We start from the raw sequence: 127,190 nt of genomic DNA on the forward strand, positions 1-127,190 counted from the left end.
AAAGGTATTTGGGTTCTGAAAGTTGTCCTACTAAAAAGTGGGTCATGGCTTTAAAAGGTTTGGGAAGTACAGCTCTAGACTCTGATGTGGATTTAGATCTATTTTCTTGTTTTCTATTTTCTTCCTTTCCAGCCTTGAAAGGGAAGAGGAGCTCTTTGGCTTTAGGCGCATCTCTTGAATTTCTATACGTGGAGACCAGAAGCTGGTTTTCTTAGTCAGTACTGTTTATATTTTGAGTGCTTACCTAAGTTGATATTGGTGTTGCTTTCTGATTGCAAACACTTTGACAGTTTTTCTCCCCATCATCCTAATTTATTTGGGTCACTTTTAAAAACAATTCTTCTTTTTACATTGTCAGAAAAATTCTCAAGCTCCTCCCGTTTGAAGCCAGGCGGATTTTGGTACAGGCCCTAATCCTATCGCGTTTGGACTACGCGAATGCTGTCTATCTGGGGGCCCCTCAGGGAACGATCAAGATCTTGCAGACCGTACAAAATTGTGTGGCCCGCCTGCTATTGGACGTCCCTCGGCGGAGCTCAGCTAAACCAGCATTACGCCAACTACACTGGCTGCCAGTGCAACAGAGGATTCCGTTCAAGGCTATGACTATCGTGCACAAAGCCATATCTGATGCTGGACCCGCCTTAATCCAACCCATGTTCTGTCCCCATCAGACCTCTCAAACCTTAAGGTCAAGCAATAAGAATCTATTAACGATCCCTAGGATCAAGAGAACCCGTATGGGTGGCAGACACTTCTCTCTTCAGGCAGCAAAGCTCTGGAACCAGCTCCCTGATTCCATCCGACTGGAAGTTAACCATCTCAGGTTCAGGAAAATGTTAAAGACCTTTTTGTTCTCCTGAGCCGAAATGACTCGGTTACCTAATGCGCTGGGATGCCTCCGGGTAGCCATGCGCTATATAAGTGCGTAGTCATTCATTCATTCATTCAACAAAATTGCGGCATCATCTAAGTGTCTTTGCTGTTTGATCAATTAAGCACATGGTCTAAGGAATAGCGTCAGCTTAAAGGCGCACCCTCCACTCCATTCAACACACATCCGAGGAAGGAGCAGGCGCTTTTAGGCTGAGCATGAGGAACGCACCTTGATAAAGTAAGAGGGTGAATGAATAGAGGGCTATGATATCCCTGGATATGTTTGATAGTGAATGGAAGCACATGGCACGTGTAATGATTCTAAACCTCCTCTCCTTTATTATGCTTTAGAGTGTGACTACAGGGGTTCCTGAGTCCTCCCTCCGTGGGGCCCATAAGACCCAACATTGGGGTAAGATTGTGAGCTGGCCTCACAACTAAGAAAGGAAAATGTTTTTTACCTCACGTGTGAAGTGCCACAAACTAAGAAGCATGCAAATGTTACATGCTTCCAATTGTACATTATAATGTGTCCCATCATCTACAGAGTATGGAATCTGAAGAGTATCTTTGTTTATTCACAGGTATATAAGAACCATACTATGTAAGAGGTAGACATAAGTCACTCTTTCTTAGAGGCAATTCTGAATGCACGGTTGCCTCATCAGGATCCCGTATACCCATCCCGAAGAATGCAACTGACTCAGTTGAGCCACAAGGCAGAAACATGTTGACAGTAACAGTGGTGATGGAGTACTAAATCCCCTTGTCCCCACGTTTGATTTTAATATCAAGTGCCATGTCTAGTGAATAAAGGTTTTTAGGATGACACATTGTTTTTGAATACACGTTAATCACGGGTCCACTGTTAGTTAGAAATGCCTCCTTGACTCCAGGTGAAGGACCATTCTCCATCAAACCGTGTTTTTGGCGAGCTTGGTTTGTCCTATGATGAAGCATGACACCTGGTGGTGTGTGAGGACAACTTGTCACATTTTTGTGTATGTTCAATACTCATATTGAGTAGTGTTGGGTGGGATGTATTATAACATCTGAACAAAAATCTTGGGTAGCTTAGCTTATATGCATATGCCGTTTGATCAAGACTGGACATCTAGGCTGTCCTTCTTTACCAGCAGGGCTACTGTTCCTTGAAATGGTGACCCAGACCCTCCTGGTTGATCCTCGTCTGCTTCTTCCTCCTCACTTGAAGCTCCAGGGGCTATGCCTGGTTTGTGCACTGATGGGTCTCCCCACCAACTAGGAGAGGAGACTGAAGGTGCAAACAGCTGTAAAGTAGGTTCCAAGCACCTTAGGATGTTAATATTGGAGAGTGCCATAGTTCTGGTGTTTATGGATCTAGTCCATTTAATTAAGCCCCAGAGCCAGTTTCTGGTTCACATCTGGTCGGGCACCAATATGAGCATCTTCTAATATGACAATCAACCTATCTTATTTAATACATTTGGCCATTCATCGGCATCACGGACAATGGTTAAGGAGAACGAGAGTAATTCCCTCATTAAATCTTGCACTACAATGGGACATCTGCCAAAGATTGTCCTCCCATATCTTGTATCCTCTGCCTCTTTAGAAGTTGAGGGATGCTGGTTTTCCTGCTGGCTCTGTCACCGGAGAATCCCTGGTGGTTAGACATCTGCCTGCTGATGTTGTGTTGGAATGTCCATCCCATTAGGGCAGCCCTTCCAAGACTAACCCCACTGTTTGTTCCCTGTCTGGTTCTGCCATAGGCATTTTTTTACTTGCCAAATACAACGCAGCACTTTGGGAGTTTGTGGAACATAAAAAAGTGCCCACTGGACACGCTGTCTATGTTTTTTCCATTGCAGCTGTCGCTATGGTGAGCCCCCATCAAACCATCTATCAGGAAAACCCACATTCTGCAGGCAAGTTGACATGGTGCCAGAAGTGTCACTCTCTTTACGGCAGTCCTTCTGACGTCCTGCCAGGCAATTTCTGGTTTTGACATGTGCACCATCGAGGTCCTGGGAAGCACAATCAGTAAAATGTCCCCTTCACATTTAGAGAAAACTCCCAGCATATCTCGGGCATTGTCTTTTTGTTTTTCTAAGATAAAACCCAGATTTCAGTGTTTGTAAAAAAAAAAATATGCCGACTGGCCTACCATGCCGCAATAACATGGCAGACCAGATATATCAATTAGTGTAGTTTCAGCAAAAAAAAACTACTGAGCACATGAGTCATTTTTAGGTCTCGCCTGTCGATGCGCATGCGCATCGAGCAAGCGAGACTATGGTGGCTTATCCACTTTTTATCCAACTTGCAAGGAATCGTGGCGATTCCTTGCAGTGCACGAGAAATTTAAGCTCAATGCGCATGCGCATTGAGCTTAAAAGCGCGTGCACATGCCCCCAGCCGCCTGCCTTGCCTACTCTCCCAGCTGGTGCCGCTCCACCCCCTGCGGCATCAAAGGCTTTCACGGCCGGCCGGCCATGCTTTCAGTTTCACGACCGGCCGGCCGTGTGAAGTACATTTCAAAGCCCGCTCTCCCTGCTCCGCCCCCTCCTCCGGCCGAGACGCATTTCTCCTCCCTCCTCCCCCCTCCTGGGTCAGGTTACCCTGCTTTCTCTTTCGCTTTTTTTTCACGCTCATGCTTATGATTTCTTTATTGTATCTTGTGCTTCTCCGCCCATCTAATGGTTGTTAGTGCGCTTTACGTTTGAACAGCCATAGAAAATGAGATTTCTTATATAATAAATATTTAACTTGCATACAAATGGGAGTGCTTTAGTGGGAGAGCGTGACAATTGTTCGTAGGGATCATTTGAAGATAGGGAGGTGCGTCATTTCCTGTGGAAAACGCGGAAGAGACTTTTCACAGTTGAATGGAAGGGGTGAAGGTAAAGTGTGTTATAAGAGGCATTATAGCATGTACACATTTTGTTTGGCCGTCTCATTGAAGTAACACGCATGCAATGCACTCTATACTATTTTAAGCTCATGCAATAAAATAAGCTCTTGAATTAGTACTTGGAAAATATTTCAGTACATAGACTTATGACACGTGCATTGCGACTAGGCTCATTTCAGTAATATACGTGTGTTCCAATTGTGAAATGACATCCAGAATTGATATTCTATTTATCACACCAAGTCACCCTGTGCTTAATCAAATCGCTCCCTGTATTATATCAGAACACAATTGATAACGTGTTTTTAAATATAAGCCCCTTTTCCATCTTTGTTTTGTTTTTGTTTTGCCAAGTAAGCATAGGCATTCCAGCGCCTATCGAATAACGTTTCGAGGCACAAAGGGTCTCACAGTAATGCTTTTCACCACTTTTATTGTGACACTTTATTATCGCCAAGTCATTATTAATAATTAAAGGATAGGCGATTACACACGATCCTTACTTATCGTATGCATAAGCAAATGCATATTATTTTTGGTAAATGCGGGTTTCACCAAATTCAAATGCCTACGCAGCGCCAAATGAGTTTGAGCGATAAAGGCGACACTAGAAAGGGAGCCGGGAGCAGAGGAAACTGTCCTGTAGCATTTGTACTTGCATAATTTTACTCAAAAGACCATACCCTTTAATTATTTACATTTTTCTCCAGCCACATACAATAAAATATATATTTTGTGAAGAACTTCTTAATCCTCTAGTGTGGTTTCCTGATTTTTTTTACTTGTTTTTTATTAAATCCGCCTCCACTGTATCAGGGGTTTCACGATTAGTGCTGGAAAATCAGATTTAATGGCGCTGAAAAAATGTAGATTAATCGTGCTGGAGCAGCGGTTTAATCGAACGCCCTCTTTGTTTATAGCATCCAGGGTAAGCTGGCAGCCTCATTGGGAAGCATGCCTGCCCCTCTCTTTGAAGTGTTTTTTGTACAGCAGCGCATTGAGGCGGCGCAGGCGCTCTACACGTGACCTATGACATAACACGCGGTAAAGCTTCTCAAAAGCACATCAGGGGTTAAATGTTAAATTTAAAAGAGGACCCTAGACACATATTCTCTCTTCCATCCTACAGAGGAGCCCAAGCGCCTATCTTACAACTTTTCGAGGCTTCGAGGCACAAATGGGTCTCACACCAATGCTTTTCGACGCTTTTAGTGCAACATTTTAATATGGCCAGGTTGTTTTTTTAAATATTTTAAGAACAGAAACATACATGGGATCGTTACTTTGTTACTTTTTTTTATTTAGCTGGGACTGAGGGGGGGGGGGGGGTGAGAATGTGATTTCGGACAATATATGAAAACACTTCCCACTGCCCCCGCCATTAACTAAAATATGAAATGGTTATTCAGCAGTCTTTGGAAATTCCTGGAGGCAGAACAAGTGTTTGCACTTGAAGGGTGTGGTTGGCTTCTCGGATTGCAATAATGTCCAATTGTCTTGAAAGAGCTTGGCAATTCAAATCACACCTGTACTAAAATGCAAGGCACTTAGCTGCCCTCCTTCCAAAATATCAGATATACACATACATTGTATTTTTTTTCTGTTTGGTGCATTTCTTATCTGCAAAGGACACTCTGTAAACAGAAAGCATCTCCAAATGTGCCCTCCATAGCAATACATATTATTATTATTATTATTATTATTATTATTATTTCTCACACCCTCACTCACCCTCACACACACTCACGCAACGTCACACACCCGAAGCCTCACACCCCCTCACTCACACTCACCCTCACACCCCCTAACCCGCACACCGCCTAACGCTCACACCCCCTAACGCTCACACCCCCTAACGCTCACACCCCCTAACAATCACCCCCTAACCCTCACCCCCTAACCCTCACCCCCTCACTCTCACCCCACACCCTCACCCCCTCACCCCTCACCCCTTCACCCCCTCACCCTCACCCTCTCACCCTCACCCCCTCACCCTCCACCCTCACTCACCCTCAACCCCTCACCCTCACACCCTCAACCCTTCGCCCTCAACCTCTCACTCACCCTCACTCACCCTCACTCACCCTCAACACCTCAGCCTCACCCTCACTCACCCTCACCCTCACTCACCCTCAACCCCTCACACTCACTCACCCTCACCCTCACTCACCCTCAACTCCTCACCCTCACCCTCACCCTCACTCACACTCACCCTCCCTCAACCCCTCACCCTCACTCACCCTCAACCCCTCACCCTCACCCTCAAACCTTCACCCTCAACCCCTCACTCACCCTCACTCTCACTCACCCTCACTCAGCCTCAACTACTCTCACTCACCCTCAACCCCTCACCCTAACTCACCCTCACCCTCACTCACCCTCAACACCTCACTCACCCTCACCCTCACTCACCCTCAACACCTCACCCTCAACCTCAACCCCTCACCCTCACTCACCCTCACCCTCACTCACCCTCACCCTCACTCACTCACCCTCACTCACTCACCCTCAACCCCTCACCCTCACTCACCCTCACTCACCCTCACTCACCCTCACTCTCACTCACCCTCAACCCCTCACCCTCACTCACCCTCACTCACCCTCAACCCCTCACCCTCACTCACCCTCACCCACCCTCACCCTCACCCTCACTCACCCTCAACCCCTCACCCTCACACAGTGCAATAGGTCTCAGACCATTTCAGTTACAGCTTTAAGAAATGTTTATGGCTTTTTTTATTTGTAATTCTTTAGCATTGGCTACAGGAAACAAAAATGCTAAACATTTACAAAAAAAACCCATAAACAATTCTAAAAGCACTAACTCTAATGGTGCGAGACCTATTGCATTTCCAATGCTTGTTTATGTGGTGAGTGAGACACATCTGGCTGAGGAGCTGTTATGCAGCCAACCTGCTGTACTTAAATTGCGGCCTCAGCTCCAGTAAGCTTCCAGTGGCTCTCATTGGTCTTGCAGAAGGAAGATGAACAGGGTAGGAAAGGCGTGTTTTTCCAGATGTGGACACACTGGTTAATTTGTAAGAGAATGAGTGTCGGTGCCCAGGGCTCTGCTCAGAAGCCTGCGGCTAGTGATACTAAAGGCCGCACGCAGAATACCAAGGCTGCGTAGTCCTAAGTCCACTTCATGCCTCTTTAATCAGCAACCAGACACTGCCTACCCCTTTACCTCACTCTTACAGGTTCCACTTTCTTTCTTTCTGACAGGTTTTCCCTCTTTCTCTTCCTCTTTCTTTCTTGTTTGCGCGTTTTCCCTCTCTTACTCTTGGGAAATGTCTGATGAGGAAAAAAAGGTGGTGGTCCCCACAATTGAGTGCCAGTGACTTCCACCTGCTGAATTCAAGCCATGTGTGAACCCCTTGTTTGCTGTCCTACAATGTGCAGGCAAGGTGGAAAGCATCAGGGATTGTCATTTTTATGCTCTGGCTTGACAATCCAGCTTCCGCCAGCCAATGATGTGATTAGGCTTTGGCTCCGTCCACATGTTGGTGGACAGGAGTACACGTTTTGATTGGGCCAAATTTATATCCTTTCACAAAAAAGTGCTTGCCTCCACACAGCTGTGATCACTTTGCTTATTTGTCCAGCTGCCTAACCTTGAACCTCAAGGAATGCACACAAGCCATTGGAATGCAGTTAAAGTGTCTTAGATAACTAGACAATTTATGTTAATTTTCTTTGCCAGCAGCACAGATAGGAGGAGAGCAATCATTAATGACAGGGATGTTTAGGTCTGGCTTGACAGCGCAACTGAAACCTGACCTTTTAATCAACACCAATATGTTTCTAAAGTTCTGTACTTCCACAAAATATATATTTATCTCTGTGAGATTGACTTGTAATGCGTCACATTATCATACAACACTCCATTGAAGTCAGAACTATTGACATTGCCAATGCTTGTTTCTCTTGTGCAGATGGTCTAGCAGTTTGTTCACAACTGTGTTGTATTTACCTAAAATGTAAGGTTGGTACATTCCAATCCCCCCCTCTGTTCTGCCCCGGTTGGGCTGACCCCTTGTGTTGTCAAGATTCCAAGACGCACTCCTGTTAGTACATGACTGGCAGGGTTATGGATGTCGTTGCTTATGTTCTTACTGAATAAAGAACTTCAACTTACTGGTGTTGCTGATTATTTACAATACTGGCGACGATTGTTGGGAGGAGGCCAACGTACGACATTCCCTCCATTTGTTACTCAGGACCAGTGAAGTGAAGAAAGGAAGGAAAGTAAACGATAAGCAATTCGAGGAGAGCCACATGAAGAAGATTTACGCACACTACTAAAGTGAGCCTGCAAGTGAGACAGAAGTGAAATATAAAAAGGACACGTGAAATAAGCAGACGGAGGAAGAGAGATGTGCGTGGAAATCAGCAAGCTAGGAGATAGAGAACAGCTGCCAGGAAACTGATCTGCTGGAATAAATGGGCAGTGACTGAGAGGATAACTTACAGTGTGACGGTGCCAGCGGGAGTTGTCTGGAGGCGACTGGGTAGCGGCACAATTCTGAAATGAGCCATAGTGGTGACCGAAGCAAAAGAAAAAGGTGAGGTACTTACAGTGTGACGGGGCCAGCGAGAGTTGTTTTGAGGCGACTGCATGGCGGCACAATTCTGTAGAGAGCCATAGAGGTGACCGGAGCATCCGCGGGGGGCTGTCAAAGTGAATGAGAAAGCAATCTGCGGTGAGAGGAACCATCGTATTGACAGGAGCAGGCGGTGGCGTGTCAGCGAAGAGATAGTGAGGAGGAAATCCTGTGAGGAACCGAGCCCTCGTGAATCGGAGAAAGCTGCGGCTGATCAGAAGGTGACGGAGAGACAGCACTTCGTGCGGCGGCAGCAGTCAGCGGGAAAAGGGAGGAGGAAATCCTGTGAGGAACCGAGCCCTCATGAATCGGAGCAAGCTGCGACTGGTCAGAAGGCGACGGTGAGGCAGCACTTCGTGCGGCGGCAGCGGTCAGCGGGAAAAGGATGAGGAGAAAACCCTGTGAGGAGGGGAGCCTTCGTGGGATCGGAGTAAAAGTGTCTGGTTAAGAGGTGACAGAGTGGAGACACCTCGTGCGTGTGAAGAGCCTTCAAGAGAAAAGGAACACTCTCTGGAGAGTGGAGGTACCGTGTGCAACTGCGTGAGGGCGAGTGAGGTGCATTGGGAAGCGGCAGATTCGCCAAGAGACCCTGGTGAACCACATCAGCAGATTCCCCAAAATAACTGAATAAGAACAGAACGAGTTGTCGGGGGAATTGATGAACTGAGCCGCAAGTATCCCCTAGGACATTCTGAGGGTGTGGGGGCACAGTAGTATAAGTTTGGGGATATTGGAAATATTGTGAAGTAAGAGGCCTACTCGTAAAGCAGCTGGTGAAACTGATTAGCAGATTCTCAAGGAGAAAAAAAAAGAGAAGAAATACGTGAGAGAATAAAGGAACTTTATTGGGGAAGGGGCCACAATAGCTTGAGGATTCAGAAAAGGGGTGGTGATGAACAGAGGGTCTGAATTAAGCAGACCACTCTTACCCAGTCCAAAGATCCGGGCTTGATCCATCACCGTTATTTAGCTCACTGCACCATCCCAGCTCAGAACCTGGCTACATGCAAATTAGTCTGTCCCTGGCCCGGTGCATCATGGGAACAGGGCAGACCAGACTACCAAGCCAATTCTTCACTGCAAAGGAGACAAGCTTCCGGGGACCGGTTTCTGGCATTTCAGCCGTTGTCTGCCCGGCTTGCTTGAATCCTGATGGTGCAGTGAGCAAGGGACTCATGTCTGAGTATACCCTGCCACACCTATAGTGGCCAAAAACGATTCAGAAAAGGGGGTGGTGATGAACAGAGTGTCTGAATTAAGCAGACCACTCTTACCCAGTCCAAAGATCCGGGCTTGATCCATCACCGTTATTTAGCTCACTGCACCATCCCAGCTCAGAACCTGGCTAAATGCAAATTAGTCTGTCCCTGGCCCAGTGCATCATGGGAACAGGGCAGACCAGTCTACCAAGCCAATTCTTCAATGGAAAGGAGACAAGCTTCCGGGGACCGGTTTCTGGCATTTCAGCCGTCGTCGGCCCGGCTTGCTTGAATCCTGATGGTGCAGTGAGCAAGGGACTCATGTCTGAATATACCCTGCCACACCTATAGTGGCCAAAAAACGATTCAGAAAAGGGGGTGGTGATGAACAGAGTGTCTGAATTAAGCAGACCACTCTTACCCAGTCCAAAGATCCGGGCTTGATCCATCACCGTTATTTAGCTCACTGCACCATCCCAGCTCAGAACCTGGCTACATGCAAATTAGTCTGTCCCTGGCCCAGTGCATCATGGGAACAGGGCAGACCAGGCTACCAAGACAATTCTTCACTGGAAAGGAGACAAGCTTCCGGGGACCGGTTTCTGGCATTTCAGCCGTCGTCGGCCCGGCTTGCTTGAATCCTGATGGTGCAGTGAGCAAGGGACTCATGTCTGAGTATACCCTGCCACACCTATAGTGGCTAAAAACGATTCAGAAAAGGGGGTGGTGATGAACAGAGTGTCTGAATTAAGCAGACCACTCTTACCCAGTCCAAAGATCCGGGCTTGATCCATCACCATTATTTAGCTCACTTCACCATCCCAGCTCAGAACCTGGCTACATGCAAATTAGTCTGTCCCTGGCCCAGTGCATCATGGGAACAGGGCAGACCAGACTACCAAGCCAATTCTTCACTGGAAAGGAGACAAGCTTCCGGGGACCGGTTTCTGGCATTTCAGCCGTCGTCGGCCCGGCTTGCTTGAATCCTGATGGTGCAGTGAGCAAGGGACTCATGTCTGAGTATACCCTGCCACACCTATAGTGGCCAAAAACGATTCAGAAAAGGGGGTGGTGATGAACAGAGTGTCTGAATTAAGCAGACCACTCTTACCCAGTCCAAAGATCCGGGCTTGATCCATCACCGTTATTTAGCTCACTGCACCATCCCAGCTCAGAACCTGGCTACATGCAAATTAGTCTGTCCCTGGCCCAGTGCATCATGGGAACAGGGCAGACCAGACTACCAAGCCAATTCTTCACTGGAAAGGAGACAAGCTTCCGGGGACCGGTTTCTGGCATTTCAGCATTCGTCGGCCCGGCTTGCTTGAATCCTGATGGAGCAGTGAGCAAGGGACTCATGTCTGAGTATACCCTGCCACATCTATAGTGGCCAAAAACGATTCAGAAAAGGGGGTGGTGATGAACAGAGTGTCTGAATTAAGCAGACCACTCTTACCCAGTCCAAAGATCCGGGCTTGATCCATCACCGTTATTTAGCTCACTGCACCATCCCAGCTCAGAACCTGGCTACATGCAAATTAGTCTGTCCCTGGCCCAGTGCATCATGGGAACAGGGCAGACCAGACTACCAAGCCAATTCTTCACTGGAAAGGAGACAAGCTTCCGGGGACCGGTTTCTGGCATTTCAGCTGTCGTCGGCCCGGCTTGCTTGAATCCTGGTGGTGCAGTGAGCAAGGGACTCAATGGTGATGTGATAGAAGTATTTACAGATTCTTGTTCTCAATTTACTTTCATCAATTTTAAGACGTACAAGGAAAAATCTGAGAAAAGAGGTATAAAGTTGATGAAACCAGATACTTGCCCGATTGTCTACAACAGTGAGAGAATACCGTTAGAAGGAATGATCACAGGAAGAATATCCTTTAAGGGAAGAAGCACGTTAGGAAAAGTCTTTGTAGTGACAGACGGTCTAAACTTACTGGGATGGGCTCAACAAAAAGATTTAAGGATGATTCTAGACTCTACAGTTGAAGAACCAGTTATGATATCAGGAGAAAAAGGAATGTGCAATGAGGATTCATTTGTGGGGAGGAAAACCCCTAAAGAAGATCAAGAAAAGTGTTTAAGGCAGGAGGAGATAGACCTTGCAGAGAACTCAGAAGGAGTTATGCCCATAGTAATAAAAACTGAAGGGGGCACTAACAAAAAGGGACTAGACTGTGAGGAAGGGAAGCATAAATTAATGAATGTTCTTCCTCTGGGCCAGTTGGACACAGAAGGGGACATGGGTATGACTATGGATATAAACACAAGAGAACAGGGATCACCCATAGTCAAGAGGTAGATGAGGAAGAAGAGGAAATTGCTTTTGATTCAAGGTCCCCAATTGAACTTGGAGAGCAGGAGGAAGAGTTTCGGGAGGGAAGAAACAAACTAATTTCCCAAAGGAGGAATTTGTATAGAGAGAGTGAAACAGTACCACAGGAGATCATGAGAGGAAGTAGTGTGACTAAAACCCATGGTGGTCAATTGGGTCGCAATTTAATGGTAAACAAAGTTAGAATACACTACGGGTGGCCAATGGTGGAAACCATGGTAGGGAAGTATTGCAGACAGGGCAGGAGTTGTACCAGTAGTGATAAGAATACAGTAAGTAGGGAAGACTGCATATTGGCAGTTGTGGTACCAACCACACTAGGGGAGAAATCAGTAAAGAACACTGTAGGACCCCAGGAGGCAAAGGAAGGGGAATCTAGATGCAACGAGTCCCTGGTTAGCTACCACTCCAGTGAAGTGGGAAGAAAGATTGTAGAAAAGGGGACTATTAACTCAGTAACAGTGTTTTGTCAAGAAACGTTAAGGAATGAAGGAGCCTCTCGAATATTGGTGTTGGAAAATGGGGTCCAGATTGTCCTATCGCAGATGAGCGAGGGCCAAAATAGCTTGGTTGCGTCTCAACAAAGTCCAACATTATACTGTCCTAGAGTGAATGGAATATTCGAGAGAGAAAATCAGATGATCGAAGAGATTATAGAAATGGTTCGCAACAGTAAGGCTAACGTGAGAAAAGCACTCAAGGAAACTATGTGGTTGTACCAAATCATGCCATCCGACGTGATGAGGCCATCTCCATTTGAATCAGGAAAGGCAAAAGAACCAGGCACTAACATGGGTACATTAAGGCTTAAGGGAAAAGAGGAGGAGAAGGAGGACAACGGGCAGAAGCAGGAAGAATAAGGAATGTTAGGATTGGGATTCCATATGTACCCTCTGACTAGTGTACTGGGAAGGGACATGGAAGAGTGCAGACAAGGTAAAGTTTGGTTACTCATATCCTTTCACTGGGGATGTTCTAGTTGTCTGGGAGACTAAAATTTTAGATCTCGTGCAGTTATCCTGGTGTGCTGTTCTGTCACGGGGTAGGAGATGTGTTGTATTTACCTAAAATGTAAGGTTGCTACATTCCAATCCCCCCCTCTGTTCTGCCCCGGTTGGGCTGACCCCTTGTGTTGTCAAGATTCCAAGACGCACTCCTGTCAGTACATGACTGGCAGGGTTATGGATGTCGTTGCTTATGTTCTTACTGAATAAAGAACTTCAACTTACTGGTGTTGTTGATTATTTACAACTGCTTATGTCAGGTTTCGGAAATGGCGACTCTCAACCAGCTGAGCATCCACCACCCTCCCTGAATCTCTTGACTGGAGGGAGGTTGAGAGAGAGAAAGAAAATACAGAGTTCTTTGGTACTGGATCGGTGGCAAGGTCTCTCCCACGTTCGATAAGATGTCGATACAGCAGTGGTCTTCACACTGTGAGGCGCACCCCCCTGGGGGGTCCTGGAGTCATCTGAAGGGGGTGCCAGTCCACATCCCCACAATGAGAAGCAAAAGCCCCAGAACACACTCACTAGTGGTTTTTATTAGTGCATTTTGTAGCCTGTTTCTGTGACTTCGCATTTTTGTAAATGTTTGTGGGATATGCAGTTCCTAAAGAAGAATGAATGTCTATGTGGGTCAACAACTATTTTGTAGGGTACGCAGTGGGCGTGACCCTGCAAGAATCAAATGACCTCACACATCTGGATAGGTGTCATGCTTCATCATAGGGTGTTTGCTCTCCTCATCGGCCTGGGGCTCTAATGCCCGACGGGCACCCTCAATGGGGCCTCTTTGCCCGAGATCTTCTGTCCGCCGTTTGGTGAAGTGCAGGTGTGGGGGCTTAAGGAGTAAATTGGTGTTGAAATGTGAAGGTGTGAGGTTAAAAATAGGGAACAAGGTACTTCTCAAGAAAACCTTAAAGAACAGGTTCTTTTACCTATATTAAAAATGTGTGGTTCTAGCTATTAGACTTTAGTTATCTTAGATAGCTATAGTCCCTATTGTGCATTTTTGGCCTTATTTTTAAAGGCAGATGGGTTGTAGTGAGAATGGCTTGGACTCATGTAAGGAAGAACAGGAGCAGCCTCTGAAACGTATAAGGTAGCAAAGGGCGGACAGGAGGACTGGGCATTGTGCACTTTGCAATTCTTTTCTCAACTGTCCGGATGGCGTCAGAAGATGGGGGCTGGTTGTGGTTTTAAAAAAGACACCCCAGTGGTAGTTTTCAGAAGTATTTTGGATGGGTATTTGAAGGGGAATTTTAGATTGAGGTTTTTAATAAGTTTGGTGGTGCTATGAAAAGGGGTACTGAATGATGCCCCACAAAGGGGGTTCTGGTTGGGGCTTGGTAAAAGAAGTCTGAATTGTGATTTTGAGTGAGAGGCCTGAGTACTGCTTTGATAGGTGGGATCTGTTTGGTGCTTTTTAGAGAAAGTCGAAGTAGGACTTTGCAAAGGGGTTCCATAGTGGACTTTCTAGGGGACGTCTTGTTGAGAACTCTGGAGAGAGAATCTGGTTGCCCTGTCTAGTACCACGCATCAGTGGTTCGACTAAAGCATTTTAGTTCTGGTGTCCTCATCACAGCACTAAAATGTATTACTCACTACATTTTTGGTATTGGTCGGGCCATCAAGGGGTAGTAGGTTAGTGACCTTCCATTGCAGATGTTTTGCAACAGTTTCCAGCACTTTATAATGCTTCTCAATGCTTATAAGTGTGCAATTTCTGAGATCTAGCTCTTTTCATGCACTTCATTGCTTGTTTTGCTCATGGGAAAGTCTTACTCTGAGTGTTGCACATTTGGTCATTGAATGTCACTCCTAGACATATTGAAACCATGGAAATGTGACACATAAGCATTTGGAAAACTTAGCAGCTATGGTCTGGGTGTGAATTTGCAGGGCTTTCAGGATAGGACGTTGTAAGTACAGATCAGGATGGTGCTTTGCAGAGAAGGTCTGAATGGGGCTTTTTTTGATGATTTAGTTAACCTTCTTACCCATGTCTCAATCTGCCCTTTCATAAGTTTAACAGGGTGGCCCAACCCTCAAACAATTTGCTCAGGAGGGGCTTGGCATAACAGAGTTTAAAGACCACTGCAATATAGTTAATGCAGGTCTTCATGCTACAGCTCAGGGAATTGGATCACAGAAGTACCTAGTGATATTTACGGTCATAAAACAAACCACTGATATGTTGATTACCAGTCTCCGACAAGGGACATGCTGCTGATAAACACCAATATTACTAGGAGGCTTTGCAATGCACATGGAGAAGTGGGGGAGCAGCAGTAATCGATGGCAATAGGTAGTGTGTGTGGAAGGCGTTGCAGTGGGGTGGGTTAGTGTTTATGGAAGGCGTTGCAGTGTGGTGGGTTAGTGTATATGGAAGGCGTTGCAGTGTGGTGAGTTAGTGTATGTAGAAAGTGTTGCAGTGTGGTGGGTTAGTATATGTAGAAGGTGTTGCAGTGTGATGAGTTAGTGTATATGGGAGGCGTTGCAGTGTGGTGGTTAGTGTTTGTAGAAGACGTTGCAGTGTGCTGGGTTAGTGTATGTGGAAGGCGTTCCAGTGTGGTGGGTTAGTGTATATGGATGGAAGGCGTTGCAGTGTGGTGAGTTAGTGATGTAGAAAGTGTTGCAGTGTGGTGGGTTAGTATATGTAGAAGGTGTTGCAGTGTGGTGAGTTAGTGTATGTGGAAAGCGTTGCAGTGTCGTGGGTTAGTGTATGCGGAAGGCATTGCAGTGTGGTGGGTTAGTGTATGTGGAAGGCGTTGCAGTGTGGTGGGTTAGTGTATGAGGAAGGCATTGCTGTGTGGTGGGTTAGTGTATGTGGGAGGTGTTGCAGTGTGGTGGATTAGTGTATATGGAAGGCGTTGCAGTGTGGTTGTTAGTGTATGTAGAAGGCATTGCAGTGTGATGAGTTAGTGTTGTGGAAGGCATAGCAGTGTGGTGGGTTAGTGTATATGGAAGGCGTTGCAGTGTGGTGAGTTAGTGTATGTAGAAAGTGTTGCAGTGTGATGAGTTAGTGTATGTAGAAAGTGTTGCAGTGTGGTGGGTTAGTATATGTAGAAGGTGTTGCAGTGTGGTGAGTTAGTGTATGTGGAAATCGTTGAAGTGTGGTAGGTTAGTGTATGCGGAAGGCATTGCAGTGTGGTGGGTTAGTGTATGCGGAAGGCGTTGCAGGGTGGTGGGTTAGTGTATGTGGAAGGCGTTGCAGTGTGGTGGGTTAGTGTATGCGGAAGGCATTGCAGTGTGTTGGGTTAGTGTATGCGGAAGGCATTGCAGTGTGTTGGGTTGGTGTATGTGGAAGGCGTTGCAGTGGGGTGGGTTAGTATATGCAAAAGGTGTTACAGTGGGGTGGGTTAGTGTATGCTGAAGGTGTTGCAGTGTGGTGGGTTAGTGTATGCGGAAGGCATTGCAGTGTGTTGGGTTGGTGTATGCGGAAGGCATTGCAGTGTGTTGGGTTGGTGTATGCGGAAGGCGTTGCAGTGTGGTGGGTTAGTGTATGCAGAAGGTGTTGCAGTGGGTGGGTTAGTGTATGAGGAAGGCGTTGCAGTGTGGTGGGTCAGTGTATGCGGAAGGCATTGCAGTGTGTTGGGTTGGTGTATGCGGAAGGCATTGCAGTGTGTTGGGTTAGTGTATATGGAAGGCTTTGCAGTGTGTTGGGTTGGTGTATGTGGAAGGCGTTGCAGTGGGGTGGGTTAGTGTATGCAGAAGGTGTTACTGTGGGGTGGGTTAGTGTATGCGGAAGGCGTTGCAGTGTGGTGGGTTAGTGTATGCACAAGGCATTGCAGTGTGTTGGGTTGGTGTATGCGGAAGGCATTGCAGTGTGTTGGATTGGTGTATGCGGAAGGCGTTGCAGTGTGGTGGGTTAGTGTATGCAGAAGGTGTTGCAGTGGGTGGGTTAGTGTATGCGGAAGGCGTTGCAGTGTGGTGGGTTAGTGTATGCGGAAGGCATTGCAGTGTGTTGGGTTAGTGTATACGGAAGGCATTGCAGTGTGGTGGGTTAGTGTATACGGAAGGCATTGCAGTGTGGTGGGTTAGTGTATGCGGAAGGCATTGCAGTGCGTTGGGTTGGTGTATGCGGAAGGTGTTGCAGTGTGGTGGGTTAGTGTATGCAGAAGGTGTTGCAGTGGGTGGGTTAGTGTATGCGGAAGACGTTGTAGTGTGGTGGGTTTGTGTATGCGGAAAGCATAGCAGTGTGGTGGGTTAGTGTATGTGGAAGGCGTTGCAGTGTAGTGGTTAGTGTATGCGGAAGGCATTGCAGTGTGGTGAGTCAGTGTATGTGGAAGATGTCATGCTGATGTCTGCATGTAAACAAAAGAATGAGGCTCTGAAAGTACCCACTTACTCCTTAATTAGTGTAGTAAGTCTTCGAATTGGGATAACCACTATGCTATTATTTGGCGAATTAATTTTACAACATTATTTTGAAAGTACATGCTTTTCTTACTTTAGTTACCTGTTTACAAAGTACCCTCTCCATTTATAGTATGTTCATTAGCACACAATGTATTTTATGTAATCTTTTTAAAAATCTGTATACTGTTTGGAAATTGATCACATCTGGATGAAATAAGTGACATTAACATAATGTTTACATAGTCCAGTCCTGGTAATGCCCTTTAGGTGCACAGCACACTGCTCAGGGGCTATTAAGGCGCAGTCTCTAGTCCAAGGGGACGTTCTTAAAAGTTGCTGTAGACACTTGGGCTGCGTAAAGCACATCAGTCGAGTTTGGTCACCTTCGCCCTGTACGCGACCGTTACCTTGCCGATAGGGGGTTAGTAAGTGGTGACCAGATTCCAAGCATATCACTGACTCTATCATATGTACCCCCTTGAAATCTAAGATGCAGACACCAGAGGTCTTATGCGGTGCTGTACTTGGTGTAGCACCAATGACATTCAGAGGGGTGTTCCGCTAATGTGCTAGCATTCTTTGTAAGTGTGCCAGCCATAATGTTTGGCAGTCAGCTGTGAACAACAAGCAGAACTTTAAACGTTATAACTGTAGTAACACTGTACATAGGTTCTTGTTAATAGAGACCTCGTATGGGTCCCAGTACTTTGTCCAGGGACACTTTTTAGGTCTTGGTTAGACAGCGCATGCGCTGCCTCTTTTTAGGCATGTTGTTTGCTGTTAGTGGCCTTGGAGGCCACCCATTACTTACCATTGGATGGCTTCCAAGCCACTCTTGATTGCTTGCTTCCTGCTGGTCAGATCTGCGGTCGGCACTTCCTTCATCTTGCATGTGACCAGCCCCTCGAGCATGGCCCAAGTACTTGTGTCCTTACACTGCTTGTGCTTTTAGGATCTATTACTTTCTTTTTGTTGAGCCACAGTACAGAGTGCATCCTTTGTAGCTGGCTCTGTAGCGTTGTCTGTGTTTGTTTGTTCCCCCTGCCTCCCATCGCCGTACCCCCCACCCAGCACAATAGATGAGCGGGGAGGCCAGATTCCTTTGTTCCATCCTCTGACTGTTTGTTGTTGTAGCTTTACCATAGTGCGAACTCGACCCGAAGGCATTGGAGCGCTATACACAAGGACACATTAATTTTAGGTAGGCACAAGAAGCTTAAGTGATTTGCCCAGAGTCACACGATGTTGAGCCGGCACTGACTGAGGCTCAAACCAGTTTCCCCAGCTCCAAAGCCAGCATGTTTAGTGGTTACGCCACATCCTCTCGCCTGGCTTGCTTGAATATATTAGATGGCAGTAAAACATGTTTACATTGCTGATGGTATTTCTTTTGCCACTTGGAAGCTTGAATTTGAATACATTCCCCCTGCACCCTCCTTCTTTCTTTTTTCCCACTTGCCACCCCATCCCTGTCCACTCCACATAATTCTACTGTAGGCCACTTATTGCCACTGCACATAATTCCTCTCCAGTCCATACCACATAATTACATTCCACATAATTCAACTCCACATATTTCAACACAACGCCATGCAATTCACACCACTACATACAACACCAGGGTTGGATTGGGATTAAAAATCGGCCGGGCATGCATGAAAAAAATCGGCCCACATTTGCATAATGCCTTCCCTCAAATCACTGCTTCAGCGTAATTTTACATAAAAAGGGGTGGGGGTGGGGAGGGGGGGGGGAAAAAATATGCACGCATCAGTTTACACTAGTGAAACACACCTGAAAACAAGTGAGGCCACTTCTGCTCAGGCCCCCTGCCCCGCTCAGTATGCCTACATTAATGGGAGGCCCAGCAAGAGAAAAGGGGTGACACCTCTACCTGTTGCTGCTATTCGGGAGGTAATGAGTGCCCATCTCCCTTCAGAAAGGCCACTTAGAGACCCACTGGGCCGCTGGCGGTATAGTCGAACAACAGAGACACCGCCCAAATTAGCCCCCAGGCTGCTCAAAAGCAGCCCTCAGGTGGAACTCGGACCCCGGCCTCTCGGGCATTGCCCGAATGCCCCCGTTACCAATCCGACGCTGTACAACACACTTCAACATCTCACAACTCCGTGCAACACAAACAACTCCACACAATTTCATTCCACATAATTACAATCAAAAAAGTCACCTCTACATATTTCCACTCTGCCCCATGCCACATAATTCCACTTCACATAATACCACTCCACGCAACATAATTCCACTCCAGATAATTCCACTACACATAATTCCACTCCAACCTACATAATTCCACTCCACATATATATACTCTGCTTCAAAATAACTGTTAACTGCCTGTATTCTTTCTTTGAATGCTGACATAATTAGAGTATTGTCACAGGCTGGGTGTTTCCCCGCCATCTACCTATATTTTCAGTTTCCTTTCTTCGACAATGTTGTTATTGCCACATAGTCCTAAAAGGGGTAGGTCTACACATTATTTGTGGAACAATTATCTAGTACATCGGATTCCGAGACAAACACAGGGTCTATTTTCATCTTCAACAATTTTAAGGCACTGAGGTGTGGGGAAGTCTTTTCCAAGCACATCACACACAGACAGGTAACCTCAGTTTCTAGACCACATGCCTACTGCAGGGGTTTAATACAAGGCCCTGCAGAGCAAAGGGGCCCCCAACCCTTCAGCGGACCCCCGTTCCTGACAAGGACAATGAATATCGGTGCACTAGGACTCAGGGGCCCCTCAATCCATTCTGTTGGGGGCCCCATCATTTCATCTTATGCAACATACGTATAATGCTGGTGTCAGTGAGAGCGGTATTAGCTACACGCAGGGGGACACTGAAAAATACAAATAATATTGTATCATATATGTTCTGATGTGGCTCAGACCTAGCTCCCAGAAGCAGCAGAGCGCTTTAAAGACAGCATTTGTATTGCAGCAGGAGTACAGCTAACTTGAAGCACCCTACATAGAACATTTCATGGCAGCTAAGTGGTCCCTTGTTATTTCTAGGGATTACGGTTCAATGTTTTTTTTTTTTTTTTACCTGGCCGTATTTTCCATGTTTACTTTTAGCTTATTTTATGAGTTTTTATCCTTATTTTTTTTTGGTTTTGTGTAAAATGAAGCAGCAACATATACATAGTTCCACCTTTGTTTCAACAATAAAATAAAGGTTCACTCATACTTGAATGTCAGAATGGTTGTAATGCTGAAAGTACCCATGGGTGATGCATCAAAGCACGCATATGTGAATATGAGCCTCGTACTACACACACAAGTGAACAACTGCAGCAACTCAAACTTCACAGACAACTTCTCTCTTTTCATACCTCCATCATCGGTAAATCTGCCCCAACATCGTCTTAGCAGTCATGGCGGACACCACTTCCAATCATTTAAAAAACAAACTTTATTTTACATTTGTATCCATATTCAAAAATAAATAATCACAGGGAAATAAATAGCTGTTTTTTTTGTCTGTAAAAACGAAAAACTGGAATGCTTTGTTATATGTGGCATCTCCAGCCAGTGCGTGATTTCCACCCTCATTGTTTCACCATTTGGCATAATCTGATTCTTAAGCAGGTAATTACAAAGACAAGAGAAACAAGTCCCAGAAAGCACTGCTCTGTAGCCAAAATGCAGAGACAGGCATACACGTGGGCAGCATGATGGCAAATACAAATTTCCGTTTCACACATTTGTTTTTAGAAATTTACAATCGAAAGGCATTCGGAGAGAGGCTATAGTTACTTGATCAGAATCATACAGCTGTGGGCCACGAACGATTCAAGTACAGATGTTTGGAGTGCAAAATCAGCAACCTACCCTCTAGGCCACGTTGCTTAGCAAAACGAATAATTTTATTGGCACAAACTGTTTTAATTTTCTTTTCTGTACTTATTTTGTTCCTTCTTTTCTATGCTTGTTTTTATCAATGCCTCGGTTCCGCTGGTTCTTTTTCATCCTTTAGTCCTACCTCTCTATTTGCCTTGTTTGTCATCTTTCTTTCAAATTGTCTTTCTGTCTACATTAATATGTTTCTCATTATCTCTCCTTTTATTTGTTCTCTTTGCTGCTCCTGCTCTTTCATCATCCCGTCTTGCTATATATATATATTTGTCAGGGTTTTGACAAATAAAACTTTAATTTGTCTGGTACACGGTCTCGTCAGCGTGTGGTTTTCTACTCGTTGTGGCTCTATGGGAAAAGACCCGGCAGCGGAGGTCTTTTGTACAGGCGAGACACCCGTTGGTTTGGCGGCGGTGACTACTTCCGAGGCAAGGAGTGGAGAAGATATATATATATATATATATATATATATATATATATATATATATATATATATATATATATATATATATATATATATATATATATATATATATATATATATTGAAGTGACCAGACAACTTTCAGATACTACATGCTACCAAAAGACTAATATTAAAGAATATGAAAAAGCGAAAGATATTCTTAAAAAATGCTCTACAAGTACAAAAGAGAAGGTCTGATCTCGACTCAGGATTTCAAGTTCCTTGATGTAGAACATCCAGTGATGCCCAGATTATATTTAATCCCTAAGATCCACAAGGAAACTTTACCTGTTCCGGGAAGACCGATTATCTCGGCAATTGACAGTATGGCAGAACATATTGCTATCTACGTGGATTACTTTTTGCAAAGCTTGGTCAAGGATCTACCCACCTATGTGAAGGACACGGGTGATTTTCTGCGCAAGATTAAAAATACTCCTTGGACATCTGACTCTTTACTCATTGCCCTTGATATAGAGTCCCTATATACTAGCATTGAACACAATAAGGGACTATTGGCAGTGGAATTCCTTTTAGGGACTAGACCCCTTAACTGTTATAATCACAATAAGATGATTTTAGAGCTTATTACATGGAGTTTAAACAACAATTACTTTATCTTTGGTAAACACATTTATCTGCAGAAAAGGGGTGTAGCTATGGGGGCCTGTTTCTCTCCCAGCTACGCGTGCTTGCATGTAGGTTGGTGGGAGAAACAGGTCCTCATGGGAAAGCATCAGAACATCTACTCACAACATATAGTACAGTGGATACGGTTCATTGATGATGTTTTTATGATTTGGAGAGGGGACGAAACCAGTGCCATCGGTTTCATTGAACAACTTAACATCAATCAAGAAAAATTAAAATTTACTTATAAAATGAGTAGACAAACTATAGAATTTCTAGATGTTAAAGTTTTTGTGAAAAATGACAAAATTGCAACCACCCTGTTTAGAAAAAAGACGGCGGGGAATTCAGTCCTCCATGCCAGCAGCGCACACCCTCGCCATGTCGTTGACAACATCCCCTATGGGGAGTTGCTCCGACTTAAAAGGATCTGTAGTACAGAAGAAGAATTAACAGTTTGCACCACTCAAGCTCTTAAAAGATTCAAAGACAGGGGATATGGTGACAGGGTGCTAAAAACTGCTGCTGAAAAATTAAAGGAAAGATCAAGGGAATCCCTGTTAAATCCTTCAGTAGCTCCCTGTCCAGAGAACATCAATAGTAAAGACGATTCAAGTCTAAGATTCATGACAACATACAACTGTCAGGAACGGCGCATCAGAGCCATCCTAACGAAAAGTTGGCCGATGTTAATGACTGATGGTGTCCTAGCACCTCAACTAACAAGTGGACCCAATATTACATATCGGAAGGGTCCTTCTATGCGCCAACATGTATCTAACTCTTTCCCTGAACTTTTGCTAAAACAGAATCTTGGTTAAAACCCCGGCTGGGGTTTACCAAATGTTCTAGTTGTAGAGCATGTAAGTTTGGCATCAACACTACCAAGTATGCCACTCCGTTTAGTCCAACTCTGGCACCTATCAAGGGCATTTTTAATTGTAAAACGGAGTATGCTGTTTACGTTCCGACATGCACCTGCGGCCTGAGATATGTTGGAAGTACCAGGCTTCAGGTGCATGTCAGAATTTTGCAGCACCTCCGAGCTATCGTAAACAACGATAGCGCCTATCCTGTCGCGAGGCATTTTAAGATGGTCCACAATAATAATCTTGACTGTTTTACTTACTTTGTATTAGCTGCTGTCCCCAAACCACGTAGGGGAGGCGACAGAGACAAAATGCTCAGGCAATTGGAATCTAAGATGATTCTTGAACTAGACAGTAAGGTCCCAAATGGCCCTAATACAACGGAAGACCTTAATCATTTTTTATAAAATATGCAACTGTTTCTACACTCTCGCTGTATTTAATCTGATCTTAGTTTGTTTCCTAGGAATATCAGTTTAATTATTATCACCTTCCAAACTCGTATAATACAACACTGTTTTTTAGCCATTCTTTTTTTAACTGTATATATTTTCCATTTAGGTGCAGAAACTGATCTATAGTTTTACTGCACCATGGAAATGCACCTGGGGTTTTTCTTCTTGGTATATACCACAAACAATTGTCAACATACACCTCAATATAGTCGTATATCATCTTGAGAAGGGTTGCCATCATCATAGATGTCCCAATTATCTTTATCTATTTTTATCATTCAGACATGTATATTTATTATTATAGTCTATTGTGTATATATATTATCTTTCGCATATTTTGCACAATTATGATGTTTACATTTTCTATATGAACTGTCCAAATTTTAATAATATGTATGTTATTTAATTTTGATAAATTTTAACTACTATTTATTGATTTTAAATCAAATTGATAAATTATTATCAAAACTGCATATATTTGCACAGTCAGTATGTTTACATCTGTTGAAATAAAATGTTCAGTCATTATATGTTTACAATTGCAATTTTGCACCAGTACTAGTTAGACTATCACAACGTTTACTTTGCATTTAGGCAGATCTATTCATTTCTACATTTTTTAAATGAAAACTGTTAAATAACAAATAACATCACTGAATTCATTCAGTTTAAGATTGTTTTGATGGGCTTATATTTTACCCTTCTGTTCGAAATTTACGAACTCTAGACATTATGAGTAGTATGTTGTCCATATCTATTATCACATGGTGTTCACCAATGCATATAAAAATAATGGCACACACCGGCTAAACTATCTGTGAGCAAGGGCATCCGCCCGAAACGCGTCAGACCGTTGTGCTGTGACAACAAATAAACATCTTGCCTGAAATCTATGGGACTCGCCGTGGTTTTCTATTCGCCGATGTTGGAGGTGAAGAACCAGTATTCTTGAGTATATATATATATATATATATATATATATATATATATATATATATATATATATATATATATATATATATATATATATATATATATATATATATATATATATATATATATATATACATATATATATATATATATATACATATATATATATATATATATATATATATATATACATATATATATATATATATATATACATACACACACACATATACATGCTCACACACACACACATACACACACACAAACACATATATGCACACACAAACATATATAGTCCCTGGCTCACACTAGTGGTTTTGATCTCCATTGACCCTTGCCCACTGCTTATTGGTCGTTACATTTACAACATTCCATTGGCAGATATTCCCACCGCCAGTACCCATTCGCCATCTTCTGATAGTGCCTGAACCTTGCCCATGATAAACGCAGCCACTGGTTCTTTCGCCAGTTAACCTCCTTTTGGCAGCTGGTACATGGAAGAGGGATGGTGTCCACAGATACCCTCCTTGAAATGCCAGACCAACAGCCATGACATTGTTTTGTGCCCTAGAATCTGTGTGCAACAATAGTTTTGTTCAGTCTTGTCTTAGTTGTCCCTTTTCCCAGGAGGTACATCTTGGTGTTCATATCTGGTCTCAGTAGGATGATGTAACATTTGGGAGCAAACATGCACGTGACCAAGCCGGTGCTTGATGCCAATATGGCGAAGATCTCTACTGCAACCATGTGCTTCCCCCGGGTGCTCAGGTAGGCCGGGATGAAGGAGATCCACACGCTTCCACAAACCAACATGCTGAAGGTGATATGTTTGGCCTCATTGAAGCTATCTGGCAACTTTCGGGCTAAGAAGGCAATCACAAAGCTGATCCCTGCGAGGAGGCACATGTATCCCAGCATGCACCAGAAGGCTTTTGTTGACCCTTCATTACATTCGATGATGATCTTTCCCAGCTGTGATGTCATATTCTTTTCTGGGAATGGCGGCCAGCTAGCCAACCATGATGTACAGAGCATCACTTGAAGAAGGGTGCTGAAGAAGACCACACTATTGGGCAACATTGGGCCGACACATCTCTTAAGTTGACTGTTGGGTTTTGTGGCTTTAAATGCAAAGACCACCACTGTGGTTTTGGCCAAGATGCAGGAAAGGCTGAATGTAAACATGATTCCAAAAGCAGCTTGACGCAGCATGCAGGTCCATGCACTTGGGTGTCCAATGAAGATCAGGGGACAGAGGTAGCAGGAAGCGAGAGCCAGCAGGAGGACATAGCTGAGAGCTCGGTGGTTAGCTTTGACAATGGGCGTGTCCTGGTGCTTGATGAAGATCAGCAAGATGGTGACTGGCAACAGAGAACCAGTGACAGCCACACTGGCTAACAAGGCACCCAGAGGTTCAGAGAAGACAAGGAATTCAACCTCCTTTGGCACACACTTGTTTCTGTGTTGATTGGGCCATTGGTCATCTGGACATTTCACACACTCCGTAGAATCTGAAATATTAGAAATACAAGTAGCTTCTTTACTAGATCAGTCTGCTTTTAATGGAGGGGTGTGCTAACTTGACAGTGTTTTAGCATGTGCTTTACTTGCTGTGGGGAGTGTTAACCCACACAGACCCTGGAATCCGAGAAGCAGAAATTCCATTTGAGGGTCTAATGCAAAGCAACATAGTGAATTTGAGTAGATTGTGTGGTTTGTGCCTGGGCACCACAAGACTCCAAGTCCCTCTTCCCTTCTGTCTCAATGTTGTTTTTTTGTATTGTAAGATGGCTACTGCATACTGTCCCTTTAGGAAGGTAGGATCCTTCTGCATGATCACCCACACTTTTGGGTGGTGCTAAGCCGTTTATAGACTAGTCTGTCTAGGATCCAACTAATCAGGACCCCAGTCTCTCTGCTTTCTCCCTTAAACTGTTCTGTTCTGTACCTAGTGTGAGAAGCTGCCTTGGTATATGATGTACACTTATGTAAGTGGACACCTTCCAGCAGTCCAGACAACCCTTATGGTGATTTAAGAGGTCTTAGACAGCCTTAGAAATCTCTCTAAGTGGTACCTGTGGAGAGCAGCCTTCAGGCTTAGTCCAGAAGGAGTGTAAAGCAGCTTCTTTTACCAGAATGCAATCTTATAGTGTAGATTAAGTGAAAAATAAACAAAACAGGTGGTGGGTTTCCACAGCTCCCGAGGTCTGCCCTGCCCTCTCACCAAGTTTGAGGCCAGTATTCCTCGTGGGGGTTGCAATAACTGAACCCCTGTGCACTGCGTCAACTTGCAGTTGCAAAGGCTTGTTGACTATTTTCCAAGAAGATCTTCTGGTTCCAAGTAGCCCCAACCTCGAGCATGTCCAGTGACCAGAATCTTCAGCCAATCCGCATCGTGGCCTGCATCTTTTTTGGTGAGCTGCTTGAGGTCCTCTTGCGATTCCAGTGCCTCTGGCCTGTGGGTCCACTTGAGGCTCACTGTTGTTTCGTTTGGGCTCCCCTGATTGCTCGGCCTGCCCTGACTCCCCTGCCTTTGGTGAGTCCCCTGGACCTTGCTGGTCCCGTCGTTGCTCCTTCTTCAATTTCTGCATTGGTTGCCTTTGCCAAGGCTTGTTGGTACTCCCGCTTTACACTGACCCCTCAGCACTCGACATCCTTTGTGGGACAGCTTGTGAACAGCTCTTGGTCCTCCTCAGCGTCGCCTGGTCCTCACAGGTATAAAGTCAAGGTCACTGTCATCCATCCTGCAACATCCGACATTGGAGGGCATTCTTCTCCGAAGTCTCTTGGTCACTCCTGAGTGACATAGACTCTGTCCCTTCTGGAATCTATCCTTGGATTCCCCTGGACACTTTCTATTTCTTCAAAAGCAGCACTTTCCTGAAGTCCTCCATTGGGTTCGAAGGCGGTTTCCGACACCATTTCACATGTATACACCCGGCTTCCCCGGTGTAGGTAAAGTGGGTACTAGGGTATCAACTGGTGGGGTAGCTCTCCAACCTTTTGTCTTTCATGGGGTTTCTTCAGGGTCCAATGGGTAAGGTCCTTAATCTTTAAAAATCCAACTGCGACTTACACGTAAAGTTGTACGGAGCACGCTGTAGTGTTCCCACACTGCACAGCTCTCCGTGGGGCCCCTTTCTACTCACCATGGGTGGGTCCTTGGGTCCCCAGCACTCCTACATCCTATCGACATTGTCTTGACCTGAGTCATGTTTCTTATACCAATTTCTTAGTATATGGTTTGGTCTCCCCCTGGGACCACTGTGTATTTCATGCTATTTACTGTGTTTCTTTGCTCAAGTATTGTGAGCATTTTGCATATCTCCAGGTAGGAGATATTTCTAGGTGTTAAGAGAGTATTATATAATAAATCCCTATTTTTGTAATACATACTTTGTGTGGTTCTTTTTCACTTAATCTATACTATAGGATTGCATTCTGGTGAAACAAGCTGCTTTGCACTTCTTCTGAACTAAGCCTGAAGGCCGCTCTCCACAGCTACCACTTAGAGAGCTTTCTAAGGTTGTCTAAGACCTCTTAAATCGCCATAGGGGTTGTCTGGACTGGTGCAAGGTGTCCATTTACCTAAGTGTACATCATATACCAGGTCAGCTTCTCACAGTCCCTCTTCTAGGGGCATATTTACAAATTAAGTGGCGAAGCACTTAAGTAAGCCAAGAAGGACAATGACACGCTCCGTCACTTTAGAAGCGCAGTGGTGCACCATATTTACATGAATACGGTGCAGCCCTGCATTTCCCCCTGCGCTGGCACTAAATTTAACTGCCTAGCACCAATGCAGGCACCCTTGCACCATAGTGCAAGGGTGTCTGTGTTGCAGGGGACGATTGTTTATGTGCAGGAAGGTGCCCCTTTCTGCACATAAGCAATCTGTAAATGGCGTTTTGTAACTTCTGTGTGTGCTGCAGCACACATGGAAACAGCAAAAACGAGGAGCAATTAAACATTTCTCCTTGTTTCGCCAGGGTAAGACCAGGTTTCCCCTGGTCTTAACTCCTTTGCTGCGGCGGCTATTCCGCTGCAGCGCTAGTGGGGAGGGGGGCCGCGTGCCGCTCCTGTACTCGTGACGGAACCTCTCCGTTACGAGCCTCGGGCGCGCTGTGCTTGTGACGGAGCGGTTCCGTCACAGCCTCGCCCGCTCAATAGAACGCGCCGCGCAGGCGCGAAATCAGCGCCGAGTGGGCCGTGACGGAACCGCTCCATCACCAGCACAGCGTGACTGAGGCTGGTGACGGAGCGGTTCCGTCACCAGTGCCGAAGGGGTTAATTTTGGCGCTGCCTCATATTTACAGCACCCTTGTCAATATGGAGAAGTATCAAAATCAATGGGTGTTGCGGTGGAAGGCCCACAGCAACACCCATTGCCCTCCCCTTTCACGCTAAGTATAGCATGAAAGGGTGCCTTATTTACAAGGCAGCGTTAAGCCACCTTAAGTGGCTTAACGCTGCCTTGTGAATAAGGCAAAGCGCCTATCGCCACCACAACATCCTGAAAAGGGACGTTGTGGTGGTGATAGGGGCTTGTAAATATGCCCCCTAGTGTTTAGTGTGTGGCTCAGGACACTCTGGCTGGTCCTTACATTGCCAGAGTTTTTCTAGTGCAACATTTTGGGATGTTTTTTAATTTCGGTTTCTAGGTCACAATGGTAGGTAGAGGAACAAGAAGCAGAATTGTAGTTCTGAAAAAAGGAACATTGGTCAGGTTTTTCAGGGAAAGTGAGAGAGAGAGGTACAGGGGGGTATTGAAGAGCTGATAGGTAGATATTCCCTCGGAGACAAGATGGGGAGGACCTACAGTGCCTAATTTGTGAAATGAGTTATGTTGCTGAAATGTTTTCATAGTAGGCCACAGCCCTTCTTCCACCACTAACATGGCCCACCTTTATCACTAGAGTGGCCCCTCTGGCACTGCCCACTGCACCAAGGATGCCACCAGCCGCCGTGCACAATCATTTCAAAATAAATCAGGAGGTTTGGTTGTTCTCTGCAGAGAATATTTTGAAATTCAAACAGAGCAAACTGGTGAATTGTAAACCAAAACGTTGACTTAATTCGGCAAAATCCCAGAGGCTCTAATGGGGCACTAATGCGATAGTCCAATACTTTGGTGGTATGCCAGGTAATCCTTAGCCTTCCAAAGGTTTATCAGCGCCTTCCCGCCCAGCCGTGTGGACATTATATCTGGCCCTGGGCCTCTTTGTTCCCAGGGCCGGCGCTAGGCATGGGCAGCGTGGGCAGATGCCCAGGGACTCGCACTCAGCCCACCAGCATGGGGCCACGCACTCTGGATGTGTCCTGTCGGTCCCCTGGCGATCCATTTCAAGAAAGGTGTCACCTTTCTTTGAAATGGAGGGGCCCCCTCCCTTGGCCTCTCAGGGATGGTATCTGTATACTTAAGGGAGGGAGTCGCTCCTTTCAATTGAAAGGAGACCCATTCACAGACACTGTGGGAGACCCATTGTCCATCATTTTGGCGCCCCCATAGTTTTAACTTTTAGCCCACAAGCAATTTTCACACCTATCGGACTGAAGGTGTGAGAAATGCTTGTGGCTCAAAGTTAAAACTGTGGGGGGCGACAAAATGCTGGACAATAGGCCTCCCACAGTGTCTGTAATTGGTCTCCTTGCAAGGGGACACTTATCGACATTAGAGGGGCCTCGCACATTCCCTTTTAGCCCAGGGCCTCGCAAATCCTAGAACCGGCCCTGTTTGTTCCTAGAGAAGGCATGAGCAGAGGGAAGCAATAAAGGCTGTGTGCTGTGTGTTTTTGTTATGAAAGTCTGTGTCTCTAAGTTGCAGATTCTGCTCTTCGCCAAGAAAGGAGTTTTGGTTGCTCGGGCACCCGACAATATAAGTTCTTATCATCTTAACCTTTGAACAGTGTAATCTGTCAACAATGAGTAGGTTGCTTGTCATTAACCAAAGTGGTGCCCTCACTGTCTGTGACCCCTTCGCCATGCACTCAGAGGTTAATAATGGATGATCACCTGCGAGTCCAAAAACCAGCCTGGAGTCTGCCCTGGGCAGAGTCCGGTCACTCACTCCTCTTCCTCCAAGAATCAGCCTGGAGTCTGCCCCGGGCAGAGTCCGGTCACTCACTCCTCTTCCTCCAAGAATCAGCCTGGAGTCTGCCCTGGGCAGAGTCCGGTCACTCACTCCTCTTCCTCCAAGAATCAGCCTGGAGTCTGCCCCGGGCAGAGTCCGGTCACTCACTCCTCTTCCTCCAAGAATCAGCCTGGAGTCTGCCCCGGGCAGAGTCCTGTCACTCACTCCTCTTCCTCCAAGAATCAGTCTGGAGTCTGCCCCGGGCAGAGTCCGGTCACTCACTCCTCTTCCTCCAAGAGTCAGCCTAGAGTCTGCCCCGGGCAGAGTCCGGTCACTCACTCCTCTTCCTCCAAGAGTCAGCCTGGAGTCTGCACTGGGCAGAGTCCGGTCACTCACTCCTCTTCCTCCAAGAATCAGTCTGGAGTCTGCCCTGGGCAGAGTCCGGCTACTTCTCTCCTCGTCCTCCAAGAATCAGTCTGGACTCTGCCTTGGTCAGAGTCCGGCCTCCCACTCCTCTTCCTCCAAGAATCAGTCTGGAGTCTGCCCCGGGCAGAGTCCGGTCACTCACTCCTCTTCCTCCAAGAATCAGCCTGGAGTCTGCCCCGGGCAGAGTCCGGTCACTCACTCCTCTTCCTCCAAGAGTCAGCCTGGAGTCTGCCCCGGGCAGAGTCCGGTCACTCACTCCTCTTCCTCCAAGAACCAGCCTGGAGTCTGCCCCGGGCAGAGTCCGGTCACTCACTCCTCTTCCTCCAAGAATCAGCCTGGAGTCTGCCCCGGGCCGAGTCCGGTCACTCACTCCTCTTCCTCCAAGAATCAGCCTGGAGTCTGCCCCGGGCAGAGTCCAGTCACTCACTCCTCTTCCTCCAAGAATCAGCCTGGAATCTGCCCTGGGCAGAGTCTGGTCACTCACTCCTCTTCCTCCAAGAATCAGCCTGGAGTCTGCCCCGGGCAGAGTCCGGTCACTCACTCCTCTTCCTCCCAGAATCAGCCTGGAGTCTGCCCCGGTCAGAGTCCAGTCACTCACTCCTCTTCCTCCAAGAATCAGCCTGGAGTCTGCCCCGGGCAGAGTCCGGTCACTCACTCCTCTTCCTCACAGAATCAGCCTGGAGTCTTCCCCGGGCAGAGCCCTTTCACTCACTCCTCTTCTTCCAAGAATCAGCCTGGAGTCTGCCCCAGGCCGAGTCCGGTCACTCACTCCTCTTCCTCCAAGAATCAGCCTGGAGTCTGCCCCGGGCAGAGTCCGGTCACTCACTCCTCTTCCTCCCAGAATCAGCCTGGAGTCTGCCCCGGGCAGAGTCCGGTCAATCACTCCTCTTCCTCCAAGAATCAGCCTGGAGTCTGCCCCGGGCCGAGTCCGGTCACTCACCCCTCTTCCTCCAAGAATCAGCCTGGAGTCTGCCCCGGGCAGAGTCCGGTCACTCACTCCTCTTCCTCCAAGAATCAGCCTGGAGTCTGCCCCGGGCAGAGTCCGGTCACTCACTCTTCTTCCTCCAAGAATCAGCTTGGAGTCTGCTCCGGGCAGAGTCCGGTCACTCACTCCTCTTCCTCCAAGAATCAGCCTGGAGTCTGCTCCGGGCAGAGTCCGGTCACTCACTCCTCTTCCTCCAAGAATCAGCCTGGAGTCTGCTCCGGGCAGAGTCCGGTCACTCACTCCTCTTCCTCCAAGAATCAGCCTGGAGTCTGCCCCGGGCAGAGTCCGGTCACTCACTCCTCTTCCTCCAAGAATCAGCCTGGAGTCTGCCATGGGCAGAGTCCGGTCACTCACTCCTCTTCCTCCAAGAATCAGCCTGGAGTCTGCCCCGGGCAGAGTCCGGTCACTCACTCCTCTTCCTCCAAGAATCAGCCTGCAGTCTGCCCCGGGCCGAGTCCGGTCACTCACTCCTCTTCCTCCAAGAATCAGCCTGGAGTCTGCCCCGGGCATAGTCCGGTCACTCACTCCTCTTCCTTCCAGAATCAGCCTGGAGTCTGCCCCGGGCAGAGTCCGGTCACTCACTCCTCTTCCTCCAAGAATCAGCCTGGAGTCTGCTCCGGGCAGAGTCCGGTTACTCACTCCTCTTCCTCCAAGAATCAGCCTGGAGTCTGCTCCGGGCAGAGTCCGGTCACTCACTCCTCTTCCTCCAAGAATCAGCCTGGAGTCTGCCCCGGGCAGAGTCCGGTCCCTCACTCCTCTGCCTCCAAGAATCAGCCTGGAGTCTGCCCCAATCATACTGCAGCCACCACTGCATAGATCTTCTGTGCTGATTCCAAGCATCTGTAGTAGATGTGTCCCTCTGCACCATAGTGGCTTCAGATCTTCTTATCAGAGCAATTGCTTGCTTCATATCCAGATGCCTTGCAGATCCAGCAGAACTTGGTCATATGTCCTTTGGTGTTGCACTTCCGGCAGGGGAAGAGTTGCCTTGGTATCTAATCTTTCCTTCATCCACTCCCAGAGGGAAGCTTGGTGGCGGGTGCCTCAGGTCGTCCTTTCGTGCAGGGTTGTGTTCCAGCTTAAGGATTGCTCGCTAGAGTGTGTACCGGAGCCCTCGCCTCTCCAGCACCTTGGATGGTGCCTTCAGAGCAGGGATGCTAGGTCCAGGCAGTCGCCTACGTGTGGGCTATCAATAAATTCAGGACCTACATTTAGGGACAAGAGTTTGAGGATTTTACTGACCACTGAGCCCTAATGCACATGCTAGGCAGACGTGGTCTAGGAAAAGCCTCAGCAAGACTGGCGCGTTTGTTCTCTAAACTACAGGAGTACCATTTCAGCATCAAACATCTACCAGGGCTGCTTGCCTGTCACCTATGGCTTTGAGTAATGAGCATGATTTGGATGAACTAGAGGACACTGAATGTGTGGTGGCTGCATTGGATGTTGTGGAGGAATGTGCTTCTGCCACTGAATAAGCTTGGCAGGAAGCTTAAACAAGGACTCTAATTTTGGTCAAGAAGTTTAAAACAGAAGGTTGGCTTGAGGGCAGAAAATTGTCTAGTGAGTTAAAGAGTGTTTTTGAGGTGGCCACAGAGGTGTCTGTGGCTAATGACATGATTATGCATCACAATTTGTTCATATTGCCGGAAAGCCTAAGGAAGGACTTAATAATGGCTGCACACTGCGAATCCGACACCTAAGCAACGCAGCTGTTTGGTTACTGTATCGCATTCACAAATGCATTAGAATTGCGATGGCCTCCTTGGCTCCACCATGCCATATGAAATACATTAACATGTGAGCTATAGCACCCAAATGCACCCATTCCTTTCGGTCTGGTAGGGCAGGTGGGGACTTGCTGGCAATATAACAGGAATGGAAGCCTCAATGGGGCAGCTTGCAAATTTAAACACCTGTGTTCCTTTTGTGGAATGCAAAGGCGCCCGCTGGTAAGAAGGTCTCCTGTTTCGTGGTTCTCCTTACATTTCTGACCGCTTCCCTCTCTGCACTTTCAGTGAGACAGTCACAATTTTCTCTTGTCCTTTGTCTCTTTCAGCAGCCTTTCTACCAAGATAGGTCAGCATCTGGTGGTGGCAACTCTTCTCAGAGCAGGTGAGAAGTTCCAGGGTTCTCATTTGGGGGTAGAACCCCTATACACAGGGTATGGGCATCACTGACTTGGTGTTGGAGGACTTTATGTGGAACACTTCTTTGCATTTCTGGAAAGGGGCTTGGATGTTGGGGCGCTCCAAGCCCTTGATCTCAACAGTTCTTCCTTAGGGACGTGAGGGGTCCTAGATATGTCCTAGACGTGTCGATGGCCGCACTATCTAAAGTAAAGAACTGAGTTCCAGGAATCTCATTCTTCTGATCAGAAATGGTACCCTGGGCAGGATGGACAACTGGGGCTTGCTACAGTGCGATGAATGAATCCCTGAAAAAATGAAACTATTCAGTTTAGAAGATGGTCGCTGGCACCTCGACAGGCAGCACCTGGCACAGTTTGCTCCAGCCCACGAATGCCAATGTAGTTTTCTGGGATGGAAGACATTTATCCAACAAGGGGCATGAGTTGTTTATTCATACTATGATTGGTGCTATTGCTGGGAGGATCTGGCTTTTGTTGAGAGGGGGGTGGGTGAGTTTGACACTGACCTATTCTCCTGTAGAAAAAAAAGTTTCAGAGGAGTTTAAAGGGACTAGCTTGCACACCTCCATTCCTAGTCGGTCCCTAGTTGGGAATATGATTGGCCTGGCATGGGGCGGGTGGGAGGGGGTCCTCACCTGCTGGTGGGGCTGGACATTCTAGCTCTGCCCCTGGGTGGCCTGTGATCCAGTGTCTATGGGGCGGTGGCTGCCTAGTCCGCTCACGGGTGCCCTGGTGGGGACAGTGCAATGTGTGGCTCCATGGTGCCTGTCTGTGCTGTTTGCTGCTGCTGCTATATTGTGCTAAAATATTCAAAGTACCTTTGTTTGAGGTCATACTCACCAGACTGGTTAGCAATTTCTCCAGCTGAGCAAGGGAGGCAGTCAAAGCAACAGTCCGGTTCTCCAGGCCGCCCTACTCGCCTGTATCCTGGCAAGCAGCTTTCAGAGCACACGGAGCGGATAGGCTGCAGGGGAATGTAAACAGAAGTCTATGAGACTGTAACGTTGTCTTCTGATTGAAGAAGAGGAGATCTCATGGTGGTTAGCCATTACCTACTCATCAAATTGTACCAACCTTCTGGCTGATGTCCTTCCACAGGATGGCGCTAACGTTAACAACAAGATTGTTGCCTCGGGGTGCTGCGGTGTCAAAGGTGCCCACTTTGATGAAATTAACCAAGCCTTTGGGAGTCACTTGCCAGTTGATGACATCATAAATGGGTGGTGTATACCCGTTGGCATCAAAATAGATTTCCTTGTGGGTGTTGGCTTCAAAACGGACCTGCTTTACATAGTGCAGAAGCTGGGTGAGAAACAAAGGCACCAGGTCACCCATTCAGTCATACAGAAGGAACTCACATATTGGACAGTGTTTGAGCAGGTCCTTAACATTTCCAGCCTCTGCTCAGATGTCTAAAGATGTCTGACATCGCACCCTCCCACTAGCTTCCTTCACTAGTCCCTTATAACTCATTCTCTTGCAGTCCTACTTTCTTTGATAAACATTGACACCATTTACCATTCTCTGGAGAAGTTCTGGCAACACATTCCTATTCATACCTTTAAGACATAGGAATGAATTTCCAATATTTTATTTTGTCCCTCCCTTAGCATTTCTGTGTCACACACTGTAAAAAATAGCTTATTTGTGGAGGGAGGTGTAAGCCCTTCTCAAGCAACAACCACAATCCTTGTTAGGGTGAACCGCAAAAGTAACTAAATTAGCTTGTGCTGAACCCTCTTGTAGCCTGGCACAAAAGCAGTCAGGTCTAACCTAGCGGCACTGTGTTTTGGAATTATGCAGGACACAAACAATAATTAATTCAAAACATAACACAAGAAAAATCCCCCACCAATAGAAATATGGCCGTTAATAAATGATTTAACATCAAAATTAATCAAACCTATAAGTAGAACCTGGAGTTATGAATTTTTAAATTTTTAAGTGAAAATAGTGCCTAAAAGATCAAAACACCAACTGTGGGCATCTTGTCGTGCAAGACCGAGGCAAAGTAAAAAGTTATGGCTGACTGCAATGGAGCGTGGTTCGAATTCACAAGGTGGTTTCGGTCTGGTCTCCACCTACCTTTGGACTTAGAAGACATTTAGAAGAAAAGTTTGTAAGAAGGTACGGTTCAGCACGGCAACGTAGCCTGTGGTGTCCGAGGAGGAGGAGGCAATGTCGTCGGGAGCCACTGGATGAAGTTGCAGTGAAGACTTCTATGTTCAGAGTTTGTCACTGTTTGGGAAGTTGGAAATCTCCAGAGGGTCCAGTATTTATACCTGGTGCCAGCCTTTGAAGAGGGGGAAACTTCTAGACTAACCCCACATCTGATTATGGAACTTTCTTTCCTTCCTCTATCCAGACTCAAATATGTCTAGGGTAACAATTTGTTGGTGTCAAGTTCCTTTGAGAGTGTGCTGGAGGCAGCCCTTTGAAATGTAATTAAGTCAGGGAACAGCTCCGCCCATCCGATCCTGGCAGGATTCTGCCAACATTTAGTCCCACTTTGTCTCACTGTCGCGTAGGAATTCACAAAGGCCAACTGTCAATTACACACAGTCACGTGACCTAGAACACAGGCACCAAATGATTAGGGCAAGAAAATGCCAACTTCCTAAAAGTGTCATTTTCAGAATTGTGACTGAATATTTTTTTGCCAGTGAGGATGACTCTTTAAATTACAATTCTTTTGGGAGCAAACATGATATTTTTACCAGCTCCCAAGCAACAGTTAGCACCTATTAAATGTAATAAGTTAACCCAACATTATCCTATGAGAGAGGTAGGTCTTACAGTTGTGAAAAACGATGTGTGAGCTTTCCACAACGAAGACATGTAGAACATATGTCCTATCTTTTAAATATAGTACACCAGTCTTATGAGCTATTCAGGGCCTATCATAGGGGTGACTTATATGCATTAGAAAGGGAGAATTAGGTTTGCCAAAAGGTTTATTTTGCCAGTTCGAATTGACAGTTTAAAAGTCCACACAGGCTGCAATGGCAGATTTGATACATGTTTTAAAGGGTTACTTAAGTGGATGGCACAATAAGTGCTGCAGCCCCACTAGTAGCATTGAATTTAGTGGCCTGGGTACATGTAGCACCACTTTACTAGCAACATATAGGTAAATGAATTGTGCCAACTGGAAGTAAGCCAACTTTACCATGTTTAAAAGAGTGAGTAAAAATCACAACTGGTTAGCAATGGTAAAGTGCACAGAGTCTTACAGCCATCAAAAATGAATTTCAAGCAACATGAGGGGAGAAGCCAAAATATTTGGTTGAAGACCACACCAAGACTGTCACGTCTAATGCACACAAAAGGTTTCAGAAACTTTAAAAGTTGTTGTCCCCTCTTTAAGCTTGACTAGAAATTGTGCAAGCTATTTGTTAAATCTCCTATAATTATAAAACATTAATTGACACAACTAATAGATCTGGCTTCTAACTGAAAGTGCCTATTCAGTCATTCACTCAATATGTTATCATACATTCACACATGCATTCATTCTTGTGCCCATGCATCCATTCATCCTCCCACTGACTTAGACTTACATTCAAGCACTTACCAATACAAAACAGAACATACACAAACTCAACAACATACATTAAAAACATAAAAGTAGGAAAAAGAAGACATGCCACCATCTAAACTTTGCTGGCATATGCTTGAAAAAATAAATTGACCATTGCTGAAGGCCCGCTTAGAATGGTATTATGTATTGTAAATTGTTGTTTGTAAGTTCCAACATGACCACCATGTTTAGCAACAACATCTTGGCAGACTTGCAGTGGTAGAGAATGAGCAATGCCATTCTAAGACGGCCACTGAGAAAGAATCGCGGCCATTATAGAATGTGTATCATAGTTGTACTGATCCAATATTGCCAAATTAATGCATATGTTAGACCTGACAGCCTTAGGGTGGTCTTCCCCCAACTTTTTACCTGCCTACCTCCATTTTCTGACCTAATTTATTTGCTGGTTTTAGGATTCTCTGCATTTTGCCACCTCTGACCAGTGCTCAAGTGCTTGTTCTCTTTCCTCTAAACATGGTGACATTGGCTTAACACCAATTGACACATTTAATGTACTTATAAGTCCCACGTAAAGTTCTCTACATGTGCCTAGGGTCTATACATTAAATGCTACTAGTGGGCCTGCAGCAGTCGTTGTGCCACCCACTTAAATAGCCTTCTAACCATGGCTCAGGCCAGACACTGCAGAGCCTTTATGTGTAGCTTGGCCTAAACCTTCTCTTTTTTATACATATAAGTCACCCCTAAGGTGAACCCTGTATGACCCACGGGCCAGGGTGCAATGTATTTAAAAGCCAGGATGTGTACTTTTAAGTTTTACATGTGTTGGTAGTGAAAAACTCCCAATTTCATTCTTCCCTACTGCAAGGCCTATCTCTTCAATAGGATAACACTGGGATTACCTAGCCTTATTACATCTTTTAAGTGTAATTCTCAACTGTAATTCTCAAAATTGTTGTCACTGAACCCACAATTTAAAATCACAAATTATGGTGAAGTCGAATTTTAAATTACAGTTCAGCAAATGCCACTTTTTAGAAAATTAGCATTGACTTATTTAAGCCATTCTATGCTTTTTTTTACCTGTTTCTGAATACACGTCTGGGGTGGGTGACAGTTGGGCTTTGTGCATTTCCTCTAGAGAGCCTCAAACAAAGGGAGCTTAGGTGTGAGTGGTGGGCCATCTACATCCTGATGGTCCATCCTGGGCAGGATGGGAGCAAGGAACTGACACTTACACCTGAATAGGCAGTTTTCTGCTCCCACACAAAGGGCTGCATACCTCCCCGGTGTTCCTGGAGCCAGGGAACAGTAAGAGAACCTCTGTGCACTTCAAAGCTTTCTTTAAAGTCTTCCTCAGGTTAAAGGCACAACTGGGTATAAGTACTGGACCTCTGACACCATGATTTCAGTACACTTCTGGACCTGTGACCACTCTGTCAGAAAGAAGAACTGTTGTGCTGCTGAAAGGACTGCCACTCTGCTGGGTTGCTGCTTTAATGGACTCTTGCCGTGCTGTGCTTTTGCCTTGCTGAGCTGCCCACCTGCATGCTGTGCTCCTGTCTGGGTGAGAAGTACTGGACCTGCATCACTTGAACCCAGAGTGACTCTAGGGGCTTGCTGGCTTGCTGGCTTGCCTCCTGTTTCAAGTTTCAGGGATATCAAAGACTTCAACTTCCTGCATCTGCATTTGAACTCTATAAGCTGTGAGTCTTCCCTGCCAAGTGGTGCCACCCCAGTCCTGGACCCTTAAAGGTGAGTCCTAAGGTGATTCTACATACAAAAACACGCATCCTCATTGCAACTGGTGCATCTTCGGCTTTGCGTGAGTCAGAACCAGAGCATCCTTGTTGTTGCGTGGAAGTCATCGCCTGCGGAAGCAGTGTATCACCTTCAGATTCGATGCATTGTCTACTGTGGGAGCAGCAGCCACGCATCGCATTCGGAACCATCGCCTTGCACTCAAAACCAATGCATTGCCACAGTTGCATGGAGAAAATCGATGTATCTCGTCCACTGTGTGGCTCGACACTGATGCATTGCTTCGGATGTACCTTGCAACTTCGTTGATGAAGAGGCATCTCGGATCAAAGTAGTTTGGTTCAGTGGGCCCAAGTGGGTCCCTGTATCCGACCCGTGCTCCATCTTGGTTGACCTGAACGTTTGACTTTGCCTCGGTCCGGCGTGACCAAATAACCCATTTAAGCACCATTTTGCATTTATTCTTTGAAAGTTCATATTTCTGCTATGAAGAGCCTGACTGCAGCTTAGAAATACTAAGTTTAGTTTTGGCAAAAAATGAACCTGACCTTTGTGAAGAATAGTTTAGCAGGACAGATGCAAGCACGACCCCAGAGTTTGGTAGCCTGTTGGGCTTGGCCCCTTTTCCCAAGATTTTTCGCTTTTTGCCCCCCTAATGTAGGATGTCTCCCCCATGGTAAATGTTACTGAATAAGCCATGTGAGGTATGAGAAGCCCTGTGTAATGTTGAATGCAATGCAATGGTGTGTACATTTATTTTCCCCCATTGTAAACATGTACCCCGGTGAAATGCTGCATTTGCGTTTTGCATTTGAAATGGCTGTCATGGCTGTGCGTTGTGCCACCTGACTGCAGGAGGTTAGCAGTCTAGTTGTTAGGTACCCAGCCACCCCAGCATTTAGAGGGAAAGTCTGGCACCCAGGGTGCTCTACTCCTCCCCCTGAGCCAGTTAGAACTAGTTTGCCTGAGAATTATAGGAGCTTCCAGCCTTTCTGGTATAGGTAGAGCAGTAGAGTTGTCATGTGCAGAGACAGAGCTGGGACAGGAATATGAGGGGACCTGCTGCCAGGGGATACCACCACTTGGGCCTGTGTGCTGGGCCCTGCACCCATCTAGGACCCCCCTACTGTCCCCAGGGCTTGGGAAGCTCCACTTCAGGAGTTCAGGCTGCCGTGTGGGAGGAGGGCCACGCTGCAGTGGGGATAGTGAAAGCCTACCACCCTGCTTTGATGATGCCCCCACTACCTGCTGACCTGGGGCAGTAGTGCCTACTGCTCTGTCCCCCGGGCCCCTGAGGAAGAAGGGCCCCCCTAGGTCCCTGGAGCTGCCATGACCCTGCGCTACGCAAGCGCTGCGCATCTGGGACCCCGCCATCCAGGAAATGAGGAGTGTTACCCTGGGCCTGCTGCTGGGACTGTCCGCCCCCCTTTCGCTGTGCTCCTGGACGTGCTGGGCCTGGAGGAGGCGCTGCGTGCCAAAACGCTATAATCCTGGAAGCGCTCTGCTGAAGAAGCCCTGGGTAGTCCTGAAGTGCCTGAACTGTACTCCCTGCTGTGTGTGCCTGCAAAGCGCCGCTTCAACCAAGCGCTGGACTGTTGGAAGGGCTGCCTGGCCCTGGATAAGTGCTGCCTGCTAAGCGCTGTGATCTAGAAGCGCTGTATGAGGAGCTGGGCTGAGGAGAAGCGCTGTGTGGTGGCTAGCGCTGCGCAGCTGGAAGAGGCTGTTTTTGTGTTCCTAAGCGCTACCGTGCCAGATCCTGCTGCCTCTCAGCCTTGTAAATAGGGCAGGAGCCTACCCCACCTCCGCTCGGGGAGCAGTGTCTGCGTCTGTCTGGTGAGGCCTCGAGGCACATTGTCGGTGCCTTCCTCCCTCCCTACTGCCCAGGAAGCCCAGAGCAAGGAGCAAGGAGCAAGGAGCAGAAGTGTGGAGACATTGCCAAGAGCCCGGTGAGTGTGGGGCTCAAACAGACTGTGTTGGGGGGTGTATCGGGGCATACTGTCAGTGCCCAAACCCCGGTGCCAGCATTCCGTGGTGAACTGCCGCCCCCAGGAACAGTATTGTTCTCCAGGTGCCCCGCCTGGCAGCGGGCACCTGCAACGTTGGGCCAGTAGACCCAGGACAGAGACTCGGAGGTGTGGGCCCTGGGTTGTGCCTGCAGTAGTGAGTTGCCTGATTCCAGGCCAATAGGGGAAGTCAGGCTATGGAAGTTTAGCTGCAGATGGTCCTGCCTCATGTGTGATACCACTGTTGAGGGGGGGGGGAATACCGGTCTTGGGTGATTAGTGTTTTTATGTCACCGGGAGGTGCTTTTGAGCCCCTATTCGGTTAAGGCTGGGTGCTTAGGTCACTGCGCCCCTACTCATGATTAGTTGAGCCAATGTGGATATGTGCTCTGCCAATCATATGAGCACCGTGATTCCTGCCCAAGGATAAGGCTCCTGCCTGACGCCCAGAGGTCCCTCTACTGAGGTTGTAGGCCCGATGTCAATGTTATGCACCCATTGTTTCTTTTCTTGCTGGAGGTGCTAAGCCCAGGCAGGCTGTATTATACCTAGTGTTATGCCCACTGTTGATATGTTCTGTGCCAAAGGTATGTGCCCGAGGGTGGGCGTGATTTTGCCAGCCCAGGCCTGATATTACATTTGCATGTCTATACCAGTTGTTAAGGCCAGGTGCCGCCTGTTTCTTTTCACAGGAGACACAGATGCAGGCCCTGTTGTGTGGCTATGCTTCCATACCTAGTGTGTATTTTATGTCTAATGCTTTAGTTTACGCCTACAGCTCACGTCTAGGTGAAGCCAAGGATTAAGGCCTGAGTTTGCCCTGCGATATTGACCTTGGGTTTCAGCATTAGTATTTCTTTCCCTCACATATTCTCCTAAGGTTTCATGCCAATGATAATACGTTTTTATTTCAGCCATGAACTCACGGATTTAACCTTTTATTCCTGCCCCTTTCCCATGTAAATAATCCCCTTTGCATTCATTGCTCTGGCTCCAGTTGGCGCCCCCTTGTGATTACTGCTATTGTTGTGTTTTACCTTTGCAGGTTGGAGATAATACAAAACGTATTCTTTTTCCAACCAGAAGCGGTGTTGTGTCTTTTTTGTGGTGTGCCTGGTGTGTTGTCTGTGGGTACTGCGTGAATGCTTTACACATGTCCTCTGAAGTTTGGCCTGCCCGCTCTGCTCCATGCTACACCCCGTAGAATTGGTAACCCCATTTCTAACATAGCAATTGCGGGTCTTGTATGCTGAGATGGGGGGAAGTTGGTTTGAATCAGGAGGGGAAGTGGGTGAGGTATGAATGTGTCAGGGGCAGATAGTTTTTGATGGAGAATGTTTCTGGCAGGGTTTCTTATTCACCTCCTTTCTGAGATGCGGCTTACCCAGGGATCACCACACTTACCCATCGTTGTACTATTGTTTTTATGTCTTCTATATATGCTCTGTAATGCTCCCTCCTGTTGGGAACACATATTGTTTATGTTTGTGTACCATCTTTTTTACTCTGCTGTAAACGTGAGAAAAACACTAAGGTGTATAGCTTCCTCATCATTAAATTTGTTGAACTTCAATGAAATCATAAACAGCCTGATTCATGAAAACCGGATTCTGCGATTCTTAATTAGCGATTAACTGCGAATCGCAATTGAGAAATCGCAGAACGGTATTAATGATGTTTTGCGATAAAAAAAAGCGATTTGCACGCGGCCGCAAAAGCCGTTTGCGATTATCGATAATCGCAGAAAAATCGCTATTTCCGGCTACATCCGTGTCGGATTTGCGATATCGCGAATAGCGATATCGCTAATTGCGAGATCGTAAAAAGCGAGATCGCAAAATCGCGAGATCGGGAAAACGGGAAGTCGCATTTCGAGCACAGTGATGACATCACAACCAGGAAGCAGCCAGTTCCCACCCCCATTCACCACAGTGAGGCAGACCTCGAGTCAGCAACTGGGAGAGCTCCTGCAATCCACCTTGGATTACTACTTACAAACTACACTGCAGCTATGTCTGAGGAGGCAGTACCTGGGCCCAGCAACACCACAGGGCGGAAAAGAAAGCTCAAATTCTCCGAGCAGGAGTTGGAGCATTTAATTGAAGGGGTGGTGGAGAACCACTCCAAACTGTTCGGGAAGGACTCAAGGAGGGTGCCCGAGCAGGAGAAACGCAGGATCTGGGTGGGCATAGCATCCGCGGTGAACTCTGTGGGTGTGGCCGACAGGTCACTGGATGAACTTAAAAAATGTTGGTACGACCTCCGAGGTCGTGCCAAAGAGAAGGTAGCTGAGAGGCTTGGAGAGTCCCTGGGCACTGGAGGGGGAGGACCTACAGTCCCTCCAAACACCCCCTTGGAGGATAGAGTTGAAGACACGCTGGAGGCTGAGGCGTGCATCGGAGTGACCCGTCTGGACTCATCCCGCCCCACCCAAGACATCCAAGGTAAGTGGCATGCGACTGCGACCCTGTCCCCTATGAATGGCCATGACCACATAGCCTCCCATAATGTTCCATAGTCATGCCATCGGTGTACATCAGGTAATGCCCTAAAGCATTGTGGGACATGTAGTGTGGCCACAATGTAGAAGTACCCCAATGCAGCCAGACAGGTTCAAAAGTACGCAAAGCCATAGCCAGTCAGTGAATGTCACCCAGCATGCATGTAGCAACTGCATGTGTGACAGATACATGCAACTAATGAACGTCCACTTCCCCTCACAGGTGGCGCAGACAGCAGCGACAGCGAGAGGCTGCAAATAGATGAGGAAGCACAGGATGAGGAGGAGGTGCCGCTACATACACAGCCTCCTGCGTCTGGCGCAGCAACTACCCCTGCTGCCAGGTCCACCACCAGTGTGCCTCCAGCCCCTGCCGCAGCAACTACCCCTGCAGCCAGGTCCACCACCAGTGTGCCTCCAGACCCTGCCGCAGCAACTACCCCTGTAGCCAGGTCCACCATCAGTGTGCCTCCAGCCCCTGCCGCAGCAACAACTTCTGCAGCCAGGTCCACCACCAGTGTGCCTCCAGCCCCTGCCGCACCAGCAATGCCCAGCTTGACTCCACCATCAGCTGGAGCATCAACATCAGGTCCCGTAACAGCGGCAACACAGCGGCCACCCACTGTGTCCGGCCAGCACAGCAGGCGTGGCAGGTCTCGCCTGCAGACCAATGCTCCCAGCACCAGGAAGGGGAATGGACAGCGGCTGCCGAGCCTGAGTGTGGAGCGTCGCATGCTCAGGATACACCAGCTGCAGGCACGCCGGCAAGGGGCCATACAGCTTCAGCTGTACAATATTGGCCGCAATGTGGCAGGTGTGGGGGACCGGATGGACCGCATGACGGCAGCCATGGCAGGTGTGGGTGAGGGGATGGCCCGCATGACTGCAGCCATGGAGGCCAACACAGCTGCAATGATTGTGCAGCGCAGCACAGCCCGCCGCCACCACCGTCAGCTACTGACCCGGCTGACGGCTTACACATGGTCAAATTATGTTGTGGGCAATGCCACCTCGCAGCTATCGCGCCGGTCCATGGCGCAGCAGCAGCAGCTCATATAGTGCTGCGAGGATGTGGCCAGGGTACTTGAGCACCTGACCACTGCTGTGACCGCACTTCACCCTGCTCTACCTGCCACTGTCGGGGGTGATGATGCCAGTGAAGGGACATCAAGTGTGAGCAGCCACTCTGCCTCACACGTAGGGGCGCTGAGGCGCAGCACCAGGCCCACTGCAGGGACACGTGCGGAGCCTGAGGTGGAGACAGAGAGGCGCGCGGGTGCATCGTGCCGGAGGCGCACATGACTGAATGGAACTTGGACAGGCACAGGCTGAACATAAGCCTGCCCTGTGTATTGGACGCAGCAGTATGCTGAAATACTGTTAGCATTTGAAGGATGGCAAAAGGAACCTTTTTTGTGAATCAAACAATTATATTTTATTTAGCATCCCACATTGGCGTTGTGTTATTTTAAAATTTTGCATGCAATTGTGATTTGTTGGGTGAGGGGAGAGGGTGCACTAGAAACTGTTCATTGTGATGTGGTTGCGTCGTATGTGGCCTTCAGCTGGGTTCTCCCCGCGTGCATGGGGCGCATGTGCAGGTGGCTGGTCGTCCCCTTCCGATTCACTGCCACAGATGTCGACAGGTATCCGGCGCTTGGTTGCAATGTTGTGTAGTATAGCACACACAGCCACAATGCGGCAGCAAACTTCAGGACTGTAGTACATGGCCCCACCTGTCTTGTGAAGTATGCAGAATCTGCTCTTCAGTAGCCCAAATGTTCTCTCAATGCAATTCCTTGTGTGTATGTGTGCTACGTTGTAACGCCGTTGCTGTGGTGTAGCAGGGTTGAGGTATGGGGTGAGGAGGTATTCACGCAGGGCATAGCCACTGTCACCTGAATGAGAGGAGCAGAGGGTGAGTGCCTGTGCAGCGCAGCTACATCATCGCAGTGTGACATTGTGGGCAAAGTGTACTTACCAAGTAGGTGTCCTTCCCCGAAGTCTCCCCTGGCCAGTCGTGTGTGGAGGCCGCTGTGCCGGAATATGAATGAGTCATGTGTACTCCCCGGGTACTGTGCCACTATGTCCGTGATGTATGTCTTTGCATTGCAGACCATCTGGATGTTGAGGGAGTGGTAGAACTTGCGATTGCGGTACATGTACTCCGTTGCAGCTGGTGGGCAGATGTGAATGTGGGTACAGTCAATGCATCCTATCACGTGTGGGAAATGCGCAACATTGTAGAATTGCAGCTTGGTCTCATCCAATTCCTGTTGGCTTGTAGGAAATTTGATGTGGTGGTGTAGCTGCGTCAGCATTGCGTCAAGGAAACTCCCTAGGCAGCGGGACATGGTGGGCTGGGATATCCCCCCAGCAGCCGCAACTATCCCCTGGAAGCTCCCGGAGGCCAGGAGGTGCAGGCTACACAATACCTGGGCATGTGTTGGCACGGCATTGGTCCGCCTTGTTGGGTGCTGCATCAGGGGGTCAAGGTCCTGAATTAGCTTGATGATCATTGCCCCATTCAGGCGGTACTTAGCGTAAATTTGCTCTCTGGTTTGGCCCAGCAGGGTGACCCGCTGGCGGAAGATCCTGGCCTGGTTTCTGCGTCTCCTCCGTGCTGCTCGCTGTAGCTTTCGCCGCCTGACCACCATGCACATTCCAGGCATTGTGACGCTCCTTATGCTGCTCTGCTTCTCCTTAAGTGTGTTTGGTCAGGCCTGCACCAGTTGCTGATAGGCCAACGGGTTTTCATTTTTTTTACTATGGGTTTGATGGTTACCACCTGCTTTGAGTTGTCCTTAATTTGCGATTCGCGAAATGCGATTTTGTTTTTTTTCGCTAATTGCGATTTTTCATGAATCCCGATTGCGAGGAATGTGCGAATTCGCTATTATTTTCGCAGAATCCGTGATTTCTCACTATTTCCGATTCGCAAATAGTCTACTGCCGGGATTCTGCGAATATTTTAGCGATTTCGCAATTCTGTGTTTGCGAATTCGCTTTTTTCATGGTGAATTCCGATTATGGGAATTGCGCCCGCAATAGCATTTTCGCAGATATTGCGACCTCATTTTCGCTTCATGAATCAGGCTGAAAATGTCTCAATCTAGGCAACCCATCTATTGCCAATATTCAGCTTTTTGGCAATATCAAATGGGGGTGGTGGTTTTAGAAGGTGATGGGATTGTAACCATTGGTGGAACTTACTGATGTGGAAAGTAGAGTTCCTTCCTACGCTTCCTGGTGATCATGTTTATACAAACCATTGCAGAGGCCTTGCAACATACTGGCCTCTGTGTCATCTTTGACAATCACTGGAAATGTAACCACTTTCTTGGCCTCTTTTTGAAAAGCAAACTTTCACAATACAGATAACTTTCACCGATATGGGCTTCTGAATTTCAGAGATCTCTGGAGTCGTTCTGAGCCCCACTCAGCAGCTTTGCTGCTTCGGTTTGGACGGCTCTGCAAGCACAACCATGCGTCCTTCCTCTGGGGTCACTCCCTCCAGGACTGTGGCAAGATAACTCTCTTTACTCAGTTCTGGTAAGGAGGTAACCGTTTCTTTTATCTGTATTGTTTGACCTTGAAGTGCTTCTGTTTGCAGCCTTGTAATGCAACTTGCTGTTGCTATTTGCTGCTCTCTCAAAAACTGGCTGCATCCACCTTTAGTGTTATCTCTCCTTAAGACGTAAAACTTCAGGTTGCATGCTACCTTTCTTTACGGCCTTACCAGCATGTTTTTTTGCCACCAATATGTAGACTACTCAGTGTAGCTTTTGTTAACTTCAATTGCTTTACACAGACTGGGGCTGGGCTTTGATTCCACATACATCAAAAACTGATTCTGCTTCGACGGAGGCACATGTGACACACACAAGCAGTTTTCTGGACCACGGCAAACTCTCTGGGAGAGCACTGTCAATCTTTGGGTTACTTATCCCCTATCTCATCAGCAGTTGCAGCGTCCTCCCCAGCCTGTGTACTTGCCAATGCGTACCCTACACATGGAGCTTAGTATAATACGTCTTTATTCTTCTGTGTGTAACAGCAAAGTCAAAATTCTAAACCTGCACTCATTTCCCTACGCTCTAATGCTTACTTCATACGTCTACCGAGCCAATTAGAAACCACAAGGGTTTCGTCATTGCTAACTCACACAACACTACACATTGCAGGATCGGCTTCATGAGGTCTCCTTACCAGTAGATGATGCTAAAACACAGTGAGGCAGAACATTACATTGGTACAACTCATGGGGACATTAAGGGGAAGTGTAGAGTGCCCTCATGTATCAGCAAGCAGCAACACCAGTCTCAGCCCTTACTTTCCAGGGTGCCCTTCAAAAGAGCACCATCAGCTGTTCGACCATGCTCCAGTAATAAGAAGGTATGAGAGCAACATCAAGGTTAGTGACGTCTACATCAAAATCGTCAATTGATTCTTGAGCCCCTCGATGCCTTTGAAAGAAATTATATCTATTGACAGAAATGCTTGTTGAAGACATAAAGTAATTATCCATGCCTTCTAACGTGTTTAGCTATATAATCTTAATCCCTCAGGACCTAAGGTGTGAAATCACATATTCCTCTTACGTTTCTAGGAAAATTACTCCACAGAATCGTGCTCAATCGTTGATAAATAATTGAGAACATGTGCCATCGACTGTGGCCCCTTCATGAATGGCTCTCCTGGTGTTGATAAAAATGGTTGCAGAGGCGGTATTGAGAATGTTTGTGCACACTCTGCACCCATGTGGTTTTTGAGCAAAGATCAAGATGTGGTGGTCAAGTTCCCAAAGTAAATGTAGAAGGATGCAAGTGTTATTTATTTCCCTTTATATAGTTTTGAAGGGCAAAGAATAATGCCAATGCACATCAAGGAGACACACGTCACTAACCGGTGGACATATGCAGGAATGACCGCATGACATGAATATCACCTCTTTACATTGTTCCTGGGCATCAAGCTGAGGTTCTGCAGAGATGAACCACCACCAATATGGCGGTAGCATTAGGTCATGTAGCATCACCCTAACACATCATAGGCGCCGTGAAGCACTGTGGAGCGAGTACTTGTCTGAAGCCGTGCAATGCCGGATACCAGGAAACAGCTGTTGCTGGCTTGCATGGAGGTGCCAGTCATAGAGGTAAGAATCACTTTCAAATTATCTCAATGTCGAGTTGTGCTCTCTCCCAACGGAAACCATGGCCAAAATCTTTGTAAAGATGAGACAGCAAGTTGGATAAGTTAAATCCATATGTATTCTAAGACCCCAGACAGCACCGTCAGGATGGAGCCGGTGGTGCTCCTTCTTCCAATCTCTCTCCTCAACACTCACCAGTTCAAACACACCTACATCAACACACAGCAGAGTGGCGGGAGCAAGCAACTCCAAACCACCCATACCCTTAAATAAAACCCACCAAAGCAAGGATGTTGATTCACAAATGCCAGGAATAGCGGAAGTGACATCACATATCTTTTAAACTTAATTACATTACAGGAAGTGATATCAAATGACTGTTGACCCTGATATCACTTCCTGGAAGTCATGTCAAATGATGTAACTCTGATGAAATCAAAATAATTGATGTTGATGAAGCTCCATTATAACTGCATGATTAATATAACAACACACACAATGGTCTATTTTAGACACCATTTATATTATTCTGCTGACTTGATCTTTGAAAGTTCAGGGACACAACACTTGCTCTGAACTGGAGTGAGTGAGTGAAGTGAGAAAGCCAGGGTTTCTCCCCCTGAGAAAGTTTTGAAATTTATGTGGTCAAATAGTGGATTTTGCCAAGAATTCCCTCTAGTATGTCATTACCTGTATTTTACCATTGGTGTCCAATATGTTGAGAATTACCTCTAGTGTACTAGTATTTTGTCACAGGCGTCTGTCATACTAAGAAATGCTTCAAGCATGCCAGCACCAGTATTTTACAATGGGTGTCTCTATAAGACATGAATTACGTCGGGTAGGCCAGAGGGACGTTCATATGTGTATAATTCAACATTGTCACTCACACTCATTCACTAACTCATACTCACTCATTCATTCATTCTCACTCACACTCTCTCACACTCCCTTACACTGATCTATATTCATTGTCACTCACTTGCTGTTACTCATTTCCACTCATTATGACTCACTAAGTCGTACGTACACTCGGTATCACACATACTCACCTGCTACCTGTCACTGAATCGTTCACACACACACACACACACACACACACCCACACACACACACACACACACACACACACACACACACACACACACACACACACACACACACACACACACCCCCCCACACACACACACACACACACACACACACACACACACACACACACACACACACACACACACACACACACACACACACACACACACACACACACACACACCCACACACACACACACACACACCCCCCCCCCCACACACACACACACACACACACACACACACGTGTAGCAACCCCTAACCTCTTCGTCCTACTCTCCAACCTCATGTCTCTAACTCGGTGACTTACATATAGACATGCAGGCTGAAAAAAAAACATTTGGGACTAGTGAAGTAGGGCTTGGGAATCAGGAGAGTAACCTGCTCTCAGAAACCTAAGCTCACCCACAGGTGCAAATTCCCTGCATAGGATAGAAGAGCCTGAAGAGCACACAAGTGGGCTGAGGATAATATCATGTATTATACTTTTGAGCCAAAGTGGGTTTTGGGGTATTTAAGCACCTGAGCACACTTGTAGAACATACCATAAACCAACATATTTCAGGTTTACACTGATAAACTATATGTGAAAGGTCTGTAACTCTTCCCCAAACTGTGCAGCTATGTATGTTGCTGCTTTTCACACACTAATCCTACCTGCCATGACTTGTAGTCATGGATCCTGGCACATGGACCATTGACAAATGGACCCTCTTCTGGATGGCATGAAAGCATGTTATGCAGCGCATGCGCCGTGGCGTAGGTGGACTTGTAAACATTGTAGGTCACTCTCAGGTCATTTATGTTGGAATAGACTTCAACGTCTCTGAGGTTCTCTGTTCCTGAGCACTTTGTGCGGTTGACCTCTTTGTTACTTTTCACAAGTGATTGGTTTCCAGGGACCTGAGCCCATTGACAGTTAAAGGTCTCTTCCCAAAAAAGTTTAACATAAGGGTCATTTGGAAACCAGGATGGCTTCAGGTTGAAAAAGAAATCTTCAAAGCCTTGCATCTCCCCATTGTGATTCACCAGACTGAGGGTACCATTGACCGCTCTTACGATGTTCTTATTGGGGACACTCGGTGCCTCTGTAGCTAGCCAAAGCCTGTCTGTGATGTCCATTGTGGCAAGCTCCTCCATGAACAGTGATGCATAGACATCAAGAGACAAAATTGCAATCACCTTGGCCGAAGACCTTATGATCACTTCCACAATTTGATCAATTTTGATCTTTGAGTAGATGGCAGGGATGACTTCTGAGAAGGCCACACAGGCCCCAGCTTTCACTATCTCCTCTTTGAAGATCTGGCTGCTCAACCTGCCATAGTCACCCTCCTGGCTTAGAATCCCAACCCAAGTCCATCGGAAGTGATTGACCAGACGGGCCAGTCCGTAGGCCTGCAAGTAATCTGCCGGGGCAATACTGAAGAAGGATGGGAAGAGATGCTTGTTGTTGGAGATTGGTATCGCCGTGAAGTAGCTGACCTGGAGAAAGTTAGATTTTATTACAATATATGGTATGATCTTAAATCACATTTTAAACTTCTCCAGGTTTCCCTCAATATCCCTTTTTTCCAGCACTGTAGCTTCCTGGAATGACCATCAGGTCTTCTGTATCAACAAGGCACTTCCATAAGCTACGCAGTACACTATGGCGATAAGCCAAGTCGACCTGGAGGATCAGATGGTGGATTAGAATCTATGAAATAGGCCATGTGGTCAGCTACAATTTAAATACTAATTGTCAAACATGGTGTTGCTGAATTTCATTGTGTGTTGCCTCGCCCTTAACGAGGAGGGTGCTCTTATGTAAGTTGTATTTTGGAATGTCAAGTTTAGAAATATTGTCGGACATAAATATTAAGGCCTAAATATAATTTAGGAAAGTATTGTCCCACTGGGTGTAGATTTTCTATGATTTAACTCAAATTGAGTGATATTTTTGATAAACAATATTTAGGACACAATATTAAAGTCAGACGGTATTCTGACTACAAAATTCTAGTACCACACAGCTGCTAATCCCTATGTCCCAAGTTCACTGAAGGGCTTTTTGCTGTTTGAGGGTAAAAGTGAGAAGAAGAAAGAGAGCTATCATACCTGCAATTTCAAGAACAGCCAGGTGCCAGATTTATCAGGGTTTTCAGAATGAAGTGCCAGAGGCCAAGGTATTCCACAGAAGCCCATTACAACCAGCATTGCTCCCAGCTCCTGCCACTGCTCAGATCCAGACTTCGAACCAAAAGCAGTCCTGGCACATTTTGTAAGACTAGTCCTCCTACTGAACGTAACAAGCATAGACGGTGAGCGAGCCTGACCTCTGCAAAGGGGCTTTGTGGGCAGTCAGGAGGGTTCCCCCATCAAGTACTTTTTGCAAAAATGACAAATATGAATCTTTTTCAAAACACATATTTCATTATAGAACCTTGTCCAATGGTTGAATGCATGGATGTAGATTGGAGACAGGACTGCATGGCTCAATGAATAAATAAATAGTTGGATGGGTGTGGAGAGGGTGGATGAATTCATTCAAGAATGGATTACAAATAACAAAGACATTTATCTATGTGGATCAAATAGCATCAATGCATTGACCAAGAAAGGGTCTCTGGTTTTCATTTTAGCTTACCTGTTATGTTGTGTTATGTGTTTTATTAAAGGGCACTATCACCCACATGGGTATCCTGGCTTTAAGCAAGTGTGAGAGCCCAGCCTCACCTAGGGCAGAAGGTTGCAAGGGTTAATCGAAGACTAAAGTCTTCAGCTTCTTGCAGAACTCAAGAAGTGAGGAGGAGGCTGCGATGTGCAGTTGGAGGTTGTTCCACGCTTTAGGAGCATTGTATGAGACGGCCCGGCTTATGGTTCGGTTTTTGTGCATGCATGGGATGTGTATGAGAAAAACACTGGTGCAGCATAGGTGTCTGGGTGGTTGGTGGAAGGAGATGCAACTGTTTACATAGATGGGATCTGTGTTATGTAGTGAAAGTGTGTGTGTAGTGTCTTGGATGTGTGTGTTAGGAGTTTGAACTGGGAGTATTTGTGCATTGGGAGCTTCCTAAGGCATTGGGTGATGGGTGTCCTACGTGGGATGTTAACAACGAGTCTGGCTGCCTCATTCTGGTGAGTTGCTTGGTGATTCCAGTGTAGCAGGTGTTCCCATATTCCAGCTTGCTGGTGACAAGGGTGTTAGTGATGGTTTTTCTGGTATTACTTGGAAGCCATTTGAAGATCTTCCATAGCATCATCAGGGTATGGAAGTAGGATGCTGTGATGACATTGACTTGTGTTGTGATGTCCAGGTTGTTGTCAGTGATAATCCTGAGGTTCCTGGTGTGGGTGCTGGGGGTGGGTTTGGGTCCAAGGTCAGCTGGCCACCAGGTAGAATCCCATGGTAAGGTGTTTTTTTCCAAAGATTGCTACTTCTGTCTTGTCGGTGTTTGAGCCTGAGACAGTTAGAGTTCATCCAAGCGGCGATTTCAGTCCTGCAGGTGATGAACTTGTTCCTAGTGTTAGGGATCTTGTCTGAGAGGGAGAGTATGAGTTGCATGTCCTTGGCGTAAGAGAGGATACTGACGCTCACTGCATGGATAGCATTGGGCAAAGGGGTGGTGCATGCTCTGAAGAGGGTTGGTCTCAACGTGAACCTTGAGGAACTGTGCAGAAGAGTTTGCAGGCCTCTGAGGAGTATGGTGGCAGGCTGACAGCTTGTGTTCTTTCCGCATTGAAGGAGCAGATCCAGCAGGGGGAGGATCATTGAAGGTTGATCTTGTGCAGGATTCTGATGAGGATGTGGTGTAATACCATTTCAAATTGTGCAGAGAGGTCCAGGCGGTAGAGGGCTACCGTATCGCCTCGGTCCAGGATCATGTGGATATCATCTGTTGTGTTGATGTGTGCTGTTTCTGTGCACATAAAGTTTGGGCCAGAATCCTGACTGTGTGGTACCAAAGAGCTAGTTGTTGATGAGGTGGGCCATGAGGCATCTGACAATGAGCTTCTCTAAGTCCTTGGCTGGGTACTGTAGGAAAGAGATCCGTCTGTAGTCGGAGAGTGACAGAGTCAGTGGACAGTTTCTTGAGCAGGGAAGAGATGGTGGCGTATTTCCAAGCTTCCAGGAAGGTAGATAAGTTGAGGATGGGAGTAAGAGCTTCACTGATTTGTGAGAGTCCTTAGGTGAAAGTATGGTGTGGGAATGGGTCTGACGGGGCACTGGAGCAAGCTGACGGACCTCCTGGTAGCAGCTGTCTCAGCAGTGGTGATGACAGGCCATGGGGATAGCTCAGTTCTCCTTCTGAGACAGGGAGATGAGGTTTGAGTATGAAAGAGTCTGTTTGAGGGTGAAACGGCGGTATATCGATGTGATCTTGGTGCAGAGATCCTGCAGGGGGATGATGTTGCAGGAGGTAGCTGCAAGTGCTGTGAAATCTTTAACAGTGGTATAGGTTTCCTTGGTGCTATAAGGGATGTTGTTGATGCAACTGCAAGTGATGTGCGCTTGGTGTTACACATCAGCTGGTGGTAGAGTCTCAGGGCGGATATGAAGGTGACAGCTTTAGCCTGCTGGGTCATTGAGAGCGATGGGTCCAGGATGAATCCCAGGTTGCATGTGTGGTCGGTGGGTGTTTATGCAGCTCTTAGCACTGGCGGCCACCAGGAGTCGTCCCAGGCGAAGGGGGTGGTGCTGAGGATGAGGACCTCTGGCTTGTCTGAGTTAAGTTTCAGGCGACTGTTCTGCATCCATTCAGTGATGGCCTTCATTCCTTTGTGGAGGTTTGATTTGGCGGTGGCGGTGTCGTTGGTAAGTGACAGGATGAACTGAGTGTCGTCGGCGTAGGAGATGATGTTGAGGTTATGTGATTGGACGATGTTGGCGAGCGGAGCCATGTAGACGTTGAATGTAAATGTAAATGTAAATGTACATGTATTTATATAGTGCAAATCACTGACCGAGGTCGGTATCTAAGCGCTTGCTTAGGGAACCCGTCCTGGTATTCCCCTGTCAGATAAGAGGGGTTGGGTTGAGGGATGATCCTTGGGGTACGCCACAGGAGTTCTTGGTGGCTTTAGATCGAAAAGGGGGAGGCGGACACATCTGGGTTCTGTCGGTGAGGAAGGAGGTGATCCAGTCCACGGCTTTGTCGCGGATCCCTGCGTCATGGAGGCGTGTACGTAGGGTGTGGTGGCAGACGGTGTCGAAGGCGTCCGAGAGGTCCAGGAGGATGAGGGCGCGGTTTTGCCGTTGTCCTTAGGGTCCTGATGTTGTTGGTGGCAGCAATGAGGGCGGTTTCAGTGCTGTGATTGCTGCTGAATCCGGATTGGAATGGGTCCAGGATGTTGTTCTCCTCCAGTAAATGGGTCAGTTGCCTGTTGGCGATCTTCTCAACGACTTTCGCCGGGAACGGGAGCAGGGACATTGGCCGGAAGTTCTTGAGGTCTTTTGGGTCCACTGTGGGTTTCTTAAGTAGGGCATTGATCTCGGTGTGCTTCCAGCTTTCAGGGAAGGTGGAGGTCTTGAAGGAGCTGTTGATGATCTTCCGGAGTTGAGGTGCGATGATGCGATTTGCTTTATTGAAGATGTGGTGAGGGCAGAGGTCGGATGGTGAGCCGGAGTGGATGGTGTTCATGGTTTTGATGGTGTTCTTGTCATTGATGTGGGTCCAGGAGAGCAGGAGGTTGGTGAGGCTGGGGGGGGCGGTGAGTCCATGGTGTCTGTGGATATCAGGGGGGGGGGGGTCTGGGTGTTGGAGCTGTTGTGGATGTCTGTGATCTCGCCAAACACTACCACCAACAATTGTTATGAAACCTTCATAGCCTGGATGTATTTAACATAATGCACTGACTTAGCGCCTCAAAGTATTAAATACAAAGCTTTCAGCTTTGACCTAAAATGGGAGATAGAATGAGATAACCATATAATGGCTAAATTACACAAAAACCTTGCCTCAGTCTCTGTGTCCACTGAACCACATTGCGTGATCCTAGGCAATTACTTTATTCACAGTGCCTCCTTTTCCTTTATCATCATGAGAGCACCTTGAAATACATCAGCTCGGGATGTGCGCTGCACAAAAGCAAAAGACTATAGTGTTACTCCAGCTATAGTATTGCCGTGGGCCACATATAGGAGGCAAAAGACACTTTTCCTTTTGGTTCACTAACGGCATCACCAGCAGACAGTGGTGGTGGGGGCATGCATGTTTATAGGTTCATGATTAGAATCTGTGGCTACAGGCTAACACCCTTGCCCAGGTGAGCTGGGGGAGGATGGTCCCCTGACTGACCCCATTCACATTGATGGGGCGACCTTCCTGTACATAAACAATCCATGGCATTTTGCTTTTTCCATGTGTGCTGCACAAGGCAGCAAACATGGAAAAAGCAGAAATACGGAGAAATAACGCATTTCTCCTCGCTTCACCAACTTAAGACCAGGTTTTTCCTGTTCTTAATTTTGGCACTGCCTCCTATGTACGCAACCCTTGTACATAGGGGGCAGAGTTAGAATCAATGGGTGTTGCGGTGGAACGCCCACGGCAACACCCACTGCCCACCCCATTCACGCTAACCACAGAGTGAAAGAGGGCCTTATTCACAAGGCAGTGTTAAGCCACATAAGTGGCTTAACGCTGCCTTGTAAATAAGGCGCAGCCCCTATCGCCACCACAAACGTCGATAAAAGTGATGTTGTGGTGGCAATAGGGGCTTGTACATATGCCCCTCAGAGCTCAGTAGCACACAATAGCATTCAAAAAATCGATGCCCAGGCAATGCTTTTACTTTTAAAAAGGAAATTTAATTTAGTGCACACTTATTTAAATACTATGCCAAAATTATAACTAGGGTTTCGGATTTTCGTTTACATCCGATAATACTTGCCAAGATTCCACCATGATGGAAGATGCTTTATGCCTGGAAATCGAAAATCACCGTGATTCGCTTCACTTATGCTGCTTTGCTGCCCTCTAGTGACAAAGCTGTATAAGTGCAGTTCGATCAGAATGAGGAAGACGGGAAAGTCATTTATTTTCTCATAACGTTGTTTAAATACGCGTGTTGACTGTTCAAAATGCACTTTTGATTCTTCACTCAGCTGTTGTATACAGGGCTTTAGGTGGAATGAAAAAACTTGAGGGTCTCACAAAGTGGCGTGGACTCTGTAACTAAGCTAAAACTTTGTGCTTAGCATAGCGTGCCGCCCGGCTGATATTTTGCCGCTTCTGTCACCGCATCCAGATATATAATACAGCAAGCAACATTACACTCACAACAAGACTCAACAAGAAAGGATTATGGCTTTGTCAATGGCTGCTGGTTGCATAGGATAAATAAGTACCAACTATGGCTTTGTTGTATAGAATATTGAAAACACTTCAGTTCTGAAATGATGAGACTGTGAAAGAACTATAACGAGTCTCTTTGAAGTTACCTCAAAGGCAGTGAAGGGTGGCACTGCTGCAGAGTTAAGATTTTTTTTCAGCGTGATGGTGAGGGCAAAAATGGAGAGCCCGACAGGGACCCGTCTCGCCACCTGCTTTTTAGAACTGGCAGTGCTGAGCACCAGCAGGACCCAGCTCACTTAAAGCCCGGGCTGTAGAGATTGCTGACCCCATCCACAGGTACTGATGGCAACTGTTGCTACCCTCCATGGATGGTGTGGCTGGAGGAGGCGCTCTGCTCGGTAGCAAGCAGCCCTGGTGTGCAACCAATAAATTAGGCTAAAAGCATAGTTGGTGCTTATGCTCCTGACCATGCTCCTCACCCACCCTGCAGCACCTGAAGTTGGGTCAACAACGGCATGAAGAGATGGCCAGTATCAAGTTGGGCATCTGCAGTGGGAGACACTGCTTAATTTGTAAAACAATTCAATGCTAGGGGCTTGTCAGGAGAGAATACATTTTTTGGTGTCGGGCACTGGAAACCAATGGATCAAATTAAGCACTGGTGGGAAAACGGACAGAGGAGCCAGTGGAAGGCATTGTAATGCTACCCACATGATGCAGCTTTAAACTTGAGGAAACCCATGACACACTCCTTGGTGTGTAAGCCCTTCCCTGCATGGACTGTCGTCATAGCAACAGCATAGAAAGTGCTGCCATCAGCGTTTGAACTATTAGCAGGGCCTAGTTTGGACTGGCAATAGGGATGGACCGACAGCTTATGTGATAACTCGAGGATTCCCTAGACCACAGCTTTCCAAACTTTTCATGTTGGTGACACACTTTTTGGAGATGCATAATTTTGGGACACAGTAAGGCAGTGTAGCAAGCGTACAGTGTGGTTTGTGGCCAAGGGCTTCACCGGTGGGGGCAGGTTCAGTGAGGGAGGGGGCGGGGGTAGAGAAAAAAACTGTGACGATGAGGTTGAACCCAGGCCCCTGCAGCGGATACCTTCGTCCTCTGAGCTACCATAACCCGGTATACACACATCCCTCCCTCCCTCTCTCTCTCTCTCTCTCTCTCTCTCTCTCTCACCTCACCCCTCACCCCAGCTTCTCGTGACACACCCACCATTTGCAGGCGACACAGTATTGTGTCGGGACACACAGTTTGGAAAGCTCTGCCCTAGACTCTCACTCAGTCCTGTGTGACTCTTTCATGCTACCTAAACCACCACCTCAACATGCAACCTAGACCCACATTTTCTCCCAGGGTTCAAAAATCCTAAAAAAAAATTGTATTGTATTTTATTGTAATTGCATTTTTATAGTGCTTACTACCCCTGACGAGGGGTCAAAGCACTTTTTAGTGGGCAGCACACTACTTCAGAAACCAAATAGGATTAGTGGTGAATTAGTAAAGGGAAATATGAAATTAATTTGAGCGGTAAGCATGTTAGTCTGTTATTTTGATTGTAAAAAGATAGTGAAGGGATAGAAGAGGGTAGGGTTCACATTTATGTAGCACTTGCTACCCCCCTGATGAGGTGTTAAAGTACTTTTTGGCAGGTAGCAAGCTACTCAGGAACCCAAACCGGATTAGTGGGGAATTAGTATAGGGAAATATGAAATTAATTTGAGCTGTGGAAATGTTAGTCTGTTATTTGGATTGAAAAGGAATAGTAGTAGAATGAAGTTTGAGGTGAGTCAGAGTGGAGGTAGGGGATATATTACAGAACTCCTTTCATCAACGCTTGTGGAAGTTGGAAGATAGTGAAAGGGAAATACCCTGCCTACTCTGTTCTATGAACACAGGCCTCAGTGCCCGAACCTTCTCACCATTTGAGTAACATAAATGTATATTCAGATTAGTGCATACCAGCCCCAAATAGTTGGTTCCAACAACCACCAGACAACATGTATGCTTAAACAACCAACTGACAGCGTGCTTGAAGGACTGTCCTTGATGACCAAGACACTCGTACATACTGGGTTACAGATTTTCAAGATATTCCTGGATTCTCAACTACTGGCCATCCTTTCATTAGAATCATGACCTGATGCCAAGAATAGGACCCCTTTTAGCCCCAACCCCTACCCGATACCAGTAACTTCTTGTCCCCATGTTCCATATCACCTCCCATTTCCATTCCCCTCTGCAGCCATACCTTCCCTTGGAGGCACAAGGTTCTATAATCACAATTGTAGTTTTGCCCCATTACTCCAGCCTCCTTACCTGCGGAGTCCTGGGCAAGGGCTGCCCATGTTGGAGTGCTTGCCACTTGGTAAGCAAAGAAATGACGAGGAGCAGTTCAGGAAATTTTATTTTACAATGTATTAGAAATGGCTTGCAATGATGCATAGAAATGTCCCTTCACTAACCAGGGCATTTGAAGTCCTTAAAGCTTCACTGTGATACTCTGCACAAGTTCTAGATCCTTTCTGTAAGGGGGAATTTTCTCCAAAGTTTCAAAAGTGCTGCTCAGTTCAATGCATATGTTGCAGAACCTGTCCCAGAGAATTGCAATCTTCAGGTGCATCAGTATTAGCATGGAAAGATATGTCATTGTGCTCTGGCTGTTTTGGGGTTGCCCGCCTAAAGTGCCAGTGTTGATAGGGCCTTTTCGCATATAAAAGTTTACGTAGAAAGGAAAGAGCAGCTTGCATGGCTAAAGACTCACCAAAGAAGTAGTGTATGGTGTACTGCAATACGTTTTATTTTTTAAAAATGTATTTGGACCTCATATACACTGTATATAAACTTTCTATGTACCATATACTGTTTCTGTTTAATGGCGAGAAAATGTGTAGCCACTGATAACCACTATTTTAAGGTATTAAAATCACTTGAAAACACTGAAACCCCCAATAGAATTGACCAAAAATAGAAACTGAAAACAGGAAATCCCCATATAGCCTATGTCTGTTTTCAAGTTTACTTGTGTCTAGATGAACAACCTACTACCCTTCAGTAATGCCTTATGTGGTAGAGACTATCAAGTCGCAGATCCCCTCCACAGAACCATCCCCAGGCTGCAGACTAGATCCGGAAAACTCCCGGTCAGCAGCACCCCTGCGCACCACCAGGCAGTGGCGCTCGGCCCTACGTGGCATCGTCCACGCTGGAAAAAACATGAGCAGCGCACACACAGGCGCCACCCCACTGGATCACGTTGATGTCAGTTTGTTTGCTCGACTTTTCACACCAGAAGTGGGTAGCCACGAAGAACACTGACCAATGGTGTGTAGAACTAGGACCCTGAAGAGAAGAACAGCCCTAAATCCTAAAATCTGTTTGCAAAGAGGGGAGATTGGGTGGGTCGCTAAGGAATCTGTGGCTAGATGTAGTCTCTACCTGATAAGGCATTACCATAGGAAACTAACTTGTTCATCTGATGAAGACTTCTAGCCACAGATTACTTACCTTTGAATACATACTCAAGCAATACCTTCCCTGAGGCGGCTCTGCAAACATGATTTAAACCAGAAAGTGCAGTAGGACTGAGCAGGCAAAGTGTCCATCTCAACATACCAGACTGTCCAGGCTGTAGATTTGATGAACGTGAGCAGTGAGACCCAAGCTGCTGCCTGGCAAAAGGCCAGGACTGGAACTCTGCGTGCCCAACGCAGCGGTCACAGCTTTTGGTCTGGTGGAATGAACATGCAAGCCCTCCGGGGACTGCTTCCTGACCATTGTGTAGCAGATCTTAATGCAGAGTACGATCCATCTGGAGATGGTTTGTTACTGCACGGCTTTCCCTTTCATGGCCCGACATATCCCACAAAGAGATGATCGTCAACCTGGAACGGTTTTGTGGGCTTCAAGCAAGAACGACAATGCCTTTTTGGAAACAGCTGTTGGTGCCTCTCTTTGGATGAGGCAAAGAGTGAAATATTTGATAAGTGATGGACTGGCCTACGTGGAACGGGGTGACTACCTTTTGCAAAAAAGACGTTGAGGCTGAAGGACCAGCTTGTCTGGGAAGAAAGACACATATAGAGGCTGAAATGACAGCTCCTGCAGTTCACTGACTCTAAGGGCAGATGTAATTGCCACCCAAAATCTGTCTTGATGGTGAGAAGCCTACAAGGACAGGCATGAAGTGGCTCAAAGGGTGCGCACATCAGAAAAGTGAGAACCAAATTAAGGTCCCATTGAGGCAATATGAATGGAGTTATTGGAAACATGTGGTGGAGACGTATAAAGAACCTGTTTAAAATGGGAGACTTGAAGAGGGAAGGTTGGTTTGGCAGTCGCAGGAAATCAGTGATGGCAGATGAGTAACCCTCTAAGATGCTCAATGCAGAACCCTACTGGGTGAGGTTAAACAACAAGACTTGTGATTGGGGGCAGATAAGGAGTCAACCTGGTTGGCTTTGTACCATGACAAACTTACTTCAACGGCTGGCGTATACTGTCTTGGTGAAGGTACGCTGAGCTGCTAATATCACAGTCTTCGGTCGGAAGGTCGAAAGCGTTTGACTGCCGCTGCTCAATCTCCACGCATGAAGGTGGGGAGTTGAAAGGTCCAGGTGGAGAACCCTCCCCTGCTGCTGCGACAGAAGATCCTTCCAAAGGAGCAGCCTGATTGGAGGACTGATGTCCATGATCAACAGCTCAGGGTACCAGGTTGCCCGAGCCCAGTCGCGAGCCACAAGGATGAATTGGGCCCAACAATTCTTGATCTTCTTGAGAACTCTGGGGAGGATTGGTATAGGCGGAAAGGCATACAACAGGCTTGAGCGCCACTCGAGACAAAAAGCATTTCTTAGCAAGGGCCGGCATGGAAATTTCAGCACGGACAAGTGCGGACATTGTGGTTTCTCGGTTGAGGAGAACCGATCTAACCAAGGTTCTCCACTCTGCTGAAAGACAACTTGCCCCACCTCTGGATGAAGGCACCATTTGCGATCCGTTAGGTTTCTTTGGCTGAGTTCATCCTCTCTGGTGTTCAGAGATCCCACCACGTGTTGAAACACCAGGGAAATGATCCGATGTTCCATCTGAGCCCAGAGACGCAGTGCAAAGTTCCACATGAGAATTTGCCTGACTGTAGGTCTTGAAACAGAAAACCAGCAATAACTTCTTGCAGTCCTATTGCATTAACATCTTGCTTTTCAAAATCAAAGTGTCACAATATAAAAAAAGAGCCCTACAGCCATTTACAGCACATTTCATGCACAATAAAAGAAGCCACCAGGCTTGAATCATTGACAGGAGGTCACCATCCAATGTGCAAACCAGCATTCAGTCAAATCTAAGAATGTAAACAAATATTATGTCTTCCTCTAAACACATACCATTTAATAGAGCCAGACGGGAAATCATATGAAGGTTATCAGGAGGTCTTACACCAGACCTAAACCTTGCTCTCACTTAAAATGCTTATCAGTGAGTGTGAGAAGGAGACCAGGATTGTCCACACAAATGGAGCAGCAATCCCTCCGTGGCTCCCATATTGTGCAGGGTCGCCTAGCAGCACAAAGCTGCGAGAACAGAAATATGTCTGGTTCCTGGTTAATGGACCCATTGAAAGCTCCTGCCAGCACTTAACACCTATGTAGACGTGAAAAATGATTTACACACCTGCGATTAGGGGAAAACAGGAAAATGGAGTGAAAATGAAAAATTGGAGTGGATCTCATGGTCTGAATGGTTTCAGTGCATGCCAGAAACAGCTCACTTTGCCACTGGATTCAAGCTAGCCCGGCTGATGAAGAGTTTTACCCCGAAACCGGTTCCACGATGCTTGTTCTTGCTTGAGTGTGTACAACACATGCTTAACACTATCCTCTGATAAGCCCAACTGCTCAACCACACTATCTACTTTAGCCTCTGCTATACCTCTGGAGATTCACTGGACTCTGTGCACACTATACCTTACTTTGGTATAGTATATACAGAGCGGCTTCCTACAGGTCACACAAAGCTTCTCTCTTTAGTCCCATTCCCTTCCTATTCTGGAAGGGTCATCTTGGAGTGTACAGGTCCAGAGGAGCGCTCCCTCTCTCTCATGCTGTTTAATATCTGAGTTAGTCCTTAAACAAAGATGAGCACTCCACGTGGCTGCTTTTCCACCTCTTAACCCCTTGGGCGCGGACGGAATTTTTCCGCCATGCGGCAAAATTCCACACCTGCGCAGATCAGACGGCTCCCGGCTGTCCGACGCACACGCCCACCGCGGCGTCGGACGGCCGAGGGCTGTCCGACGCATGCGAGGGGTTAGGTCGATGTACCCAGAGCTCGTCACTTTCCTAAATAAACAGGCCCCTGGCTCCCTTCAGTGTGTCAGTGTTTGCTGTGATCCAGCAGTGATTTGCCAAACATTCCTCCAACTTACTGCCAGTGATACTGAAGTGGTGATCATGGGTGGGCAAAGAGGCTCAAGGAATGGCCATCTCTGGCCAGCTGAGAGTGGACAGACAGTGGAGTCTATGGGAGTTCTGGGCCTGGATCACTCCCTGAATGCACACATTTGGTGGCCCGGTCCTGCTTCCACGTGTTACTTATCCTGAAGAAGTGTTTTCCCTAACTCCTAAAAGACCAAACTCCAACCTTCTGTCAGTGTGTGTACTTTCTAGGTTAGATTACTGCAAAATTCTGAACTTGGGTTTCCAGTGTGCAGCAGAGTTGGACTGAACTCCCTTTTCCCTGGGAACCAGTGGACATCATGCTAGCTGTAGAAAGGCTGTAAAGCCTCACTTGTTCTGTTCAGTGTGCTGATTTTTATTCTTAATTTAATTCCCCCCTGTGCTCTATTTATTCTTCTCCTCTGCTTCTTGTGACTTTGTTGAGAGAATCAAACATTTTTGATAAAAGTGCGCTATAGAAGTAAAGAATAAAAACTAACATTGATAGAAAAATAATAACAATGCCACTGTCTCTGTTCAGATCCCATTCCCTTTGCACAACACACCACACACATTCTTTAATTGCTCCGAAATATGAACAAAAGATCAAATAAAACGGAAGAACTAAAAACAAAGCAAATGGAAACAAAAGAAAAATGTAGAAGCATATATCTATGCATCTTCTATAAGAGAAACTTCCACATTAATGTGAAACATAGTTATAATTTTTCCTGGGCCTTTTTCACAACCCTGTTTTATGAATTACTCTTGCACAGACAATGATCTGATTCTCACTGCAGAATGAATGCTTCACAATTTGTCTCCATTCTCCTCCTCTGATACCTCCTCTCTCAAAGTTCCATCATAAACTGCCCTCCCCCATCCCAGTGCAAATGTTGTGTTATGTGAACGGTTTATTTATGCAGCTGTGGTACACCCACGGGCAGGGGCAGCCTTAGGCATGTGCAAGCTGTGCACCTGCACAGGGCCACCATCTCCCCAGGGGCCACCCCGCCAATATATATCCTTAATATAATAATCCTCTGAGGATGGAAACATATTTGCGTGGTGGCCCCTGGCAGGGATTTGGCGGCCTTGGGCTGTGATCCACTTCCAAACACCCTGACCCCCCTCTTCACTGGCCTCTGCGCCTGTGTTTCTCCTGGGGCCACCTACCTGTTCCTCTGGGGCCCCCTACTTACGCTCCCTGCACAGGGCCGCCATGAGCCTAGAGCCGCCCCTGCCACGGGTCTCACGGTCCAATGAGGAGATAGCCAACCTACTACAATGAATGATCTACACCGGATGGGAGGGCAGCAAGGTTTTCAAGGCTGAAAGGAAGATGAAGTGCTCTGAGTAACTTCATAGATGGGGGAAGGGAATTCCATAGGGGGGTGCCCAGCTGGAGAGAGCACAGCCAGCCAACCCCTGACGCGGATAGAGGGGGGCGACTTGAGACCTGCTTTACTTAAGTTTAATGCCTGGAATGCATAAGGAGCAGACACCACTGTTACTCCCTTATTATGCACATTGCTAATGGCATTCCCTGGTGATTCAAGGGAAAGGTTAGACACCAGTGCCAGGGGCAAACACCAGCAGAACTTTATAAATAGTTCTTTCCGCTGCCTCCAAGAAAGTGGAGGGTTGTCGGGGCACTGTTCAAAGAAACCCACCCTGTGGGCATCTAGAATACCTGGTGATCATGAGCTTGACATACATCAAGTACACATATTGTTCTGGATAAAAATGCAAGCAAATATATGATTAGTCACACAGTCCATCTGCTATTCAGAAAAAAACTTTACAATTTACCTTATCGTAATAGGTGTTAGTGCCCCATTGTAGCCTCCGTCTTAGGGCACCATATGCAGTGGCGGCTGGACTCTATGGGGAGGAGGGACATGCATGCATACAAATATTAATATTACATGAACCAACGCCCTTCGCTCTGGAACTCTTCTCAGGAACCGGATGCAGTGCGGGCACCAATCCTGGTGCTGCTCCCATACTGTGAGAGCAGCACTGTGATTGGAGAGAGCGGCCTCACTTGCTGCTCCAGAGGACACTGGAGCCCTGCACTTACTCTAATTCAGATGTCTTAAGGCAGCTGGGTTAGAGGCTTCAAAGTGCTCATCTGTGGCTGGCTGTCTCAGGACGGCCGACCAAAAGGACATGCGCACTTCGAAACATAGTGCACAATCAGCCCACCCTCGTCCCTGCTGCTGTCATTCGGGCACTCCGTTCAGGACAGGAAGATGAAAAATAAAATGGTAGTGAATTACCATTTTATTTGTCACCTTTGGCAGTAATTTAAGTGGGGCAATGCTCCTCTGCTCCAACAGAGGATCAGCCCCTGTCCATATGGTGCTCTTTATCTTACACCACTGCGGTGCTTCTCGTCAGTGATATAAGCCTCAGAATTTACTTCATCTGTGCTCAAACATGCGCACTGCGGTTCTCCTTTCATTCACAGTGCGCATGCATCATTACAAGGCAACCAGGCATTTTCTAGTCGTCCAGCAAAACTTGCTAGGTTCTTATTGTATAAAAGGAAAAAAGTGATGAATAGAATGCTTGAATAAGTCCCAACCACTCGTATTTGCTCTGGGACTCATTCCAGTCCATCATTTCGCTCAGTGATGCAGGTGAGTTGCAGGCGGGGCCCACCGGCACTCATTTTTCGGGAACAGCACTGTGATTCAAAAGAAGAAAGAGAAAAACACAAAAGACGGAAAGGAGGAGGAAGAGAAAGATGGAAAAACAGTAACAAGGAAGAAAGCAGGGATGAAAAAGAATCTGAAAGAGGCAGGTAGTACATGCTGCTGAATAGAGGGATAAGGTGGCATCAAGAGTACACAGCCTTGGTATTTGACACCCTTTCTTTGATAGCAACAACTGTCGGCCTCTGAACAGTACTTTGGGCCCGGCACTTATTCGTACAAACTAAGCACTGAGTTAGCTGACTACAGTTCCACTTTGGACAGAGACCAAATCACCCTTGGCCATCCCTCCAAGGGGCACTCAAAGCCACTCCAAGCCATCCTGCATGGCTTTGAGTGGCCTCGTAAATCAAGACGCAGCGCAAATCACTGCATCGATGTCCTCTGCGTCCAGGAGGCTTTCCATGGGCTTTGCGGTGGGGTTTCCCATGCGACACCCAAGTCAAGTCAAGTCAAGTCAAAGAATTTATATAGCGCACTACATACCCAGAGGGTCTCAAGGCGCTTGGGGAGGGGAGGAGGATTACTTGTCAAATATCCACGTTTTAAGTTGCTTTCTGAATGCTAGGTGGTTCTGGGTAAGGCGAAGGTAAGTGGGGAGTGAGTTCCATGTTTTAGCAGCCAGGTATGAGAAGGATCTGCCTCCCATGGTGGTCTTGTTGATGCGAGGTACAGTGGCGAGGGCTTGGCTGGAAGAACGTAGTTGGCGGGAGGGGGTGTAGAAGGACAGTCGTGAGTTGAGGGATTCTGGTCCGATGTCGTAGAGTGATTTGTGTGCGTGGGTTAGCAGTCGGAAAGTGATCCTCTTATTGACGGGTAGCCAGTGGAGGTCTTTCAGGTGGCCAGTGATGTGTTCGTTGCGCGGGATGTCTAATAGGATCCTGGCTGAGGCGTTTTGGATTCGTTGTAGTTTCTTCTGGAGTTTAGCGGTAGTACCTGCGTAGAGGGTGTTTCCGTAGTCCAGTCGGCTCGTGACCAGAGCATGGGTGACTGTTTTTCTGGTTTCGGTGGGGATCCAGCAAAATGTTTTTCTGAGCATGCGGAGAATGTTGAAGCAGGATGAGGATACGGCGCTGACTTGTCTGTTCATTGAGAGGGAAGAATCCAGGATAACGCCTAGGTTCCGTGCGTGGTCTGTCGGGATGGGTGCTTTTCCAAGGGCTTCCGGCCACCAAGAGTCGTCCCATGCAGAGGGGGATGTGCCTAAGATGAGGACTTCTGTTTTATCTGAGTTCAGTTTCAGACGGCTGTGTTTCATCCATTCAGCAACTTCTTTCATTCCTTCGTGTAGGTTAGTTTTGGCGGTGCTGGGGTCATTGGTGAGAGAAAACTGTCCTGCGCAAAAACATACCTGCTTGCAATGGACGCACCCTTGCACCATGGTGCAAGGGTGCCTACATTGGGGCTGGGCTGCCAAAATGGTGCTAGTGTAGGGTAAAAGGACAGGAATGCACAGTATTGCTAAAATACGGTGCTTTCATGCCCTTTCACTTTGGCGTAGTGCAGCGCAGCACAGCAAGATGTCTTGCAGTACTGCCCTACGCCAAAATGCCATAAATGAGGCCCCCAATGCTTAGAGTAAGGAATAGGGCCTAGATGTAGGTAATTTTATTTTACCAATTCTTAAATACCGAATTTTACTGATTCGGTATTTAAGAAGTGGTAAAATAGAGGGGGGGGGGGGTGATGTAGGTATTACAGAATCGGTAAATACCGAATCGTTAAGATTCGGTATTTACTGATTCTGTAAATACCGATTTGGTTATGCCCATTGATTCCTATGGGCATTGAAGCCCATAGGAATCAATGGGCATTACCAAATCGGTATTTACAGAATCGGTATATACCGATTCCAGCAAGGGTGCAGGGGGTGTCACTTTGACACCCTCTAGCACCCCAAATACAGGCATGTGTTCCATGTGGCACACAGACATGCCCTAAGGTCATGTCTGTCTGTCACATGGCATAGGTGTGCATGCACACATCTGCATGCACATCTGGATTCAGTATTTTACCACCCAATTGGATTGGGTGGTAAAATACCGATTCTGAAAGGCCTTTGGGACTCGGAAGAGTTCCCACCTACATCTAGAAGTTACCGAATCGGTAAAAATACCGATTCGGTATTTTACTGAATCGGAAAATTTACAGATTCGGTAAATTTACCGATTCGGTAAAATTGGCCCCCTACATCCCAAAAACCCATTTACCGGTCGGTAACGGCCGAAATCGGACGTTACCGGACAGTAAATGGCCACCTACATCTGGCCCCTAGTCTTTTAGTTAAAGGTAGAAAGTAGGGTGGTAAAAACTAAGGTCATCCCAAAACATGGCCAAGATAAAACCCAAGCACAAATCTAGTGCTAAAACCGTAAGGGACTACATAACAAATAATGCAGGCCTTGTAGACGTTGTTTTTCTGGCTGAAGGTTTGGGTGTACACAACATACCTTATGTACCAACAGATTTACAACTAGTTTCTAAGTCTCTCTACACCAAAGTACGTCCCCACAGATACCAGACATGTCACGGTACAGTGTCTTGAACTGGTGGACTGTAAAGATTTCAGCTCTCAGGAGCACATCTGAATTTAGAGCATCATCTAGATCCAGCCAATCACCAGTTGGAACTGGAGAGCTGTAGTTTCGGATTAGGGATAAACTGTCTATTTAGTAAACAACAACTCAATAGCTTTAAAGACTGGACATTTAACTTTAGTGTTTCTGTTAACAGGGTGACTGCCACAACCACCACGACACCATTCTTTGGCCTTGGGTGAAGAGGAATCCTTGCTGTGTCCAGCATTACATATCAGGAATCTGTGTAGTGTGCATGTTCAGGTAACTGATGTTTATTGCTACCCAGCTGGACAGTACTCATTTTATCATCTTCGGAAGAATGAAAGGCTGAGTGCATCTGCTGGAAATCGATCCTATGACCATGTGACCAAGCTCAGATCCATGCAGGGGATGCATTAGTCCAATGAGCATCAGACTCCCCAAAATGGCTCCCATGGGGACTCGCGTCAGTAGGAATTTGCTCTTTTCCCTTTCTGGGGTAATCCCTATCACATTCAAGAGCAGTTGTGGGAAGAGACCCAGGAGAAGCAGCAAGCTGGTTCCCACAGAACCAAGGAGGGACAAAGACAATCCTCACTGGAACCACTATTGTGGACAGACACTCACTGTGTCCTCCAGAGGACGCCATTCACTCTGCATAGGGCTACAGATACACATTGCTTAAGTATTATAGTCTACGCAACTAGTACATGGTAAAGAGCCCTTGTTACGAATCCATCACCGTGCATGTTGTTACAACGCGGTCGTTACAACGACTGCGTTGTAACAACGCATACCATTACCCCGCAAGGCGTTACAATGACTTGCGGAGGGGGGAGAAGGTCTTGGATTTAAAATCCAACACTTTCCCTACTGTCCGCGCAGACTGGAGTTGGAATAGTAAATCATACAATTCCAACATCCCGCGCCCCCCTCTGCGAGTCGCTGTTACGACTTGGGGGTAATGGTATGCGTTGTAACAACATGCAGGGTGATGGCAAGCGGAATTAGGAGGCATATTCCTACCTAGTACAACAATCATGGTGGGAACGCGAAAGAACTGGGCGCCTGCTCACCAGCTATACAGGTCAAAAGGCCTTAGCTGTCAATCTCCCACAGGCTTCAGCAGGGTGGGAATCAATTGCCGTCCACGATAGTTGGGTTCACTTTGGGTGCAAATCCTGACCCCCAGGAGAATGCTTTTAAAAACATGGATCCTTGCGAGTGTACACTCAGGCTGTCACATTTACTGGGATAAACGGGGAGCAGGCCAGGCAGAGCTGAACATGTCCAGGGTGAGGTCTCAGCCTTTGTAGAGGTGCTAGGAGCGTTCTCTTCTGAATCCTGTTTTGGAATCTGGACAGCCGGCCCAAGACCACCCAGGCTCCCCCATCTCATCTTCCACCCTTGAGCAGTGGGGCTCGTGGACCCGAGATGCTGCTTTCCTGCCCCACCCGGCCACAGGGCACAGTCACCCAGGGAAGCTGGGCTGTTCACTGCAGAGACCTGTGTGGCAGTTCCCTGTGGAACTAATTAAAATTCCCCACTACATAAATGTGCTGCGTTAAAATGGGTCTTTCTGCCCAAAAGCCTTCCTCCCAGTGCTCAGCGCTAAGGTTGTTTGTTTGTTTATTTATGTATCTTTCTTTAGCACTGCACACCACTAAGGCCACTTCACAGCACTAGAACAGGAAGAAAAAGAACAAGAATTTGAGGAGCACTGAACCCAGTGGCAGGAGAGCCCATCCGGGTGCACAGGAAGGGTTTGGACCTGCCCTTCTTGACTCGCTCTTCCACCGAAGCTGTAAATAGTTGAATGCATGTTGGAAACATTTAGTGTTCGGGTGTTTTCTGAACTGAAGTTAACCACTTCCGTTTGGAGTTGCGGGCTAAGGATCTTCCACAGTTTGCACACTGGACCCTCCCACGGGCTATGAGCAAAGATCAAACAGTCAAATGCTACAAAGTAAAATAACCAGCCATGTTTCCAGCTGTCCACAGACATGAAGAAAGGTAGACAAGATGCAAAGAGAAAGGGACACAGAATGTCAATGTTTCTCTGCCACGTGTGAGAAGAGCTGTCCGCCATGCCTGGCACGGTTCATGTTAGCTCAGGAGAAAAGCGCCTGAGAGAACTACAGGGTGAAGATTTCCCCAGTGAGGTTTTATACCCCCTTCTGCAGGTCGCAATAGGAGAAAGTGACATTTTTTGCATCCTGCTACCCCGCTCTGCTGCTCAGTGCCATTCTGGGCCACTATGTAGCATTCAGTGTCTCAGATTTTTAAAATAACTACATGTATCTCAATGGGGATATCCCAAAAAATCTGGCATGGATCCGGCCCTCCAGGACCGGTTTGGAAACCCCTGCTCTAGATAGTCATTCTTTGATACCTGGTACAGTCCCAATTTTCCGCTGCCAAATGCCACTCTGTAGTACCCAATACCCTCATGGCCCATTTAGTGGCACTTTGCCTCATTCTAATGCCAGTCTCTGCTGCACAGTGCTATTAATTGTTACCTGGTGTCTTTTTGTGGTATCTAGTGTCATATTAGTTCTTTTTGTTGCCATTTTCTACTACTTTGTGACATTCTTTGTTACTTTGTAACAATGGCGTTATGTGCCACTTGGAGGCTATGAGGATCTGGGTATATTATATGATATGGCTGTGGGGGAGTGCCTAATTTGATCCAGTGGTTTCCGGTGCTCGCACCAGCACTTAATCGCCAACACTGGTGCTTGTGACAGTCTGACACAATGTGGCGCTGTCTGGCTGATTTAGAGATTACCACCACAACAGTTAAATATTAATTCAATATACATAAAAAAATGACTGTTATCTGTCACCCCAACCATTCTTACGGCTTTGGGGACCTGAAATAGTTCGAATTGTCACACTTGTAGGAGTGTGATGGTTAGTAGTTGTGTTGTTACTATCATTGGCATCATGGCAGGCGCAATGTGTGATGCAAGCTGCAGTGGCCTCCTGATGAGAGCCCTGGTGCTTTTTTATTACAAATTAAGCACTGCTGCGGGGCCTTGTCGTGGAATACGAGCAGCAAGGCTTGAACAAAGGAACTTAGTGAAATGCATTTACCAGTACCAAACAACAAAATAAGAAAGCCACACAATACCAATTTATAAAATAGGGTTATTTTAATGAATTTTTAGAGTGCAACTGGAGGGTTCTGTAGATATAATTCTTAAAGATTGTATCACTTTAATTCCAAATGCAAACAAGCATTGTTCAACAAAAAGTTTGCAAACTTTTCAAACGTTTGGCTAAAAGTTAGTTCAACTACTCTGGGCTGGCTTGGGCAACCAAAAAGGACAAGATGGAGGTTTAGGTGGGCCAATGGAGCAGATTTAGATATGCACCTTGTCCCTGGTGCATTTTCCAGTCCAGTTCCAGCCTTTACAGCACGACCTACTCCGACTATAACAGAGTGGTCCTGAAGCTGTGAATGCAGTATGAAAAGACGATCACCAGTGCTCTGGTTGGTATGTAGTCAATTGGGGCGCCTTTGTGGTGGCTCCTCGGTTCAAGGGAAATGTGGGGCACCTTTGTCCACAGAGATCAGGGTCCCATGATGTCCTCTTTAGAGAAGTAGAAGGACAGTGGTGGCGGGGCTTCTGGTCTACCGATACAGCAGTTGAAGCAAAATCCTTTAGTGGGAGCTGGTGTCCCTCTGGATTGACCAATCCAGACTTTAATGACACTCTTGAGTCCAACAGACTTGGGTGCAACTTTTGATCATCAAACATTGGTCTCTTGAGGTTGCCAGCAGCAGCTAGCAGTGATTCTTCTCCAGTGGCTAGCAACTTGCCGATGTGGGCTACTACTGCTCTTCTGTCCCTGGAGCATGTTCCAGGAGATCAGCAGACTAATGTTTTGAGTCACTGCTTGTGGGAGCAACGCTTCCCGGAGCTAGGAGCCGCAGGCACAGACAAAACTTTGCTGGCCCAAAGTGCAGCAGGTGCAGTCCAGCAGATGGTGCAGCCTCTCTTTGTGCAATTCCAAGGGCAGCAGGACAGTCCTTCTTTGGTTCTCTTTCCAAATCCAGCATGATGTCAGAGTCCAGGGCACCAGGTGTGCCCTATTATTCCTGTTAAAGCGCCTTGAGGGGACCATTCAATCACTAGTCAATGGGCTACCAGATCCCCTCCATCTGTGTGATGACTTTCCAGCAATGTGTGGCATTTGGCAATCCCAGACTCCACCGTTCTGGTCACTCTTAAAATGTTTTGACCCTTCTTTAGATGTAAGGAGCTCGGTAGCCCACCCTAGAGGTTTGGCTACCTGATGGCTACTCAGCCATGGAAAAAATGGTTTGGGCACTGGTCTTCTCTCTCTCCCCCTGTCTCAAGCGTGTCTGCCTAAACAATGTACAGCCACTTGAGAGTGTTATCACCATTTGCTCATCAAAGCGACTTTTCCTTTGAATCTCGCCTTTTCGGCTAACAGCCTGAGTGGCTTCCGGCAAAGGGGAGTTAACATTTCACCCTGTGGCAGGCTGTGTTTGATCCCGAGCCTGAGAATCGTTGATACAACTCCCCAGGCAGGCAAAGAGCTGTCTGTGTCTCACAGGCATTTGAGGCTACTGGGACACAGAGTGGAGCTAAAGTTGCCTAACTTTATTAGTGACTTTAAATTCAACCTTGGAATCGGGTCAGGTTTAATGCTCACACTTCATTTGCTACCTTACAGTACCCAGTCAGCAGCAGCACATGCAGGTAAGAGCAATGAGAGCACGGGGACGAGTTGGGGGCTGATTCGTCAGACGACCACAACGGAAAATTAAATAAATAATTAATGTTTCCTTATTGTCGTCAATTCCCCCTGCTGTACCCAGTTAGGTAGTCCCATTCAGAAGTTAACCAGGCTGGAATGCAAGCCGGGAACCCTGTATTAGCCAATGAGGCTACCAAAGTTTCCACGGCAAAATGACAATTTGTTTTTTTTGCAGCTAAGAAATATATACATATGTATATGTCCTACTTAACAATATACAACTCCCTACCATGGAGCTCTAGAGGCCATCCTATGGGATACTTACGAATATTGTTAAGGGAAGTGGTGGGTTTGCCATTGGTTCAAATGGCAAAGTCGAAGTAGCAGTGTGGCACTGCCCTTCCAGTCTGCAGTGTCAGGCTGTGGGCCATTTTGTAATCTGACATACACAGAGTGGCACAAGCAGTGCTGCAGCCTAGGGTGGACACCCTGCCTTACATGCCCTTGGTACCCTGGGTACCATATACTATGTACTTATTAATAAGTCTGTACTTGCCAATTGGGGATAGCCAATTCGATATACACGTTATAATGGTTAAGAATGCTGATTGGCAGGCCTAAGTGGACTCTCAGAGTCGATAAACCAGCATCATCAGTCCAAAAACTGGGGGGTGAATATGCAAGAAGAGGCATTTACTTACAGAGGCCAACTGCAAGTGGACCAGTAACAATGACATGGCCAGTACCTGGACTTGCTGTCCCAAAAGTGATTATAAGATCCATGGTAAATCCCTGGCGCCTGTGCATGTCAGCTGGGTATTTCGGCTGTTCAAAGTGACCAAATTCTTCAAGTAACATTCCAGGGAGAATTGAGGATTAACTCGTGTAATCAAGGCTGCAATTAGCAATTCCCTGGTGATTCTTCATTAGTAAGGAGGTTTTCAGTATACCCTGGTTCCGGTAACTCCTGGGAGGAGGCAAACCTGATGGGACCAGCACTGTGGGCACTCGCAATGAGGCTCTAAGTGCCATTCTGTTCTACATTGTGTTGTCTTGTCTTTGAATGCATATGGTATTGCGACAGCCCCAACCTAGCCAAAAGGCAACAGAGTGCTGGACCTGGTAATAGATAAACAAAGTCAACTACTAATAGAGGGGAGGCTGGGTTGTGGATGGTTCAAGCATTATGGTGTAATGCTGGTCAAAGAGGCGCGTCTTTAACGGATCCCGTGTATCTTTACTATCTGGGTCAATCCACATTATCTGCTACTAACTGGTATCATGTAGTACCTGGTTCCATTATGATCTGTTTTGTGCGGATGTATGACGTTAGCATGCATACTATTACCACGCATACCTTTACAACGCGGTATTTACAACGAATACCGTTACAACGCATAGCGCTTTGAGGTGCTGGATAGTGGTAAGTATAATTTTATATTCCAACTCCAGTCCCCGTGGACACTAGGGAAGGTGTTGGATATAAAATTAAACTTATTCCCTATCCTAGAGCGCCCCCCAGCGCAATGCGTTATAATGGTATGCGTGGTAATGCCTGCGTTGTAATGGTAGTGCGTTGTAACAAATGCGTGCTAAACGTTGTATACCGTTTTGTGCCATTCTGCAGCACCTATTAACATGTTATACTGCGTGGCAGAGGTCTGTGCTGTCTAGTAAACTAATGTCATAGCTGGTGGAATTTTATTCTGCCTGTTGCAAGGTATACTAACTTGTGACATTTTATATGTCTGCTATATTTCTATGCCAAGTCCCCCAGTGCTCTCCTGTGCTCTCCAGCACCGCAATTAAATAAAAAAAAATATATGTTGATTTATTGGATTCGATTCATACATAAAATGTTTTCCCACATTACCCATTCAGAACTAAGATAGCTTATGACAATTTCAATATCTTGTCTCTAAATCATATAGACTTTAAGTTCTAGGGATTGATCTTATTTGAAATTCGAGCATAGTTCAAATTCGCATAGCTTTGAAGTTACTTATAGTAGATTATCCACAAATTCCAACCTTAACTATCCCTATTTTTTGTACATGTTTTGCTTGGTATTATCACCTGCAAGCCAGTGGAAAAAGACAGTGCAAACCACAAATAAGTCCAATTTACCCAGCGTCTAATTTAGTGGCAGTGCTAACACTGACCCAGTACTATTAGTATTGTGTTAGCTCTAGCACTACAGTGCTGTGGAGTGCCCTGGTGTTGTGTCTGCAGTGCCCTCTATAGATGATGTACAGAACAGTATGCCCTGCTCTTGACTTCTTTCTCTTCACTGCCCCCAACGCATTTTCCTCGTGATACATGGTGATTATGAAATGAAATAAAATGAAATCCGATTTGTAGCGCACTACTAAGCCCAATGGGCGTCAAAGCGCCTAACCAAAAGAGAATGCTAGATGGAACAAATATGAATCCTTACTGCTAGGCCTTGATAAAGCACCAAGTTTTGAGCACTTTTTTAAAGAGGGCCAGAGACGGTAGGGCCTTAAACTCCAAGGGGAGGGCATTCCATAACCGAGGGGCAACAATGGAAAATGCTCTACTACCCCATCTGACCTTCCTCGCGCGGGGAACTACAAGCAGATTCATCTCAGAGGATCGGAGAGCCCTACTAGGGACATGGCGGGTTAGAAAGGAACCCAAGGGATCCAAGGGACCAGCCGAGAGAGCTCTATAGGCCAGGCACAGGATCCTAAATGAAATCCTCTGTTGTATGGGAAGCCAATGCAGGCTCTTCCTGGCCATTGTAGCAGAGGATGCATTAGGTAGTGCCAGAACGAATCTCGCGGCCGCGTTCTGCACAACCTGAAGGCGCTGGATGAGGCCCTTGTTAGAATCTGCATAAAGTGCATTGCAGTAGTCCAACCTGGAACCCACCAATGCAACCACAGTCTGCTTACGTGCCTGGGGGGACGGATAGTGCAGGATTCTTTTAAGGATCTTGATGAACCCCCAGCAAGTGGCCACTGTTCTGTTGACCTGGAGAGTCATGGACAGCGAGGTGTCAAATATAACGCCGAGATTCCTGGCCGATTGGGAGGGAGTGGGGCAGGTTCCCAGGGAAGGAGGCCACCACTCGCTAGACCAAATATCCTGGTCTTTGCCAAAGACCAGGACCTCTGTTTTATCGCTGTTCAACTTTAGGGAGTTTTGGATCATCCACTCCACGACTGTCTGCATGCATGTCCTAAAGTTGACCGCGGATGTAGTAACAGAGTGAGCCAGGGACACCATGATCTGGGTGTCATCGGCGTATGACACCACCTCCATCCCCTGCAATTTTACTAACCTAGCAAGAGGGGCCACATAGATGTTGAATAGGGTTGGACTCAAGGCCGACCCCTGTGGCACCCCATATTGCAAGGATTTAGCAGGGGAGAGGAATTCTCCGAGCATGACCCTCTGCTCTCTTAGATGTAAAAAAGAGTCCAGAAGGCTCAAGGCCGGCCCCGCTATCCCTGCCTCCCTCAGACGAGATATTAAAGTCGAGGGAGACAGGGTATCAAACGCTGCTGTAAGGTCAAGTAGGACCAACACAGTGGTTTGACCCAGATCCACCTTCAGGCGAATGTTATTCACCACCATAGTAAGTGCCGATTCAGTACTACAGGATTTCCTGAATCCATGCTGGGAGCTTTCCAAGAACCCCGAAAAATCCAGGAAAGTGGATAGATGAGAATTCAGGTGTGATTCAAGCATTTTTGCCGGGGCAGGTAGCAGAGATATGGGTCTAAAATGTTTAAGCTGTCCGGGGTCCAGGGTGGGCTTTTTAAGGAGGGGCTTCACTGTCGCCTTTTTCCAGGCTGAAGGAAAGGTACCCTGAGCCATGGCACCGTTCATCACTTTGAGAAGAGGCGGCAGAAGGGTGTCCCTACATACCTTCAAAACTTTCAAAGGACAGGGGTCCAGAGGGGAAGCAGACTTTGTCCTGTCTAACAGGAGATCAAGCCCGTCCAGGGAGAGCGGCGGGAAATGAGTGAGGGTCTTGGTGGGATCTCTCGACCAGGACTCTAAATTGGCAAGGGCTAGGGAGGAATGATCCCCCAAAGTGCTTCTCTGAGTTTCCAGAGCAAGATAGATGTCCTCGATTTTTTTATGGAAAAACTCTGAGATTTTGTTGCACAACTCCTGTGAGCCCACAACTGGATCAGGCACTTGAAGGGAACATAGAGAGTCCACAATCTTAAAGAGTTCCCTAGGCGAGGTAAGGGATGTAGTGAGATTAGAGAAGAACTCCTGTTTCTCCTTAATTACTCTGGCCTTATATTCTCGCAGCAGGCGTTTATGTGCCTCTCTTTCGGTGGGGTCCCAGGATTTCCGCCATCTTCTCTCCTGTCTCCTGCAGCTCTGTCTCAGAAGTCTTAACGGCTCCGTGAACCAGGAAAAATCCCCCAAACCTCCAACCTCCAAATCCCCCAACAAACTGGAAGGGGCAGAATTTGCTGGTGCATTATGTGGCCTCTAGGACAATCTGTGCGTGCTCCCACTCTTAGAAACCCTTCTGGCGAATGTTCACCAGTCTACTGGATGCACAGCGTGAATGTGAGAATCAACGGTTAACACTTGAAAATAACGGACACTAAACCAAATCTTTCCATTCCTTTACACAACACTTCTGTATTAGACATGGAATCCTATATTCAGAATGAATCTCAGCATATAGTTACAGTCTCATAAATGCAAAATAATTATACACAAATGTTCAAAAAATTCAATACAAGAAGAATTCTCATTAACATTATTATTACATATTACAACTCAATTACCCAGCCCAGCCCAATGCATTTCGGGACTGTTTAGATCCCTTCTTCAGGGGCCACTGCGAGAAAAAACAAACGTATATCCAATGTTGCAATTAGAAATATTTACAAAGTTGAATAAATTAATGATTCAAGCAATGCAGTGAATGCCCAGTGGAGAAATTAATGCCTGTACACATGTTTACCCTCCGCAATGCGGAAACAGAAAGAGAGAAGATAAAAAATAGTGCTGTATGACAGACAAGAACGCCGTGTATATAGATAAACGTGAGTTCGATATGGATAATAACCATGCATTGCGTATAAACGTGAGTTTGATATGGATAATATTCATGCATTGCGTATAAACGTAAGTTTGATATGGATAATAACCATGCATTGCATATAAACGTGAGTTTGATATGGATAATAACCATGCATTGCGTATAAACGTGAGTTTGATATGGATAATAACCATGTATTGCGTATAAACGTAAGTTCGATATGGATAATAACCAGGTATTGCGTATAAACGTGAGTTTGATATGGGTAATAACCATGCATTGCGTATAAATGTGAGTTTGATATGGATAATAACCATGTATTGTGTATAAACGTGAGTTTGATATGGATAATAACCATGTATTGCGTATAAACGTGAGTTTGATATGGATAATAACCATGGATTGCGTATAAACGTGAGTTCGATAGGGATAATAACCATGTATTACGTATAAACGTGAGTTTGATATGGATAATAACCATGTATTGTGTATAAACGTGAGTTTGATAGGGATAATAACCATGTATTGCGTATAAGCGCAATGAATTAAAGAGAAGCTCGCATTGTTGTATAACTGTCAAGCTGACCACTAAAGTAATTACCCTTGATTCAAAAGCAACAGTGCGAGCTTCTCTTTAACTCATTGCGCTTGGTAGCTGATATCTATCCACTTTTGGGTTTGTGCTTTGGTGCATTGGTCACTAGCACATCATCAAAATCTTCTCACGCAATGCATGGTTACTATCCATATCAAACTCACGTTTATACGCAATGCATGGTTATTATCCATATCAAACTCATGTTTATCTGCATACACGGCGTTCTTGTCTGTCATACAGCACTATTTTTTATCTTCTCTCTTTCTGTTTCCGCATTGCCGAGCGTAAACACGTGTACAGGCATTAATTTGTCCACCGGGCATTAACTGCGTTGCTTGCATCATTAATTTATTCAACTTTGTAAATATTTCTAATTGCAACATTGGTTATACGTTTGTTTTTTCTCGCAGTGGCCCCTGAAGAAGGGATCTAAACAATCCTGAAATGCATTGGTCTGGGCTGGGTAATTGAGTTGTAACCTGTAATAATCATGTTAATGAGAATTCTTCTTGTATTGAATTTTTCCAACATTTGTGTATAATTATTTTGCATTTATGAGACAGTAACTATATGCTGAGATTCATTCTGATTATAGGATTTCATGTCTAATACAGAAGTGTTGTGTAAAGCAATGGAATGATTTGGTTTATTGTTCGTCATTTTCAAGTGTTAACCGTTGATTCTCACATTCACGCTGTGCATTCAGTACACTGGTGAACATTCGCCAGAAGGGTTTCTTGTATCTCGAGGCTGGCTGCCTCCCACTGGGTAGCACGCAATCTTGTACTTAATTGTTAAGCAGAGTTTTGTTTTTTGGAACAGGAGTGCACTGACTTCACACACAGTTACGTGTTCCCACTCTTAGCCATCCCTGCCCATGTTCCTCGAAGAGCCCATGAATGCAGGCATTCCAGTATGCCCAAAGCCACCATCTTTGGAGGACAATGGGCCTGAACATGAATCTCCTGACTGGTGCACAAAACACTGATCTCAAAGTGGTAGGAATTTCACACTCCACACTTGTGTCATTCCAACACCTTCAATGGTGACAAATACTGGTGTAATCCCATACTTGCCAGACAGTCCTCTCACCTGGGGTAGCCTGTAGAGTCCTAATAGTTGGGCCATAGCCACCGTCTGGGCCATGCCGGCATCTCCGATGATAGCCAACAGCTTAGCCTGAGAGTGGCGGCACTGGTAGTTGAGATCACCCTTCTCCTTCCCCGACATCAGCTGTGTGACGCCCTCCAGTGCTCTTCTCACGATGTTGCATGAGTCGATGACCCCAAATCCCAGAGTGAGGTTGGGCAAGAGAGTTGGGTTATGGTTGATCTCGTTTATAGTGAAGAGCATTGAGAGGACCCACCGATAGGACCTGAAGCCAAAGCTAAGAATAGAACACAACGGTGTATCAACATTGAGTGATATAAAAGTGTGCATGCAGAAGTAGGATGGTATGAAACAAGGACCTAGACACAACCCCAAAAAGAACGAATATCTTTAGAGTTTGGCGGACAGGGAAACCATCACAAACACGAACTATGCCCCGTATAACACATGTCATTGACTATTGTGCACTTGTAATATAGTGGATGGGACAGACTCCATCGTTGAGATGGAAGCCAATTGATATCAAAAGCGAATGATCTGCAGGGAACGCTGATGCAAGAAAGCGTGGTGCTCTGTCATTACACAGCACTTTTGTAGAGATGTAAAGCAACCAACAATTGGGAAGATAGTTCTCATCTGTTTGTTTCTTTGCCATTTCTAAGCCTTTCCAAGTTGTGGATTTAATCAATGGTCCTCTCCCCACCTCTCTTTTCCTCTGCCTCAGTCTGTTTCTCCAACAGTTTTCCTTCCTTTCCATCTTTCTCTCTCTCTCTGTACCTGTCTCTGTCCTCCAGTCTCATTCTCCATTCTTACTCTCTCTGCTTTCTACCCTGTGTCTCCCTCTACCTTCTCCCTCTCCATCGCTCTTCCCTTCCCTTTCCTTTATCTCTCTCTGCCTCTCTGTTCTTCCATCGCCCTTAATGCTGCTTTCTCTCTCTCTCTCTCTCTCTCTCTCTCTCTCTCTCTCTCTCTCTCGGTCTCTCTGTCTCTCTCTCAGTTTCCCTGTCTCACTCTCCATGTCTCCTTCTCTCTCTCTGTCTATGTCTGTTGCGCTCGATATGTCTTTCCATCAGTCTTGCTTTCTCTTTATTGCTCTGTCTCCCTCTCGGTTTTCTCCGTATCTCTCCCCCCTCTCTGTTCCCTGTCTCTCCTTCCATCTCTCTCCTGTTGTTAGACTCTTGCACACTCTTAACACCTGATGCCTATCATTGGCCTCAAGAACCTTATGTCGCTCTAATGACAAATATCTAAGTATCTATGTTGGACACTGTGAGAAGCTGGCTGGGAATATGGTGCACACTTATATAAGTGGGCACCCTGCACCAATCCAGACAACCCGTATGGTGATTTTAGTGGTCTTAGACAACCTTAGAAAAGCTCTCTAAGTGGTAGCTGTGTAGAGCAGAGCAGCCTTCAGGCTTACTCCAGAAGGAGTGGAAAACAGCTTGTTTTACTAGAAGGTAATCTAATAGGTATAGAGTATGTGAAAAAGAGCCACTTAGTGTAGTTATAAAAATATGTATTTATTATAAGACACTCACTAACACATACAAATATCTCCTACTCAGAGCTATACAAAAGGCACATATTACTTTGCAGAGAAAACAGGTAAGTAGCAAGAAATACACAATGGTTGCCAGGGGGAGACCAATACAAATACTAAAATAGTGGTATGCGAACCACAACTCAAGTCAAGACTGTACCCAGAAGAAGTAGAAGTACCAGAGACCCAAGAAACTACCCGAGATATGTAACCAGGAGCCCCACGGAGGCCATGTGCAGAGTGGGAATACGACCCCGGGCTCAATACAATTCAATGGGTAAGTCACAGTTGAAATTTTAAAGAAAAAGGACCCTTCCCAGTGGACCCTAAAAAAAACCAGTGGAAGACAGAAGGTTGGACAGCCACCCTACCCGTGGATACCCTAGGAACCAGGATACCTACACCAGGGAAGTCGGGTGCATAGGTGTGAAGTGGGTTGGAAACCGCCGTCTAACCCAATGTAGGACATCAGGAAGATGCCGCTGCTGGAGAAGGTGAAAGTGTACTGTAGAACACAAAGGTGGATTCAGGAGGAGAAGTTCCTGCAAGCAGAGGGGACAGAGTTTATGTCACTCAGGAGTGACCAGGAGGCACGGAAAACGAATGCCCACCAATATCGGGTGTTGCAGGAGAGCTGACGGTGACCTTGCAGCTGCAGCTGTGCGGACCAGGCAATGCTGTGGAAGACCAGGAGCCGATCATAAGCTATCCCACGTCAGGTGTCGTGAGTTGAGATGTCGGTGTCCGTCGGGAGCACCAACAAGCCTTGGCAACCCAAAACAATGTGGAAAGCAAAAAAGGTGCAGTGTTGGGACCAGCAAATCCAGGTGACTTGCCTTAAGCAGGGAAGTCAGAGCAGACCACGGGCAATCACGGGAGCCTGTTGAAATCAAGGAAGATCCTCAAGATGACCCTCAGGCCAGAGGCACTGGTGTCATAAGAGAATCTCGAGCAGCTCACCAAAGATACAGGCCCACGGTGCAAGTGATGCAGTGAGGACGAAGATCACAGAAGATGCTTGAGGTTGGGGCTACTTAGAGCCCGAAGATCTTGGAAGAAGGAAGCCAACAAGCCTTTGCAATGGCAAGTTGGTGAGGTGCACAGGGGTTCAGTTCATGCGGCTCCAACCTGGGATACTGGCCTCAAACTTGGTGAGAGGACAGGGCAGGTCTCACGGGATGTGAAGAACCCTGACCTGTGTTACTTAGCTTGACGGACTCCGTAGGAGCCCAGGATCAGCAGACTTCGTTGAGGTGCCTGCAGATGGTGGGAAGTGACTCCTTCGATTCAAGGGAGATTCTTTCAGGTGTCTTGGATGTCCACAGGCCTTGGAAGGTTCCTGTACTGAGCATGGGCATATACGTTGCAAAAGACGAGCAGGATGATGAAACCAGGAGCAGCAGGTGTCTTCCCAGTTGCAGTCTCGAAGCCCAGAGCAAGGTCCAGCGAAGTCCAGAGCGCCAAGAAGGTCAAAGATGAATTGGTGTATTGAATTGAATCGTGTCCCACGACAAATCTAGGGAGCCACCCACAGATAAGCCCTTAAGTACCTTAGGAATAGGGTCAGGATACTCCCATGTCCTATGTCCAGTTTTGCACCAGAGCAGGAGCCAAAGGCTCCCTGAGCTGGTATGAACTGGACTACGCAAGGAGGGCACCAAATGTGCCCCTCAGGCAGGCTTAGTGGAACTGGCAAGCTCTCCCTCCCTGACCCAATACACTAAACCCTGTCTAGGAGGTAGACACACCTTCCTGTGACAGGATACCTATTTTCCAGCCTTCCCATGCTCGATCCTGGCTTAGCAGCAAAAGAGCAGAATTGTGTCTCTGGTCGGCAGCAGCCATGTTGGGTTGTCCGGGTCTAGAAGACTGGCACCGGGAGCACTGAGGGCCTTCCGTAGGAGATTTACAGTGCATGGAATCATACCTCCCACACCGTTTATGGTGTGGGGGTATGATTACAACATGCTTGATACCAAACATGACAAGGTTTGTTACAGCCAGTTTAGAGTTAGCCATAGCGTAATGATGTATGGCCACTCTATATATCGTAATGGCTATTACACTTAGAACCCAGGAGAGTGGACTCCAAAGGTTGTAGGGATGCCCCTGATCATGCAGCGACACTCTCACACTCAGAACCGAGCACCCTGCCTTCAGGATTGAAAGGCCTGCTTTGGAGGTGACTTGTAGGTTTTAAGTGCAGTGACCTCAGATATAGGGAAACCTATATCTTTTGGAAGTGGTACTAGCACCATCTTCCACAGGCTGCAATGGCAGGCCTATAATTACAACTTAAGTGGTCTCCCATGGGTGGCATGATACATGCTACAGCCCATGGGAGACCCTTGGTGTACCTATGCCCTGCGTACCTGAGTACCATATACTAGGGACTTCTATGAGTACACCAGTAGCCAATCTGGGGTATAGTAGGTACTCACCATAATCAAGGTAGGGGAGAAAGCGCAGAGACTGGGGTCCTGATTAGCGGGATCCCAGCGCCTTGAGACCCTAACGGGTGAGTAGCACGCTTTACAATCCCCTGATTGTTTGATTGAGTCAGACTAGTCAGAAACAGCACAGTACCAGGCAAAAAGTTGGGGTAACCATAAAAGCAGATCCTACTTCCCTACAGACACAAATTGACATTAAAGAGTTTATGTTAGACCCGGGAACCCTGGTTGGCTGAGGTAGGTACCTTAGGCCAAATAGGGACTCGCGTTTCCATGTCAGGTAAAGGAAGGTCACCTTCTGAGATAGCCCCTGCTCACCCCCTTGGAAGCCCGGCACGAGCAGCCAGGCTTATCTTCAAGGTAAATGTGCAAAGTATTTGCATCCACGCTCACAGCAACCCAATGATGACACCACACGAGTTTTATAAAAATGAGTATAAATTTTAAATAAAAAGTTATACTATAAGATCACACAATATAAATCCAACATATGAGTGTGTGTACTATTTCTCCTGGCCGGTTGTTAGGCCAGTCAGCCCTTGTAAGTTCTGGCGATATTAATGAGCACTTCTAAACATTTCACTGTAATCCTAATACCATGTTATGCAGTTCGTAACGCTAGAATCAGGCACTTTTGTAATGTAAAAATAATGCAATGCGTAACACAACAATAAGGCACTTTGCAATGTGAAAATAATGCAATGCGTAATAAAACCACCAGGAACGTCATTATGCAGAAATAAGGCAATATTTTTTATTTATTTCTTTTATTTATTTATTTTATTTTAAAGGTTTTATATAGCGCTGGCTAGACTCGGAGGTATCAGAGCGCTTTACATGAGCATCAGATCATAGTTACGGGTTACATCGTTACAAAGGTTACACAATTATTAGAGCATGGCAACATAGTTACTTTTAAGGTCAAGATAAACAATAAGCACAAATACGTAAGGGGAAAAGCAGGCAAGGGGAAAGATTCAGGGGAGTGGGAAGGAGCTGGGGAAGTAGACAGGTAATGAAGGCGGGAAAGAGGAGGGGAGGGTGGAGGACACCGCATGGAAAGAGGAGGGGAAGGGCGACGGGGACACCAACTGGTAGACGAGTCAAAGCAACATCCAAAGTCCATTAAGCTGTGATCCCAGGGGATGTGGTATCATTTCCCTATCTTTGTTGCGAGAGGCTCCCTTTACGCAGTGGACTCTCCCAGAGGGGTCTCTGAGACTCCAAGGCCTACATACTGGATCTTTCCCCAAAAAGGGGCAAGGGAGTGCTTTGGCAAGGGGTGCCATATCGTACCTCAGTTGTGAGTGGCTACCTTGGCGCAGTGGACTCTCTCTCACAGGGTATGCTGAGACTCCAGAGTATAAACATTGGATCTTTCTCCTACAAGGGAAGAAGGAGTGCTTAGTCAAAGGCATAAAGGACAGGGGGCTAGGCAGACGGGCAGGCAAGGTGAGAGATTCAGGGGAGAGTGGATAGGAACTAGGAGCTAGGGAGGTAGACAAAGAGAGAAAGAGTACTAAATGGGAACAAATTTAATTAATGAGTTATTATATAGCGCTGGCTAGACCCGATGGAATCAGAGCGCTTTACATGAGGGACAATAATGTTGTAATTTACATAATTTAAAAGATACATAAGTATCAAGAAAAGCATTTAAAGAACATAGAAGACAAGGTGAATGGAGCAAAGAAGGGTAAGGGGATAGGGTAAAGGGGTAGGAGGAAGATAGGACGTAGAGATGAGGGGAAAATCTGCCCAAGGTCCGGCTGGGTAGGTGACAGCAGGGAGGGGGAGTCCACAACCCATCTACTCTTTAGCTATATGGTAGCTCCACCGGGCATAATACGTAATACACTAATCAGGTAGTTCGTTATGCAGGAATAATGCAAGGCGTAATAACGCTAATCAGGTAGTTCGTTATGCAGAAACAATGCAATGCGTCGTACGACAATCAAATAGTTTGTTATGTAGAAATAATGCCATGCATCATACACTAATAAGGTAGTTCGTTATGCAGGAATAATGCAATGCGTAATACACTAGTCAGGTACTCCATTATGCAAAATGCAATATGCAATACGACAATCAGGTACTCCGTTATGCAGAACTAGGATAATGCGTAATACAATCCGGCACCGATCACGGTGCCTTAGGCGGTCTCTCCGCCACTCCTTCTGACTCGCAGTCAGCCTCTGTCAACAGTTGCCCCCAACACAGGCATGGTGCAACAAAAAATGCCGCTCTGCACTCCGGCCCCGGTACTGCCACTCCCTTGGCAATACGGGCTGTGATACAGGCCGAAGTAGAGGCTCGCGCTGCCGGAATGAGAAAGAGGCTGAGAGCGTCTCCCTCATAGCCCGCACCCCACCCCAGGAGTCGACCCACGATACCTGGAGGGTGCAAACTCACTCTCCTCTCCTCGTCCTGCCACTTGGGCCTCTGATGCAATCTTTGTAAATTGGCAATGGCGGGCGCGGGCCGGTGGCTCAGCTCCTATGGGGCTGCCAGTCCGGGTTGCTACTGCTATGAAGATCTCAGGCTGCCACAAGGCACAGGCACACAGCGTCGCTGAAACTCCGTTAAGCTTCGGGTGCACGTGCACCAGGCACTCCACACGAAGGTCTCAGACTTCACGAAGAACACGCGCATAGCGTCGCTGAGACTCACTTTAACTCCGGGTGCACGTTGACAAGGCAATTCTCACAAAGGTCTCACGCTGCACAAAGCACATGCACACAGCATCGCTGAGACTCACTTGGACTCCGGGTGCATGATAACAAGGCAATCCTAAGGGAGGTCTCATGCCGCACAAAGCACACGCAGACAGCATCAATGAGACTCACTTGGATTCCGGGTGTGCACGATAACTGGACAATCCTCTCAAAGGACTCCAGGTGCCCACGATTACAGGGCACACCTTATGAGGGTCTCGGGCTGCAACAAGCACACGCACACAGCGCCACTGAGACTCTCCTGGAAACTTTTGTGTTCATGAGTTTGTACAACAGGGAGCCAGGTCACCTCGGGCCCTTGGGGATAAGTTACTTCAGGACACAGCACAGCAAAGTCCTTTCAAGCAGGGGGACAAAACACATTGCAAAGTCCCTTTAGCCTTTCCTAAGTTAAAAAGCAAACAGCATGCCAGCCCCAGAACACACAGCAAGGGTCAGTCCTTTCCTTCAGTCTCTTCAGTTGTTTCTTCCTTGGCAAAGGTTCCTCTGGACCACGAAGTAGCTCCAGTCTTGTTCAATCTTGATCAAGCCATTCTCCAAAGTTCAGGGGCTTCAGCTCTCATAGTTATACCCCTCAATGGCTTTGAAGTCTTTGTGTTCATGGGGGCACTGACCCCTGTTCAAACCAATTCTGGGTGCCTCCCTGCCAATGACACCTTCTTCCTTTGATTCTCAATCACTCAGTAGGAGATGGGACAATTTGTTTTATGGCAGCAACCCAGGCCTCTTCACCTCTAAGGGCTACTCCGCCCCCTACACTCTAGATGCAAGTCAGCCTGTTGCTGCCTCACCTCCTCCCTTGGGTTAAAATTTTTCCCCAGATCCAATCACGATCAAATCCAGACAGTCAGTCCACAACCAGGCAGAGACACACAGAAATGTCAGAGCACAAAAACCAGCCACTTTTAAAAGAGTGGCATATAAACACACAATGCAAAAAAACCCTTAATTGAAAGATGTGTTATTACATTGTGAGTTGAGGCATACTACACTTCACCTCTCCATCTTAAGCCTTTGGGAAGATAGGCTGGAAAATATATTACATAGCCTCCCCACTCTGTCCTATGGGCAAGATGCCCTTTCCACAGTGAAAAACGAAATGGAGATTATTTCACTGTCAGGACATTGTACACACCTTGGTACATATCCTACCTTTCACATGCACTGCACCCTGCCCAGAGGGTACCCTGGACCTACCATAGGGGTGTCTGATGTGCATAGAAAGGGAAGGGTAAGGTCTGGCAAGTGGGTGCACTTGTCAGAACAGTATGGCAGTTTAACAAACTACGCGCAGGCACTGCAATGGGAGGCCTGAGTCCCCTTCTTGCGTGGGTGGCACAATTAGTGCTGCAGGCCCACTAGTAGCATTTGCATTACCAGCCCTGGCACACATAGTGCACTTTACTAAGGGATTTACTAGTAACGCAAACATACCAGTCATGGGCAACCAATTACCATTGCACTTTTTACAGGGCGCACTTGCACTTTGACACTGTTTAGCATTGGTAAAGTGTCCAAAGCCTCTAAGTTGGTAAAACAAAATCTATCACAGCACCAAAAATAGAGGAGCTAGATACAAAAAGTCAGGGGATATTATGCCAAGAAATGCCAGGTCTAACAGTTTAGATATGGACAAGTCGGTAAAGGGCTGAACCCAATGAGGCGTGAAGAACTTGGCAATGGGAGAAAGTAGTTGACACATAATAATGAATGTAAAAATAACAGGTTGAAATTCCCTGTGCAGTTCTAAGAGGTACATGTTTGTCAAACCCTTCACACACAGCTTCATTTCTTCTTAAACTCAACAGGGAATTCCATCTGTTGCAGGTGTCTGCCACATTTGCAGGCAGAAGAAACATGGAGAGAAAGTCAACCTCGTACCTACATGACACAAAGCAGGAAATTGGTTGTACCAGGGGGCTTACTGCATGCCCAAACCAGAAGAGCAGGAAGGGGATTCCAGCTTGATCATGATTTATTTATTTTTATATGAAAGTTCAAGCCCAAGCCAGGAAATCCCACCTTTAAGTGCTTCCAAAAGTCACACAAAGGAGTGGAAGCCTTTGACATGGCATTAGTGCTGGCACTGTGGTTTGTAGGTTTCTTCTCTGGCTCCATCGGTGATACCACAACTAATGCACTAACTTCACAGCCTGATTGTGTAGATCTTTCGTAGGTTTGGTCTGCTATCCTTGTCTGGTTTATCTCTCCTGACACTCTTTCACTAGGTGTTAGATTATATCATTCGGTTTCCTCTCTTTGTACACCTTTTGAGTCTTCTCCCACCCCTCTCTCTCTTAACTTTGAAAATAGTTCATTTCCAAGCCCACTGGTGTATATCTTTCTCTTCCATCTTTTCTACCCTTTCTCTACGTGTTTGTTTGCTCTTGATCAATACCTTTCGACCATGTTTACTCCTGTCTTTATTTGGTCACTGCTGGTTTGTTTGGAGGTTGTGTTTTTGAATTAAATCCTAAATCCCTTCAAGAAATTGTTGCATCCAGTGGTTTCCATTCATTTTATGGAGAAATATGCCCTATAGATTAATTTGCTTAAGAAACAAATACAGAATTCGTATCTCTTGCTTGACTAGTCAAGTCTTTGGTTTACATTTTGCAGAATTACCACAGAGATACAGTACAGAACCCACCTAAACTATTGCCAGATGTATACACTGAAGAAGTGCTTAGAATGCATACTACTTTGCAAGCGCCAAAATTTGGAGTTGAGTTGCGGAGTAGAACGTCTTGCTTACATCTCACAGACGGGTCTCTCTGGTGGTTCGGTGAAGGAAACCTTTGTCAACACTGTGCTGTAATGGACGGGGAAAATCCCACCCAGGATAACGTCTCCATTTTGAAAGAACCCCTCAACTCCAAGTGGCGGCAGGCGGCATCCAGGAGTGGACGCTGAGGCTGGCGGGATAGACACCAGGAGCAGAAGGAAGCTGCACAGATACCACGCCATCTACCACGTCTAGCCAGGGCTGCAGGACCTCCGGGAGCAGATCTGTGAGGGACAGAAGGAATGCCTTTAAACACAAGTGCTGGCAATGGCACTGTCACACCAATGAATTCCAGGATGATGGAAGGGAACACACAGATCTCCCTATGTTACAGGCACAAGTATTGGTTGGATTTCCAGGTTCATGTGCATCTCATGGGAACCCAGGTTTCCTCTCAAATCTCATATTATTGGATGTTACAACACTGGGACTTCTAAGAAAATGCCAGGAACTTTCATAAGTTAATTAATTGCAGAATAGAAAACATATTTGGTTTTTAGCAATATTATAGCTTCAAGTAACATTCAGATGACATTGACAAGAAACACGTGCTTCAAGAATTGCCTTTTAAGAGCAACTATTTAATGGCAGAATAAACATTCATGAACTACTGTTTGTAAAGTTCCCATACAGTCACCAACTTTGTTCTGCTGGTTGATTTAATTTTATTTTATTTTATTCATGTTGGGCTCTCAAGTTTCCTAGGTCTATTCGTGAGTGTGCCATCCAGTCCAGGTGCTTATAGTTATGAAGTTACAATGGTACAAAAAGAATTATGAGTACCAGAATGAAAAGAAAACCCTTGGCTGACTGAGCTACTCATGATGTACCTGAGAAAATTGACAACTCTGAAGTAATGCAGAAAAATTGGTTCAAAATTCAGTGGCGGCTGGTGACATTTGAAAGTGGTGAGGTGTAAATGTTGGGCATGACTTTTATATAGTGAACAAGGTAAACAAGTTCAATGGGCAAACCTGGGGTCCAGGGTGAGTCCCTTTCCCGAGAAAAAAATGAAAAAAAGATTTACAAATGATGCATTTTAAAGCAAACTAATGCAGCAATAAAGCAAGGCTTATAAAGCAGTGGGAAAGTATAGTCTTGAAATATTAAACATATTAAAAACAACCCCACATTTTCTTGCATTAATATGTTCAACAGTCAGTGTAATGTGAAAATTGTACACTATGCCAACTTTAGCCCTTTAAAATGTATGCTTGCCCAGTGTTTTACACTGTATGTAGCATTAAAAAATGTGCTCTAACCAGACCTCGAGATGCACCCGCAGCTGCTAGCTGCAACCAGTCATATAGAAATATGTGCAGACAGGTCTTTAAGTGGGATGAACAAAGTGGGGGCTCTCTATAAAGGAACCTGTCAAATACATTTCTGTGATTCCCATAATGTGCCATCAGACCAGCTTTTTGGTTTCTCTCTGAGATGTAATTGTACCCAGATAAATGACACACAACTGACATGCACCTAAAACCTGTCAGTATGATTGGCTTTGACACTGGGTGTTAGCTGTTTTAGATAAACGAGTAACAACGATTTGTTATAAATAATCAACATTGGAAATGTTTCAATTCTGAAACTGTAAATCTGTTAATTAAATAGCATTGAGGCCTGTGGAAGGAGTTTTGGCCTTCAGTAAAGTGTGCTTCATTTTAGATATGTATCCTCTTTTTTCTGCATATGTTGTCCATCTGCACATCTTCAACCACCTCTCTTTCCTCTTCAGCATCCTCTTTTCACTCTTCCCCAAATGCACTTCCTCGCATCTCTGTCACTTCACCGCCCCAAACATGCACTGCCCTCCCTCAAATTTAAGCACTTTAATTTCTCTCACTTTTGCCTTGGAAATATTTTGACATCTGTGTACCCCCTTCACACACATATCCACATAATTTCAGTTGCAAATAGAATGCATAAACATTGTTCTGTGTGCTCTGCAAAGGCCAGCCCACTGACAGGCACTTTATTTGGCTCCAGCCTTTGGCATATGCGCTCAATAAAAGCCCCTCATAAACATCTGGCATGGCGCAAGCCTCAAGGTATACAACATTAAAAAATAACTAACTCTTGGGGAATGCAAGATTAAGTAAAGCATGTGAAATAAGAGAGGAACTAAATCGCTGAAATGAATTCCCTTTACGTTTTTAGCATTCCATGTTTGCAAGTCAATCCATAGTTTGGTATCAGTGTTAACGTGGGGGCATGAGGACATGGCCAGTTTCATGTCATACATTGAAGAACTGTCCACTTTAAGCACATATTTCTTGCTGTGCTTGACTCAGATATTTGGATCAATTTTGCAAGGGAACAAGAACCCTGCCCGTTATTTGGATCCATTTTGGGGGGAATAACTACAGCAGCTCCTCTTCTAATGGAGCCAGCAATCTGCAGCGAGGGCCTGGGGTGTCACAGTAGGGGAGGTCAGCCTGACGAGGGATCTCAGCACAATATACATAGCACATCATTAGCATGCAAACGCTTCCCATTACCGAGAACAAGGCACCAGATCAGACGTGCTTGCATGCACTCTCCTGTATGACGAAAGGATGGGATCTACGGCTTTGAATGATGGATGTCTGAAATCACGCAGGGATGACGTCTCTGATGCCCGAAACCATGACGCTGATTGCGTCACTAGCCTACAGAGTCCATACAACCATGGACCACAAAGACAATGAAGAGCTTTAAAACAGAAAGCCCTGAGTCGTGCATCACAGTTGAGAAATTTGATTTACTGCCTGGCTTCCTTCTTCTGCTTCAGAGCGAGGCGGGCAGGCAGCCTGAAACAGACAGCCTAGAGAACTAAATGCATTGATTTATTTAGAGATACGATCGCATCTCTAAATAAATTGATCTATTTAGTATGTTTTTCTGTAAATGTGTAGAAATTTCAGAGGGGTGCAGCCCCTGAGCCCTAATGGAGGAACCGTCCCTGTCAAAATTGTTTAGATAGACTGTTCGGATAGCAAAATATATCCAGGATTCATTAAGAGAATAGGATTATGAATGCTATGGAGATCAAGTGAGACATTAGGAAGGATTAAAGGATATTCAATAAATATGCAAGAAGTTAGAAAAGTCCACGGTTTGGGTACCCAGTTAGATACGTGATAAAACTATGATATAGCGCAAGAGGCCTACAGTGCTGTTCAAGCACCAAGAACAGCCTTTCAGAGTTACCCAAGAGGAGGAAATGATGAGGAACTGCGCGGTATCCCGGAATCAGGCAGTGACGAGAGGCTGCTCCCGCAGAACAGTTGTGTTCTTGGGAGACCTCCCTGCCGGGTGCCCTTTCGGGTTCTGAATTTTGATAAACTCGTATATGCATCCCGTGTTGTTGGGATGCTCCACTACATGTGACGATCAAGTTACGATCATTAGAGATTTTTTAACTTGGTACATTGACCGAATTGCGGCTTGGCCAAGTCCAGGACTGGGAACGACAGACGTCCTGAAGAAGACCGGGGTGACCTTTTGAGGCACAGTAAGTCGGTCGAAACAAGCAGTATTAGGAGGGGTGTTTTGAGAACCTAATTTCTCCTCTAAACACGACCCATCCTATCTTTCTTTTAATCCTGGTTGTGGAACCTATGAATAAAGGTTTGATTGGTATCCCCAAACCAGTTTTAGAGCACTTTCCCTTTAACTGCACTTTTGTCGTATCACAATTCCCAGTCACAGGGTGATATTTATCACTTTTCCACAGTGTTTGTTATATTCCTCTATGTGTTTTGTCCTATGATTCTGTATCATTTTTTATTTTCAACCCCTCCCTTATGCTCCGCCCTGAGTGTGGCTACACCAGGGCCTATTGTAAGCAGACCCGATGATGAAGCATGTCACACACTTCGGTGTGTGAGTGAGGGCAGTTTTTTTGAAAACGGATGAATTTTTTCTGTTTTGTATTATTACACGTGTACTGTAGTCTCTCCACCCCTCTTTTGAGTGTACAGAGGAACTGAAGGAGACATTTGATGAACAAGGTGCAGAGAAAATAAAACTGGGAGCTCTAAGGGGGTGTACTCCAAAATATCAAGATGGGAATCTCAGCACAAAGTATCGTGACCAGACTATCAAGGGCAAAATATTGAAAGGTAAGTATGCAGAGATTTTCTATACCTAATGCAGCAGATATGTACTTTGATGATATATACATTTATCTTCAAATTACATAGATGTGGAGTTAACAATAGTACGTTTATACGTTATATGCAGTTACCTGTCGATATTTTGTCTCTCAATATTCTGTAGATGATATTCTGATACCCCGATATTCCTAAGCCGGGTATTCCGTAGTACAGTTGCAGTAAGAGATAGTGAGGCATCTGAGACCAGTTAAATAAGGGGAAAATGCGAGAAACATGAAAGAAAAACTTGTTGACTGAGACACAAACAATGAGCAGAAACGAAAGATGAGAAGGAAGTTGAGCGCATAAAGAAGAAAACAGTAAACATCAGAATGAATAAAGATTGGTTGGTGGAGTTTAGTAGAAGAAAAATCAAACAAGATATTGAGTAAGGTAAATCAACAAGAGACGATGTGCAAAGTGAACACCAGAACTATAAACCACAGATCTGTGGGCAGGCAAGGTGGTGGGAAAGAAACAGCAAGCGGTGTGGAGTGTTTGGGTTATCAGTCGCTGGAGATGAATTTCCATTATTTTTAGAAGGGTAAAGAAATAAATGGCGAGGTATATCAGAGAACAGCACATGGGAGACCCTTGAGAATAGAATCCAGGAATGAAGGAAATGAACTATAGATTGTTGCTTCATGAGCATAAGATCAAGAGTGAAACTCAAGTGATGCAATGATCATAGAAAGTGGAACAATTTTAAATAGAAAAGTGGCCCAGAGGTGGACCCCTGAGGACCCCTGCATGACAGAGTGTTTGGAGTAAATTAACTACTTTTCCAAGAAGCAGAAGAGAGATGTCATAAAAGGAGGATGGAAACCGGTCAAGCACAATCCCAGCAATGAATACCAATGAGTTGGCTGATCAGAGGTCTCAAATTCTACAGATATGTTAAGTTGGACTAAGTTAAGTGCACATTTCTGAACCTTGTGTAGATGCACAGAGACAGCTGCAATCATTTGCTAGAACTCAGAAAGATTGGGAGGAAGATTTAGATGATTAATTAGATGGAATATGGGTGGTTGGTAGATGGAAGAGAATTATCAAGCAATTGACACATTCAGAAGAAGATGGTTATTCTCACAGTTTGAAAGATGTAGGGTGAGTTGCAGAATAAAACGACAAGCTACACAGGCATAGAGGACAAAGGATAAATAGATAAATAATTAATGAATGGATTTAGCAATAGAGAGAGACGTGGGACCCGTAGAAGCAGTCGCCGGATAGGTCCACATGCGTTGATGGTTATCGAGAGAAAGTATCAGACCCAGAAACAGAATGAAAGAGGTCAGAGAAGTAGCAGCCCTTGAGAGTGAACTTGGAGGATTGAGGAGAAAGGCACACATCATCTCAATTTCAGACCTAAAGCAAAAAGAACAGTAGCTTATTATTAAATAATTTCATAGCCACTTTGAGAAATGCGTTATCTGAACCTAGCCTTTTAAGTACGAATTTAGTAACTATCTAATAAACACATAACACTTAGATTTTACGTTCATGTTTTCTCCACACTTTTTATAGAATAGATTTCTAAAATATAAAAACAACCCTCCTGAAAAATTATTTCAAGCAGCAATTATTTAATTTAAAATGATCTTACAGCTGATGTTCAGATCTTCTTAAGTTTATTCTTTAAATTTTTATAGAGGGGACGCAATTCATTGATCTTTGAAACAAGTATGAACCATGTCCATATGACTATTACCTTGAGACCATACAGAATCCGTGGCAGAGGGTTCTTCTGCTAACATGCCCAATAGGACGGAACTTTCCCCTTCGATCCAGAGAGGACAGCTGACCTGACTTGTCTGACTTCAGTGGCAGCTTAGGAGACCCAACTGTCCAAGCACAACATGTGTGAGCTTCTGTGAGCATGCATTGTCCAACATCAGGGAGCCATGTTGGCCCCAGGCCCTTGCACCATTACTTTATTATTGTGATAGCAAGATGCTGCAGAAGCTTCTCTCTGTAAACTGACATTAAAGTTGACCATTCTTGATATTTCCATGATGTTGGTTGGCTATTTTTTGTGGTTATGCTTTTGAAACCGCAGCTGGAACACTGGTTGAAAATATATCCCCACCCCTAAAAAAAACATGCATTTAGAAAAAATCAGAATGTTCAAGCAACAGTAAGGTGTGCCTTACCTGGCAGCTCTAGTGGATCGGCATGGAGCCTGATCTTGAGCGTACACTCGCACCGCTTTTATCCGTCTTCCCTTCCCAGCCGCACCCAGTGGACTACTCAACAGCGGTCCCCAGGGCACCTTGCTAAAGATACCCATCTGTGCATGTACGCTTGTGTGTACGCTCGTAAGGATATCTTGTTATTGTGAACTTGATGGGCTGCCAGCCACAGGTGAACCATAGATGAATGGGAATCGGGATAAGATGCAGGTCTCTAACCGGGTGGTACTACTTTGGTTTTTCAGAGACAGAAGTGCTAAGGAGAATTAGAAGCTCACAAAACACACCTGTGCAGCTGTGCAATAAAAATACTGTACAATGTCTGCACCCAAAGAATGTCAACATTGCTAAGGATTAAAGTTGTGTCTTTTTTTACTCAAATATCCTACTTCTTTGACATGCTAAAGATGGATACTAAACAAAGGGCCTGATATATATCTTGGTGGTATGGATTCTCCATTGCAACAGCCAGGACTGATTTAAATTCAGGAGGACCTTTGGTTTAATCACGGCGGAGACTACTTCATCTATGCTCTGATTAAATCCGTCAGATACGCCAACCGTGTACGGGTCGTCGGAGTTTGACTTCTATTTTCGGACACCTAATTTAGATGGGTGGAATTAGAGGTCAGTTTTCACTTCCTGTTACTGCTAGGAAAACCCTGGTGGTAAGGGGCAGGGAAACTACAAAATGCTCCCCTCGATGTGGGAGAGGACTTATAGGTTGACGGGGCATTGTCTTTTTTTATTTTCTAAAAGAAAATCCTGCTTCCGAATTTTCTTTCGTCATGCGTGGTGGAGCCATGCATCAAACTACAAAAGGCATTGACAGGAACCGCTATGACAGGTATACCGTCCCTGGCAATGCTTTAGGAAATGACTGCCAGCTTGGCAGAGTGGAGGTGTGGTCGAGGCAACGTAGTAAATTACTAACTACCAAGCCTCCATCGGCCAAATTATAAATCAGCTGCAAAGTCAGATGTTTCCTCCCTGCTACATCTTGTGACAGTGTGTGACATTTTTGGAAAGAGGTAAGCAAGACTGTGATTACCAACAGAGTAAGGAAGGAAGTGACTGGAGAAGTATCAGGCTTTTGCACAGCAAGACATTTGGGGGAGGCAGGCACATGAATATTGGCTGCGAGTGGCCATTGGTATTTAGGCAGAATACGGGACATGTTTGGGTACGCCCACTTTGCACGTTTTTAGCGATAAATATCGCTGACATGCAAAGCGGGCCCCAAACCTGTAGCTATCGCCTAAAAGCTGTCGCTAACTGCTGTTAGCGACAGCTTGCTAATAGGGCAATAAAAATATCGCCGCTTTAGTGGCAAAAAGTGCCGCTAAAGCGGCGATATGGCCCTTGCTAATATGCCCCTCTGTTGCCATAGCATTAGCATCATTTTGCTGCAGGGCAGCTGTTTATAATTGCTGAAAGGTGCGTTAGTGATGTTCATCTACCACTCAATAAAATTGACCATCTGATTCAACTCAGTCTCATCTCACTTTAATACTCGGTCGACGAGACTGAGATTTGAACCCATGCGTGCACAATGCGTCAGCAATGGTTTGTAACCTGCAGACCCCGAATGTGAAAGTCTGTGCTGGCAAGCGCATAAATACAAAAAAAATTCCTAGCATTATTTCACTGGGTTAGGGCGTATATGTATCTATTTGTTTTCCCATATTGCATAACTCACTGCACCATTTACGATAAAGCCTCCCTTGACCTGAATGAAGCTGCTCCATGTATTTAAGGTCAGGCATATTCCAGAAGGCAGTCTTCTCCTTCGAGCACCGCTTTTATCCTAGCTTCATGTCCCCACCAACATCCTCTTTAAATCTTGGCAGTGTCATTGCCGACGAGGACAGCCGCCCGCAACTTTAAGGCACTTTGCATTTTAATTCACTTAGACCAATTCATGATGACATTAATAATTCCACTATCTTCAATTTTATTTAGAACTCTGTGTTTGGCACAATATATACCGGATGTGTTTGTGACAAGAAACTAATTCTGCTTGCGCAGTCCAATCATAGGCCATGATATTTATGATTCAAATGAGTACTTTAGTATGGATGAAATGATGCTAATACTAATGACTGGGGGCCATATTATCAAGCAAGGATAATACATTATCGCCGCTTTTATCGGCAGGAAACTGGAGCTAAAGCGGCGATAATGGGCTTGATAATATGCCCTTGTGAATTCCCATAGAAGCCCAGGTTAACACCAGAACCTGGGCTTCTATGGGAATTCACAAGGGCATATTATCAAGCCCATTATCGCCGCTTTAGCGGCAGTTTCCTTCCGATAAAAGCGGCGAGGCCCTCTGTGCCAAAACGAATACGCTAAATTGTCTTTTTTCAGTGTCCAAAGCTTTTTTGTGGGTAAACGATGACGTGCTGTGCGGTAATAACATGTGCTGAGGTTCCCTGTGCTTACAAGGTATTCTGCAGCGCCTTGCGGTTCACAGCACCCTCTGAGAATAGGATCATTCCAAAGTGATGTTTTAGATAGCACATCTTCCTCCTGCTCTCCGATCTCACACTGACTTCTGACACCGTGAACAGCAGATGGGCTTCAGGAGTGGGACAGACCATCGTCAATCTTGGGGGAGGTGCTGCATAGCTGTGGATGTGATGTGGCAAGATGGAGATGGATGAACAGCCACGAGGGCACATGGCTATAAGGTTTACTTGTGATGTATACTACTGCCAAATGCCAACTCATGCCAATTACATTGTACAGTATTGTTTGGTGTGCACCATTTGTATATCGCCTCCTACCCATGACAAAACTAAAACGAAAAAATCTTCAGTTTACTCTCCTTAAACCTACCCTGCAAGAAAGCCTAAACACATTTGTAAAGCAAATTGAGAGAGAAAGAGTGAAGACACATGCTGCAGAGGTCTTTGTGTGACAAGGTTTGATGGAAATATAACAGTGGTAAGACTACTCTGGTAGTTAATGCAGTTCTGGTTCTGGGAGAGGTGTGTTCTGTCCAGCAACAGTTTTGGCTCATAAGGTAGTACAGAGGGCTAATTTGTTTGCATGCAAAGCACATCCTATAACATGCAGATCACAATTTGCATTTTATGTAGATGGGTTAAGGGGTTTAATACTTTTGATGCAGACAATTTTGTTACTTCCAGCTCATAAGTTGCAATCCTTCTACTATAGCACAGTTATCTATTTACTGTATGAAGTAGCTTGCAAACTGTAAGTCACGTGTATGTGTGGAGAAACAACAGGAACCTACGTCATTATCATATGAAATCTCTTTATTGATGTCATAACTACACTTTCACAATTCTTTATGAACCTTCTTGCTTTCTCACATTTGCTTGAAAATGCATCATTTGCCCACTCTTTTTTCAAAATTTTCTCAGAGGAAGAACCCTCCCGAACCCTCCATAGGTTGTTCGTGCTCACTCACTACGCTTGCTCACTGCGGGGCAGTACAATAATTATTTTACGTCCTACCACTTTCAAATCTCACCAGCCACCACTGAAGGAGCACAGTGCCCCACCACATTGTTCAACGGGTGCATGAGATATTACGTACTTGGTATATTTTTGGTGGGATTGCACATTCAGTAGATGGTGGAAACACTGGATGCACTAAAGATTTTAGACTTCCTGAGTGCTCCTCATCCCTCCCCAGAGATCCCACACAAGTAGATGGTGTGTGACCTCTTTGCACTATCTATCGTAGCTCTCTCTAGTTATTGTGCATGTTACTTTTCAGAGAGGTATGTTCCTCTGTAGGTTGTTCGTGACTGTTTGTACGGATACTTACCGATAGCCTAGGTAAGTCATCTGCATACGTTTGGTGGCTCCCAAACAAGAGTGTTGCGAGTTGACTGAATGCTTAGGTTTCCTCTCTCCTTGATTTCAGGTGATTCCAGATGAGATTGGTCCTGATGGGACCCTACAATTGAGATTGGGTTGAAACGTTGGACACATCGTTCCCTGGTTACAGAATCACAGGGAATATATGAATTACTATACTCCTCCAACACAAACTGTGTTCCAAACTGTTGCTAACCAGCTATATGTACAGTGTATTGTGTACCACTGTTGTAATTATTCACCCACAGCAAGGAGCACTGTATCTCCTGCACTTTTCCATTGTACAGTTTGCACCTTGTATATATATATCAATATATTTCTACCAAGGAATGAAGTGTTGGGCCTTGACTAATGTTTGTATGATTAGTATCAACATGACACAAATCACCGTACAATTGAACTGAATACCCCAAAGATAGACTAGAGGTATTCCTGAAATGAGTCCCATGGGAAACATGTTTATTTATTATAGTGGGTGAAAAACAAGTATGGGTAGAGTTTTGGCATAGCATGTCGAACAAAGAACGCCTTCTTCAGGGCTTAGGTTGTGAATATAAGATTAGAACGATGTTATTTATGCATCTGAATTTCTTTTTTTAACCCTGAAATTTACCAATCTGCCTTTTAAATATTCCCATTCCTTACCTATAATCTTCCAGATGTAGGTTCCCGAAACAAGGAATTAAATGCCAAGAAAATAGAAAAGAGACACCGGGGAAGCAAGGCATTTGCTTCTTTGCATTGATCTCTGCTTATCCATGCAAACATTATTTATAAATACCTTCATAAGGTTTGTGCCATTCCTATCATGTACATGTTGGCAGCTGTCTTATCTATTTGTAGCAAATGTATTTATTAACCCCTTCGCTGCGGCGGCTATTCGGCCGCAGTGCTAAGGGGGTGGGGCGGCCGCGCGGCGCTCCGACGCTTGTGACGGAACCGCTCCGTCACGGCCCGCGGGTGAGCTGTGCTTTTGAAGGAACGGTTCCGTCACGGCCCCGCCCGTTCTTTAGAACGTCAGCGCAGGCGCGGAATTTGCACCGCGCAGGCGCGGCGAGCGGGCCGTGACGGAACCGTTCCGTCACCAGCACATCCCACCCGAGGCTCGTGACGGAACGGTTCCGTCACAAGCATGGAAGGAGTTAATATTTTTGTAGCGGAACCACACTGTCTCTGCTAAAATAGTGTGAGGGAAGGTTAAAACAAAATAAAGTTTAAAAATCAATTAAGAAGGCAGAGACCTATCAGATATTTTCCAATGTGCACCACAAGATGCAGCTGCCTAGGTGAGAAAAAAGAGGAGGAACATTCAGTCTAATGATTTTCCACCAATCGCCTGTTCGGGAAACAGCGTTTATAACGCTGTCAATACCACGCAGGTAGGTAACAATGCAGATGTTACATCGTCTGCATTGTAACCACGCATGGCATTACATCGCAAGTCGTTTCTACGACTTGGCTAGATGGCGCGCAACACCAAGGAATGTGTTGGATTTTAAATCCAACACATTCCCTACTGCTGTGCTAACTGGAGTAGGAATAGTAATTTATACTATTCCTAAGTTCAGCGCTCCATCTAATGCAAGTCATAGAAACGACTTGCGATGTAAAGCCATGCGTGGTAACAACGTGGACGATGTAATGTCCGCGTTGTAACCTACTGCGTGGTAATGTATGTCGTTGTAACATCATACATTAGCTTGTTCTGCCTAATGTGATGGGATAGTCGGTTTTGTGGCGTTCAACCATAAGTGTCTGGTCAGTTGCTACAAGATCAAAACGACAAGAGAGATATTCTACTGAAAGAATGTTCAAAGTTTTAGCAACAATGTGTAGGATTTTCAAATCCACCTTTTCCCTGTAGTTATCCACTGAAGATACATTTACAGTTCGCATGATGTGATCTGTTGTTTTCGTGTCCAGAATGGGGCGGGCCGTATAATTTAGCCCAATGCTTTAGTTAGGAGACCCATGAAGATGATTTTACCTAGTCAATGTGTGGCAGCGCATTTGCAAGAGCCAGAGTAATGCAACAAAGTAGTAGCAGTGGCAGGATCCCACATGGTGCACAACGGTTGCTTTTGTCGCATTGATTGCATGAGAGTTGAAAGACTCATCCTCTTAAAGGGCGCTCCCATTTTGGCAGGCAGTAATGTGGGTCACATGCTATGAAGGAATAGGACCTGTGACCAGTCAATATGGATCAACTGGTGACCGTCATTCCTTGAGTCTTCAAAGATCTTGATGTGTAACTGAGTACCATCAGCCTACATATAAACAATGTATGAGCAAGAGGTATTGTGTACTAATTGAACAGGACAGGGGGCAGTATGCGAGACAATGACGTTTGAGAGGATATTGAACCCAATCTCAACATATGAAAGGGCTTAAACCATTGTAGATCTGTGTCTCATTAATCTCACGTCTACTCTAGGTATCTGCAGAGAGTTCTTTGTGAATATTCCTGGTGGTGGTTTCAGTGATGCGGTCTTAGGAGTCATGGTAGGAAACAGGAAGTTTGAGAGAGTACTTCATTTTCAATTTCCTTCTCCATGCTGGAGTAGGAACTGGAGCCTCTGGAGTGCTGGGCAGTGGATGAAAGGCAGGAAAGACTAGAAGACTAACTTATAGAAATTCACTTACTTTCGCGTTAAGCTTTCACTTCTGGGTTGGCAATGGCAGTGTGAATATTTATGTCCTTGAACACTTTAACTAAGTTCCTGACAATGAATCTTGTAGTGGTATGACTTCTGTGCTTGCCAGTTAGTTCCTTACCCAGTTATCTGTTCCTCCACTTTTGCTATTTTGTCTTCCTTGGCTCCCTCTGGTTCCTCTTCTAGATATTCAGTACCTGCCTCTCTGTTCATGTGTATGTTTGTGTTGCTCGCTGTGCCGTTAAGCTTCTGGTTTCCCACTCCTTGGTGTCCCAATGTTTTCTGCCAGTTCCTGGTTGGTGCAAGGGATCATCGTAGCTTCACTCACTTTGGAGTTTGGCAAGTTGCCTAAATTGCCGTTCTGTTGATGTGCCGATATTCCTTGTCGCTTGCTTGAAGCATGCTCACCCTTCTCCCTTTCTGTGCTTCTTGTGATTGTGAAGATCCTCTTCTAGAAGATCTCTGACTGGATCTTCTTACACTGATGACTGTTGTTTGCATTCAAAATGTTAACAAAAAAGCTTATAGGCTGTTCTACTGGCCATCTGCTAAAGGTGATTGCAGCAAAATTCCTAACTTCCATATCTTATGGCTCAGAGATTTTGAACATTAAAGATGTCATAACTTTAAATACCGCACAATCCACCTTTTTCAAGAGATTGTTTTTAATTCCGGTACATATCTCCCAAGCACAAATCCGTCTAGAATATGGATAAAAAAGATCAGATCCCGGCCAGACAAGGTGCACTAGCAAAATATTATTGGAGGATGACGGAAGCAGAAGACAGCACCTTCACCTACCATTGCTGGGAAGAGATTGAAAATCAAGCAAGGCTAAGCAGCTCTATTACTACAGTTTTGAAGGACTCTCGGCATTACAGCTAGAGAAGGCTTGGCTTATCCCTACAACATACTCTGGTTTTAAATCCGTCTTGAATAAAGCCATCAAACGGATTTCTTTACTAACAGATAAAACTGCCTTTTCGAAAAAAAACACCATGCTTGGGCAGTGATACATGCCTATCAGACGCTGAAACCCCAACCGTACCTGTTTGAGAACTTTTCTTATCAGAAAAAGCACTATCTGACACTGCTGCAAATGGGGTCATTTCCCACAAAGGATTTGACCCCAAAATGGAAATACACATGGCCATCCAAGGAATGCAGCCTCTGCGGGCAAGGGGACGAGTCATTATTACATCTACTATGTATCTGCCCTGCACTATTAGAAACCCAAAAAACTGTCCTTCGGGAGGCCTTAAGGAAGGAACAAGTAAGAACATGTAGAGCAGCAGTGATTAAGTATCTTGGAGGGTCGTCAATTTAACTGTCTTATAGAGCCATACATTTCTGGAAAATCGCAGCAAAAAAACTAGACAAAATAAGTAATTTAATTCAAGTTGCCTAACAACAATCTGTATACACATTTTTCAATTGCACTGATATACCTGTCAATAATTTTACTTTTACTAGTTGTGTGGTCATGACCTAGTTGCCTTTTTTACAAAATCTTTTTAAAATGTATACTTAAAGTATTTTGTTCAACGATGGTTCTGCCAACCAGCATACGTCAACTACCGCCTGAACCTCCACCAAACCCTAGACAGCTGAGCTCCGCGTCCCTCGCTCACACCCGCGCATCTGCAGTAGCTACAGCAAAGGGCACTCCTTCTCCTACCTCACCGCCAAAGCCTGGAACAGTCTTCCCCCCCACCTCCGATTAGCAACCTCCCTCACGGAATTCAGAAAGGAACTCAAGACCTGGCTCTTCGACTGATTGCAGCAGAATCACAGTGCCTGGATAACCTCACAAGTGATTAGCTGCACTCTACAAACCCTGTTGAATTGATTGAGACCCCCACTCATGGTGGATGGATTGCAGCCGATTTTGAGGGAGAACTTCATCAAGCACATGCATGAGGCACTACTATTGCATCTAGGATAATGGGTTGGTGGAAAGGTTCCTCATATGGTTATGGGCTGTTCACAATGGGCAGTGGAGTATAGTAGAGGAATTCTTTGGTGTCTTTGATGAATGGAAGATGAGAGATAAAACCTATATAGTGCACAAGCACCTCTAAATCTAGGGGCATATTATCAAGGGGGTTTATCTCCGCTTTTTTGGCTTTAAAAGCCAAGAAAGCGGAGATAAAATGATCTCCCTATTACCAAGCTGTCACTAACACCAGTTAGTGACAGCTAATAGGAGATAGCGACCATCTTGGGCCTTGCTTTGCATGTCAGTGATATTTATCACTAATGACATGCAAAGTGGGCGTGCCAAGATGTTAGCGACTGGAAACAGTCCCTAACATCGCTATCTCCTATTACCAACTTTTGGAGATATTCGCGCTAAGCGCGAATATCTCCAAAAGCTAACACCTGCCCTGAGCAGTTCTTAGCCATGTTATCCAATGGGAGGTGGATAACATGGCTAAGAGCATTTGCTCGATAATGCATGAATATCGCTGACTTTTCAGCGATATTCATGCATTTCGGCCGTTTTTTATCACATTTGCGATAAACCTTGTTAATAGCAAGGTTTATCTGCGATAAAAATCGCCGATGTGCGGCGATAATTTTTGTCTCTAAACAAGTTAGAGACAAAAATTATCGCTAGTTGTTGGTAATATGCCCCCTAGTCCTGCACTTAAGGCAGCATCCTGCACCGTATGAAAAGGTTATCCCATTTGAGTTTTCTAAATAAAGATGATGGGCACCAGGTTCACTCTGGGGTGGATGAGCAGATTTAAACAGCGGAGTAGATTGGGAGGGCATTTCAGAGGCCTTAGTTGCCACTGATGGCTACTACGGATCACTGAAATAATATAGACTGCCAAAATATCGACCTGCAAAAATATCGTTGCCAAAATATCGACAGACAAAATATCGACTTTCTATCTACAAACAGGTAAGTACAAAAATATTGAGTACAAAATATCGTTAACAATAATATAGATGTAAAAAATATCGACTTTATTAAAAACAGTGTTAAATTAAATTAATATTAAATTTAAATGACTAAAATATACTTAAAAATACTTAAATTAAATTATAATAATTAAATAATAAATGAAAATAATAAAAAAAAATTACAATCTTATTTGTTGACCCTGAACCCTAAAATATACCCCTTTACCCAAAAACCCAAAACTGACCCTGAACCCTAAAAATACCCCTTTACCCAAAAACTAAAAACTGACCCTGAACCCTAAAAATGCCCCTTTACCCAAAAACTGAAAACTGACCCTGAACCCTAAAAATGCCCCAAAACTGAAAAATGACCCTGAACCCTAAAAATGCCCCTTTACCCAAAAACTGAAAACTGACCCTGAACCCTAAAAATGCCCCTTTACCCAAAAACTGAAAACTGACCCTGAACCCTAAAAATGCCCCTTTACCCAAAAACTGAAAACTGACCCTGAACCCTAAAAATACCCCTTTACCCAAAAACTGAAAACTGACCCTGAACCCTAAAAATGCCCCTTTTCCCAAAAACTGAAAACTGACCCTGAACCCTAAAAATACCCCTTTACCCAAAAACTGAAAACTGACCCTGAACCCTAAAAATACTCCTTTACCCAAAATGTATCAATATTATTTAATTACCAATTAATTATTAATTAACAATAACAATAAAGTAAATATATTAGCACATTAGCTGTAATTATTTTATTAATTAATATAATTTTTTCCCAATTAATTACTTAAGAATAACACAAAATTATATATATTAAAATGTACTCTAATTAATGTAATTAACTAATTACAATTAATCAATTACCAATTAATTACTAATTCAAAATATGTACAAAATTATATTAATTAATTAACTAATTATTATTAATTATCAATTAATTATTAATTATAAATATTTACAAACATATATTAATTAATTAATTATTATTAAATTACTTCCCACCCTATTCCCCTATAAACCCACAACCCGCTACAGAATTACATAACGCAATTATTAAAAAAACAAATTCCATTTAATAAAATATTTTATAACATTAATACACACTTTTCACACATATTATTACATAAAAATACACTATAAAATATTATATATTATTAAAAATTCGATATTTATGCTATCTATATTTTAAACAGTCGATATTACTTCACTTACCTGAAAAACGATATTTTTGTAGTCGATATTATGTCCAGTCGATATTTTGTCCAGTCTATATTTAATACTCGATATTATGTCCAGTCGATATTTTGGAGTCGATATTTTGTCTGTTCACCGGCTATTACAGGTGGTTCTCTGATGAACATAATGTGTTCAAGAAGTGTTGTGCAAATATGAGTGGTTCTGAATCTGTTTTTTTATGTGGCAAAGGGATTGTCTGTGTTTTTTTTTAACTGAGATAATTTAAGAAGGTGAAAGAGAAGGCAGTACTTTGAGAAAGTGGAGTAGTATGCTGTATCTCTAGAACAAGTAGATTGACAGAGTGCCTGGTCCAGGGTTCGAGAGTTGAAGAGATACACTGATGATGTAAAGTCCGCCTATGGTTGGTTGATTGTTAACTGCGATGGGGTTTCTTTTACTAATCTGGATGGAGTTTTTGGACAAAATATCAAAGAAAAAATATTGAGTGGTCAAAAAAATCATGTCAAGAATATCAAGGACAAAAATATTGTGAAGGTACGTTTCTATGGGAAAGCAAAGTTTGAATATGCTTAACTCCACAAATATGCACTTTGACGATAAGTATATCTCCAAGGTATGAGGATGTGGAGTTAAAAATAGTAAATCTAGACTCAAATATTTGCACTTACCTTCTTAATATTTTGGCCCCTAATATTTTTGACAAGCTATTCTGTCCACATTAAATTTTTCACTTCGATACTATGTCAGACAACTGCGGATGGAGGTTTGTAGTTGGTGTGTTTTGGGGGAGGAAGTGTGGATCTACAGTGGAAGGATGGGACATGTGATGTAAACGGCAGGTAGAATGAGGAAGGTTGCAATGGGGTCCACGAGGCAAGCTGATTCAGCAGTTAATCCTCTGAGAGGGTTTTCCTGAAGCTGAAAATCACCATCCCACGATGGGATGCGTGAGGATGGCAGAAGGGACGTCTCCCAATTTTTGGTGGATGACGACCTATTATTACTGTGAATAAATGAGGTACTTAGGGATTATTGTAACTTGATAGCATCAGCACTTCACAGTCAGTGAGGCAGCCTTTGATGAGGAGCATTATATATATATATATATATATATATATATATATATATATATATATATATATATATATATATATATATATATATATATATATATATATTCCATTATGCTGCCACAGTTGGAGGTGCACGCAATGACAGGCGAACTCAGCCACCACAGTTAAGTCCTTTATTGAGGCACAACGGGACACAGCGCTGGATATTCCATTCAGCCCCGACGCGTTTCGGAGCTCCTTATGCTCCTTGCTCACGGGGCGGGCATGCAGCGGCAGACGTAGGAAGAGAACAAGTCCCTGGTTCGTCCTGTTTCATAGCAGTTATTGCTGACGTCATCTTTGGACTTATGGGATTCGTAGTCCTCCAACCACCATATGGCCCATGTTGGGCTCTGCCCCCTGCAAGACAAAATCAAACCCTTAGTCGGGCCTCCAAATCTGTGTCCGTTGAAAGTTAAATGCACAAGACCTGTCATTCTGCAATACGGTTTCTCAATATTTCGAATCCTGCAGTCCACAAACATTTTCGTGATGTTGCTACCTCCCCGACCTCTATTTTATATAAGTCAATTTCCGTATATTTATAAAACAATCAAAACTCTTGGGTAGACAGGGTGATAGGACCAATACTGCTACATCTGTTTGGGCCATGTACCCACATGACTAGCATTCAAACTGAAACTCAACATATTGGGTCAGACTGTCGTTTCAAGTCAATGGGCCCATTTCCAGGCTTCCCCTCTTGGCCAAACTGGTTGAGAAGGCCATGAATACACAACTGGATGCGTTTCCGGAAACTATCTGCTAGATGGTACACAGTTTGGCTTCTGAGGTGGTCACAGCAGCGAGTCAAATAAGAATGGACCATCACTAATGTTGTGTATATAATGTATCATTGTTTGTCACTTTGCGCTGTTCCCTCTCTTCACAAGCACAAACTTGCACATGTGGTAAAGGTTATATGTCATTATTGTAACACAGTGCTTCTTTCCAAATCCTAAACATAAAACCGCTCCCAGGATTTTTTGCATAACCATTGATGTCGCCCTCCTTTCTTGTCTCCTTGTTCTTCTATAACTACAGTATACATATTTAAACTTGCCTTCAATTGATACCTGTTGAGACATTGTCTTTTGTTACATGCGCAGCACCAAGTCAGCACTAATTGGGGCTACGGCCAAAAGTAGGGCTTCAGTGGATAAGGGTAGTAACGCTGCCCTTTTCCTGCTTGACTTATCTGCAGCATTTGACATGGTCAATCATGACTTTTTGATGGACCGGCTACAGAGCTTAGGGATCGAGGGTGAGTGTATCTCTGGGCTTGCTGCACTCTTTCCTCACAGGCTGTATTCAATCTGTCTCCTTTGAAGATTTTACATCTGAGCCTATTTCGCGGGGTACCACAGGGCTCATCATTGAGCTCAATTTTGTTTAATCTTTACGTTACACCTTTGGCAACCCTGATCAAGTCTTTTGGGCTGTCATTAGTTTCCTATGCTGCTGACACCCAGATTGTGGTTACCTTTTGGAATTGCATGAGCACCGTGAGACAATGGATGGGCACAAATTGGCTTAAATTGAACTCTTCTAAGACAGACTTCATCTATTTGGTAACACCTCGGTCTGGTCAACCTCATGTTGGCCAGATGAGCTGGGCTCCCTTCTGACGCCAATTAAGAAGGTCAAAAACATTTGCGTTCTATTCGATGACAGGCTAACCTTTAAAGAGCAAGGTAATAAAGTCATCCCTGCAACCTTCTATACCCTACGTATTGTCAAAAGAATTGCTCAATTTCTGTCATTTGGTTTGTTAAAGACAGTTTAATTCCATTAGTCTTATACAGAGTAGACTGTTGTAATGGCCTTTATCAAAACCTTCCTAAAACGTAATTGAACAAATTGCAAATCCTTCACTAATTGGCAGCCCGGATGCTTCTGAAGGTTCCTACATTCCATTCGGCCTCACAAGCCATCAGTAGGCTACACTGGCTTTCCATAAATAAGCGTATGATCTTCAAGGGCCTCAGGATTGCTTTCAAGGCACTTCATGGTCTGGGTCCAGCATACCTGAAAGAAAGGTTCAGATAGTAGCAGCTTGGTAGGTCGCTTCGTTCTAGCTCTGCCAGAAATCTGGTAGTTCCCTCATGTAATCAGTTCTCCTGGGGAGGTAAGAGTTTTGTCATCTGCACTGCCCAAATTTGGAACTTTCTCCCTCAGGAGCTGAAAACAACCACTTCTCTATTAGGTTTCAAGAAAGCTCTGAAAACGTGGCTGTATAGTCATTATTAGATATATTTGGTTGCTTACTTACCTGTCACTGACAGTGCCAAAGCACCTCCGGTCATACGTTGTGCTCTACAAATTAAAACAAGCATTGGCATTGCTAATAGGTCTCGCTTTTGGGACCTAATAAGTGAATAGCCATGCAACACTTGATGTTGTCTAATCTAGGATATTGTGCTGGATAACTAAACATTTATAATGTTCCACAGGCGAGACCTATTGGCTATGCATTGGGGGTAGCAGTAGCATGCGATATAAAAAAGGAGAGTGATGAGGAGAAGAGTAATTTGAGGTATAAGGGTGTAGAGAGATGAGAAGAGTAGTGTGAGGATTAAGGAAGGAGAGCGAGGAGGAGAAGAGTAGTGTGATCTATAAGAAAGGAGAGTAAGGAGGAAAAGAGCATTGTGAAGTATAAGGAAGGGGAGTGAGGAAAACAGTAGTGTGAGGTACAAGGATGTAGAGTGATGAGAGAGTAGTGTGAGGGTATAAAGAAGGGGAGTGAGGAGTAGAAGAATAGTATGAGATGTAAGAAAGGAAAGTGATGAGGAGATGAGTAGTGTGAGGTATAAGGATGTAGAGTGATGAGAAGAGTTGTGTGAAGAATAAAGCAGGAGAGTGGGGAGGAGAAGAGTAGTGTGAGGTATAAAAAAAGAGAGTGATGAGTAGAAGAGTTGTATGAGGTATAAGGAAGGGAAGTGAGGAAAAGAGTAGTGTGAGGTACAAGGATGTAGAATGATGAGAAGAGCAGTGTGAGGTATAAGGAAGGAGAGTGAGGAGTAGAAGGGTAGTATGAGATATAAGAAAGGAGAGTGATTAGGAGATGAGTAGAGTGGGGTATAAGGGTGTAGAGGGATGAGTAGAGTAGTGTGAGGATTAAGGAAGGAGAGTGAGGAGGAGAAGAGAAGTATGATCTATAAGAAAGGAGAGTAAGGAGGAAAAGAGCAGTGTGAGTTATAAGGAAGGGGAGTGAGGAAAAGAGTAGTGTGAGGTACAAGGAAGTAGAGTGATGAGAAGAGTAGTGTGAGGTATAAGGAAGGAGAGTGAGGAGTAGAAGAATAGTATGAGATATAAGAAAGGAGAGTGATGAGGAGATGACTAGTGTGAGGTATAAGGGTGTAGAGTGATGAGAAGAGTAGCGTGAAGAATAAAGAGGAGACTGGGGAGGAGAAGAGTAGTGTGCGGTATAAGGAAGGAGAGTGAGGAGTAGAAGAATAGTATGAGATATAAGAAAGGAGAGTGATGAAGAGATGAGTAGTGTGAGGTATAAAGAAGGATAGTGGGGAGGAGAAGAGTAGTGTGAGGTTTAAAAAGAGGAGAGTAATGAGTGGAAGAGTTGTATGAGGTATAAGGAAGAGGAGTGATAAGAATAGTGTGAGTTATAAGGATGTAGAGTAATGAGGAAAGTAGTGTGAGGTATAAGGAAGTAGAGTGAGGAGGAGACGAGTAGGGTGAGGCATAAATATGTCGAGTGAAGAGAAGATCAGTGTGAGGTATAAGGAATGAGAGTGAGGAGGAGAAGAGCAGTGTGAGGTATAAGGAAGGAGAATGAGGAGAAGAGTAGTGTGAGATATTCGGATGTAGAGGGATGAAAGGAGTAGTGTGAGGTATAAGGAAAGCGTGTGAAGAGGAGAAGAGTAGTGTGAGATATAAGGAACAAGAATGAATGAGAAGGAGAAGAGTGGTATATGTTATAAAGAAGGAGAGTGATGATTTGAAGAGCACTGTGAGGTATAAGGAAGGAGAGTGAGGAGATGACTAGTGTGAGGTATAAAGATCTAGAGTGATGTGAAGAGTAGTGTGAGAAATACGGAATGAGAGAGGAGTAGACGTGCAGTGTGAGGTATAAGGAAGGAGAGTGGGGAGAAGAGAAGTGTGAGGAATAAGGAAATAGTGTGAGGAGAAGAGTCGTGTGAGGTATAAAGATGTAGAGTGATGATAAGAGAAGTGTGAGGTATAAGGAAGGAGAGTGAGGAGAAGAGTAGTGTGAGGTAAAAGGATGTAGAGTGAACAGAAAAGTAGTGTGAAGTGTAAGGTAAGAGTGAGGAGAAGAGTAGGGTGAGATGAAGAAGGGGAGCGAGGAGGTGAAGATCAGTATGAGCATTGGAAATGCAATAGGTCTCACAATTGGTTATTTTTGAGTATTTGGTGTTGTAAATGGTAAACAGACAAAATATCGAGTTAAAAATATCGAATGGACATAATATCGAGTCCAAAATAAAGGCAGGACAAAATATCGAATGGACAGAATATAGACATCAAAAATATCGTTTTGAAGGTAAGTAATGTAATATCGAATTTTAAAATATAGATAGTCAAAATATCGAAGTACATAATATAGTTTAATTAAAATATCGAAAATTTAATAATAGCGAGTTTTTTATAGTGTATTTTATGTGTTAAAAGTGTTAATTTATGTTATAATGTAATTTAATTATTGAATTTAATGTTATTAAAATTTTGCGTAATTTAATTCTGTAGCGGGTTGTGGGTTTATAGGGGAATAGGGTGGGAAGTAATTTAATTATAATTAATTAAATATGTAAATTTATTTAATGGTATTTGTTTATAATTAATTGTTAATTAATGTTTATTTGGTAATTATTAAATGTTAATTGCCAATTAATTTTATTTAATTGATTAATTGCTAATTATGTAAATTTTAATAATTTATTTTCTGTAGCGGGTTGTGGGTTTATAGGGGATTTGGGTGGGAAGTAATTTATTTATAATTAATTAAATATGTAAAATTATTTATTGGTATTTATTTACAATTAATTGTAAATTAATTTTTTAAGGGTAAATATTAAAATATAATTGCCAATTAATTTTATGTAATTGATTAATTGCTAATCATGTTAATTTTACTAATTTATTTTCTGTAGCGGGTTGTGGGTTTATAGGGAAATAAGGTGGGAAGTCATTTATTTATAATTAATTAAATAATTCTATTTATTTAATTGTATTTATTTTGAATTAATTGTTAATTAATTTTTAATTGTTAAATAATTATTTGTTAATTTGTAATTATTTTGTATTAATAGGTAACTAATTGTAATAATTAATTTTAATTTGTAATTTTAATTGATTAATTATTATATTATATTAAATTGGTAATTACTTTAAATTAATTTTTTATGGATATTAATTTATATTTTTCAAAATAAATATATGAAGTATTTATTGTCCCTACTGTTGCACTCTCTGGAGTGGGAATAGGAATTTTAACCTCTACGCTATCCAATGCTTTCCCTACTGTTGCACTCTTTGGAGTGGGAATAGTAATTTTTACCCCTACGCTATCCAACGCTTTCCCTACTGTTGCACTCTTTGGAGTGGGAATAGTAATTTTGACCCCTACGCTATCCAACGCTTTCCCTACTGTTGCACTCTTTGGAGTGGGAATAGTGATTTTTACCCCTACGCTATTCAACACGTTCCCTACTGTTGCACCCACTGGAGTGGGAATAGTAATTTTTACCCCTACGATATCCAATGCTTTCCCTACTGTTGAACCCACTGGAGTGGGAATAGTAATTTTTACCCCTACGCTATCCAACGCTTTCCCTACTGTTGCACCCACTGGAGTGGGAATAGTAATTTTTACCCCTACGCTATTCAACGCTTTCACCACTGTTGCACCCACTGGAGTGGGAATAGTAATTTTTACCTCTACGCTATCCAATGCTTTCCCTACTGCTGCCCTCACTGGAGTGGGAATAGTAATTTTTACCCCTACGCTATCCAACGCTTTCCCTACTGTTGCATTCACTGGAGTGGGAATAGTAATTTTTACCCCTACGCTATCCAACGCTTTCCCTACTGTTGTACCCACTGGAGTGGGAATAGTAATTTTTACCCCTACGCTATCCAACGCTTTCCCTACTGTTGCACTCTTTGGAGTGGGAATAGTAATTGTAACCCCTACGCTATCCAACGTTTTCCCTACTGTTGCACTCTTTGGAGTTGGAATAGTAATTTTTACCCCTACGCTATCCAAAGTTTTCTCTACTGTTGCACCCACTGGAGTGGGAATACTAATTTTTACACCTACGCTATCCAACGCTTTCCCTACTGTTGCACCCACTGGAGTGGTTATAGTAATTTTAACCCCTACGTTATCCAACGCTTTCCCTACTGTTGCACTATTTGGAGTGGGAATAGCAATTTTTACACTTCTGCTATCTACGGTAATAATAATGGATATTATTTAATTATATTATGTTACTATATATATGTTTTAACAAATATGATTGTACATTTTTTTATTATAACTTTCAATAATTATTTAATTATTATAAGTTAATTTAAGTATTTTTAAGTATAGTTTAGTAATTAATTTTTTATATTAATTTAATTTAACATTGTTTTTAATAAAGTCGATATTTTTAATAACTATATTTTGGTAAACAATATTTTTTACTCGATATTTTTGTACTTACCTGTTTGTAGATACAAACTCGATTTTCTGTCTGTCGATATTTTGTCAACGATATTTTTGATAGTCTATATTATGTCCCTCGATATTATGTCAGTGATCCGTTGTAAATGGTAATGTTATTTATCTATGTGTTATGGATGTATTATGTGTTGTGTATTTGAATGATGCAAATTGAATTAGAAATGTTAGATATGGAGGAGTATGTAGTATGAGGAAGGAGACTGAGTATGCGAAGAGTAGTGTGAGTGAAATGAGAGTAGTTAGAGCAGTGTGAGTGAAAAGGAAGGAGAGAAATAAAAGCATCCTGAGTGAAATGGAAGAGTAATGAGAGCAGTGTGAGTGAAATGGAAGAATAATGAGAGCAGTGTGAGTGAAAAGGAAGGAGAGTAATAAGAGCAGTGTGAGTCATAAGGAAGGAGAGTGATAAGAGCAGTGAGTGGAAAGGAAGGAGAGTAATAAGAGCAGTGTGAGAGAAAAGGAAGGAGAGTCATAAGATCAGTGTGAGAGAAATGGAAGAGTAATGAGAGCAGTGAGTGGAAAGGAAGGAGAGTAATAAGATCAGTGTGAGTGAAAAGGAAGAAGAGTAATAAGAGCAGTGTGAGTGAAAAGGAAGGAGAGTAATAAGAGCAGCGTGAGTGAAATGGAAGAGTAATGAGAGCAGTGAGTGGAAAGGAAGGAGAGTAATAAGAGCAGTGTGAGTGAAAAGGAGAGTAATAAGAGCAGTGTGAGTGAAAAGAAAGGAGAGTAATAAGAGCAGTGTGAGTGAAATGGAAGAGTAATGAGAGCAGTGTGAGTGAAATGGAAGAGTAATGAGAGCAGCGTGAGTGAAATGAAAGAGTAATGAGAGCAGTGTGAGTGAAAAGGAAGGAGAGTAATAAGAGCAGTGAGTGGAAAGGAAAGAGAGTAATAAGAGCAGTGTGAGTCAAAAGGAATGAGAGTCATAAGAGCAGCATGAGTGCAATGGAAGAGTAATGAGAGCAGTGTGAGTGAAATGGAAGGAGAGTAATAAGAGCAGTGTGAGTGAAAAGGAAGGAGAGTAATAAGAGCAGTGTGAGTGAAAAGGAAGGAGAGTAATAAGAGAAGTGTGAGTGAAAAGGAAGAGTAATGAGAGCAGTGTGAGTGAAATGGAAGAGTAATCTGAGCAGTGTGAATGAAATGGAAGAGTAATGAGAGCAGTGTGAGTGAAATGGAAGAGTAATGAGAGCAGTGTGAGTGAAAAGGAAGAGTAATGAGAGCAGTGTGATTGAAATGGAAGAGTCATGAGAGCAGTGTGAGTGAAATGGAAGAGTAATGAGAGCAGTGTGAGTGAAAAGGAAGGAGAGTAATAAGAGCAGTGTGAGTGAAAAGGAAGAGAGTCATAAGAGCAGTGAGTGGAAAGGAAGGAGAGTAATAGGAGCAGTGTGAGTGAAAAGGAAGGAGAGTAATAAGAGCAGTGAGTGGAAAGGAAGGAGAGTAATAAGAGCAGTGTGAGTGAAAAGGAAGCAGAGTAATAAGTGCAGTGTGAATGAAAAGGAAGGAGAGTAATAAGAGCAGTGTGAGTGAAAAGGAAGGAGAGTAATAAGAGCAGTGTGAGTGAAAAGGAAGGAGAGTCATAAGAGCAGCGTGAGTGAAATGGAAGATTATTGAGAGCATTGAGTGGAAAGGAAGGAGAGTAATAAGAGCAGTGAGTGGAAAGGAAGGAGAATAATAAGAGCAGTGTGAGTGAAAAGGAAGGAGAGTAATAAGAGCAGAGTGAGTGAAAAGGAAAGAGAGTCACAAGAGCAGCGTGAGTGAAAAGGAAGGAGAGTCATAAGAGCAGCATGAGTGCAATGGAAGGGTAATAAGAGCAGTGTGAGTGAAATGGAAGGAGAGTAATAAGAGCAGTGTGAGTGAAATGGAAGGAGAGTCATAAGAGCAGCGTGAGTGAAATGGAAGAGTAATGAGAGCAGTGAGTGGAAAGGAAGGAGAGTAATAAGAGCAGTGTGAGTGAAGAGGAAGGAGAGTCATAAGAGCAATGAGTGGAAAGAAAGGAGAGTAATAAGAGCAGTGTGAGTGAAAAGGAAAGAGAGTCATAAGAGCAGTGAGTGGAAAGGAAGAAGAGTAATAAGAGCAGTGTGGGTGAAAAGGAAGGAGAGTAATAAGAGCAGCGTGAGTGAAATGGAAGAGTAATGAGAGCAGTGAGTGGAAAGGAAGGAGAGTAATAAGAGCAGTGAGTGGAAAGGAACGAGAGCAATGAGAGCAGTGTGAGTGAAAAGGAAGGAGAGTCATAAGAGCAGCGTGAGTGAAATGGAAGAGTAATGAGAGCAGTGAGTGGAAAGGAAGGAGAGTAATAGGAGCAGTGTGAGTGAAAAGGAAGGAGAGTCATAACAGCAGTGAGAGGAAAGGAAGGAGAGTAATAAGAGCAGTGTGAGTGAAAAGGAAGGAGAGTCATAAGAGCAGTGAGTGGAAAGGAAGGAGAGTAATAAGAGCAGTGTGAGTGAAAAGGAAGGAGAGTAATATGAGAAGTGTGAGTGAAAATGAAGGAGAGTAATAAGAGCAGTGTGAGTGAAAAGGAAGAGTAATGAGAGCAGTGTGAATGAAATGGAAGAGTAATAAGAGCAGAGTGAGTGAAAAGGAAGGAGAGTCATAAGAGCAGCGTGAGTGAAATGGAAGAGTAATAAGAGTAGCGTGAGTGAAAAGGAAGGAGTAATAAGAGCAGTGTGAGTGAAAAGGAAGGAGAGTCATAAGAGCAGCGTGAGTGAAATGGAAGAGTAATAAGAGTAGCGTGAGTGAAAAGGAAGGAGTAATACGAGCAGTGTGAGTGAAAAGGAAGGAGAGTCATAAGAGCAGTGAGTGGAAAGGAAGGAGAGTAATAAGAGCAGTGTGAGTGAAAAGGAAGGAGAGTAATATGAGAAGTGTGAGTGAAAATGAAGGAGAGTAATAAGAGCAGTGCGAGTGAAAAGGAAGAGTAATGAGAGCAGTGTGAATGAAATGGAAGAGTCGTGAGAGCAGTGTGAGTGAAATGGAAGAGTAATGAGAGCAGTGTGAGTGAAAAGGAAGGAGAGTAATAAGAGCAGTGTGAGTGAAAAGGAAGAGAGTCATAAGAGCAGTGAGTGGAAAGGAAGGAGAGTATTAGGAACAGTGTGAGTGAAAAGGAAGGAGAGTAATAAGAGCAGTGAGTGGAAAGGAAGGAGAGTAATAAGAGCAGTGTGAGTGAAAAGGAAGCAGAGTAATATGTGCAGTGTGAATGAAAAGGAAGGAGAGTAATAAGAGCAGTGTGAGTGAAAAGGAAGGAGAGTAATAAGAGCAGTGTGAGTGAAAAGGAAGGAGAGTCATAAGAGCAGCGTGAGTGAAATGGAAGATTAATGAGAGCATTGAGTGGAAAGGAAGGAGAGTAATAAGAGCAGTGAGTGGAAAGGAAGGAGAATAATAAGAGCAGTGTGAGTGAAAAGGAAGGAGAGTAATAAGAGCAGAGTGAGTGAAAAGGAAAGAGAGTGACAAGAGCAGCGTGAGTGAAAAGGAAGGAGAGTCATAAGAGCAGCATGAGTGCAATGGAAGGGTAATAAGAGCAGTGTGAGTATAATGGAAGGAGAGTAATAAGAGCAGTGTGAGTGAAATGGATGGAGAGTCATAAGAGCAGCGTGAGTGAAATGGAAGAGTAATGAGAGCAGTGAGTGGAAAGGAAGGAGAGTAATAAGAGCAGTGTGAGTGAAGAGGAAGGAGAGTCATAAGAGCAATAAGTGGAAAGAAAGGAGAGTAATAAGAGCAGTGTGAGTGAAAAGGAAGGAGAGTCATAAGAGCAGTGAGTGGAAAGGAAGAAGAGTAATAAGAGCAGTGTGGGTGAAAAGGAAGGAGAGTAATAAGAGCAGCATGAGTGAAATGGAAGAGTAATGAGAGCAGTGAGTGGAAAGGAAGGAGAGTAATAGGAGCAGTGTGAGTGAAAAGGAAGGAGAGTCATAACAGCAGTGAGAGGAAAGGAAGGAGAGTAATAAGAGCAGTGTGAGTGAAAAGGAAGGAGAGTCATACGAGCAGTGAGTGGAAAGGAAGGAGAGTAATAAGAGCAGTGTGAGTGAAAAGGAAGGAGAGTAATATGAGAAGTGTGAGTGAAAATGAGGAGAGTAATAAGAGCAGCGTGAGTGAAATGGAAGAGTAATGAGAGCAGTGAGTGGAAAGGAAGGAGAGTAATAAGAGCAGTGAGTGGAAAGGAAGGAGAGTAAGAAGAGCAGTGTGAGTGAAAAGGAAGGAGAGTAATAAGAGCAGAGTGAGTGAAAAGGAAGGAGAGTCATAAGAGCAGCGTGAGTGAAAAGGAAGGAGAGTCATAAGAGCAGTGTGAGTGAAATGGAAGAGTAATGAGAGCAGTGAGTGGCAAGGAAGGAGAGTAATAAGAGCAGTGTGAGTGAAAAGGAAGGAGAGTCATAAGAGCAGCGTGAGTGAAAAGGAAGGAGAGTCATAAGAGCAGCGTGAGTGAAATGGAAGAGTAATGAGAGCAGTGTGAGTGAAATGGAAGAGTAATGAGAGCAGTGTGAGTGAAAAGGAAGTAGAGTAATAAGAACAGTGAGTGGAAAGGAAGAAGAGTAATAATAGCAGTGAGTGGAAAGGAAGGAGAGTAATAAGAGCAGTGCGAGTGAAAAGGAAGGAGAGTAATAAGAGCAGTGTGAGTGAAAAAGAAGGAGAGTAATAGGAGCAGCGTGAGTGAAATGGAAGGAGAGTCATAAGAGCAGTGAGTGGAAAGGAAGGAGAGTAATAAGAGCAGTGTGAGTGAAAAGGAAGGAGAGTAATATGAGAAGTATGAGTGAAAATGAAGGAGAGTAATAAGAGCAGCGTGAGTGAAATGGAAGAGTAATGAGAGCAGTGTGAGTGAAATGGAAGAGTAATAAGAGCAGTGTGAGTGAAAAGGAAGAGTAATGAGAGCAGTGTGAATGAAATGGAAGAGTCATGAGAGCAGTGTGAGTGAAATGGAAGAGTAATGAGAGCAGTGTGAGTGAAAAGGAAGGAGAGTAATAAGAGCAGTGTGAGTGAAAAGGAAGAGAGTCATAAGAGCAGTGAGTGGAAAGGAAGGAGAGTAATAGGAGCAGTGTGACTGAAAAGGAAGGAGAGTAATAAGAGCAGTGAGTGGAAAGGAAGGAGAGTAATAAGAGCAGTGTGAGTGAAATGGAAGCAGAGTAATACGTGCAGTGTGAATGAAAAGGAAGGAGAGTAATAAGAGCAGTGTGAGTGAAAAGGAAGGAGAGCAATGAGAGCAGTGTGAGTGAAAAGGAAGGAGAGTCATAAGAGCAGCGTGAGTGAAATGGAAGAGTAATGAGATCAGTGAGTGGAAAGGAAGGAGAGTAATAGGAGCAGTGTGAGTGAAAAGGAAGGAGAGTCATAACAGCAGTGAGAGGAAAGGAAGGAGAGTAATAAGAGCAGTGTGAGTGAAAAGGAAGGAGAGTCATAAGAGCAGTGAGTGGAAAGGAAGGAGAGTAATAAGAGCAGTGTGAGTGAAAAGGAAGGAGAGTAATATGAGAAGTATGAGTGAAAATGAAGGAGAGTAATAAGAGCAGCGTGAGTGAAATGGAAGAGTAATGAGAGCAGTGTGAGTGAAATGGAAGAGTAATAAGAGCAGTGTGAGTGAAAAGGAAGAGTAATGAGAGCAGTGTGAGTGAAAAGGAAGGAGAGTAATAAGAGCAGTGTGAGTGAAAAGGAAGAGAGTCATAAGAGCAGTGAGTGGACAGGAAGGAGAGTAATAGGAGCAGTGTGACTGAAAAGGAAGGAGAGTAATAAGAGCAGTGTGAGTGAAAAGGAAGGAGAGTCATAAGAGCAGCGTGAGTGAAATGGAAGATTAATGAGAGCATTGAGTGGAAAGGAAGGAGAGTAATAAGAGCAGTGAGTGGAAAGGAAGGAGAATAATAAGAGCAGTGTGAGTGAAAAGGAAGGAGAGTAATAAGAGCAGAGTGAGTGAAAAGGAAAGAGAGTCACAAGAGCAGCGTGAGTGAAAAGGAAGGAGAGTCATAAGATCAGCATGAGTGCAATGGAAGGGTAATAAGAGCAGTGTGAGTGAAATGGAAGGAGAGTAATAAGAGCAGTTTGAGTGAAATGGAAGGAGAGTCATAAGAGCAGCGTGAGTGAAATGGAAGAGTAATGAGAGCAGTGAGTGGAAAGGAAGGAGAGTAATAAGAGCAGTGTGGGTGAAGAGGAAGGAGAGTCATAAGAGCAATAAGTGGAAAGAAAGGAGAGTAATAAGAGCAGTGTGAGTGAAAAGGAAGGAGAGTCATAAGAGCAGTGAGTGGAAAGGAAGAAGAGTAATAAGAGCAGTGTGGGTGAAAAGGAAGGAGAGTAATAAGAGCAGTGTGAGTGGAATGGAAGAGTAATGAGAGCAGTGAGTGGAAAGGAAGGAGAGTAATAAGAGCAGTGAGTGGAAAGGAACGAGAGCAATGAGAGCAGTGTGAGTGAAAAGGAAGGAGAGTCATAAGAGCAGCGTGAGTGAAATGGAAGAGTAATGAGAGCAGTGAGTGGAAAGGAAGGAGAGTAATAGGAGCAGTGTGAGTGAAAAGGGAGGAGAGTCATAACAGCAGTGAGAGGAAAGGAAGGAGAGTAATAAGAGCAGTGTGAGTGAAAGGGAAGGAGAGTAATATGAGAAGTGTGAGTGAAAATGAAGGAGAGTAATAAGAGCAGCATGAGTGAAATGGAAGAGTAATGAGAGCAGTGAGTGGAAAGGAAGGAGAGTAATAAGAGCAGTGAGTGGAAAGGAAGGAGAGTAATAAGAGCAGTGTGAGTGAAAAGGAAGGAGAGTAATAAGAGCAGAGTGAGTGAAAAGGAACGAGAGTCATAAGAGCAGCGTGAGTGAAAAGGAAGGAGAGTCATAAGAGCAGTGTGAGTGAAATGGAAGAGTAATGAGAGCAGTGAGTGGCAAGGAAGGAGAGTAATAAGAGCAGTGTGAATGAAAAGGAAGGAGAGTCATAAGAGCAGCGTGAGTGAAAAAGAAGGAGAGTAATAAGAGCAGTGTGAGTGAAAAGGAAGGAGAGTAATAAGAGAAGTGTGAGTGAAATGGAAGAGTAATGAGAGCAGTGAGTGGAAAGGAAGGAGAGTAATAGGAGCAGTGTGAGTGAAAAGGAAGGAGAGTCATAACAGCAGTGAGAGGAAAGGAAGGAGAGTAATAAGAGCAGTGTGAGTGAAAAGGAAGGAGAGTCATAAGAGCAGTGAGTGAAAATGAAGGAGAGTAATAAGAGCAGTGTGAGTGAAAAGGAAGAGTAATGAGAGCAGTGTGAATGAAATGGAAGAGTAATAAGAGCAGAGTGAGTGAAAAGGAAGGAGAGTCATAAGAGCAGCGTGAGTGAAATGGAAGAGTAATAAGAGTAGCGTGAGTGAAAAGGAAGGAGTAATAAGAGCAGTGTGAGTGAAAAGGAAGGAGAGTCATAAGAGCAGCGTGAGTGAAATGGAAGAGTAATAAGAGTAGCGTGAGTGAAAAGGAAGGAGTAATAAGAGCAGTGTGAGTGAAAAGGAAGGAGAGTCATAAGAGCAGTGAGTGGAAAGGAAGGAGAGTAATAAGAGCAGTGTGAGTGAAAAGGAAGGAGAGTAATATGAGAAGTGTGAGTGAAAATGAAGGAGAGTAATAAGAGCAGTGCGAGTGAAAAGGAAGAGTAATGAGAGCAGTGTGAATGAAATGGAAGAGTCGTGAGAGCAGTGTGAGTGAAATGGAAGAGTAATGAGAGCAGTGTGAGTGAAAAGGAAGGAGAGTAATAAGAGCAGTGTGAGTGAAAAGGAAGAGAGTCATAAGAGCAGTGAGTGGAAAGGAAGGAGAGTATTAGGAACAGTGTGAGTGAAAAGGAAGGAGAGTAATAAGAGCAGTGAGTGGAAAGGAAGGAGAGTAATAAGAGCAGTGTGAGTGAAAAGGAAGCAGAGTAATATGTGCAGTGTGAATGAAAAGGAAGGAGAGTAATAAGAGCAGTGTGAGTGAAAAGGAAGGAGAGTAATAAGAGCAGTGTGAGTGAAAAGGAAGGAGAGTCATAAGAGCAGCGTGAGTGAAATGGAAGATTAATGAGAGCATTGAGTGGAAAGGAAGGAGAGTAATAAGAGCAGTGAGTGGAAAGGAAGGAGAATAATAAGAGCAGTGTGAGTGAAAAGGAAGGAGAGTAATAAGAGCAGAGTGAGTGAAAAGGAAAGAGAGTGACAAGAGCAGCGTGAATGAAAAGGAAGGAGAGTCATAAGAGCAGCATGAGTGCAATGGAAGGGTAATAAGAGCAGTGTGAGTGAAATGGAAGGAGAGTAATAAGAGCAGTGTGAGTGAAATGGATGGAGAGTCATAAGAGCAGCGTGAGTGAAATGGAAGAGTAATGAGAGCAGTGAGTGGAAAGGAAGGAGAGTAATAAGAGCAGTGTGAGTGAAGAGGAAGGAGAGTCATAAGAGCAATAAGTGGAAAGAAAGGAGAGTAATAAGAGCAGTGTGAGTGAAAAGGAAGGAGAGTCATAAGAGCAGTGAGTGGAAAGGAAGAAGAGTAATAAGAGCAGTGTGGGTGAAAAGGAAGGAGAGTAATAAGAGCAGCATGAGTGAAATGGAAGAGTAATGAGAGCAGTGAGTGGAAAGGAAGGAGAGTAATAGGAGCAGTGTGAGTGAAAAGGAAGGAGAGTCATAACAGCAGTGAGAGGAAAGGAAGGAGAGTAATAAGAGCAGTGTGAGTGAAAAGGAAGGAGAGTCATACGAGCAGTGAGTGGAAAGGAAGGAGAGTAATAAGAGCAGTGTGAGTGAAAAGGAAGGAGAGTAATATGAGAAGTGTGAGTGAAAATGAGGAGAGTAATAAGAGCAGCGTGAGTGAAATGGAAGAGTAATGAGAGCAGTGAGTGGAAAGGAAGGAGAGTAATAAGAGCAGTGAGTGGAAAGGAAGGAGAGTAAGAAGAGCAGTGTGAGTGAAAAGGAAGGAGAGTAATAAGAGCAGAGTGAGTGAAAAGGAACGAGAGTCATAAGAGCAGCGTGAGTGAAAAGGAAGGAGAGTCATAAGAGCAGTGAGTGGAAAGGAAGAAGAGTAATAAGAGCAGTGTGGGTGAAAAGGAAGGAGAGTAATAAGAGCAGTGTGAGTGGAATGGAAGAGTAATGAGAGCAGTGAGTGGAAAGGAAGGAGAGTAATAAGAGCAGTGAGTGGAAAGGAACGAGAGCAATGAGAGCAGTGTGAGTGAAAAGGAAGGAGAGTCATAAGAGCAGCGTGAGTGAAATGGAAGAGTAATGAGAGCAGTGAGTGGAAAGGAAGGAGAGTAATAGGAGCAGTGTGAGTGAAAAGGGAGGAGAGTCATAACAGCAGTGAGAGGAAAGGAAGGAGAGTAATAAGAGCAGTGTGAGTGAAAGGGAAGGAGAGTAATATGAGAAGTGTGAGTGAAAATGAAGGAGAGTAATAAGAGCAGCATGAGTGAAATGGAAGAGTAATGAGAGCAGTGAGTGGAAAGGAAGGAGAGTAATAAGAGCAGTGAGTGGAAAGGAAGGAGAGTAATAAGAGCAGTGTGAGTGAAAAGGAAGGAGAGTAATAAGAGCAGAGTGAGTGAAAAGGAACGAGAGTCATAAGAGCAGCGTGAGTGAAAAGGAAGGAGAGTCATAAGAGCAGTGTGAGTGAAATGGAAGAGTAATGAGAGCAGTGAGTGGCAAGGAAGGAGAGTAATAAGAGCAGTGTGAATGAAAAGGAAGGAGAGTCATAAGAGCAGCGTGAGTGAAAAAGAAGGAGAGTAATAAGAGCAGTGTGAGTGAAAAGGAAGGAGAGTAATAAGAGAAGTGTGAGTGAAATGGAAGAGTAATGAGAGCAGTGAGTGGAAAGGAAGGAGAGTAATAGGAGCAGTGTGAGTGAAAAGGAAGGAGAGTCATAACAGCAGTGAGAGGAAAGGAAGGAGAGTAATAAGAGCAGTGTGAGTGAAAAGGAAGGAGAGTCATAAGAGCAGTGAGTGAAAATGAAGGAGAGTAATAAGAGCAGTGTGAGTGAAAAGGAAGAGTAATGAGAGCAGTGTGAATGAAATGGAAGAGTAATAAGAGCAGAGTGAGTGAAAAGGAAGGAGAGTCATAAGAGCAGCGTGAGTGAAATGGAAGAGTAATAAGAGTAGCGTGAGTGAAAAGGAAGGAGTAATAAGAGCAGTGTGAGTGAAAAGGAAGGAGAGTCATAAGAGCAGCGTGAGTGAAATGGAAGAGTAATAAGAGTAGCGTGAGTGAAAAGGAAGGAGTAATGAGAGCAGTGTGAGTGAAAAGGAAGGAGAGTCATAAGAGCAGTGAGTGGAAAGGAAGGAGAGTAATAAGAGCAGTGTGAGTGAAAAGGAAGGAGAGTAATATGAGAAGTGTGAGTGAAAATGAAGGAGAGTAATAAGAGCAGTGCGAGTGAAAAGGAAGAGTAATGAGAGCAGTGTGAATGAAATGGAAGAGTCGTGAGAGCAGTGTGAGTGAAATGGAAGAGTAATGAGAGCAGTGTGAGTGAAAAGGAAGGAGAGTAATAAGAGCAGTGTGAGTGAAAAGGAAGAGAGTCATAAGAGCAGTGAGTGGAAAGGAAGGAGAGTATTAGGAACAGTGTGAGTGAAAAGGAAGGAGAGTAATAAGAGCAGTGAGTGGAAAGGAAGGAGAGTAATAAGAGCAGTGTGAGTGAAAAGGAAGCAGAGTAATATGTGCAGTGTGAATGAAAAGGAAGGAGAGTAATAAGAGCAGTGTGAGTGAAAAGGAAGGAGAGTAATAAGAGCAGTGTGAGTGAAAAGGAAGGAGAGTCATAAGAGCAGCGTGAGTGAAATGGAAGATTAATGAGAGCATTGAGTGGAAAGGAAGGAGAGTAATAAGAGCAGTGAGTGGAAAGGAAGGAGAATAATAAGAGCAGTGTGAGTGAAAAGGAAGGAGAGTAATAAGAGCAGAGTGAGTGAAAAGGAAAGAGAGTGACAAGAGCAGCGTGAATGAAAAGGAAGGAGAGTCATAAGAGCAGCATGAGTGCAATGGAAGGGTAATAAGAGCAGTGTGAGTGAAATGGAAGGAGAGTAATAAGAGCAGTGTGAGTGAAATGGATGGAGAGTCATAAGAGCAGCGTGAGTGAAATGGAAGAGTAATGAGAGCAGTGAGTGGAAAGGAAGGAGAGTAATAAGAGCAGTGTGAGTGAAGAGGAAGGAGAGTCATAAGAGCAATAAGTGGAAAGAAAGGAGAGTAATAAGAGCAGTGTGAGTGAAAAGGAAGGAGAGTCATAAGAGCAGTGAGTGGAAAGGAAGAAGAGTAATAAGAGCAGTGTGGGTGAAAAGGAAGGAGAGTAATAAGAGCAGCATGAGTGAAATGGAAGAGTAATGAGAGCAGTGAGTGGAAAGGAAGGAGAGTAATAGGAGCAGTGTGAGTGAAAAGGAAGGAGAGTCATAACAGCAGTGAGAGGAAAGGAAGGAGAGTAATAAGAGCAGTGTGAGTGAAAAGGAAGGAGAGTCATACGAGCAGTGAGTGGAAAGGAAGGAGAGTAATAAGAGCAGTGTGAGTGAAAAGGAAGGAGAGTAATATGAGAAGTGTGAGTGAAAATGAGGAGAGTAATAAGAGCAGCGTGAGTGAAATGGAAGAGTAATGAGAGCAGTGAGTGGAAAGGAAGGAGAGTAATAAGAGCAGTGAGTGGAAAGGAAGGAGAGTAAGAAGAGCAGTGTGAGTGAAAAGGAAGGAGAGTAATAAGAGCAGAGTGAGTGAAAAGGAACGAGAGTCATAAGAGCAGCGTGAGTGAAAAGGAAGGAGAGTCATAAGAGCAGTGTGAGTGAAATGGAAGAGTAATGAGAGCAGTGAGTGGCAAGGAAGGAGAGTAATAAGAGCAGTGTGAGTGAAAAGGAAGGAGAGTCATAAGAGCAGCGTGAGTGAAAAGGAAGGAGAGTCATAAGAGCAGCGTGAGTGAAATGGAAGAGTAATGAGAGCAGTGTGAGTGAAATGGAAGAGTAATGAGAGCAGTGTGAGTGAAAAGGAAGTAGAGTAATAAGAACAGTGAGTGGAAAGGAAGAAGAGTAATAATAGCAGTGAGTGGAAAGGAAGGAGAGTAATAAGAGCAGTGCGAGTGAAAAGGAAGGAGAGTAATAAGAGCAGTGTGAGTGAAAAAGAAGGAGAGTAATAAGAGCAGCGTGAGTGAAATGGAAGGAGAGTCATAAGAGCAGTGAGTGGAAAGGAAGGAGAGTAATAAGAGCAGTGTGAGTGAAAAGGAAGGAGAGTAATATGAGAAGTATGAGTGAAAATGAAGGAGAGTAATAAGAGCAGCGTGAGTGAAATGGAAGAGTAATGAGAGCAGTGTGAGTGAAATGGAAGAGTAATAAGAGCAGTGTGAGTGAAAAGGAAGAGTAATGAGAGCAGTGTGAATGAAATG

General features: G+C 45.0%; 1 protein-coding gene across 1 annotated transcript; it reads right to left on the minus strand.

Annotated features, from left to right (window-relative positions):
• Positions 1-25,071: 25,071 nt before the first annotated feature.
• On the minus strand, positions 25,072-103,242 carry LOC147678620 (extracellular calcium-sensing receptor-like). The gene is made up of 6 exons (XM_086945710.1): positions 103,151-103,242; positions 80,656-80,950; positions 50,847-51,674; positions 35,212-35,439; positions 34,978-35,101; positions 25,072-26,015 (listed from the first exon to the last, which is right to left on the minus strand). Exons 1-6 carry the CDS (start codon positions 103,240-103,242, stop codon positions 25,072-25,074), a joined length of 2,511 nt encoding a protein of 836 aa, XP_086801836.1.
• Positions 103,243-127,190: the final 23,948 nt, after the last annotated feature.

The sequence above is a fragment of the Lissotriton vulgaris genome, chromosome 12 (genome assembly GCF_964263255.1).
Source record: "Lissotriton vulgaris chromosome 12, aLisVul1.2, whole genome shotgun sequence".
In the NCBI taxonomy this organism is placed as follows: Eukaryota; Metazoa; Chordata; class Amphibia; order Caudata; family Salamandridae; genus Lissotriton; species Lissotriton vulgaris.

Coding starts and splice junctions, on each gene's coding strand:
- LOC147678620 (XM_086945710.1), bottom strand. CDS start 103,242: ATGAACAGAGAGGCAGGTACTGAATATCTAGAAGAGGAACCAGAGGGA. Junction 51,675..80,655: donor GACTCTACAGGCTACCCCAG/GTGAGAGGACTG, acceptor AACTTTCTCCAG/GTCAGCTACTTCACGGCGAT. Junction 26,016..34,977: donor AGAAATTGCTAACCAGTCTG/GTGAGTATGACC, acceptor CTAATATTTCAG/ATTCTACGGAGTGTGTGAAA.